The 144,179-nt window shown below is 35.0% G+C and overlaps 1 protein-coding gene across 1 annotated transcript; it reads right to left on the reverse strand.

Annotated features, from left to right (window-relative positions):
* Positions 1–14,932: 14,932 nt before the first annotated feature.
* Positions 14,933–116,630, reverse strand: LOC118188345 (uncharacterized). Its single transcript, XM_085821468.1, has 9 exons — positions 116,400–116,630; positions 112,024–112,269; positions 92,499–92,751; positions 59,423–59,665; positions 48,260–48,361; positions 42,725–42,838; positions 30,237–30,337; positions 19,089–19,215; positions 14,933–17,091 (listed from the first exon to the last, which is right to left on the reverse strand). The coding sequence occupies exons 1-8, from the start codon at positions 116,493–116,495 to the stop codon at positions 19,135–19,137; spliced, it is 1,236 nt and encodes a 411-aa protein (XP_085677594.1). The 5' UTR covers positions 116,496–116,630; the 3' UTR covers positions 14,933–17,091; positions 19,089–19,134.
* Positions 116,631–144,179: the final 27,549 nt, after the last annotated feature.

Raw genomic sequence — 144,179 nt, forward strand, 5'->3', positions numbered from 1 at the left:
GGGCGTTGGTGAAAGAGAATGGGCATGTTTATTAACAAAATTTGTCGAAAGCAGAGATTCCTAATTATTCTTCACTTTTGGATTCTTCCACGCCGTATGGAACAAATCTCTGGTCTACATTATCTATTTTATCCGCCTTTGATCAAGACGTTGCTCCATGTGGCAGAAAACAGTAACTAACTTCCTGCTAATACTGTCTATAATTTCCTTTGTAGATTAATAAAATAGCAGTCACCACTTTTTTCTTTGACTAATTTTTATGTATTAATGGAATTTAAAAAATCCAGCTTGAAATCCCACAGGTTTTTAAGTACTGCTAATTGGTAACAAAGTGACAAAGCTGTATGCAAAGCGGCTCCATTTTCCAACAGTAGCGTCTCCGCCTAGCGTGATTTACCCTTAAGCACGCGCAATACATATTCCGTCAGTGTGGTAATCTTCGTCGATTAGCGACGAACGTACGCACGCATTGTGTGCGCATTCTTTATCCATATTCAAAAAATAAATGTTTAGAAGTATTCATAGTCCAAAAGTATCCATAAACATTTAGTACTGTTTTGCATTAAGAATTACTGATTTGTTATTCAGATAAACCCAGAAATGCGGAATTTATTTACCCGGGTCTTATGCGGAAACAGAAGCTGTTCTTTTTAGAATGCAGACGTTATTCTTTGTTGATGTTAATATTGTAGATACTGTGATGATGTTAATACTGTAGGTTTCTGTAACGGTTAATAATCAATTTACTTAACCTTATTTAATATTTATTTCCTAATCTATTTTTATTTGATATTCCATGCTATATTTACTGTTATAAAATTTCTTTTTAAATTTATTTGAATTCATATTTTCCACAAAGGCATCTTTCATGCAAATAACTGTTGAGTGCTTCGCCATGATCAATTAATTTAAACTCATTTTACAATTTTTTTCTAATGCAGCTTTTATATCTGTCTATATACCTATCTATTATTTTCTTATATATTATTATACATCATATTATGTACGTCTTTCTATATTATATCCATATTCAAATGTTTCTTGTTGATTACATTATCTTACCTATAAGTAATACAAAAGACATACACTTTATTCGTAATCAATCCTCTAATGACTAGGCTTACCATATTTTTTTTTTTTTTGCTGAAACAAGAAAAATTTTGAGAAAATACTCGCAGAGAAAATTAAACCTGAAAAAGCAACTACTAAGAAAAAGGAAAATAAAGAAAGATTGAAAAGGCTAAGTAAGTTATTAACAAAAAATAACAATGAGTTAAAATAAATTTTTATTAATTCAATATACGTATTACTCATTAGTATTTATCATTAGTGTCTAGTATTTTTAAACAAAGTTCACACTAGTGTTTTTATCATTAGTGTGAAACTTGTTTACAAAGTCTCTGTTGTTTTTAACAGTATCGAAAAATTTACTGCCATTTAATTGACTATTAATTTTGCAGCTTAGTAAAGCTTTTACTGTCGATTCAGACAGTTTAACTCTTTCTTCAAAGCACGTTTTTATGATTCTTTATAACTGACAATATTCTTTTGAGTGGTGCAAGTGTGTCTCGCAGCATGAAAATGTATTCTATCATTTAAATGGCACTGTGCAATGAAATGTGTTTTTCTTTGAAATGACTGAAATTTTGTATCCATTTTTTTCACTATTTTTATTTTCTAAATTTCATAATTAGCTGACCAAACCATTTGAAATCATTAATTCATCAAAAACTTGATCCATATTTATTGTATAATTTGTGACAGTTTAATTAATTTTTTTTTCATTTGAAGCTTCAATTTCAGACCATTTTAATTTACTGTTGTCTATTCAAATAAAAGATGCCAATTCACTAAAACTGTTTTCTCATAGGTCAGTACAAGAAAGACATCAATAGAAAAGGTTGTAAATTCTTGTAGCGTTGTATTGATATGAATAGTTCCATTATTTTCTAATATAAAACTTATTTTTTCAGATGCGTCATTTTTACGAGCATATTCTGTTTTCAAAAAACTTACTTACAATAATTACACGTAAATTTGCGAGCAATTCTTAATGTAGAGCTAATTCCCCTAATTTCGAAGGATTATGCGCTCGTAGATTTCGTCGGCATGAATAGGACTTTGAACATTCCAAACATAAAAAATTTTCTTCTATAATAATCACACTAAATATAAGACACCAGTAAACTGTTAAGTCAGGGTTAACTTCGTAGCATGACAAGATTTAGCGGAACAACATGTCTTTAATCGCCAATCTTATGATACATTGCCAATTATAGTGTATAGCAGATGCCAGCCTATTATACGTTAAAATTAATTTCCGATAACGGTAAGCCATTTGTTATCCAAATATTTGAAGGATTATGCGCAGGACTTGGTATACCCCACCTAGAAATAGCACCTTATAGGCCGCAATCAAACGTAGCAAAAAGGTTCAATAAGAAAATAGTCAAAATTATATTCTGTTACGTTACAAATTATTATGAGCGCTTCTATAGCGGGTCTAATGAGTTAGCTTATGCATTAAGAACAGCGATGTATAATGTAAACTAACTCGATATAAGGTTAACGTAAATCGATGTAACGGAAAAACCTCTGCGGAGTTATTCTTAGGTCGAAAGTTAATTTCGCCGTTGAATAAATTATTCTTTGTACAGAAGAGAGCCCCAGACTTCCAGATCAAATATATACAAAATATATTATATGAACCAGTGAAAAATTCGGATGTGGCAAGGGAAAAACAGAAGTTATGTTATGACAGGAAAGGTGGAAAGTGAATAACAAGGTGGGAGACAAATGGGGAAAACACAGTATCTAATATAGATGAAGTTAAGCCTTATTATGAGCGGACTAAAATGCCCATTTTTAAAGATATTTTTTAGGAAGCCCAAGGAGAAAATGCGAATTCAACGATGAACAGTGTTATGGAACAGATGAATTTGAAATACAGATATCATTACGAAAAAGTAGGGCAACTGCAAATGCAAAAGTCTAGCCAAAGAAAGCAAGAAAACAGAAGCTGAAGGTCCAAGTGGCTGAGTAAAAAGCCAAAAGGAAACGAATCCAGTAGGAGAGGCAAGTAACCAAAGGATGGTCAACACACACAAAGAGTGGGAGAAAAATTTAATCTATAGAACCAAAGTTAAAGAGAGCAACAGACGCCGACAGTGCTAAGGAACAAGCGGCCAACTGAGCAACTCCTCCACTTAAATTCGACTACGGAAATTTCATCGTTCTTGGTACCTGAAGTGCTCAAAGAAGAACCGTCGTGGAATAGAAAGCCGAGCAAACGAACAGCTGAGCCGGTGGAAAGGTTCCAACATCGAGGAAAAGTGCTAAGATTACGTGACCGGCGGAAGAAACGAAACGGTTACTTCAAAAGTTGAAACCCAGCTACGTCAAATATTTCGAGTTTACCAAACTGGAGGGATATCCCACATGGAACGATTTTGGGACCAAAAGGATGCGAGAGGGTAAAGGAACAAAAAGGTAAGTGTAATTTTAATGTCTCCTTACTAAGAGTCATTTTAATTTTATATTTAGAAGTACTAGTTGCTACACTCTTTTGAATTTTGCCTCAGACGAGGTTATTTTAGAATAAATAATGAATTAGGATTTTATCTCAAATGAGGTTATTTATTGCTTTCAAGAGCAAGAAGCTCGGAATTAAATTGCAATGATTTTTGTTCATTTTAAAATTAGTTGAGAAACAAGAATTCGATCTTAGTTTTAAAGACTGATGTGAGGAAACGTGAATAAAAACTCTAAGAACTTCTAAGCAACTTGTACATCCTGATGTAAAGTGCAAACTGATTTTTTTAATTTAGTGTATTGTAAGTATTGTATTTAATATAGTACGTCCTATATTTTGTGTTGTAGGTGTTAAAAGCACTCTCAGATATACATGTCTTTTGAATTAAAGTAAATTAAGACCTCAATTGTTATAAGAATTAAATTTTTCTTGTATGAATGAGACGTTTATATGATTGCTAGCAGAATTAAGAGAAATTTAAATTAAAATAAAAAGCTAGATGTTTGATGAGTTAGGCTCGCCAGCTCACACTCAAGTTTAAAGCGCTCTAATGTTAGAACTTTAGGTGTAGTTTTGAATATAGGGTATGTTTGAGGTCTAGTGACCCGGAGTTTTTAACATGTATGTTGCTGTGTGCCACATATACAAAAGACACTGTCTCAAACTGTCTACGTTTCTTCTGGAGCAATGGGAAAGGGGTTTTATTCATAGAATATATGAACTGAATGAAAGTGCAGATCAATTTAAATGAAAGGTTGAAAAAAGAATGAGGTAATGTAAAGTGAAGCAATTTATCATGTTTCGAATTTTTCTAGTAAAATCCTTTCCTTCTTAGATTTCTGGAAGAATCTGAGTTGCTGAAATGTTATCGTTGTAGGGGGTTTTAGCTCTTCGTAATGTAAAAATTAGAATTGCGGTTAAAATTTCGTGTTACTGTAAGAAATTGGCTCTTTATCCTTAAGTTAGAATTTAAGGCCTTAACGAGATCGTTAAGAACATCCTTTTCGTATACTTAAAATCTGGCGGGGAAAATATACAGTAATTTAATTTTATAACCAATTATTTTAAGTTAAAGTATCTTTCCTCTCAAACCTTTGAAAGCTTCCAGCATGTGCGATATTCAAATTAGGTAGAATAAAGTATTTAAAGGAAAGTTTTGGAGGGTGAAATCAGAGCGCAATCTGTCTGCTTGAAGGCCATATTGCTAACTTTTATTCTCTATCGATTAGAATTCTGCGGTATTGAGTTATTCTTGCCATAAAGTTTGTTTACGCCGACTTCGGACAGTGCTTGCTTGCGTGATGGTTAAACTGCGAAGCCGTTAAGTTATACGTCACCAATTTTAAGTTATTCATTACCTTTTGATTTAAGCCAAAAATGTCGGGTTCTGTAAGCACGACTTGGTGCTAACTGTTAAACTTTATTTGAGTTAACAAAGGGTTCTATGCACCTTTCTCCTGGTTTTGTAGTACGTTAAAATCTTAGTGATAATTCACTAAACAGTTTTCCTCGTCTCGTACATTTTATAATAGCTAAGAATACATGGCGTTACAAGCTTTATCTTACAATAGCCAGTGGTATAGCCAATGTACCTAAAGCAGCGTTAATAGTGTCTCAAACAAGATTATTATCTTATAGTGTAACATCTTTAATGCTTTTATAAGGCTTGGAAATGCATGGATACTTGGATGTAGCATAGCTTTAAAAAGTCTGGAAAGATTCCACGATTCTCATTAGCTATAGAACGATCAGTTTGTTATCTATGTTGGCCAAGCTTTTCGAGGAAATAGCCCTGGTCATTTAAATAACTTCGGCGTGGATAATAACACAATACACAATAGCCCCTTATCAGTTTGAATTTAGATCTTGTCATTCGACCACGCACCAGGTACTCCGGTTTGTTGGAATCAACTAAGGTCTAAGCAATAAAAATACCTCAGGTACTTGTTTCCTGGATTTCATAAAAGCCTTCGTCAAGATTTGCCATGCGGGTTTCATTACGTAAAAGAAGAAGAAGATTAGGGCATTCCCCGTATCGAGAACTCAATCTCATTCCGGGTCCACTCCCCCTTTGGGCACATCATGGTGGTTCAACCTCCACTATTACCCTCCAGGAGAGCAGCGCACCACCTGGGGACGAACCCCAGGCAGCACCGGTCGTCTAATGCTCCTACCAGTCGCTTGGGCGAGCCCGTCGCAGCGGGACATTACCCAGCGACCCCGGGGGAGACCCCCGGGTTACTAGAACCACGCCGCCAGACTCCGGGGCCGGCCAATAAGTGACATTTCCCAGAGCCTTCAGAACCACCAAGTTCATAAATTTTATACCCCCGTGGCCGAGACTGCCTAGGTACAGATCCTAACCAGTAGCTTCGCAGAGTTCTCTACGTCGACCCCCTGGGGGGGTTCATTACGTAAAAGCTGAAATATAGGTTTGCGCCTGCACTCATGCACATTATTATCAGCTGAGCGCTCACATCTGAATGTTCGCTAAATCAAAATTGGCACTAGCCTTTCTGACATCAGAATGATGAAGTGCGGAGTGTTGGAAGGTTCCATGCTCGGGCCTTCTTTAATGCTTGATCTTCATTAAAGACATTCACATGACAAACTACAAAAGTGCCATTTTTGCAAACAATAGCTCTGACATGACAATATGTATGGACCCAAGTAAGTCATTTCTAAATCTACAAAATTATTGAAAAATGGTGTGAGATGTGCCACCTCAAAGTAAACGTTGATAAATGTTTCTCCATGTGTTGCCAAGATATTATGTGCGAAGGGAGCATAAATCATATTATTTCAGGTAAATAAATGCCTAGGATTGATTTAAGAGAATAATCTAAATTTCCAGGAGCACATCCTTTATGCGTTAAACGAAGTAAATACAGTCATGATGACCCAAATCTGACCAATGGGAGGAAACCTTGTTGTAGCCATCGATTCTAAGTTGGTAATGTACACAACAATGACCATGCCAGTCTTCTTGTATGCGGATCCTGTTTGGAGTGTTTGTGGGCAACTTACATAAAAAGCTGATGTCTTTCAGAACAAATACCTAACAATGCAAATGCACCATGATTCGTTAGGTCAAGTATTTTGTGTCGAGACCTGAGAGTGGAAGTTATTCATTCTTTTCTTCCTGTCTGCCGGCCGCACGAAGGCCTATGTATGAATAAAGAGTTTATATTTTGGTTAGGTTAGGTTAGGTTATTTAATTACGCAAAGCCTCGAGGCTATCTGCCTAAGGGGAGGGATACCTTCGTGGAGGACGTTCTAAGGGAAACTGGCTAGTATACACGTTACACATGGGGAAAACCACGAAAACACCCATGCAGCCAGCCCGTTCGCGAGATTCGAACCTCGGACCGAACTACCAGTGTTCAGCGACGTTACCGCTCAGCCGCTGGTGGGCTTTAGTTTATATTTTGGAAATTGTAGACTACGATGAGTTCGCAGAACACAAGTTCAAATGCCCTAAGACCATTTCCTATGATCGGTCCATTGTAATATTTGCTACCAAGACGTTCGCGCGTCTCATTTCCAGTTATATACTTGTGAGCAAAATTAGGACAATTGGCTTATTATGTCGAATTGCTTAAAAACTAGTTGACAAATTTTGATGAAATTCGACACGAATATACATTTATAACAGAGAAAGAGATTTAATATTCAGAAATCATTTGATGCACACACGAATATTAATTAAGTTCATAGTGCAGGATGTCCGAAATCCAGATTGTGGTACCGAACGGAAAAAGAATGTAATATATGGCATGGCCCTTTCTCACAGTCAGACAGGTAGCACAGCGTGAGGGCATACTGAACAAAAGGCAGTTGAGAGGTTCTCATGGCGGTTGAACCCACTTCTGCAGCAAGGCTCTTTTCAACCCTCGGAAGGTTCTCGGATGGCGAGATGAAGTTGCCCTCCATAGATCGCCCCAGACATGCTCTATAATCTTGATGAGAACTTATGACAACATAAAAATGAAAAATCCGATTCTCATCTCATTTACTAGAGGTATCATCGGAGCCATATGCTAAATTTAAAAGTTTATAAGCTAAAAAGTAAACTACATAGATTTATTTATATTTATAGAAATTCCGTAAGTGACCGCAGGCTAGAAAGTTAATTTTGAAGTTCTCTGACTGAAGATAAGTTTACCTCCCCAACGTCTTTATTAAATATTACAGTTTATGTTTAAACGATTAACAGAACGTAACTATCAAATCAATACAATGTGGCCAAACAATACAGAGGTGAAATAAGTGATACAAAAAATAGATATATAAGAATTACAGTAAACATTACTAAAACTAATTAGTTGTATAATTCAATTTGTTTTGAATACATAGATTCCATTAAATTTGAGATAGAAGTTCTTCCTCGATTCGTTTCTACAAGCTTCGGTAGCTTGCCTTCTGATAGTACTTGTGGAAACATTTTAAGTCTTTTAGCATCCATGCTTGGGCATTTTACAATCATGTGAATAGCGTCCGCCTTGTGATACCACATCTACATGAGCAAATAGTTCCTTTCAGATTAAATCCGTTAAAATGTCTTGAAAACACACCGTGATTTGTCAAGACTTGGTTTAGGAAAAAGTCTGATATATGTCTCTTATCTGAGACTTCAAGGAAGGATTTAAACGTAGTTTTTCCACTATCATCTTCAGTTCACCTTTCTCACCTTTCTTGCCAGACTTCCATCTCTTTTTTTTTTTTTTTTTTTTTGGTTATTAGATTTAAACAACTCTGTTGGATTTTGCATTCACTTAAAGAGTTTGAATAAATTCCTGATTTTGCTAGTTCGTCAGCTTTCTCGTTTCAGTGGTTCCTTGCTGCCCTCGGATCCAATGTAGCTCCGTTTTCGTCTTTGAAAACCTGTTTAAATTCTAAAGTATTTCTATTTAAAATACTGTATTTGGTGAATCTTTACATTATGGTAACTTGGTGACTTTTTGGTGAAAATTTGGCGACCAACCCTTCTACAGCAACCTGCTAGTTTTCTCTTGGACGCCATTTTGTCTTCACGAAGTAAAGGCAAGTTTTTTTTTACTCAACATTTTTTCCAACAATCTGCTAGCCGAATTACGCTTATACTAGAACTTTTATGGAACAAAAAGGCTTAATGATGACGAAGATTAGGTGCGAAATTGAGAGAAAGTGCAGAATCGCTAACTACTTGCCGCCTTTTTAAGAATCGCACATACACGGTATCCATGTATACGTCGACCTATTTTCACTTGAAAAGAACATCTCAGAATTGCGCAAAAATGGCATTGCGCACGCTCTTGACTTTATCAATGTACACATCGACCTATTTTCACTTAAAAAGTCAAAGAAAATTGACAAAAATCCAATTCTTCTTACTCATGTAAAAGCGCCACACAAATAAGTGGACGATTCTGCATTTTAGCGGCGAAATTGTTTCTAAGTGTTAAAATTATTAGCTAAAATCACGATCGGAATTTTCCGGAAAATGTCACATTACATGTGTCATAATCTCTCATTTCTCTGAGACAATATAATGTGTAATTCGAACTGTGTATTTCTCAGATTATTGCTAAAGTCTTAGCTAGTAACCTTTATCGTCTTACCAAAATGTCGCCAAACTACCTGTTGCCATATTCTAAAGATTTAGCCCTGCATTTATTAATGGATTTTAATATACAGCTTAACTATCTGAGTAAATATTTGCCTTTAGTGTGTTATTTTTGGTACATTGTATGGCCTTTAATAAAGCCATTATTTCACCCCGGTAGAGTGAACTTCTTCTATTTAGAGAGAAAGACCATTCTTCCTTAAATATGCCAACTTGTCAGAGTCCTATACCAGTCCTATCATCTCAGTTTTTGAGCCTTACGAATATAGTTAAAAGCCTCTGTAATTTGGAGAGCTTAGATCCAATTTAAATGCTTTAATTCTGATGCTGTGGCCATTTATCGGATATTGTGACCATTTCGAGACTGGACATTCATTTTCTTCCTTATTAATGTTTACACCGTAAAGTTCAAAGTCACACCAACTTCTACTCATCCTTTGAGTAGCACTATCTATGTCAAGCTGTATATCTAGTAGAATCACACCTGCTAGAATTTGAAGGGATGATATAGATAATATTTTAGGACATCTTGTCATTGCTAATTAAGCTATTATTTGAATGGCGTTTGCTTTTCCCCTCATTTTAATTGTAGAAAATTTCCACTATACTGAACTACCATAAGTAACTATTCTTACTATTGCTCTTTCGTATACTTTAATAACCATTTTAGAAAATCTTGTCATTTGAATCAGTTTATAGACAATCTTTCTTGTCTTTGCTTTTAAGTAATACATATGGACATAAATGTTAGATTTCACTTTCTGTCTTTTTATAGTTTTATTATTCATCTTAATCGTCGAGCTGTTAATAGCGTTCCACTCTTTTTAATTGTTATAAACATACAAGATGATTTTTCCGGAGAGAATTTTAGTTTGTATCTTTGTACCCATTCTTGCAACTTTGTTAGAGATTATTTTGCTCTAATTCGAACTTGTACATGGGTACTTCCACTTATTATAAATAGAACGTCATCAGCGCTCAACATTTTATGATTCATTTCATATTGTATTTTCCGATCTTTCAACATATCTGCAATAGTCCTGTATATATTTCTTGGGCAACCAAGCTTCTTTAACTGTAAAAGAAGAAATATCCACCAGTTGTTATTAATTGCACTTTTAAGTTCAAAACATTATTTATAAACATCAGAGCATGGTTTTATTTATTCTGTTATCCTCAGTTGTATACTTATTATATCCATTATTGCGTCTGACGTATAGATTCCTGAAGTAAATTCAAATTGCAAATGACTGAGTTTATCATTCAAATATAAGAAGTAACTTAATCTTGTGGTTATTAACTTGGGGTAAACTTTACTCCAAGCATTTAAAAGACAATTTGGTCTGTAAGCATTTGGTGAATCTCATATTTTCCCCTCTATAGAAAATAAGATTAATTTAATGGTTTTCCTGTATATTGGCAAGATTCCTTTGTTAAAAAGGTCATTGAACAGTGTTGTTGTAAGTTCCGGATTATCATTAAATATTTCCAATATTATTTATGTTCATCTCAACTACGCATTTGGAAGCATCTTCTTTTTTGCCTTGATTTTTTCCCCATAATTAGCAAGGTTGGAGACCACAAGAAGTCTCTTTATGCTGTGTTATTTTAAAATTTAAAGAGATGGAAACTTCATCACAGATCTCTTGGGTCTTCTTTGTCCATTTCTCAATTAGGTTATTTAAATCAACATCTAATAATGTTCTAAGATTTATTTCAAAGATTCGTGAATTTTTCTTTTAAGTCGAGCCAATCCATCTTCTTTAAAACGTATCTTCCTCTTGACCTTGGAGAAATCTCTGTTGAACTAGTTTTAAAAGTAATATAGCAATGATCGCTATATGTTTCCCTATCTAAGACTGTCCTGTCCTTTATAAATGCTGTGTTTGATGGCGAACGAATGGCTGTAACATAGATCCAACTTGAAACCCAACTACAGCCATAATTAGGGAGGCTATCCGGATCATGTTTACATAAAATACATTAGAAATCGATAAATGGCTTAGTAAACGACCACGCCGAGTCTTCAGATGGCGAATCTCATAATTCATCTTCTGCATTAAAATCGCCTAGAATCACTATTTCATTGTTATTATGGAGAAAGCATCAAGTTCTCTCAGCAATTCCGTCAGTTGGGTCAAGTCTATAACACAAGAGCCATAACAATTCATGATTGTGAATAGTTTTGTTCCAGCTCCTTATGTGCCACAGTTAAATTTTTCGTAGTGCAACCATTTATTAAAACTCATGTTCAAGTGTTGAACTATCGTAGCCACTCCAAGTACTGAGTCAGTATGAAAGATAAGTTTACAATGGACAGGAAATCCCGAAGGTTTACCAAAGCATATTTTTTTAGTTCTATATTTAGCTGCGCTGCAGCAGCTTGAATACGCAAGCCTGTAATGCTTTTAAATAAGAGATGCCAGAAAAACATTGACTGCGTAGCTAATCCTCCTTTGTCTTCAATTACTTAAGCAGAAACTGACATTACGGATCTTCATAGAGACCGGATCATGGCTTATTCTAGAAAATACATTCAAGCCCGTAATGTTTGCCTGTAGTGCTTTTAAGTAAGAGATACACACAAAAAATTGTGATTGATTGACTATTCCTTCTTTGTCTTCAATTACTTACACAGAAAATAGCATTAGGAAGTTTCTCAGAGGCTGGAGCATAAATTTCAAGCACTTCTTTGTAGCTCAACAATGCACGCTGGCTTAGTATTGGCGGAGTGAAAATTTGATGAACGCATTTCGACAATTTGAAATCAGAGAAAAGATGCATATTTCTAGCATTTAGTTTCATAACCTGTTTTTTGACAGAGAAAGATTTCGAAAATCCTTGTGTAAAATTTGCATGAGCTCTAAAATTTGGTCAGCGCATTTTATTCCCGGTTTTGATATCGGGATGCTGGACGCTTCAGTTTGTATGACGCAAAGTTTGCAACGGTATGCGCAGTGTTTCGCTATCGCACAAATTTCGTCGTTTTCAGTTGTGAGAAAAGTTTCTTAAGAAGTTAGAAATGTTCTAACGCTTTTAGAAATAGGAATGTTAGGGTTGTACTGATATCCTTTTTTCCCCGAAAAAAGTGTCTCTTAAGAAAACGGATCACGCAGTATACATCTGCCGTACTAAATAAATAAAATCCAGAACTCACTATGAGTTTTCATGTGGGCAAGTGCAGTATTTTGTACCTGATTCTCTTTTGTTGTATAGTAATGTTATCTAAAATATTTTTATAGACTGAGCAGTAAGGCAACTTTTATAATCATACAGTAAGCAGCTTGGATTTTTAAAACATATATAATGAATGATGCAATATCCTAAAGCAATCTGCTCCATTCCGATATGAAGAGCATGTCGAAATACATATCGTTTAAAAAGAAAGCTAAGGAAATATTTTTTTCATACACACTTTTGTTTTGTTTAGTTACTATAAAGCACTTGAGGATTATGTTAATTTATCTAATAGTTAAATTTGGTGTTAAAGTTCCTTTCCTGTCTTCCTGAATCTCAACTTACAACTTCCGGACAGAACGTAGTCTTAGAATCGTGTCTGAATGAAAATGAAAAGAAGTATTTAATCGTGAAGTTCTACTGACTTCGTTAGAGAGAACGAGTGATTCTGACTAGCGCACGTTCGCCTTCTTAGGCTATTCTCTCTTAAGCTATTATCACGCTGGGCCGTACTTTAGGCCCTTGATAGCTTCGCCATTATTCAGCATTAAGAAGCCAACACTGTTAGAATTCTCTGTTAGAATTTGGCTAGATATTTTTAGTTAAGATTAGTTTAGTTCTTAGTTTCCTAAGTACAAACCCGAGTGGCGGCTTTATTGTAAAACTCCAAGACGGAGTTCTGTTAAACTTTATTGGAATAATAAAGGGTAATTTCACCCTTTTTACGTATTGTTCTCTACCCGAAGAACTCAAGCAATTATTCGCTGATCAGTTCTTAAGATTCTTCAACTTCAACTGTAACTTAAAAGTACACAGCACAGAATCTTAAATGCTATCTGTGTAAGTGGATAGTTGGCTTAGTGGTGGACTTTCGAACAGAAAGTGGCACGTATACGCGTTCGCGTTACAACTGGGGAAAACCACAAAAACGGCCATGCAGCCAATTCGTTCATCGGATTCGTACCCCGGCCTGAACTACCAATGCTCAGTGACTTTACCGCTCGGCTGCTGGTGGGTCTTTCATAGACATTTATAGAAGTGGATTTCAAAATATTTTATAGAAAACTGAAGTTAAGTAGATTCATTAGTATTAAATATCTGTTGAATTTAATTTTATGGGTGGAGCAAATGACTTAGCAGTAAAAATAAAAATTTATTACCAAGATGAATTTCTTATCATTCCCTGAATTTTACGGGATATATAGATTTCGCTTTATATTTTCCATGCATAGTTTTTTTTATAAAGTGTGTTTTATAATATATTATATAGTATTATAAAGTTTACAAGTGTGCCACCAGAAAATTATAATTTCTTAAGACACAGGTTTAATGAAAATGAAATTTGGTGAGGTGATCTAAATCACAGGTTAAGACACACAGTTATAATCTTGTAAGTTTCACTATTTTACCCAAATGGGAAATTTTTAGCAGTTACTGCCATTAATGTATCAAAAAAGTAATTTTGAAGGATTCTGCTGTAATTCGTTAAAAATTCGTTAATTAAGAATTCGTTTATTTTCCATTCAGTAGTCTATAGAATAGTATTCAAACAATGGGTTACGATCTCAAATGGGGGCCACAAAAATTTATAATAATTTCAAAATGTGAAAAAAAATAATTAAAATCTGAAAGCTTACAGATTTTATATTGCGGCCAAACTGCCTTTGGTACTTACGTATTAACGCAACCAGGCCAACATTCGCATAAATCGCCAAATTTGGCGACCTTACTTACGGCAACCCTACGTGTTATACGTAGTTTTGTAAAAAGAATTTATTTGTAAAAAGAAAAAATGACACTGGGCGTGTACTACCACAGCAATGGGTTTTCGGCGGAATTTGCTGGGAAAAGAGACTTTTTTGGTTACTGTACCTAACAGAAGCGCCGTTACCCTCATGGAAAAAATTTGCGAAAATATCAAGGAAGGAAGCATCATTTATTCGGATTGCTGGAAAGGATACAATACAAGTGAGTTCGAAAATGCTGGATTTCTGCATGGAACTGTTAATCACAAATATAACTTTGTGATTCCCAACACGGGCGTTCACACACAACATGTAGAGCGCATGTGGGGCTCAGCCAAATGGCGCAACAAAAAATAGAGAGGAACAGCCCGTCATCATCTTGACTCATACCTTATCGAATTTATATGGCGCCAAGTTCAAGCTGTTAATGGCGAAGACGGTTTTCAATCAGTGCTAAAAGCAATAGCCAAAAGATTTCCGCCGAAAAAATAATTTTGCAACTTATTCAAATTCGAAACCGGAAGGGTTTAATTGCTATTTTATATTTAAAAACAAAATAATATAAAAAACTGTATTAAAAATTATCTGTAATTAATAAATGTACATTTTCTTTCTATTCATACTTTTTTATGTCAAACTTACAAATCGCGCCAACCTGGTTGCGATAATACCTGGTTGCGATAATGCCCTGCCTTTCTTTCATTTACAGACACATACACGTTTCGAGAACATTTGGGCTAACGCCATATTGAGCTAAACATATTTAAAAACAGCATATCCTTAGAATTTCCGATAGACAGTCTAGCGCGCTCGCCATTTAAATGTTTCGTTCACTAGAGTGTTGCCAGTGCTGGTTTTGAAATTGTTGACTTTTTAATCAAAAACTCGCTTTACAAAACCAAAAGGTTTTACAAAACATAAAATAGACAATAAAACAAATTCCAAATTCGGGCTTTCAAGTGCCCACGTTCGGGTGGAGGACCATGTTATTCAATACTTGATGACTCCGGGCACCTTTGTTTTTTCATAGTGCGAGAAACATACGTACATTCATGTAGATTCTTCATTATATAGCTTCTTTAAAAACATAATACAGGACGATAAGGTTTGGTGGCAACAATTTGAAAAGTGATACAGTCGTTTATAGTGATTCAACGCAAAATGCCGTTTCGAGACTAATAACCCTTCTGGGTTAACGCCCATTCGGACTAAAAAATCTGAATTGATGATATATAACTATAAGGTCGACGCTCTGATTAAGTTCGCGGTCTATAGCATTTGAAATTATCAGACTACGTATTCAGTACTTCATTAAGCATGTTCCCCAAGGCGGCCTGAAATTCACGTTTTACATGAGTTAAATCTTGCTTCAAGTTATATATATATAAGGAAGTATGGCTGCTGAACAGCGAAAATATTGGAAAGGAATTTTAAGAAATTTTTTAAGACACATGAATCTGTGTAACAGTGTGAAAATATTTCTTAAATATTATAATACGACTTTCTAGATTTTAAATAAAGAGTTAAGAAGCATTTTTAATACTTATTTACAAGCATAATTCTGTATATGCAGGAAAAGTACTGCCTTTAAAAGTGAGTTCCATGCTTGAAGAAAAGGAGAAAACTTTGAGACAGTCAGTGACATGCAGAAACCGTTAATTCGAAAAGTCCATCAATGGTAACTGAGTTCTTCGATAATTTTCCTCTGAATTTGGTAGTTATATTGGAACCTCGGATCTCGAACGTATTTTTCCCGACGAGTACGAATAAATTATGCACGGTGAGTACTCATGTATAAATTATCTGACCAAAAGACGTCTAAGATTAAAGGTGTCTCGAATTACGAGATGCAAGTTGGAAACAAATGATTTCCAAAAATGTTATCATCTAATATGCTGCCCAGAATTAACCTGAGGGAAGTCTGGAAACACCAGACACCTATGTTTCATATTTTCCCTTCCTTATTTGCATTAATAAAGTTCATTAAAGTGATTTACAAGATCATGAATTTTCCACGGGGAGAATTATGGCGAGAATTTTTTACAAGTTGGTACTTTGAGGGCTTTCACCCTGACTATATTTCTCTATCTAAGACATTGTGCGTCTGAACAAATCGCGGGTTTATATTTAATAAGCTATGGAATTACTAAAGCACCATAAAAATGAGCTCAGCGAGAAAGAATTGCAACAGGTTTAGAAGCAGTAATAAATATGATGAAATTCCTTCAGAGAAAAGAAAAAAAGATGATCTTACTACTTTGATCCGCGAAAGTTTTGGAAAATGGAAGTTTTCGTGCAGCAGATATCACTCCGATAATGCAGTAAATGTACCAGTAAATGTAAGCCCTTTCAGTTACAACGCCGTGTTTCACTTTAGAAACATTCTGAAGAACCTAATAAAAACCAACCATCATGCCCAAATTTTCAGTGAGAGAGAAACTCAGTCTGAAGCGGAACCAAGCGGCATTAAGAAATAATAAAAGATGTTTCAAAAACAGAATATCTTCTTTAACAATAGATGTAGAGAGCTGACATTCTTATATTAGTAGGAGACTCTTCACCAAAACAGTAACGTTTCTTTCCTTTCATTTGCTCTTCAGTTTACCCTTGCGCCGTCTGCTGTCTTTCGTACAAAGTAGGATAAAATCGAACTAAGTACATGTTTATTTTGTCTGCTTAATATTGTGTTTACCTTTTTTTTATTCTTTTAGAATAGTTGATTTGTACTGGTTTTGCATTAAGATTTTCTGCACATAAGATTTTCTGCACAAAGTAATGTTATAAAGTATAGATAAGCGTTCATTTTTGTGGTCCAGAAACGGATTTTACATTAATTCCTATGGAGAAAATAATTTTGGTTTGAGGGTATTTAGCATGATGAATGAAAAGTATTCAGGAAATAATTAAGTCCATGAACCGAGGTTTCATTAATTGGAAGAGAGATCACTTCAGTAACTGTTCACATGTATTCAGCAACTTTTCAGATTAATTTCAATCACTGTTCAGACTTCGGCACTTCAGATGAATTTTCCCTGCAAAATAACAAATTGTTTTATTAATGCATATATTATTTTCTTTATTAATATGAAAGGTAATATTGTGATTTTAAACAATAAAAAAATTACGATTTCAACAGCATTTTCTAAGAAATTTTAGGGTATTAATGACAAATAATTTATGAAAATGTATAAAGAAATGAGAATAGGAATCACAACATAACTTGATCGCATAAATAAAATTTGTAAAGTGTTAATTTATGTCTTATTCCTTTCATATGAGAGGTAAAACAGGAAGTAATTATTATAAATTCATTTAAATATCTGCTGATATGAAACAAAAAATTAAAAACAAAAGTGATCAATTTGAAAGTTTTCAGTAAAATTACTCATTTCTTCTTCAGCATCAATTTCATCTATTAAGTATCTATTGAGTGCCAATCTACAACCCGGCATTTCGTAGTGTTTACATCTTTTCATAAATGTTTTGGGGACATCTGCTCTAACAAAGTATGCTTAAGCCACAACACTTGGGTAGGAAGCATAATCTTAATGACTAACAGTTAGCAAAATTTTGTTCGGGGTTTGTTGTCATACACCTCAGGACATAAAATAATTTTCTCACTCTACGAATACATTATTTCTATAATTTACGTTTCCACGTAATCCTGTTTCTATAAACGCTTCGAATGAACAGTTAAGAACATCTGTTATTTAAATGTAATTATTAAATTTATCTAAATTTTAATAACCGTTAAATAGTCCAGTTTAAATTACCAATATAAAAGAACCAATATAAAAGAAGTGTAATTCACACAGGGCTTCTTTGTGCCAAAAACATAAAGGATATCAGTTATGGAAGTTAATGGACTGAAATTCTCAGCTATCTCAATTTTTTTTCTTTCCTTATCGAATGTTTTACATGTTAGATTGACTTAATATCACAATTTTTGCTTTCTTGTAGTAAGCATTTATAGTGATTTCAGAATTATACAATGTGCTCCCTCATTTTTCAAATATATTATTGATTTGAGACAGGGCACCTGTCCATTAAAAAATAAAGGTTAAAGTCGCGCAATTACGTTATCGCTAGTCAAAACGGTTAATAAATTCTCTTATTTATGTTTTGCATTGCAAAAGTGCGTTAGTTATTAAGGAATTTCCTAAAATTAGTTATTTAAAGAAAATTTATGTGTACTATTTAATAACATTTTTCACGTAACGTTTTATATATCTTTTGTATGAAAACTTATATGCATTTTAATATCCTATAGCATACGAAATGCAAAATTTCTAACCTCACTTTCTACTTTATACTTTCTTAGACTAACACGTTATTTAATTTGATCTGTGTTTTGGTAGCTCGCAAACTACAATCCCTTGCATACACATTATCTTTATTAATTTCATTTAAAATGTAAAATATATTTTCTATTTATTTTAGATTTCTTTCTTTAAGATATTTACGTTTAAAAATCAGATACAAAAACAATCTTTTAAAATTAAAATGTTTCAGAAGTGTTTCAGCATTTTTCAGATGCAGTAAATTTTCACTTTGATCTGTTGACAACTGTAGATATTTATATATTAAGAATTAAAACAGAATATTTACATACATCAGTAGGATTTTAGAAATGTTCAGTAATAAGCTTCCGTATGTTGTGTTAGATTTCAATGTCGAGGATTTAAACTGTGCTTTTATTTTCATTTTCTTAATTTTATATAAAATTTATACAAGTAAAAAGAATTGGTGCAAACCACATATTTCTGGAAAGAAAGCAATGGGTGCTATGAGCCTTGGTGATCAGTTATTCTCTGAGTGTATTGTAGTGTATTTCTCTCTAATTTGTGTCGTTATTCCTCTCCCCAAATATATAGATGTTTTTGCAAATGTTTACATGGCCTTTTCTAAATAACTATGGCTTTTTAAATACAGTATAATTCGAGTATAGTAACAGCTACTGCAATCGTTTATTTCGACGTTTCATTTACCTTTAATATCAATATACTTATCTAGTAATTTAAGGTCCTACCTGTTCCAATATGTGAGTTAAATATGCCACTCGCAATGTAGAAATTTCATTTTAAATACACTCTTTGTTCATATTCTTCACCGACTGATTCCTTCAATTTCTTGAAACGAAAAGCAAGACCCGTTTTCTAAAGAGAACAAAACATGCTCATTTTAATTTCTTATACCTTTACATAACTGACTAAAACAACTGACACACAGTAGTTGTATACAGATCTGAAATGTGCAATAATTTTTGCAACATGTATGTTTGTGTTTTGCTTAGAGATTCATATAGATTACAGAAGAAGATAAAGAATTTTGATATACAACAATTATATTCAGATAAAAACATTAAAGTACTTAAACAATGGTGTTTGTTGGTATTTGAATCCAAGTTGATTTTCTGGTAGGGCAAAACTTTCCGAACGTTGCTTAGAATATGTTCATAAATCAGTTTAGATTTGAACATATTAAGTCTGTTTCATAATAATATATCTCTATGGAAAGTTATGATGTTTATTATAAACAGGAAAAGACAAAAACCAATTGCAGCCTTGACGAGAATCGAATATTTCCAATCATTTGATACTTGAATATGGTGATTTTATTACTCGAATTATAGTGATGTTTATTTAATACTTGAGTTTGGTGACCATTTTATCACGAGCACACAGGAGAGGAATGCTATTTTTGTTTTTGGTAATCTGCTTAATCCTTTGACTACGAATTAAAAAAAAACATTCACCCGTTTTCTATCCAAGGAGAAAAAATATGTCATAAATAAAGTAAATTTAGCATTTGGGATTTTTTTGACAAACTGTTTTCAAGCCAAAGGCTGGGAAACATATGTCCTAGCCATAGTTAATGGTGGGATTCACATGTACCACACGTAGCGATCTAGTTACCTTAAGCATACCTATTATTCTGAAAAAAGTTATTATATGAAATAGATTTTGCATCGTATGGTACAGGGTAAAGCATTCTTTGCATAACTCAACATTATACCTTGAGCAACTCCTATTTATTCCTTTCTCTATGTTCAATTGTGTACGACGAGCATAGCGTCGTCTAGATTTTCAAACTATTGGAAGATGATTTCCAACTTTTTAACTCAGCAGTAATTTTTAAACTTTTAGTGGGACATATATGTCCCGTTAGTAGTCAAGCTGTTGATGGCAAGATGAATCGAAGGAAGCATAGTGGGCTAAATCAATATGTTAATGATTTTTTTTTTTACTAGGAAGGCATATTTTAGAAATTAAGAGGAGTTATTATTTTAGAAATTTAGAGTTTGGCGGGCACCGTAGTGATAGAATGCCTCTCCATGTTATATATTTTAGTATATTCTCATTAGAATTGATGAATTTGACCCTTGACTTTGCCTTTTCTACATTTTCGCCTTCGGGGAGCAGTGTGATTGCATTGTAATTTACTTAATTACCGCTAATGGTCTTAGGGCTGTAGGGTTTATATTTATTTTAACTAACATTTATTTTAAGTTTAAACAATCTTTCCTGTCAAGCCTTACTTTCCCCTGTAACTGCCAATGCCAGAGTATGTAAATTTTAGTAGAACGCGCAAGGATTCAAATTATCAGCGGAAGTATTCTGAGTTAAATAGAAAGGAAACGAGTTCGAGGTGTGCTGTTCTTACTTCACGAGCGCGGAGGTAGTTAGCCAGAAATTGAAGAACCCCGCGTTTCGGCCTGTGTGCTTGCCTGTTAATAGTATTGTTAATCGTTCAACGTGATCTTCAAGTTTGCTGAATTAGCAGCGGTATTGTAAAACGCGGTGAGGTTAGTTACTTTTAGAGAGCCTCGCAGTTAGAGTCTTGTCTTTAGTTTCTTTTCAGGTTATTATTTTTATTTGACCGCCGAGTTGGCGTAGTTTGTGAGCGTCAAGAGCACGCACTTGTAATTTATTACGTTGAATAAAAAGGTACTTAAACCCTTAACAAGACTCTGTCTTTTATCCAGTTTCAACAGTCACCTCTTGGTTGCGTGCAAGTTGGAGGCGCGCAACGCTACATTGGCGCCCGAACACTTATCGAACTGAAATGGCCGAAAATTGGATGGAAGCCGCTGGACAACACCAAGAAATGACAAGCCAATTGGAAGGATTTGGATACCTGGTCCAGACTTTGAGAGCGTCAATCAAGCCAAACGTCAATTTCGACGGAAAAAATTCGGTGGCGATATTTCTAGAAGGCCTAGAAAATCACTTTCAGCTCTACCCTGTGCCTGAAAGACAAAAAGTTGCCATCGCCACATCCGCACTAAGAGGACAGGCCGCGCTATGGTGGAAAAATATAGGCAAATTTTTATTAGGGGATATTTGGAAGCCAGACATATACATTTGGAAATTTCAAAAAATCGTTAGTGAAGGCCTTCCCCATAGTGAAAGATCGAGCAAGGCTGGAAGCTGAACTATATAGTTTCTATCAACGGGATATAGAAGAGTTGTCTGACTTTATTCTACGAAAAATTAAGCTGACGGATATGCTGTATGGGAAGAAACCCGATGCGGAGATTATTGAAATAATCTTACCAAGATTGTTACCCGCTGTTCAAGACTACTTCGAAATTAGAAACCCAAGCACATTGCAGGAGCTCTTCGAATTGGCGGTGAAGTTTCAAAATCGCAGAATAGCGGAAAAAGCTAGAGGGGCAACATATTCTCAAAGTACCCGAAGGAAATCTTCAAATGAGGAAACCAGAAATGGAAATCGCTCTTATGGGGCAAAGAGCTATCAAGCTAACTCATCGAAACTCGAAGGTCAAGGCCCAAAAAGAAAATTCGAAAATAAACATCCGCGTACCCAGAAGGCACAGATTGAAAGGAAAGCTTTAAACGAGTAGAGGGGCCTGTGAAAGGGAGGGTCCAGACCCCGGAAGTTTTAAAAAAACCCTCAAAAAGACATTTAAATACGGTCATCGTAAAAAACTCACATCTACCAATTATACAAGTCCTGGTTGACGATGTACCAGTAGAAGCCCTCATCGATACAGGAGCAGAAGGGAATTTTATGAGTGATAATATTTTTAAGAAGAATTTTAATAGGTTTCGATTATTTAAAAATAAAAACACAGAAACATAGCAGCGCAAGGACAAACTTGTCAATGTATCGGAAAACTATCTTTAAAGATACAGGTTCAAAACGAAAGCATTAAAGTATTAATTTTTGTAGTAAAAAACTTGCAAAGTCCACTTATTTTAGGTATGGAGTTTTTAAAAGACGCGAAGGCCAAACTGAATTTTCAGGAAAGTTCTATCGTGCTTCAAATAAAAATTCAAAAAGAACTTTTATAGGGTACGATTATTTAAAACCAAAAATACGGAAATTATAGCGGCGCAAGGAAAAACATGTCACTGCATAGGGAAATTATCATTAAATATACAGGTAAAAGAGGAAAGCCTCAAAGTATTAATTTTTGCAGTGAAGAATCTGCAAAATCCTCTTATTTTAGGTATGGAGTTTTTAAGGGCCGCGAGGGCCAAATTGAATTTTCAAGACAGTTCCGTGGTCCTGGAGATGGACCAGAGGGTGGTGAAACCTGTGGAAAAACCGCAAGTGGACCTTAGCCATCTGAATGACCATGAAAGGCAAGCAATACAGCAAGTGGTGAGTAATTTTTCTAACTTGTTTTCAGAAAAGCCGGGAAATTGTCAAATAGTTACGCATAAGATACAATTAACTGCCGAAAAACCTTGTAGGAATAAACCTTATCGGTACGACAAACAAAAAGACGTAATCATCGAAGAACATATTCAGGAGGTGTTAAAGAATAAAATAATAACGCCCATAAATAGTGAGTACGCGAGTCCAGTCGTACTATGTAGGAAAAAGAACGAGTTTCCTCCTTCGGATAAAAGGGCTTGGAGGTTTGCTATCGATTACAGAAAACTAAATAGTATTACTAAATTTCCAGTTTACCCTTTGCCGATTATAGAGGAAATTATTAGACAGATCAAATCGAGAAGATACATGTCTACTTTGGACTTAACGTCTGGCTACTATCAAATAGCAATGAGACCCGAAGACGTACATAAAACCGCGTTTATAACAAAATCGGGCACTTATGCATTTTTACGCGTGCCCTTTGGGTTGTGTGGGGCCCCATCAACATTCCAGAGAGCTATGGACATTGTTCTAAAGCCTGTCCTAGGAAAATTAACTTTAATTTATCTAGATGATATAATTATAACGAGTAGTACGTTGGAACAACACATTAATGATCTAGAACAAGTTTTTAAATTATTAAAAGAGGCCGGTCTTACAATTAACGCCTCAAAATGCAAGTTCGCAACTAAAGAACTTAAATATCTCGGTTATAAAATTTCGCAAAAGGGTATAGTAACGCAAGATTCAAAAATAAAAGCCATCAAGAATTTTCCACCGCCCAACACCGCCAAGAAACTTTCTTCTTTCCTTGGGTTATGTTCTTACTATCGGTCTTTCATAAAAGATTTCGCTAATATTGTTGAACCACTCTTAGTAATCAAAAGACAGAGAGGTAAATTTACGTGGACAGCGGAAGCAAATACAGCTTTTGAAAGATTAAAAGAAGCGCTCATCAATGCCCCTGTTTTAAAATTCCCGGAGGGGGACGAAAACCTGGAAATTGCAGCAGATGCGTCAGACTATGCGGTGGGGGCGGTTCTTATGCAAAATAGCCATCCTCTGGCATTTTTTAGTAAAACGTTGAATCAGTCACAAAGGAATTATACAGCTACAGAAAGAGAAACATTAGCCGTATTAATGGCTGTACACAAATTTCGAGTTTATTTCGGCAAAGCGCCAGTAACAGTCTTTTCGGATCATGCGGCTGTTGGTAGACTTTACTCGGGAAAAAACCTAACGCCCAGGTTAATAAGATGGGCTTTAAAACTCCAAGAATATAATATCAGAATAAAATATAAACCGGGTAAGGAAAACAATGTAGCTGACGCACTTTCTCGTATAAAACTGGACGATGAAGGAAATGAACTTAAATGCGCTGTGTTGACTTCAAAATTTTAGATTCTAGAGATACGATTATCACTGAACTGAAAGCTGATCCTGAATTTGGAAATATCTATGCATATTTGAAAGACCCCGAAAGCTTTGAGCACACAGATATCGATGCGATAAGAAATAGAGCAGAAAACTATGAAATAATGGATAATTTATTATTTTATACGAAAACAACAAACGAAAATCTTGAGTACAAACCAGTCATCCCAGCCTCGCTTCGATTAAGCATTTTGAAGGAATTACACGACGCGAAAACAGCGGGTCATTTAGGGGTCAGAAAGACTTTAAAAAGGGTACGCGAGGCGGTATATTTCATGCAATTATACAAAATAGTAACGGCGTATGTCAGGTCCTGCAATCAATGTCAGTTAATAAATGATATTAATTACAGCCCGGCCGGGTACTTAAATAGCATTCGCGCTACATTTCCGAATGAAATTTTAGGCATAGATCTTCTTGGTCCCTTCCCCCAGAGCGAGTTAAATAAAAATCGTTTTCTTTTAGTAATAGTAGATCATTTTTCAAAATGGACAGAAATTGTTCCACTTAAACGCGCGTCAGACAAAACAGTCGCAGATGCATTCTTACTCAGATACATTTTAAAATACGGTGCACCGATAAAAGTCATTAGCGATAACGGAAAACAATTCATTAGTCAAATATTTGAAAACATATGCAATGGACTTGGCATACGCCATATCAAAATGGTTCCGTATAGACCACAGGCAAACATAGCAGAAAGAGTGAATAAAAACATAGAAAAAATAATTCGCAGTTACGTGAGCACACATCACAAGCGCTGGGATGGCTACATAAATGAATTAGCTTATGCTTTAAGAACGGCAAATCACGATACTACGGGAAAAACCCCAGCAGAAAGTTAATTACGCCTTTAGATAAATTATTCTTTGTGCAACAAAGAGAGCAAGAGTTTAAACAGAAAGATGTACAAAAACTTATTGATCAGGCGCTTAAAAGCTCGGATACGGCAAGAAATAAGCAAAAAGCATATTATGATAGAAAACGCCGTGAAGCAGATTTTAAAGTTGGGGATAAAGTATTGAAGCGGAAATTTTCTTTATCAAGTGCCCCAGACAATTTTACCGCAAAGCTAGCTCCAAAATTTGAAGGCCCCTATGTAATTCAGGAAATCAAAGGAGTCGTATTATATCTTAAGAACGAGAGAGGGGAGATCTGTAAAGCAAGTCCCGACCAGGTGAAAAAATACTATAATCCAAATGATTTTGAAATCCTTAAAAGTTTCTTGCAGGACTCAAGTCTAAACGAAGTAGAAGGTCCAGAAATAACAACAACTGTTCCACCACCCAAGAAGCAGAGAACTGAACAGAGACTTAGCCCTTCTACAACCCGGACTACGGTACCAAAAAGAAAAAATAAAAACTTTCAAACTCCAGCATTTAAGAAAAACAAGAATACAGATGCACCGCATAAAGAAACCGTGGTAAAGAGCAAAACACCATCTACAACGGATCGCAGGAGAAATTATACATCAAGGAGAACGCGCCCAGTGCCAGAGAGTCAGGTGCCAGCAAGGCCGCCGTTCCCGAAACTGAAACGGCAGCAGGAGGAAAAAAATACCAGGAACAACAGAAGAAATTCAAGAAGGACTCCAGACCGGAGGACGTCAAGGTGGTGGAGGACCAGCCGTCCCATGGAAAAACGGAAACGACAACAACCCGACGATTACTCCGCCAAGAGGCCAGCATGCAGAGGACGCAAAAGAAAAACTAATGTGGACGACCCTCGGAGGTCAGTAAGGAGAAGATTGACGTCCATGAAACCGATAACTTAAGAACAATATTGCCAGAAAAGAATGACGGAGTTTCAATCATCGAAAACTCAAAGATAAGTTAAAATCTTCTATAATTTTTTTTTTTCTCTTTTGTTCCGAAATGTTATGCGAAGTACGAAATGAAGTACGAAGTTCTATGTTTTGACGAAAGTCAATATGTCTCGGTTGAGACTTAGTTTTGTTTACTTTATTTAGCTAAGGCAAAAGTATTATATTCTTTAAGTATAAAAGCTAAGAACAAGCATTTTCTGTTGGTCGAAAGACTAATTCTGTTATGTTAAAGCCAAAATTTGGCCGAAGATAAAAATAACTTCGTATTCTTGTATTAATAAGAATTTTAGTTTCAGTGCCGCCAGCTTGGCGAAGAATGAGTAAAGTAAAAATTTATTTCTCTTATTAATTTTATGGTAAATTGTAAAAGTCATATGTATTAAAATTTTGTAAATGTACGTAAATACTTGAATGTTATGTAAAAGTAGAATTTAGTCTAGAAGCATAAAATTTTAAATGCTAAAAGTAAAATGCTCAAAAGCAATGAATTCAAAAATTAAGTATTAAACTGTAGATAAAGTCATGCTTTAGAGCGAAAGCCTGCATGTTTAAAGATGAATGAGGGGGAAGTTAGAATGAATGTGTTTTGTAGGGTTCTCCACCTACACTTGAATTTCTAAGAATGTTAAAGTAGCTCATCGAGTTGTAGAATGTCGAGTAAGGTGTGTCTATTTGGTCGTTGAATTCTAACAAATCATGGTGGTTAGGGGAAGTGTTGTAAGACGAAAACACGAATATTCCCGTTTGACACCACACATGGTGGAGAGCCAGATTAAAGTTAAATTAATGTTTGAATAATTGAATGAATGTGAAGTAAGCAGTAACTAAGGAAAACGAATCGTTTAAAAACCAAAATTTATTGTGTCAAGAAAGTGTAAATTATAATGTATTTAGAAAGATACTGATACTTATTCCTTCCAGATGCTGGAAGGAAAAGACCAAGATTGATTGATGAAGTCCAGGAAAAGTTGCTGTAAGAAGAGAGAGTTATAAGTATACACAGAAATTTAGTATACAATTTGTTACATAAGATTTTTTTTTTTTTTGTGTAAACGAGGTTCTCGAGAGTTAGTTTAGAATTATAGAAACTTACAACAGGTCGTTTGTAGGACCTGCTTCCAAGTTTTCCAAATTCTGGCAGCGGCAAATGTAGGGTTTATATTTATTTTAACTAACATTTATTTTAAGTTTAAACTATCTTTCCTGTCAAGCCTTACTTTCCCCTGGAACTGCCAATGCCAGAGTATGTAAATTTTAGTAGAGCGCGCAAGGATTCAAATTATCAGCGGAAGTGTTCTGAGTTAAATAGAAAGGAAACGAGTTCGAGGTGTGCTGTTCTTACTTCACGAGCGCGGAGGTAGTTAGCCAGAAATTGAAGAACCCCGCGTTTCGGCCTGTGTGCTTGCCTGGAAGTATTGTTAATCGTTCAACGTGATCTTCAAGTTTGCTGAATTAGCAGCGGTATTGTAAAACGCGGTGAGGTTAGTTACTTTTTGAGAGCCTCGTAGTTAGAGTCTTGTCTTTAGTTTCTTTTCAGGTTATTATTTTTACTTGACCGCCGAGTTGGCGTAGTTTGTGAGCGTCAAGAGCACGCACTTGTAATTTATTACGTTGAATAAAAAGGTACTTAAACCCTTAACAAGACTCTGTCTTTTATCCAGTTTCAACAGTCACCTCTTGGTTGCGTGCAAGTTGGAGGCGCGCAACGCTACAGGGCGTAAAATTATACTATCTGGTGGTAAAAAGTCTATGAAATTGTATGCCAGTATTGAAAGAAGCAATGAATCTGATAAGAAATGGCTGCGAATTGCTTTGAAAATGAGGACTAAAAGGTTATCAGCGAGGATATTCCCTTTGGCATCAGTTGTACTTACTGGCGACTTTTATCGTTTGTGCCGGCAAAACGGAAAAGTACCAATATGTTTTGCTACTTATTTCTGTTTTCGGTAGTGATATTTCTATTTAAAACTCGCAATAAAAATTCATGAAATGTCATATTTAGAGAAATATAAACAGAAGATACAGAATTTTTTACAGAAATATAAATAGAAGTTACTAATGTACGTAGCACGCCGTGGTGGAAAGAGTATGCAAGGATAACGGGGACAAACAGCTCATTGTATACATAATCAGATGCTTTAAGTAGCTGCAAATTGATTAATATATTTATCTAAATGTCTCTAAGGTTGAACTGTAGTGAAAAGTTTAATTGTAGAATTTGTTCAATTATTACAATGTACAAGTTGAAATACGAATTTTCATTAAAATGCTTCATTACAATTCGGAGTGTTTGTGTTTCCACATATGTAAAATTTAGAATTTCGAAATTTGAAGAGCGGGCACTTTAAAATTGTTTCCAGGGCACTGCATTGTCGACCCTTTCTATAGAGTCATTACAATTCCTGAGAGCAGAAACTTTGAAAAATTAAACGCATCCTCTCTAGGAAGAATTCTTCCTAGAGAATTTTCCTAGAAAGAAGTTTGATGATCTGCAGCCGATATTAATTGAGGTAGAGAAGACGCATATAATTCAAATTTATAGCTTCGACTCAAGCTGCATTCACGGCATTCTGCGCAATGTGTGCGGGCATAGTTTAAATGCTTTTCTCTGGATAATATTAGAAAATTTATAATTCACGATGCAGTATATAATTTATTTCAGAAGTTAAGTAAACTAGAGAGAATATTATCACACAATAAACAGTATAATTCTGCAGAAAATAAATATGGCATTACCACATCTCTTTTATTCAAACGGAAGAGTGTGAATGAAATTTTATTTGGAGGGAAGTTTTGAATAATGAATAACTGATTAGAAATCAGAGTGATATGAAAAATATTTACTGCACTTCTTTTTAAGACGCTATAAATTTCAACAGGGTATTGAATCTCATTTATATCTAATACATTTTAACCCACATCACGAGCCAGAGTCATAGAAATATATGAATCAGTTTTGTGTAAATTCATTCCATGTAGATTATACTCTGGTTTATTTTCAGCTTTTGTGGCATCTGTGGAGTCTGAACAGAACTTATGATAACAAGCTTATGATAACAAGTTTACTAGAGTTTCTGTACTAGGAACAGGTCTGGCAATGAGGATAGACATAGCAAAGTCCATGGCTACAAGGATATGCTAGCAGTGTGAGCGGTTGATATGCCAGCAATGTAAAAACGTGTTTTGTCCCGTTGGAACAGAGAAATATAAACAGTTGTTGCGCATTCGCAAACTGTAGGACCTTTAGTTGAAGCACTTCATCAGTATGACGTTATGCTGTCAAATTGCTCTCGGTGAAAACCAATGATGATCGAACATTGCATGAAATCTCATTCTCTCTGGACATATTACAAAACGTTTATTTGGAGCTTAGCATGTCTTTTCGCACGTTGATGCTTTGGTCAAACGCACCAAGAGAAAAGTGAGGATCATCAATAAAAGTTTAACTGCTGCCTTTCAATGTGGTTAGGAGATATCCTTACGAAGATTTATTTCCTTTTATATTGACATTCCTGTGATATCAGAGGCAGTCGTCTTAACTGTCTGTATGCATGTAATCCAGCAGCGTGCGACCGTGTGTTAATAGTACTGGCACTTAAAGGATCCTGCAGGCGATCACTATTTGCTACAGATCCGCAGCATGAAAGATTGGGTGGTTTCCGCATGTCGGTTTCGTTTGGTTCATTTGATTTTGGCAAAGCACTCGAGGGCTATCTGCCTAAGGTAAGGGATACCTTCGTGAAGGAAACTGGCTAGTATACACGTTACATGGTGAAAGCCAAGAAAACGCCCATTCAGCCAGCCCTTTCACTAGAACTTGAACCAAGAACAGAGCTTGTGTTCAAGAACTTTACCACTCGGCTGCACCTTTCATTTCGGAAAAACCTTGTTCTTCTACTCTTATCTATCTACGGAGGTCTCTGTCAGTTTGCATGTCGTGAAACACAGTGCTTCCTATAGCCTGTAATAGTAATTAAATGTAGAACGGACGATAAGGAGTGGAATACTATGAAGAGTGTCCGTCTTCATGCATTCTTATCATGCGATCATCTCGAGCACATCAACTGTTTGAATCCTCCCCTGATTAAAAATAATTTATATAGATACACTGTAAATATAACTGTGAATTCTCGGTGCCATATGCGCTTACCTGAAGCTCAGGCAACGATAATGTTTATTGGATTTTTATGGCAACTGATAATTTTATAATTCATTATGGTTTTCAAAATTACATTTCTAAAAAATAAAAGACGCTTGCAAAATACAAAAGAGATTTAAACATGTACGTACTTGCTTCCTCCAACGGGAATAAAACAAACCAGAGAATGCTATTATGAGAAAAGCAAAAAAACTTCCAATAAGTGCAGAAAATGTGCTTCCTTTGCTTTCACCTGTGAAATCGAAAGTGGTACAATTAGTTAATTCATATATATATGAAAATTATGCACGCGTGTAACTTATAATAGGAAGAAAAACTTACTAACATTTAAAAGGGCGTTAGAAATGAGCCTAATCCTAAATGATTCAAGAATTAGAAATTAATATACTCATGATGTAAGTAAACCGGGTAGACTACTAGCTTTGAAGATTAACGAGTATTGTTTGGACTTTCAAAATATAGTATTTCAGATTTACTGATATTACCCTAATTCCTGGGGCTAATTTTTGATCATTTTCGGATTACATACAATGCTGTCTTCTTTCTTATTCAGAGCCTGAGGTTTTGATTAAAATCAAATTATTCCGATGAGCAAAAACGGAAAAAAATGAAGAAAATCTAAAAGCTTTCAGATTTTATTACGCTTGTAGGGGCGGTTTCCTCATTTATACACACATACACGTTTCGAGAGCAGTTGGATTAACGGTCGTCTTGGCTAAATATATTTTTAAACAGCATATCTTTACAATTTCCGATAGGCAATTTCGCGCGCTGAAGAAATGCTCGCTGAAACAATATTTTAGTCCGTACAGTGTTGCCAGTGCTCGCTTTGAAATCGTTGCGTTTTTCAATAAAAAATTCGTTAAAGTTTTACAGAATATGAAATAGATAAAGAAACAAATTCGAAACTCAAAATTTGGTCTTTCAGATGCCCATATTCGGGTGGGTTGCTGTAGGTAATATTGTTTCTCACTATGCCAGAAATATACATATATCCGTGCAAATTACTTATTACTTAATTTCTTTAAGTATAATACAGAGCCATAATATTTGGTAGCAGCGATTTGAAAAGTTATTTAACACTTTTAGTGATTCGACGCAAAATGTCGTTTCGAGACTAATAGCCCTTCTGGGCTAATAAACAAGGGACAAGAAATGAACAACTTTTTGTTTCTCCTCTACTCTTTTATCATATGACTTTACTCTTTTATCTTTTACTTTTCCTCTACTCTTTTATTATATGTTACTAAAGTACAAAGTATAATATCATTTAGAAAATGAAAATTTAATATAATTTTCGTTTAGGAAAATATTTTGCTTTCTCTTACAAACATAAGTTAAGATACTATCTTAACAATTCTACAATTACTTACATTTATATATATACGCGAATTTTGGAAGCACTGTGGAGTTAATCTAATGAAATTATGTGCAAGAATAAATAAATTATCCGGAACCCAGTTTGCGTTAAATAGGTAAGAGATTCATTGAAAAATTTACGTACAACATATTATTTCATTAATGCTTATTTTTCAGGTACAATACTGTAGAAAATTCATGGCGTGGAAGAACTCGATGATAAAATTTCAAGTATGCACATCATTTATGAAGTATATTTCATATTATTTCCAAATATGCATCTCATTTATAATTGTGAAATATCTGCTTCCGTGTACTCATAAATGTTTTTAAGTAGAAGTAGTAGATGCTAGCCATCTGATTCTGAGTTTGAAGAAAGCAGTTAACATCTGCGTGAAGAAACTGTTCAAGTGGAAATCTAGAGGTAAATTCTAGTATAATATATCTAAAGGATGCAAATGTGGTTTACAAATTTTGAATGTTCTGATCAGAAATACTTCGATACGAAGCTATTGATCATCAAGGGAAAATAATTAAAACTACAAAATGATAAATACTGCATACTCGCAAAATACGCCGCAAATGGGTGTAACTGCTCGGGAGTGTTTGGAACTCCTATGTTTCTTCTAATACTTAAACTTCTATTAATGCTTTCAATATAGGTGCATATCACAATGCGAGGGCAAAACCTGAGATTGCCAACTTTTTCCATAAAAGGCATGTTTTGCTAGATGGACTTATTAAATACTCCACTCATAGTCAATCTATAGTAAGAGATGAACACCATAGTACGTATGAGTGCAATAAATATCGACAACGCTTCAGTATGAGCACAATAAAAAAAATCTGAAAGGTTTCAGATTTTAAATTACGTCCAAAGGGGCGTTTTTTAGCGTTTCGTGTGTTATCTTTATTTATTAAATATCATGTTATTTGCACTTGAACCATAAATTTCAGTTCAACAGCAATGTCGCAAAATAATTTTAAAATGAGCCTATCTTTAGAATTTCCGAAACACAGTTCCACGCGCTAGAGATAAAAAGGTTCCCCCTCCCCCCGTAGAGTGTTGCCATTGCTCGCTTTTAAATCGTTGAGTTGTTTACTCAACAATTTCTTAAAGGTTTACAAAATATGAAATCGATAATAAAACAAATTCCAAATTTGGGCTTTCAGATGCTCATATTCGCGTGTTTCAAGTGAAAAAATGGAAGCTGTAAATGACATGAGCAGCTCTTTTATATAATTGTCAGGAAACTAGATTTTGAACGGATTTCCTGTCACAGCGGCCTATTATCCTTCAAATGTTTTAATGCTGATTACAGAACACCCTAGCATCAGATATGTAAATATGTTAATTGCGATAAAATTCATCTGCCTAAAAGTACTTTTAAAACATTGCGGGTATTGGATAGTACATGCGTTATTTCCCTCTGTTATGTCACAATAGTTTAACAAAACTGTACCATTAATAAATTTACCATTAATAAAATTGATTTGTTAAAGAAATTTAACAATGGTATTTCGAGCACAAATTCATTTCCAACGAAATTTATCCTTAAACTGTTATGTACGCAGACAAGGCAAGAAAATGCATAATATAGGAAAAATATCTCTTGCATAGCTGGTGAAAGACATACAGTTTATTTTTTACAATGAATCAAGTAATATAAGCCTTCATATTATGGTAATTGTGGTCACATCCTTATAGAAATATCCCAAATATTATTTTATCTAAATCTCGCAGAAGAATTATGCAATTCTCACTGCTGAAAAAGGAAAAAAAATATGAAAATCATTTAAGTTATTATTTATTAGAATTTTTAAAAAGCATTAATAAAGGTAGTTAAGCATAATAAGTTTCCGACTATTGATTTCCAAAAATTCATTTAAGTTTCAAAATCAGTAATTTAAAAGCTTCAGATTTTGTATTCTATCCTTAGATTTGCTGGAATTCCATGTTTTGTTTAAACTATTTCCCTGTTCGCTTTTCTGTTGATCGAATAAAACTGATTCACCTCGCATAATTTTGTCAATTTTTTCCGGCTCTGCTTTTTACGTTACGTCCTGGACGTGTTTTCTAAAATACCTTTCGTATGGTAAGTCTGGAAGGGACTAAGCTGATCCTTGCATAAAAACATTTAAAAATTAAGCTTGAACTGTCTTCGTCCAAGGTCCCAAAGACATTTAACCCGTTAAAACGCTCTCTCTGTATGTTTTGGTTTAGTTTAGTTTATGTGATTATGGCAAAGCTTCGAGGGTTATCTATCTAAGGGGAGGGATGCCTTCGTGAAGGCCTTTCTAAGTGAACATTTCACATGGGGAAAACCACGAGAAATGTCCATCCAACCAGGTAGTTCGCGGGATTCGAACCTCAGACCGAACTACTAGCATTCAGCAGCATACATATTTTGAAATATCTGAAGTTATCCTTAATATAAATGAAACATCAAACACGTGATACTTATGTCATTCAAAACTTTATTCACGACCTTTTTTTAATCCCAACATCATCTATTAAACTTCTGTCTGAGATTGTATAATGTATGAATACTAAAATTTTCATTACAAATACTCCTCTTCTCAAACTCTTCCGCATATATCAAAATAAAAGTATATTATTTTGAGTTGATACTTGCATTCTGTAGTTGCCATCAATAAAATATAAACATACAGGAGTCAATTTTCACTAGTTGCGTTTCATATTCAGCAAAAATTAAAATCTGGCAGTGACAAATTTTTTAACTACATATGAAAAATGCTGCCTTTAAGATTTCATTATAAAATATTTTGTAGAAGATTTCAAATAAATATCAGTGCATGTGATCAATGCACACAGTCATGTATGTAAAATAAAATATATCAATAAATTTTAGTTATAATTATGTTTATTTATATGTGGGAGTTTAAAAATTAAAATATACACTTACTTTTAATTAATTCCACATACATAATATTAAGTAAGAAAAGTATTCTTTTTTCACAAATGTCTTTACTCGGCCATTTCTTTTGCAAATATTGTTCGAAGACACAATGCTAGTTACAAAAATGTTTGAAATGAAGCAAAGATTCCCAGTTTGGCATTCTTAAAGAAATCAGTTTTGTAATTCTTCCAAACGTTACTTTTTTGTATTCTTCCGGTCCCTATATATAGGAAAATGTTATGCGCATTATTTGATTTCAAAATCTACGATTTTGGATATCATATTCAGTTTGCACTGAGGAGCTGGTCAGTAAGTAAATTGGAAAAAGTCTAGATTGATTTTTCTCACTTAAATGCCACTCAATGATACTGTTTCGTGATTAAATTATTAATTTTTAATTTTATTGCATTTGGTATCCCGAAAGAATTTTTACATAAATAATTCATAAGTATAAAAATACGTAATTATACTCTCATGAAGTATTATTATTTTGGAATCATAATCTGGTAATCGTAAAAAAAATTAATTAGTGTACCTGTATTTTTTAAGGATTTATTCAATTTTATTAACCAGTTATGTTATGTTGATTATCTTTACAGTCTTTCCACATTCCTGCTAGAATGCTAATTTCAAGTTCGCGTGCATTCAAATGAGGTAGAAAGAGATAGTATTTAAAGGAAGGTTTCGGACTGTGGAATTAGAGCGTATTCTACCTGCCAAAAGCAACGTTACCAGTTTAATTTATTAACAATCTGTGGCGTTGAGTTATTCTAGCCATCAGGTTTGACAAGCCGATATTAGGTCCGAGCCAACTCAGACGCATTCTAACTCTTTAGTCTAGTTAGAAAAATTACGATTTACTTAGTCAAATTAAATTGTTTGCTTTTGAGTTGCCCGCCTAGATGATATACGAGTAGTGTTTAGTGACCGAAACGCCGTCGCATGGACCTCCGACCTAATGTTCTACACCAAATCAGAGTTATGTCCATACGACGGAAAAGAATCTACCATCCACCGCCGGCGGCATTCACTGAATCAATGATACTAATATTACAATGCTAAATTGACAATGTCATCTATACAATAATTGTTACATAATAATAATCCGTATGAAAAATAAATATACAATTAATTAATCATTACATTGTCATGGATAGGATCTATGTTGTGGAGAGTGGAACTTATATATTAATCAGTTTTTAAACGTAAATGTCTTCTTCAATATGTCATAACTCCATGTTCTTATCAGTTACACACCTAACGATGTGTGTCCGTATTATTGTTGCAGTTATCCACAGAGTAGGCCAGTCACATCAGTTCAGGCTGTTGATAGTTCCATAGCCCAAAGTATATGATGCTGTGTACACTATTCTATGTTCATATAAACTGGATTCTAAGTTAACTTTTGATAAATTCGAAGTACACTTTTGTAAAGTTCATTGTTCACGTAAATACTACTTGTCCACTTCGAAACATCATAACTTCATGTCCTTAACAGTTTGCACACCTCATTATGTAAGTCCATAGCAATTTGCACACTGTGTCGCAGTTATCCACAAAGCAATCACGAAATTGCAGAAAGTTCATTGTAATATGTACACTACATTTTTATTATCCACAGAAGCAAATGTTTTGTAAATAATAACTTGGCTTCCAGATGATAAAAAAAACAGATGTGTACACCACATGACTTCCTTGTACGGAATATTCAATTATACGCATTTTTTCTTGCATTTAATTTAAACTTATTGGACAGAATTAAATCTACTTCATCGACAGCGCATAAACCACAATAGAATAAATGCACTCTTTTTTAAATTTCACTCTATTTGTTTACCATAGCGACACTCTGGCGACAGGATCACTTAATATTTCGTTCATATTATAACTCAGAATGCACAAAATTTATATCATTTGAAGAATTATCTTATCGTTGCCACATGTTCTATTCAAATACTATAATAAAGCTAGAACGATGTATAAAATAAATTAAGCAAACAAAACAAAAAAGAAACAGTTTTTCACAGACGATTGAGTATTTCTCATTCAATTAATTCAGTTCTCACTTCGCGACAAGGCAAAAATACATAAAAACTCAAAATATCTGTATTAAAAATTACGAAGTAAATCTTTTAAACACTTATTTCCTCAAAAAAATTCCAGAAAGGAATAAGCATGGTTTAATTCGTAATAATAAATGAAGGCGTTAGCTTTGTTGTTGCGAAGCTTAGTCCCTCTATATTGGCAGCAAATTTACTATTCTGCTGTTTCAAATGTAAACAAATATGTCCGCCATGTTATTTAAAACTTAACCGCACTTAAACAGCTTTTAAATTGTTGGTAATTCTACAAATATTGCAGGCATAAAAACTTTAACCGGAAGATAAGAACAACATAATTCAATCCTTTTTAAAGCAAAAAACGTACAATTTACAAACATACAAGAGTAAAGAAACTGAGATTAGTGTGCCGAGTAACAGAGTGGATATATATATAAATATATTTATATACGTTTGGCGCGGCCGATTGCAACCAAAATACGAGGTGCACATCTACATGTTATAGCAGTCCTATATAGAAAATTTCAACTTTCTGAGGCTACTCGTTTTTGAGTTATGTGAGATACGTACGTACATACGTTCTTACAAACGCCACGAAAAATTCTCTTCAGAATTCATTTTAAAGAATTTTTATAATTTTTTGGAGGGATTGAGTGTTTTATTCTGTCCTCACGTACAGATGTCACGCAATAACATCGTTAAATTGCATTCGATAGCGGTCAAAATGGATATTTTCGTTGAAAAATGCTGCCTGAAACTTTTCGCGATTACAATACTTCCTTTTTATTTCGTACAAGGAAGTAAAAAAGAAGGAAATAAAACTAATTCTTAATTTTTTTCAATACAATTCTAAATTGTGCAAAACTACAGATTTGTTACACAATTCCAGTTTATGCAAATTGACTGGTATTCCAACAATATAAAACACATATTCTAAAAAATGCTATTATTTATTCCTTTACATGTATCTAATTATTTATAAAAAGGCTACAATAATACACAATTTCTTCGAAGGTGTTAAAACGTCTAATGGAAAACAGGAACTAATTTCCAAAGTTCAGTGACCTTGACTGCCGTAGCGATGGATCTGGATTCGAATCCCGGAGAAGGCTTAGCTGTAATTGATTGTATTTTCATAGGAGGTAATGGTGATCACCTATTAGGTACTTCCATAATGAAATGATCACACCTTCCAGCACTCGCGTATGTGGAAAATTTACGACAAATTCAGTTTTTAATGCGCATTTTTCGCATATCAGCTGAGACGTCTGAAGGTCATTTCTATTCCTACTTTCTACACTTCACCACATCATGGAATGTGCCAACAGGAAGTTATTTGACTTTTTTTTTAACTGGGCTTGCCGTGTATTATTTTAATTTGAATACATTTGGCTCTGTAAATTTTATATCGGTTTCATGGTAATAAAATATGTGCAACCAGCTGATTTTGCTCGGATTCTTCAAGAATTATCTGATGAAGAAAAGGAAGACAAGGAAACCTTTGGATGGGAAAAACAATAGCGATATCCATTCCTTATTTTCTTTCATTTCTATTCTTTAGAAATAAATAAAAACATTATAGTTTAAAGTGCGTTTTCGTAACCAGTAAGAAGTAAATTTCCTTGCAGAACTAAGTAATGCTAAACTTACTTTAGCATTACTTAGTTCCTACCAAGGTGTTTTCCTTTTTTATTGCCTATACTCATCTTTGATGAATATTAAAATTAGCTTCGATTTTAAAATATAATTATTAAATAATAAATTTAAAATGTTCTATAATAAAATACATCATTGCATTTCCATCTGACTAACACAAGAACTTAAAATTAATTTACTTATTTTTGAATGTGATATCATTTGCATTTTGAAATAATAAGATTAATATTTTATTTCTTAACACATTTATTATGAATATTCACTCATTTCTGTCGTTTCTCGTGCCAAAATCGATAAAATAACGGATGCCGTAAAAATACGACGCGCGCGTGCTCATGTAAAATTGCCAAGCGCTCGTGCTGGAAGGTTAATAAAGCGCCCGGCCATTATTAGAAATATTCTTTACTTTTCATTCACGCCATAAATGCTGGCTGGTTTTGTAAGCACAGGTTGTGGCTTGTGTTAATTTATGTGATTAATAAAAGGATCTTTTACACCATTTCCTATGTCTCTGTTATAATTTCCAAGACATAGCGATAATTCGCTTAGAGTCTGTATTTTACTATATGTTTTTTAAGAAAGTGAGACTCTATAATTTCTCATTTTTAATGAATGCAAATAATATTCCGTGTTGGCTGTTAGCCAATACAAAAGCCTGCCAGTGTTTTCTAAAATTTAAATTCTGTAAGATTTTATGCATAAGATCTCCGTTTTGTAAAAATTTAAATTGATAACCTTTTCCTAATAATCAGCTTAGAAATGCTAGTCACTTAATCTCTTAATATCAGATATTTTTTTCAAAACTAATATTTTACTTTTAGTAATGTGCACATGTAAACATTTCTCTCTTTAATTTGTTTACGGCCCGTAAATAGGATGCCCAAATTTAATATAAAATATCTCGGTTAAGATTTGTCGCACGGCTGTCAAATATTTCGTGTTTCAGGTTTTTATAACGACTACAAATTTTCTTAACTATAAGTATAGGGATCGGAGAAAAGTATGAAGAGTTAAATTTCGTATTTTATACAAAATTATATTTTGAAATTTAAACATACTGAAACAGGAATGTTTGTGTTATTTAAAATAATTTATGTTAGTGGAGTTATATGTCTACGACCGAACGGTTGCGAAAATAAACGCCGAATAAAGACTTTTATGGACACGGTTTATATATTTCAAGCTGGCTGCAGTTTATCAAGTAAAGCAAAGCAATTTCTGTTCATTACGGTAAGAATGCGATAAAAGAGAAATTATTAAGACTTATTATGGTTAAGGGTAAGACTTTTCAAAAGTATAAAAACTTAACTACTATTTTCTGCGTCGGTATTAAGGGAAGAAAGTTTGCATTGAGATGCAGTCAGAGTATTTTGGCAAATAGAGTGTTTACTAAAACTTTAATCATAGGTCTATATAACCCAACTGATTTACGTATCATACTGCCAGAAAAACTGATCATAATGCAACAAATGTGAATCGAATGTGAAGAAAATGCGTATAAAAGGGTTTATGGCTCCTTTTGGTATAACAGTACAGAACTAAATAAAAGTATATGGAGCAATGATCTTCAAAATAGGGGTCGCGATCCAATTTGCAATTATTTGATATTATTATTATGAGAGAAATTATTTGGGTTGCAGAAATGCTGCATAACAGGGGTCCAGACATTTTACAAAATGTGTATTCCTGAGAATTTCGGATAGCCAGCGTACCTAAAACTGATACAAACACGTGCACTTGAGGCATCCACAGATGGCGGCATACACAGACTTTCCAGCAACTACGCAGAAAATGTCTTATCGGATAGCTAATCCATTTCAAAGACTGTCATTGTCTAGAATGGTTATCAGGACTTGTATGTCTCTTGATATGCTTTGGGAATATGACGTGTCCTGAATGGGACGTTATGTTCAAATATGTGTGGAATGGACGACACAAGCAGGAAGCCCTTTATTTTATTTACCCTTATTTTCCACGATATTACAGGTGCTCCCGCACTTCTGGATACAGAGACTAACCACTTGTGGTCTGAACATAAAAAAAAATACGAAACTACTAACTAATATTTTAAATAAGAGCTGAATTTGAATACTTTACACAAATGACTTTTATTTAAATTATTACGTACGTAGTACGCAAACTTCTTAAAACTGCAATACGTTTTAAATATCGTGAGGACTAAACCTCAGGCCTTAAAGGCAGACAGTAGCTGATTGAAAACTCATGCGGAATGCAGTGGCAAAGAGGCTCACTTTCTCTCCATCTAACTCCGTTCTTGGTGAAAAGCCATAACTTAAATACTTATGTAAGTACAAATTTGCATAAACAAATTAACGCTTTTAATTCTTGCCGGAAGTGGAAAATAAGAGAGGACAGTATAGTTTTAAAACAAAATAAACGTTAGTAAAATTTAAGCTCCTTACACATGGTAACATAGTTTTCACACGACAGCAGCTACTGTTGCATTTGGAATAAAAACAAAATTCTAGGTTTATAAAGATCAAACCTTATTTGTACATGTTATCGAATGTTGTATTGTTACAGGAGAGAAATTTTAATTTTAGAAAGACGCACAAAGCCTCTCCGCAAACATTAACCATATTCAAATTGATTATTCATTCTGATTCTGAAGTGCATTACTCAGATAAACAATTAAAATACACAACATTAATATTTCCAAGTAATCCCTTTACTAGTTGATCAGAATTATCATTTCACTTCCAAATAATTCATATTAATCGTCTTTGCTATAAATGCAATATTTGATCGATATTAAGTACCTGGACGAAATACTAAGAAATATGCAATTGCATTATTATAACGAGCGAAATTACCACCCCATTACCGTTCGAACGCTCCATTATAAATCGATCATCATTATTATTAATATTCGCTCATTTAGCATCTACATACAGTTAAACAGATACCGGATGAATAGCATCAATAATGCATAAGCTTCAAAATTATAACTAGAAGAATTTATTATTTGAAGGAACTATTGAACTAGTCATTTAAAGGAACAGTTTTCAAGGATTTCAACGATGTTGGCCGAAATGAATACATTTGTGAATGCAATTTTATGTTTTTAAAGTTATGATGTATTTCTCCCTCCCTTCTGCATGCCTTCGTGATGTAAAGGTAGCACATTTAGCGCATATTTGAGAGGTTCAGGTTCCAGTCCCGGAGAGGGCAATGCTCATTTTTCAAGTCTCTTGCTTCAAAAAATAATCTAATGACTCTACAATGGCACCGAAATTAAAAAAAAAAAAAAAAAAAGAGTGTTGGGTGAGGATTCATCACGACCAGGATTTAGCAATTAGAGGTGCCCTAATCCCCAGTCGTCCCTTAAAAGGGGAAGTACGTATGGTATTATCTCCCTCCTTTCTGTATGCCTTCGTGCTGTAACGGTAGCACACTCGGCGCCTATTCGAGAGGTCCAGGTTTCCAGGTTCAAGTACAGGCGAAGGCAATGTACACTTTTCATGTCATCTCTTTTAAAACAACGTGATGATTCTACAAGGTTAATAGTTATAAATGGTAATCGGAACATACATTTGAGGAAAAGCGCGGGTATTTCGCTTTACATATACATCCGCACAAGTAATATTTTCAAAGAGTGCACTTCATATATAGCACTTATATGTGTACTACTTTCATATGTTTGGCTTTTTAAGGGACTGATGATTTTCTCCCACAGCGCTACGTATTTTTGGTCGGACTGTACCCTATATGATTCCCCGTGGGTCAACTGGGGGCAACTCCAGGCACTCTGGCTAGAACCTGTACCTAGACAGACTTGACTTCTGGGGTAAATAATCAGTCTTTACAGTGACTAGAACCATTGTTTATTCGGTGGTAGATTCAGGATCGGCAGATACTGTTTCGTCTATCCTTGGTTGTGGGGGCGCTACATGTTTATATATAGAAGGTTGTTCTGAGATACGTTCAGTCATTTCAATCAGTGACTGGTGTTGCATATGGTGGTGGCGTGTAGATACGTAAACATTGTTCCCATTTATCATATTTCCTTTTTGAACAACAGCAACAAAAAATGAGAAGCACGTTTTAAAAGGAATTACATATCATAATGTGCGCAATCTTCAGCCTTTCTTCATCATATTTGCATCTTTTTATATTGTTATCGTTATGAGATTGATAAAAGAGAGATAAGCGACGATATGTTAGTTTCACAGGGAGAAAAAGCAGTAAAATGTGATGCTTTCAAGAAAGTTATGATTGCCTAAAGGAATTCAGTTTGCTTTCTCTTGATTCGCTAAAGCGTTTCTATAAGTTATTTGGGTCACATCGTCATGCAAAAATCATATGACATAAATTTATATGAAAATGATGCAATTCAGGAATTTATCATAAGCAGTTACTAGTTTAGGACAGAAAGGAGAAGTACCCAAATCAAAAGAGAGAGTTAGGTGACTACTGTAAATTAAAATTTTGCTTTATATATTTTTTATCTTACATATATATCAATAAAATACAGTAGCTGAAAATAATCTTATAATTAAGTTTAATGAATTAATAATGCAAAAAAATTATTAAAAATATAATATTTTCTTAAACTGGTTAAATCATTTTCTTGAAGCAAAATATTCCATATTTCCTACTAACCTAAGAGTATTCTTTGGCAGTTTCCATTCAGATCTCTAAAACCTGTATGGCATGCACACATCTTTCGTCCATATCTGTCGAAAGAGCAATTTCCACCGCGTCCACAACTGCATTCTGTGAATAGTATACGAATAGGTAAAAGTGGAATGATTATTAATGTTTATAGAAAGAAAAAAAGGTATAACAAAATTTTATGTATCGTATTATTTAAGCGGACACGTTAAATCTAACGCACAGGTTATGATAATGAACTGTTTAAGTGATATTAGAAAAATATTGTTTCATGAACTGAAATTTGGAAAACAAAACAATCTGTAATCACGTCCTTTAGGAAATTCTGCATTTAAATCTTTTAGGAAAGATTTTTTAAATAAATTAAAATTTCTTTAAATGCATTTTCGAATGCTTTTGCTAAAGCTATAACTTTTATTTCAAATGCTTAACTGTTTATTTGGAGATGACATAGCTTATTTTCGATACCAAGAATACTAAAGGTGGTATATCTGCTCAAGAAATACATAGTGTTTTCATCAATATCCTCACTTGTTAAAATGATATTCACTGAATTTAAGAAGAATAGCCAATCACTGGCTGATTTTTATTAGTTTATGTTCATTCAGTACTGCAATTATAATATTATAAGAATCTAAATAAATTTAAATATTGTTATTTAATTTAAATCTATAAGATATTTTGTACAAATTAAGGTGAATATAAGGAAGAAATAATAATAGTAGCATCCTAAATTAAAGATTTTCTGCAGATTTTCTACAGAAAGCCATTCTTAAATCAAGATTGTAATTAATCTGATAAAACGTCTAAGTGAATTAAATTTTCAACCTGATATGTATTTAACCCCCCCTTCCAATGGTAAATATGTTATTTGTACTAACTCAAAACGACGTCAATCTTTTATGGCTTATGACAAATGTATAACTTTTAAACTTTTCGGTTTAAGTTACAGAAAACAGTTCTTAAATTGAGAACGTCGTTAAATAGGGTTCGATTACTTAAACAGACTTTAACCTGCTAGATTTATTGGTTATGGAAATTAGAAAATGTCTAGATTTAATAACTTTTAGAATGGAAATGTGAATTTTATCCTGGCATGTGTACTAGTATGTAAGCTGCACATCTCCAGCTTAAAGACACAAGAGATAATGAAGCCATAGGCAAACCACATCTTTGAAAATGCAAAGGGTGGTTCTGTAGAAGAAATTTATATATACATATATTGTAACTGAAACTTCGGTAAAAAATAAAGTGCTAATTCAGCTATTTGTATTTCAGTGAAGTAAATGAGTTATGCCAAAATGTAGATGCAAAATACATACAGTTTGAAGAAAATTAAAGACAAGCTATTATAACTAATATTTACATAATTTCAGACATCAGAAGCAGCATATTAAATCAGTTTCAGAATGGTTCTTAAAACGACTGACTATATTGAAGCTCTTAGCAGAAGGCATGTGGGGTAGTTCCCGCTCCACTCTCAGTATTACTTACCAAAACTTTACATCGCCTCTTTTAACGCACTATTTGGAACCATTTATAATAGTCGCAAATTCTTTACTTATAAACTAGGAAGTCTACAGGACCAAGCGTTAAGGCTTATTATTGGGGCAGTAAAATTCACGTCTATTGATACAATGTTGTTTTGGACAAATAAAATAATTAAAAATATTATTCAAGAAAGAGTTTCAATACTTTACAAAAAACATATTAGACTTGAAGGTACTTTTTAAAGGAATTATCAACTTGAAAATAGAAACATCAAGACCCACAATTGCCATGGAACTGATGGGTTACAGGAAAAGTTAAGTTTAACTCAGTTCATATCAAAAAAAGGATACTTCGCCGGATGTACTAAAATGTATCGCTTTAGAGACTTTTGAGATTAAATGTCTTAAAAATGAGTGACTGTGTGTTTATACAGATGAATAACAGCTTTATGAGAATGTTGGAGCCAGTGTTTTCTTGAAAGTTATTTTCCTTCTATACACCAGTTGGAAAGTATGGTACTGCCTCAGTAGATTATGAAGTAGAGGCGATCCATATCGCACTAAATTAGTTAACTTGCCATCTGAGTAGAATTAAAAATGCAGTATTACTGTCAGATTCACAGACTACTATTCAGTCCATCAGTTTCCTTTTGGATCCACTATCATGAGAGAGCTTCGAGTGTCAGAAATTCTGATTTCATTGAGATCTTGGCATAAACGTAGTGTTTTGCAGTGGACCCTTGGCTATTGTAATTTACATAGCAACGATCAGGCGGATTTTCTTTGCCTAAAAGGGCGCGATGCTGATGCACTGTATAAAACGGTAAACTTCTTTCCTTAATTCTAAACTATCTATGAAACAATTTATGAGTCAATATACCAGGATGCCTTCTGTGCAAACTTAATAACAAACCTGTAAAACCAACTATGGAAACAAAATCTGTTTTATATGTGCTTCATGAACCAAGACGGTAGGCAGTGGATGCTTTACGACTATTTACTAGGCATGATTGCAGGCTGCTCGTTTTTTTTTTTTTTTTTTTTTTTTTTTTTTTTTTCTGTGTCGTATTAGTGTTCTGACTGATGCTGCCTGTTCCATGTACTACGAAAAAAAAAAAAAAAAAAAAAAAAAAAGTCTATGTTCCAACATCACCTGCGTTTCTGCCCGAGCTCTCTATAGATATACTGATGCTTCTAGACATTGAGAGGCTAAAAGTCTCTTGGGGCAATAACCTCCGGTTTATATCTAAAACTTTCTGATGTTGTTTTCACTACTTGTGTTTATTCTTGCTTTTTTTTTTCTTACCACATGTTTTACTCTGTTTCTACTGCTTTCATTAATTGTCATTCCTGCGCACTCATTGAAGTAATTAAATAACAACATAAAAAAGCCTGAAAGCTTTCAGATTTTACATTACGACAAAAGAAGCGTTTTTTAATGTTTCGTGTAATACATTTATTTGTTAAATATCATGTTCTTCGCACTTAAACAATAAAATTCAGTACAACAGCAGTATTTCAAAATAATTTTAAAATGAGCATATCTTTAGAATTTCCGAAACAAAGTTTCGCGCGCTAGAGATGAAAATGTTTTTAGTCCAAAGGGATTTGAATCCAGAAGGACTATTAGTTTCGTTTTGGCATTTTGCGTCGGACTCATAAATGTCGGTTTATTTTTCAAACTGTTGCCACAAAATGTTAGAGTCCTGCATTATATTTGAAGAAATTAAATAATGAAAAATCTGCATAAATGTATGTATATTTCTCGTATTGTGATAAAACAACGGTACATAGAGTCATCGAATTTTGAATAACGTAATCCTCCAACGAATATGAGCATGTGGAAGACCAAATTTGAAATTTGAAATTTGTTTTATGATCGATTTCCTATTTTTTAAAACTTTGACGAATTTTTGATTAACAAACTCAAGGATTTCAAAGCGAGCAATGGCAACGTTGTGCAGAAAAAACATTTTTATCTCCAGCGCGTGAGTCTCTGTATCGGAAATTCTAAAGATATGCTCGTTTTAAAACTATTTTGCGATATTGCTGTTGCACTGGATCTTATGGTTTAAGTGCGAGGAACATGATATTTAATAAAGAAAGCTAACACACAAAATGTTAAAAAAACGCCCCTTTGGACGTAATTTAAAATCTGAAACATTTCAGATTTTGTTTTTTTATTATTTTTTTAAAATTTCGTATAGTGTTGCCATTGCTTGTTTTGAAATCGTTGACTTTGTTTATCAAAAATTCGTTAAAAGTCTTACAAAATATGAAATATATAGTAAAATAAACTCCAAATTCGGGCTTACAGATGCCCATATTAGGATGGAAATGTACGCTATTCAAAATTTGATGGCTCTAAGCACCATTGTTTTATTACAATGCAAAAAACATACATACATTTATGCAAATTCTTCATTATTTAATTTATTTAAATATAATACAGGGCTCTAATATTTGGTGGCAACAATTTGAAAAGTGAATCGACATTTAAAATTTTCAACGCAAAATGCCAAAACGAAATTAATAGCCCTTTGGGATAAAAAGTAACAAAAATAAAACAGAATAAAAGCATAAATTCAGCCAGTTTCATAATATTAGATTTCTGAACTCTACCTTAGTCTTAGAATTTTCATTTGCATAATATTACTAACTATGCATATTCCATTAAGTTCTCTAAATGCCTTACTACACATGCACTTTTTTGTTCCATTCCTATCAAACAAACACATTGCATAATGTCCAGAGTCGCATACAGTAAAATGAGGATAAAAATATAAAATTGAAATAGTTGTTTACACGACAGGAAAAATAAAGGAGACATGTAATACGTGATCTTAGGAAAATTTGTTTTATTAATTAAAACATATTATTTCACTATATTGTTAAGTAAATATATTATTAAAAGATGGCATACCTTTGCACTAGCTATGTTATATGAGGCAAGAAAAATCTTTCATTATTCGCAATAATATCCCAAAGTTTCCAAAGGTTGCAATTGGGGATTAAAATATGATTTAATAATTTTTATAACGTGCAAGTAATGTATACAGTGGGCATGAACCAATATCATTCTACACAAGCACGTTAAATGTAGCATTAAAAATTATTTAATAGGAGTGCATTGCTCAAACTGTTGTGAAGTTATATCGATTTTATTTGAAATTCATGGCAATGATCTTTTGCCTCGTGGACTGGTCCGTTGCAAGGACGGTAAGTGTATAGTAGCGTAATGTAAAGTAATGTTCCAAAACTTATTAAAAGATTCCAATAAAGACGTCGATTGCGCGTGAAGAAGTCCTTTTCAGGAATGCTTTAGCCTGCTTAAAACTAATGCTTGACAAAATATATTATATATCTTATTTCACAATATTTTAAATGTTTACAGAATAATTTGAGAATGGTTTTAAAGCAAATCCAGTTTTTCTAGGTAGCTTTCAACCACTGAAAAAAGAACTGCTGCTTAAACCATAGCAAGAATTTGATTCACACCCTTAAACGTGGAAAGGGAAAGCTTCTGAGACTTTTTATCTATAACCTTGTGGAATTAATGGATATTCATTTGTATACTTTTTAATGGACTGAGTATTTTCTCCCATAACTGTATGTATTTGTGGGCAGACTGTAATCTAAACGAGTTAATGCTTTACTAGATAATAATAATGGCACTTGATTTTATCGATAAAAGACGTAAAGTAAGCTAAAATTTATTTATTTGCTAAAAACTGAGAGACATTTTCTATTGGTTCAAAATCTACAAGAAAAAAATGGCTTTTTCGCTTAATTTTGATTTGACCTGTGTAGTAAAATGCAAAATTTACCTCGTTTTCATTTCAACGACTCTCGTTACCATAACACATTACAAGTTACGGAATTAGTTTATTCTTTATCAAGCATTATTGCAAAATTCACCATACGCGTTTTCCGACATTACTTTAACACTTTTTTAAAGAGCTTTTAATGTTAAAACCGTTTCTTTTTTCCTATTATACTTTTATACTTTTTTATACTTTTATCCTATTATTACCTTCGCACCCTCCACTAAATTGTGCAAAACCTTCATTGCAGGAACACTCCTTTTCTCCGAAAACGTCTAAAGCGCATGTTCCATTATTTCCACAATCACATTCTGTAAAAAGAAGCGAAATAGATAAACAATAATACCAGTAGTACAGAAACTTTAATGAGGTATAAAATATTGTCGTAAACAATATCATCATGTTTCAACATTTGGTACAAAATATTGTCATAAACTGCTATAAAGAATGAATAAAAAAGATCTCATGTTCATAAATCGAGTTAACGCTTATTCGTGTTTAATTAAATATTTGACAGTAAAAAAACTGTAAAAACCATTTCAAAATTACTCTTTTTGGCCTTTAAAAAGAGTTATGTATAGTAATTTGGGAACGCTTTTAAACACAATGTAGAGCAATTGTTTTTTTTTTTTTTTTTTTTTTTCCAGCTGTATACATGAAAAATGAGCGAAATGCCTTCGCCGAGACTCGAACCTAGAACCTCTTGAATACGTTACACCACGAAGGCGTGCAGAAAGGGTAGAGAAAGTACATTATAACTTTTAAGCACAGTATTTCTAAAATAAATTCACAACAGTTTCGGTTTGAGTATTTGTTTCGGTTTGAGTAGAAACTTTCACTATGCCGATGTTCCGGCTTGATTAGAAACAAACTTTCTCTGCCTCGGAATGGCAACAGTGAGAACTTGACTTTTGATTTGTTATGACACAGCTCTAACGCTGCTCATGAGATGTAACACAAGATTCGATTCTAGATTAGATTAATTTTAGTATTTAATTAATCCTTTTAAATCTAGATTGAGTATTTGATTATAGAATTATAACCGAACCACCGCTTGCAGAAATTTAGATGTGGCATTTAGATACGTCGTTAGATTCATAGTTAGATGCGTAGGCAGCGCCATTCGGTGATTCGATTAGTGTACATTAGTGCGTATATAAACATTTTTGGTGCGACGTGCCGGGAAGCCGGCTAATATTCGAAAATATGGATTCGTAAGTATGGATTAGCACGGTGTGAAGTATGCGAATACTGCAAATAGGTAGGATACGGTTTTTTATTTTAAAGTAATTATGGAACATCCTGTCGCTAAGCTTAAATCGAAACGCAAAGTATTAAGGACCAAGGTACTAAAGAAAAGCGAGATAGAATTAAGCAAAGATGACGTTAGCATAAATGTAATAAAATAAACTTTAGACATATTAAATGAAAAACAAAACTCTGAAGGATTTAAACACTCAAATAGAAAGGAATTTGAAGGTCGCAGAGGATAAATTTGAACTTGAACTTTCATCCGCTCTAGAATATGAAGAAAAAATACAAGTGTTGCAATTTAGAGCAAGGAAAAAATCGAGGAATTACACAAACTGGAAAATTCGGATAAGGAAAGTATGAACATTCCTAATGAAACCGCTATAGATTCCAAACTTAAAAATAATAAAATTATTCGCCTTCCAAAATTGACTATCGCTAAATTTTTTGGTGATTCTAGCAATTGGCAGGAATTTTGGAGTCAATTCGAGGCAGCTATCCATAACAATGACTCATTATCGAAAGTAAATAAGTTCAGTTACTTAAAGTCGTTACTAGGTGGGGTAGCTTATAATGCCGTTTCCAGACTTTCGCTTACAAATGAGAACTACGATTCAGCTATAAGAATTGTTAACTAACAGGTTTGGGAGAAAAGATTTGGTAACAAATGCTCACATGAATAAACTGTTAAATGTTTCCTCTGTTAGAAATGTAAGGAGTATAGAAAATCTTAGGAATTTATATGATCAGTGTGAAACTCAAATTATATGCTTAAAGTCAATGAACGTGGTAACAGAAACTTACGGTAGTTTACGTTACCCAATATTGTTAAAATTAATTCCATCAGAGATTACATTAGAATACAGTCGCAGTAGAAACAGAGACCAAAGATGGAACGTTAACGAAATGATGGAATTTATTCGTAAAGAAATAGTATTTGTGGTGTATTTAATTATGGCAAAGCACACTAGGGCTATCTGCCTAAGAGGAGGGATGCCTTTCGTGGAGGACTTTCTAAGGGAAACTGGCTCGTATACACGTTACACATGGGGAAAACCACGAAAACACCCATGCAGCCAGCCCGTTCGCGGGATTCGAACCTCGGACCGAACTACCCGTAAAGAAATAGAAATCCACGAAAGTGGAATCGCGCTACGCAGTTAAATGACAGTAGAGACAAAAACAAAACACCGAGCGGGAATGATTCATAACTTGAGACATAAATCAAGCGATCGTCTTCACTCCGCTCACGATAATGTAAACAACACATGCAATAAACAGTTTGAAAAAATTCGCCGAAAAAGTATGAATATATTGCTTCAGTAATGCATATATTGTGACGAACTACACGATTCGGAACGGGGTGAAATTAAAACCGTGGAGGAGAAAGAAATATTTTGAAAGATCAAGCTCGATATTTCTTGCGTCTTAAACTCAGCATAAAATTAGGCAGTGTAAGGAAAGAAAAATGTACGAAATATGTAATAAAAACACAATAGGTCTATTTGTTTCCAACTCGAAACCAAATCGGAGAAAAACAAGGTCGTGTCGACAATTCCATCCAGTAAAGATGATGTTCAGATTAGTCAATTGAAAACCGAAGCTTTCCGCAGTGCATTGCTACAAACGTGCACTGTGATGATACGTCCATTTCCTGATAAGGATAATTTAGAATCAGTTCGTATTATATTAGACAATGAATCGATGAGAAGTTTTATAATTCGGGACATTTCAGAAAAGTGTAAATTACCTGTTATTCGAAAGGAGACTTTGTCCATATTTGCCTTTGGGGTTAACCAGGCAAGAGAACAAACTTACAATGTTGTGAAAGTCAAACTCGAAAACAGAAGTGAACCATCCCTAAATATAGAAATTGAAGCTTTAGAAACTAACCAAATATGTGCAACTAATTTACCTTTCCCTGATATCCCAGTTTCCAAAATTAACAAAAAATTAATAGGATTACAGTTAGCTGATTCTTGTGAATTCAGTGACAAAAATACTTCTGTTTTGATTGGAGTAGATTACTATCATGAAGTAAAAACTGGTAGACTTAAACCTTTTAAAAATAAACTTATAGCTTCCGAAACAAAATATTTGGATAGTGTCTTCAAGGCCGGACTGATTCTAACGGCGAATTGTTAAACATGGACATTATTGTTGACGACTAATTGGTCTCAACACAGTTAAAGCAGTTTTGGAAATTAGAAACATTGAGAATTGAACAAGGGAAGGAAATTAGTAAAATAGATAATGACATTTTAGAGAATTTTAACAGAACTATCAAATTTACAGAAAAACGATACGAGGTTAAACTCCTTTGGAATGAAAATTCGTCAGAATTAAAAAAGAATTACGTAAATGCAGAGGTTCGCTTTAATAAGCTGGTTAAAAGGTTGAGAAATGCTCCACTGCTTCATCAGCAGTATTATTCAGTTATAGAACAACATTTAAAAATGGGCATAGTCGAGGAAATTGATCCAAGTTCTGAAGAAACAAGAAGAATTTATTATATGGCTCACCAGTCACTTATTCGACCTGAGAAACCCGTGAGAGTTGTATTTGATGCATCCAGCCATTCGAAAAACGAATATTCTTTAAACGATTGTCTCTATTCCGGTCCTAATTTAAATTCAGCATTGTTAGAAATATTAATACAATTTCGTACACATAGCATAGCATTCATTGTCGACACTGAACAAGCCTTTCTCCAGATTTCTCTGTCACCTGAAGACAGGGATGCTGTAAGATTTTTGTGGGCAAATAACCTTACAGATGAGGATGGGAAACCTAACACGAAAATACTTAGGATGACTCGCGTTTTGTTTGGAGCTACATCCAGCCCATGTTTACTTGCCGCTACTATCAAACATTACATAGATACTAAATAAACAAATCAGAAAGCAGTTAAACTATTGAACGAATGTTTATACGTAGACGATTTAATAGGTGGGAATGAACACGAAAACGAAGCCAAACTCATATAGGAAGATATTAGATATAACATTGAAGGCTGCTGGTTTCAACACACGAAAATGGAAAACAAATTGTGAGAATCTACAGGAAGTTTTTGACGAATACGAAAATGGTGAAATCCAAAAAGTTGTGGAATAGAAGGTGTTGGGATATAAATGGAATTACAAGGAAGACCTTCTGAAGATAGAATCACAAAATCTAACTAATCAAGCTCAATGGGAAACAAAGCTGATGACAAAAAGAGAAGTTCTTAAAACCACTGGAAAGCTTTACAATCCCAATGGATTTATAAGTCCATTCACTATTAGGGCAAAAATACTAATGCAGGAAATTTGGTAACTTGGGGTAGATTGGGATGATCCGTTACCACTGGACCTTGAAATTAGAATGGAAAAATGGACTAATGAACTGTCAGCGATTCAGGATGCAAACATTCTGCGACATTACTTCTGAAAGACTAACAAGTCTGAATTGAGAGATATTCAAATGCACTGCTTTACCGACGCAAGTCAGAAGGCATATGGAACTGTGATATACCTGTGATACGTCACGACGGACAGTGAAATTGGAAGTAGTTTTGTCATTTACAAACCCAGAGTAGCTCCACTGAAGGAGCTGTCCCTCCCAAGATTAGAGCTGATGGGGGCGCTCATCAGAGCAAGATTAGCCTCAAATGTGAAAGAGCAGTTAGAGAAAAGACTCCACATGAACGTATATTTTTGGTCAGACTTTTCTGTGACGTTACATTGGATAAAGGGCGATTTAAGTAAATGGAATCCATTCATTCAACATCGAGTAATGAAAATACGAGAGAAAATATCACCTGAGTCCTGGAATTATTGCCCTGGAGATGAAAATCCGGCTGATATGCTGACCAGAGGAACGAAGACAAATTGCACGAAAGGAATAACGTTGTCTGAACTACGAAATAGTGACATGTGGTGGCATGGATCTAAGTGGCTATTACAGAGCATCGATTCGTGGCCTAAACTTGCAGAATCAGTAAGAGATTTCAAAGATAATAAAGAGCTTGAAGGTCGAAGAGGAGCTGTAGTGAACTCAAGAGCTACAGGTGAAAATTCCCTTGAGAACGAATTCATTAAAAGGTATTCGTCATTTAGCAAATTGATTAGAACTACTGCGCGGTGTTTAAGGTTTGAGAACAACTGCAGAACCAGTCCACCATTAAGAAAAGAAAGATTTTTGAGTGCTTCTGAATTACAGAATGCAACATAGGTGCTAGTCAAATGTGTACAACATTCTGAATTTCAACCTGAAATTAAGTGTTTTCAGTCGAAACGATCAGTTCCAAGTAATAGTAAGGTTTTATCCTTAAATTTTCCTAGTAAGGTTTTATCCTTAAATGTATTTCTTGATGAAGATGAACTTTTAGGAGTTGGTGGGAGACTACGTTACTCCAATCTTTCAGAAGACCAGAAACATCAACTTCTTTTACCAAAAAGACATCATTTCACTGGATTACTCGTAGATTATTATCACAAAAAATCTCTTCATTCGGGCGTTAAAACAACAATTTCTCTTATTAGACTATTATACTGGATACCTTTCGGACAAGATAGAGTTAGACGCGTTATAAATAAATGCATGACTTGCTTTCGGACAAGGAACCAAACCATAAACCAAATGATAGGAGACTTACCTAGAAATAGAGTTGTAATAACTAGACCATTCGAAAGAATAGGACTGTAATTTGCAGGTCCAGTTATCACCAAGCCTAATTTGAAAAGATCTGGGGTTACTTTAAAATCATACATCGCGATATTTATTTGCTGTAGTACACAGGCTATTCATTTAGAAGTAGTATCTTATTTGTCTACTGAAGCATTTCTAGCATGTCTTAGAAGGTTTATTGCCAGACGATCCAAACTATCCATTGTTTGGAGTGATAACGCTACGAACTTCAAGGGAACGAAGAATGTTCTTGATAAAATCTTAGAATTTGTAGATCGGATCCCATTCAACGCTTTACTTCCAAAGAAGGTATGAAAAGGAGATTTATTCCTCCTTCTTCCCCGTATTTTGGAGGATTATGGGAGGCTAATATAAAATAAATGAAGAGAATTTCGACAACGGTCACGAAAAGGACAATTTTAAACTTTGAAGAGCTGTATGCATTAATTACACAAATAGAAGCTTGCTTGAACTCTTGACCTCTATCACCTGTTTCGGCTGATCCAACAGATCTTCAGCCTTTGACTCCAGGTCATTTCCTAATAGGAACTCCACTTTTGTCGATACCAGAACCGAATGATTCTGTAGATTCTTTGTCCTTGTCTTTTAGATGGACCTTAATTCAAAAATTTAGAGCTAATTTCTGGAACCGCTGAGCGTGGAATATCTTAATCATTTACTGAACCGTTCAAAATGGAATCAAGTGAAATCCAATCTCAAGGTGGGGAAACTAGTTTTGTTAAAGGATAAAAACAAGACACCCATGAAGTGGACACTAGCTCGCATCGAGGAAAACCTTTCCTGGTCCAGATGGACTAATACGAGTAGTAGACCTCAGAACTTCAGATGGAATCTTTCGTTGAGCAGTCTCCAATATCAGTCCACTCCCAGTTCCAAATGATGTTGAACAATCGTCCAGCGGGGGCCGGGATGTTCCGGTTCGACTAGAAACTTTCACTATGCCGATGTTCGATGTTCCGGTTTGATTAGAAACAAACTGTCTCTGCCTCGGAATGGCAACACTGAGAACTTGACTTTCGATTTGTTATGACGCAGCTCGAACGCTGCTCATGAGATGTAACATTAGATTCGATTCAGGATTAGATTTATTTTAATATTTAATAAATCCTTTTAAAACTAGATTGAGTATTTGATCATAGAATTATAACCGAACCACCGCTTGCAGAAATTTAGATGTGGCATTTAGATACGTCGTTAGATTCATAGTTAAATGCGTAGGCAGCGTCATTTGGTGATTCGATTAGTGTACATTAGTGCGTACATAAACAGTATTAATATGATTCGCAGTAATTCATTTATTAATATGTATTGCTAATTGCTTTTATATGCATATTATTTTTTCATACTATGGAATATTCGTATCATTTCTAATGCATAATTTCTTACTTTAGCTAAACAACGTGCCAAATAGTAATGTAATGTAATCTACGAGTGTGCTGCAACCCACCTGGCTGATAATAATCGGCGTCAGGTACAGAGACTAAAAATATGAAACCAAAATTCCCAGTATTCTTCTTATATAATATTATTACTGCCATTTATAAAGATAATCGAATTCTTTGCAAGTCTAAACTCTTTCCTGGGGCAATAGAATAGTGGCAACCTGTCAAATAGTGGCCAAATTCAACTTAAGAGAAATATTTTTCATATATGTCATATCTTACGGCTAAACGAAACCGAAAATTCTTAAAATTAATTTAATCTAATATTTAGCAAATATTAAATTATACTCATCTTGAGCACAAATGAGAAAGTAACACTCAGAAAGTTTGTAAGTGTTACTAATTTGTCTACCACTTAAATTTTGAGTTAAAGTTACTTTCCTATCGCTTCTTAATTTCAAGCTTACAACTTCCGGTCAGAACGTACTTTTCGAATCGGGTTTGAATGTAAATGAGGAGAAGTATTTACTAGATGAGAAGTTCTACTGATTTCTTTAGAGAGAACCAATGATTCTGGCTAGCGCGCGTCCGCCTTTTTAGGCTACTCTCTTTTAAGCTACTACTACGCTCCGCCATACTTTAGCCCCTTGATAGCTTCGCAATTATTTAGCATTAAGGGGCCAACTCTGTTACAATCTTCATAGCTTAGGCTATATCGTTTTAGTTAGGATTAGTTAATTTTTTACTTTTTGAGTTCAAGCTCGAGTGGAGGCTTTATTGTAAAACTTCAAGGAGGAGTTCTGTAAAATTAATTTGGAATATAAAGGGTCTTTAACCCTTCTCAAGTTTTATTTAGTCTCACGAACTCAAGTGATTATTCGCTTACCAGTTCTTATTTTTCAACTTTAACTGTAACTTAAAAGTACACAGGATAGAATCTTACAAGTTGATGGTGCATGCCAACATATTTTTTTTAAGTAGGTAAAGATATTCAAAGCATTCTAAATGCACTTGAATAATATATTGGATCTCCTTCCGTTTTTATAGATTCATCTGTAATTCCTAGGCATTATTTTATAGGATTTTGATAGAGATTTACTCCTTTTTTTCCCACTGTGTGCTAAGATTTTCTAAAAATTCGTTTCCCCTGGAAGATTTAATTTATTAATTGCAAATTTATTATTATTAATTAATTCTGAAAATTATATTTATTAATTCTGCAAAAGATTTGAGTTATGCTCAATAAAATTAAAGTGTAGGCATTAAGGAAGTATTGTAATCGCGAAAAGTTTCAGGCAGCATATTTCAACAAAAATATCCATTTTGACCGCTATCGAATGCAATTTAACGATGTTTCTGCGTAATATCTGTACGTAAGGACAGAATAAAAGACTCTTTTCCTCCACAAAAAAATTATAAAACTGCTTTAAAATGAATTCTGAAGAGAATTTTTCGTGGCGTTTGTGAGAACGTATGTACGTACGTATCTCACACAACTCAAAAACGAGTAGCCTCAGAACGTTGAAATTTTGCATACAGGACTATTATAACATGTAAATGTGCACCTCGTATTTTGGTTGCAATCGGCCGCGCCAAACGTATATAAATATATTTTTATGTATATCCTCTCTGTTACTCAGCTCAGTGATCTCAGTTTCTTTACTCTTATATGTTTGTAAATTGTACAATTTTTGCTTTAAAAAATGACTGAATTATATTGTTCCTATCTTTCGGTTAAGGTTTTTATGCCTTTAGTAAATCTGTATGCAATAATTTTAGAATTACGAACAATTTTAAAGTTGTTTAAGTGCCGCTAAGCCTAATAATTTTTTTGATGGCGGCCATTGCTTTTTTACATTAGAAACAGCAGAGTAGTAGATTTATTGCCAATCTAGAGAAACGTAGCTTCGCAACAACAAAGCTAACGCCTTCATTTATTATTGCGAATTAAATCATGCTTAATCCTTTCTGGAATTTTTTCGATGAAAAAAGTGCTTAAGATTTACTTCGTAATTTTTAATACAGATATTTAGCGTTTTTATGCATTTTTGCCTTGTCGCGAAGTGAGAATTAAATTAATTGATGAGAAATGCTGAGTCTTCTGTGAAAAACTATTTCTTTTTTGTTTTGTTTGCTTAATTTCTTTTATACATCGTTTTAGCTTTATTATAGTATTTTAATAGAACATGTGGCAACGATTAGATAATTCTTTAAATGATATAAATTTTGTGCATTCTGAGCTATAATATGAAAGAAATATAATACTGTTAAGCCCAGGGGAGGGAGCTGTATATTTCATTTCTCCTGCCTCAAAATAATCTAACGACTCTACAGTGAATGTTTAAAAAACAGACTAAAAAGGAGGTGGATGATTCTTCACAACCAGGATCTGACGATTGCGTCTCCTAATTCCGAATCGCCCTTTGAGAGGGGATCATATAAGGTATTTTATCTCTCTTTTTTGCATGCCTTCGTGCCGTAGCGGTAGCATACTCGGGCGCGTATTCGAGGGTCCAGGTTCGAGCCTCGGAGAGGGCTCATGTCTCTTGCGTCAAAAATCCTCACGCCTCTAAGAAGGATTCTTCATTTGAACTTCAATATTGAATATTAGCCCTGGTTATTTTCTACGAGTCCCATAATATTGAATTTAGAAATATAATCGAATTCTAACAATGTGTGGGTTTTTTACAGGTTTAAACGAAATTAGATCTTCTCCTTCGATTAACTTTATACAGAAGTGGTTTGCTTCTAGTTATTAAACCATGGAAATTGCATTTTCTTAGAACATTTCTAACAATTGCTTTATTAGCAGACCTGCTAGGTATTTCTTGGGCTGCTAAAAATCTATTTAACTGCACTGGATTTAAAATTACGAATAATACTTCCAAGACCCACTATTTGTTTTGCAATCAGTGAAACGGCCTGGACAACCTGTTCGTAATTTATTATCTACCAAATTTGTTTTAGGGTAATTTGAAATTATATTATTAACAGTAAGTCTGCTTATATTCAAGAGTTCACTTCTTTTTCCTTAGTTTTTCGCAGTTCCAATTTAAAGAAATTTACGTTTTCTGACATCAAAGAAATCATACAATGTTTTTGTCCCGTGTTAATAAATAATTCCTCAGCCGTTAACATTTTCAGGTTTTAAATCCTTCTTTAATACGTTTCACTTGGAAAATCTGCCAGAATTGTTTCTTTTATCTTGTTTATTATTTCATTGCTCTAATATATATATTTTTTAGTTTAACATCTTATTTAATGTCGGTATATTTAAAACACCTCATTCTTGCGTACGTTTTACTTAATATTTGCATCACCACGTAATTCACATGATATTCAGACACAGTAAACAATTAAAACACGCTTAGATTTTGAATGATAGCTGAATTTTTATTGCTAATATTTGAAAGCTTCCTACACCTCAGTATGTTTTCGAGTCAGTGTTTATCGTTCCAGCAAAATGTTTTATTTAGTGCAAGGTATCCTTAATTGAGAAACATCTACTTATAACAAATTACACTTAAGGAATCTAAAAATGTTTTCTGAGTTTGAAGAAATGCCAAACTTATCAAAAACAATGCCTGCATTTAATGTAATGGAAGATTTATTTTCCGCAGCTTGGAGAACTTTCTAAGGAAATCTGGGTCGTTTCTACGTTACACGTTACGAAAACACATATGGAGCAATCGCATTTGCAGGGGATCGAACCCAGGCCGAACGGCCAACTCTTAGATATCTTAACCCGACGGCAACTGGTACACCGAAGCCAGTTCCTAATACCTGGAATATAGGTTAACAGTAATTTTCATTTTTCTTTTTAGTTCGCATAAATTCTTTGTTAATATATTTATATATTTCTTAAATTTCATTTCTTGTACTATATTAATTGTTTACTGAAAAAAAAATTTAAATATAAAAAAACAATTTTACTAAGTAAAATATTCCAACTTAAATAATCCATTATCTGTTTCTGAATGATGTAATTAAAGCTTATATTCCACATCTTATTGAAAGAAGTGAAAGAACTAAGTACAATGGAATACTTACGGCATGTTTTCGTGAGGTAGTTGAAGTCTGTATTAGAATTTAAGCATTCACAGGCAGCTTTCTGTTTAAATTTATCATAAACACATCGCAGATCAGAGCCATAACCACATAAAACCTTATCCCTACAAGCAGAAACTTCGGTACAGAAATCACCAGTAGTTCCTGGTAAACATTCGCAGAATCCTAAAACTTGCAATTCTTTGCAAATACCACCATTTTCACACTTTTCTGCCCCACAAGGAACTAAAATTTAAAAAAAAAAAAAAAAAAAAAACATAATATTACTGAAAGCGTATTTCGATGATTGTTAAATTTAATTTCTTTTCCTTACCATTGGTCAAGTGATTTTATCTTTCGATTTTATACTATGAGAAAGAATTGCTTTTTCTTCAGTCGGGATAAAATGAATGACAGAATTAACAGCGTCATGCAAGTTTTATATATTTTGCTGAAGCCTAAAGACTTTTCTTCAGCAGAAAATAAACAAAGTATATGAGCATGCTGTAAACTTAGTGAAGTCATTTAGACTGTAAACTTCTTGGGGTACTCCCATCGACGTTACCGAAGATTTCAACAACGGTCACCAATGGGCAATCATTACTGCGAAATTCTAAACGACATGGTCATTTACAACTGGTGCTGATTCGCGCTAATTATGACTGTCAACGGGATAAATTAGCCGCTTGATGGGATAATACGTAAGTACTCTTTTGTATAAAAATGATATATTTACTGGGGTTATTTCTGAAGAGTATATCCTTTGTTTAAATAATAATCAAAGATTAATTTAGAAGTCAAGCAACAAAAATCAGCTTCATGTTTTCAAATTTCCACTGTGAAAATTTGAAAACATAACCCTGATTTTTGTTGCTTGACTTCTAAATTGATACTTGTTCGACGTGTTACTGTACCTTAATCAAAATCAAAGATCTTATTAATTAATAAATTTAATATTTAAACCTTAATGGCATTTAAAATGTTCAATATTATTATAAATAATATCGTAATACATTATAAATTAGCGATATAAACTACGTGTAATGTTGCATTTTAACTTTCGTTTTACGTGTTACAAATTGACAACTACTGACTGAAGTCTCAATTCTTACATGACTTGAAAATACCGCAGGATCAAAAGCATGCATATCGACCAATAATCTCTTAATGTTGTAAATTAGAATTAGGAGTATTTGGATCATAGCAACACAGTTGACAAGTAACTGCGTTAACGAATGGATGCCTTCATTGAGGGCATTTAAGGGAAACTAATTCATATTCACGTTCCAGCCAGATGGCACCAGCGGCACTGTCATTCTCCCAATTCTGCCGTTAGCGAACGAAACTCCCCAGCTCGACTTTTACAGCTTTCTCGCATATATATATTTTTCTTTTTCTTTTCTTTTTCTCACTTCCCACATAGAAGATAACATTTTCTTGTTTGTTTAAATTAGGGCAAAATCTTTCTATTTCCAGCCAAAGGCCTCAAAGTACAATGCCAACTAGAGGTCAAAGCTCCTAGCGGTTGATGTCTCAAGAACCACCAACGATGTCTGATGTCCGATACATTCATGTTCCATAGCAGAATCCACGATTTCCAGTCCATTAGCCGGTATCAAAATAATTGATACTTCATTTTAGCGGTTTGTTATCCATTAAAGATGCACATCCTTTACAAAATATGCATTCTGCATACCACGGAATACATGTATATTGATATCATGCTTTAGCGAGCAGACGTCGTACATTAACCAGACCAGATGCGGAACTTAACTTTAGCGACCGGAAATTTTCATCTACTGTGGGAGATTATTTCACGTGAGGTGAAATAGTCGCTTTTTTAGTATCCTTGTATAACTCCACAGTGAGAACTGAAACGCATTGTAAAACAAAGAAAAATCCTAATGAAGCACAGAGCTCTAATCATTGGCAAATTCCCTTATGTGGCTTTTGTCAGTCGGCCCAGTAGAACGGGAGATATACAACTGTCGCATTTTTTTGGAGCAGTGTACATGAAAATCAGTATTGATATTTACGGAGGTCGTCGCGGTCCCACACAGTGCTTCCGTTGCCAGTCCTTCCATCATGCTCAAGCTACACGCCGTCATCCGCCTCGTTGCGTTAAATGAGGTATGGATCATGAATCTCGAAACTGCGATAAGCCCCAGCATGAGCCTCCCAGGTGCACCACTGTCAGGGCCCACATACGGCCAGTTATCGTGGTTGTGAATTTTCCCCAAAACAGTCAGGAATCAAACCGTCCTACTGCACGGACTTATTCGGATCGTGTGGTCATTAATGCCAGCGTTGATCCATATCACAGACAGGAAGCTGCTATTGTAAGTAAGATTTCCGAAGCCAAGCAAGTTCTGGGAGCCCTCATCTCTCTCTTATCAATGCTCAAGGATTTGAGCATACAAAACTTAACAAAACATCTTAAATCTAATGATGAAAAATCTAATCCAACTGCCAACCCAACTCACATCATGGATAAACATCCTTCAGGGCTTTCTACAGGCACGATTCTCCTACGGAATGAATGTAACCTTACTACAAAATTTGTTAAATTTCACAAGTTTGTGATCAACCATGATGTTGACTTACCATTGGTTACTGAAACGCATGCTAAGCCACGATACAGTCTGAGAATGGCGAATTTCAATTCTTACAGGTGTGACAGACTTCATAATTGGGGAGGTGGCGTAGTTATATATGTAAGACGTTCCTTGAATTCCTACCTAATAAGCACGGACAATTCAGAAGTTTATGAGGCAGTTAAAGTATATGTTACTCTCCCTAAGTATGGAAAAATTATTTTTTGTGCATTCTATAACCCACCTGATAATCGTTTAACGGACTCTGACTATTTGCTTTTCAATCAGCATCCTACTTTTATTGGTGGAGATTTCAATAGCAAGCATGTGAAATGGGGCTGTCGACATTCTAACGGCAACGGTAAAATCATTCATGATTACATTCTAAACAACCTTATTTATCTGCATATTCCTGACAGCAACACTTGCAGGCCGAATGTTCTAAATCGCAGGCACGGAATCTTGGACCTTTTTTCTCAGCAACATCCCGATGCAGCTTGATGTGATCTAAGACCTATCATCAGATCAAGTGACAGTGATAGCCCAGTTAGGAGTAAGCATCCTCAAGGAATCTTCTGCAAAGAAAACCCTGGATTGGAACCTTTTCTGGAATCTCGCCTTTGCCTCTTCCCCCAACAACTCCCGTCTCAGTACTAATGAAGACATCGATGAAGCAATTAATCGCCTTACTAGCAATCTTCACAACTTTCTTGAAACTTCTACTACCACATGTAACACGGATCGCTACCATGGTCAACTTTCCCTGCACATCAGGAATGCTATTAAAGAACGCAACAGGCTCAGGAAAAATTTTAATCGCACCTGGAATGCTGATGTGAAGACCAAAATCAATCAACTTAATCTCAAAATTAAACATCTTATTAGCGAACATAGATCAAACCTCTGGCAGAACAAGATCGACCAACTCAATTTAGAAGATGGTTCCTTTTGGCGTTACGTTCGTATGCTGAAAACGACCAGGCCCCACTCCCAATCAATTCGGAGCGAGCATTCAACTGCCTACACTGACGACGAAAAAGCTAAAGCTTTTGCTGATTTTCTCCAAGATCAATTTAGACCAAATAATTTTCCCACAAATCCTACATCTGATCAAGAAATTATGAAATTTGTCAACGAATGGATCTCCTCTCCCTCCCTCAAAAATATCATGAAGTTTACTTTTCCTGTTGAAATTAAGCACATTATCGAGCACTCTCCTTCCCGTAAAGCTCCAGGTCTAGATGGCATCACCAATCAAATGCTTAACCATATTTCTCATAAGAACATCACTACATTATGCAACATTTTGAATGTCTGTATTTGGAACTGCTACTTTCCCATTCCATGAAGCAAGCATCCATTTTCATGATTCTTAAACCTCTCAAGTCTCCGAATTCTCCTACTAGCTATCGTTCCATCAGTCTGCTGTCTACATTGGCAAAACTTCTTGAAAGAATTATCTATCATAGACTTCAACAGTACTTGCATGCCATCAGTGATATCCAATACTGCTTCCGTAAGGGACTCTCGACTACGTAGCAGTTAACCATAATTGGCGATTTCGTGGGTGCTTCCTTGCACAACAAGCTCAGTGTTGCGGTCCTCATGCTAGATGTGGCCAAAGCATTTAACCGCGTCTGGCATGAGGGTCTCATCTACAAGCTTATTAAAATAAATCTACCTCGTGAGCTGATCCTGATACTCAAGTCCTGCCTAAATAACAGGGTTTTTATTGTACTACACAGCAACTCCTATTCTTCTCCCAAGGTCATCTCAGCAGGAATTCCACAAGGAAGTATTTTAGGACAGATTTTGCATATTATCTATGCTAATGACTTGCCCAGTCTACGAGATGACCACAATATGCTTCTTGCCTGTTACGCCAATGATACGGCGATTCTCGCCAAATCTAAGCTCCCTAATCATGCCATCTCAAGGATTCAGAACAAGATCCCTACCATTGAAGATTGGTGTCGTAAGTGGAAGATTAGCATACATCCAGCCAAATTCAAAGTGCTTCTCATCAGGAAATTAAAAAAAAAAATTTGACCCCATCACCTCCGGGATCACTCTATTTAGTACCGACATCCCGTTGATGACAGCCGCCAAATATCTGCGTGTTACACTAAATTCTACCTTCACATGGTCAAACCATATCAGGAACGTTAAAGGAAAACACTAAAAATCATGTTCAAGCTTAATTTCCTCCTTTTGAGTACCACAAGACTCAGTCTACAAAGAAAAATAAGAATTTACACGTCCATCATCCGTCCTATTTTTTCCTACGCTTCTCCCGCCTGGGCCCATGCCACAGCTAATGACATCAAACATTTCAAGTTATTCAAAATAAATTTCCAGGCATCATTACTTGAGCCCTGTACTTTGTCAGAAAGAATTCTCTGCACAGAAACTTAAAAATTGAATACGTTGAAGATTACCTTAACAAACTGAACGACGTTTTTTCAGCAAATCTGCAACCTGCAATGTTGCGAATTTCTCGGAGCACCTTAATTATGAGATTCTTAAGGAGGATCTTCTTATCAGGCCTTTTGCAGCTCACCAGCTCAGAATCCAAAATTACTAGTTGGCTATAGCGCTTTATTAACTCTGTTTATTGTCTGTCGTAAATTGCTTTTCCCACAGTTTTACTGAAATAGGCTGATTTCTACTTGTACAGTATTTGGACAAATTTCGCATCTATTCTTAAATTTTTAGTAGTATATTTTAATTTCTGCGTATTTTTTAACTGCCTCTGACCTACATCACTGCTTGTGTAGACTTTACACCAGTATGGACTTATTTTATTTATTCTGCCTCTGATAGGTACTTGTATATATTTACGCAACCTTATTTTGAATTTTGCATCTTGTACATATTTGCTGACGTAATACATTATCTTGTCCTGGACATGTTTTCTCCCACCAGATCAGAAAATTTCAGCACTATTAGATGACACCAGCTCTACCGTCTGCTTATCAGTACTTATCAGATGTTGCTTTCCACAGAGTATAACGCTGTCTCTTTTCTTCTATTTTGCGACCTTTTCTTCAAGAAAACTTCACTCAGGTTCTCCAATTTCGTCATGCCCGTCCTGGGAATCTTTAAGGAGCTGAAAAGAGCTAACGTTTAGCTGTATGCCAGCCTAAACTCAAACACAAATAACTTTACTCAAACACAAATAACTGTAATTGAGAGGGCAAGAGATTCTCAGTGGACTGATCCTAGTTAGTGAAAAGGTTTCACCAACCAACTGTAGAGACTTTTTCAGTCAGAGGGTGGAACCTCTTTAAAATGCTAATTATGTGCATGCCGGAAATCGAACCTGACACTTCAGAAATGAGCATTAATACGCTGAGCACTATACTCCAATAATACACAGTAGAGGTGTTTTTTCTTCTCCATTTCTTATCCTTTGAGCACAAATTTATGACCCACACTCAGCTAATACATATTCTATTTATATATGTCTGATACCTAAATATTTTATCTTTCATTAATATGTAATTTCTAGTTTAATATTCAGTTAGCGTTCCTCATGTATTGCCTGCTTGAAATTTAAGTTTCAAGTATAGCAAGAAAGTTATTATTTAAGAAAAAAATGATGAACGCCAAGATAATGACTATTAAGTTTGTTTGTTGGCTACATTGCTAGGTTTTGTTTACCTCAATATTATTCATGTTATTCTAGTGCTTGTTTTATGCACCGCACGTTTATATTTGCTTGCTTAAAAGATTAAGCTGTCAAACATACACACATTAACTGGCATAAACTCGAAAAGTAGGTATAGATTGTATGATAGCAGAGTTAACTGAAAACACAAACCTTTTCCTGTTAGAATGAAATTAGTTTGAAGTACTTTTGTTAGCTAATGGGAAATGAAATTTTACAAACTCTTAATGTCAAGAGTATACGTTATGGCTAAGGAAATATTCCAGTCGTAAAAGTAAAAAGAACAGGTATGCTTGCAATATTTAACGACTGTCCGTTAGTATTTAACGCTTAGAAATTTGCAGAAAATTTGAAGTCAGCATCTATATGTTACATACATTCATTTAAATTAAGATGATAGCTTTAAAAACATGTAGTTTTATATAATTTTTCCACGCCTTTTAATCGAAAAAAATAATTATTATATTTTTAAATAAATTAGTAATCTTAACTTTGCACGACCCTCCAATAAAATAAATTATTTTAATGCGAACAGTTTCAGGTAAGTGGAATTCGAATAATTGATAACGGGCTGTAGCTAAAACTTTCTGATTTGAGTAAAGAATAGTTGTTGCTTAAAACAAACTTATTGAAAAATTTCTGATATTAATTTTTCGCGCAAGTCCTGTGAAAGGTCTGTGCCATATGACTATTGATTGATCATTTAAAGACAATGAATAAATAATTTAGTTTATTCAGGATCGTGCTAACGTATAAATTCGTGTTTCATTCAATCACAGTATTAACTTTTTCTTTCGCAAGAGTTGGAGTTTAGTCAGCTTTGGATGCAGTTCGGTTTGAAAAACAATTATATCATCGAAAGGTCAATTATTTTTACAACTGTATCAAAACAACGGTAAAATATTGTGTACAAGTCTTATATATTAATTGGTTTACTATCGATCTATTTATTGATTTATTGTACCACTATATCATTTGTAAGCTTGTAGGGTTTATATTTATTTTAACTAACATTTATTTTAAGCTATCTTTCCTGTTAAGCCTTTACTTTCCCCTAGAGTTGCCAATGCCAGAGTATTCAAATTTTAGCAGAAGTAGTTTGAGTTAAATAGAAGGGAAACGAGATTGTAAGTGTGCTTCTTGAATCACGAGCGTGAAGGTTGCTTGGTAGAAAGTTTAAGAACCGCGCGTTTCGGCCTGTGTGCCTATTTCGACAGTTCGTTGAATCTTTCAAATTCTTAATCAGAAAGTTTCCTGAATCTCAGCTGTATCGTAGAACGCGGTACGTTAGTCACGATTATAGAGCCTCGTAGGTACTGATTTCGTTATTTATGCATCCTGTCATTTATTTTTAGTTGTACTTTTCTATTTTTGTTACACCGCCGGGTCGGCGTAGTTTGTGAGCGTCAAGTGAACGCATCTGTGATTTCTAAAGTGAAATAAAAAGGGAGTTAAACCCTTCTTAAGAGTTTGTGTAATTTCCACTTCATAGCAGTCACTACTACTGTTGCTGACAAGGTGAACACTTTAGGAACTGAAATGGGCGAAAACTGGATGGAAGCTCCTATACAACTCCAACAACAAGAAATGGCGAACCAATTAGAAGGATTTGGATACCTGGTCCATACGATGAGAGCATCAATCAAGCCAAACGTCAATTTCGACGGAAAAAATTCGGTGGCGATATTTTTAGACGGCCTCGAAAATCATTTTCAGCTATACCCTGTGCCTGAAAGACAAAAAGTTGTCATTGCCACGTCTGCACTAAGAGGACAGGCCTCACTATGGTGGGAAAATATAGGTAAATTTTTATTAGGAGAATTCGGAGCCTTTGACGGCCAAACATATACCTTTGAAAGTTTCAAAAGATCATTATTAAAGGCCTTCCCCATAGTGAAAGACCGAGCAAAGCTAGAAGCCGAGCTATATAGTTTTTATCAACGAAATATAGAAGAGTTGACGGATCCGAAATCCAAGCACCTTGCAGGAACTCTTCGAGTTGGCGGTCAAGTTCCAAAACCGCAGAATAGCGGAAAAATCTAGAGGGGCGTCGTATTCTCAAGGTCACCGAAGGCAATCCTCAAATCAACAGACCGGAAACATAAATCGCTCTTATGGGGGAAAGAGCTATCAAGCCAACTCATCGAAGATCGAAGGTCAAGGCCCAAAAAGGAAATTTGAAAACAACCGTCCGCGTACCCAGAAGACAGAAGTTGAAAGGAAAGCTTTAAACGAGTAGAGGGGCCTGTAAAAGCGAGGGTTCAGACCCCGGAAGTTTCGGAAAAAACCCTCAAGAATATACCTAAATACGGTCGTGGTTAAGAACTCACAATTACCGATTATACAAGTCCTGGTTGGCGATGTACCAGTAGAAGCCCTCATCGACACAGGGGCATAAGGTAATTTTATGAGTGATACAATTTTTAAGAAGAATTTTAATAGGTTACGATTATTTAAAAATAAAAACACAGAAATTATAGCAGCGCAAGGAAAAACCTGTCAATGCATTGGGAAATTATCATTACAAATACAGGTAAAAAATGAAAGCCTCAAAGTATTAATTTTTGTGAACAAAAATTTACAGAGTCCAGTAATTTTAGGCATGGAGTTTTTAAAGGCCGCGAAGGCCAAACTGAATTTTCAGGAAAATTCGATTATGCTGGAAATGGATCGGAGGGTGGTGGAGCCAGTGAAACAACCGCAGGTGACAGGTGACGGAGGACGGGGGCGCCTGGTGTCTAACATAGGTAAACAGGCATATACCCCGCGTCCTCCACTGTGTAGAGGCAACAACTCCCTGGAGCCCCATGAGGCCGCCCCGGGAGTTTATTAGGATCTTAAAAGTTAACACAGCCATACAAGGGCTAGACTACATGTAGTACATTGTAAGAACGTGAGACAACTGTAGGTTATGGTTACAGAGGTAGAACAAAATAAGACATAAACATAAAACATAAATGGAAACATATAAAGAAAAACATGAAGAAACACATAAAGCACTAAAAACACAAAAAGGTACACTAAGATAACCTAAAATACACGTAACTAAATAAACACCGAACACACATAGATAAACACGATGCAGACAATTAAATAATGTGGCCGAACGAAACACTTGATGATGTTATGAGACGCATTAATAGCACGTAATTATTCAAACAGCGCGTGTGATACTGAGAGGACACTCAATAAGGCACGTATATATACGTGAAGCAATGTGATGACAGTAGTTCATGAAGCCATGATAATAATAGTACGCACAAGAAAACTCGTAGATATACAAGATGCAAAGTAAGGACTAAGGTACATGATACAATGATATACAGGATGCAATATAATGGTAATAGTACATGATGCAATAAAGTCAGTAATAGTAGTCAGTAACACACATGTGAGCATACAAAGATACGTGTTACAGCATAGTGACAAGAGTACTTGACGTAATGGTGCTAATAGTTCACACTGTACGATGCAGTACACACATATATGCAGAACATATACTCGATGACAAATAGTACACATATAAACGATGCAGACGATTAAATGATGCAGACACATGAAGAAAATAAACATTAATATGGTGCACATAAAAATTATGAGACTCATAGTAGCATACAGTTGATGCTAAGGCACGCGTAACTTGATAGTAACACACAATTCTCCATTCATATATACGTGATGTAATGTGATGATGGTGATACATGATGCGAAGATACTAATAGTACACTTATCAGGTTCAATGTTCCGTCTTACTTTCTTTGCGAACATGCACAGACCTGACTCGGAAGGGATGACAGGGAGCTTACTAAAGCTATGTTCAATAACTGAGGGAAGTAGACAAGATACACAGGAAGGGTATACAAAACCCTTTATTTTTCACTCTTTACAATAATTTTCGTACTTCGGAATACAGAGACAACTACTTGTGGTCTGAACGTAAGAATAAAAATATAACTAAACTCTAACTTAACTTTGGAATAATAAACGTGGAAGATTGGCCTTATATTAACAGGGAAGCCGTGTGTAGTACAGAGAACTGTTAACACTACAATACGTTTAAAATTATCAAGAGGGTTAAACCTCTGGCCTGAAAGGCAACCAGCAACTGAGTAAAACTTCTAAGGTAAGCGGCCTGCTTCGACTAACTCCTTCCTCTCTCTCGCTTGGCAAAAAGCCACAACTTAAGTACTTGGCGTTCGCCAGACAAATTTTGCATAAATAAGTTAACGCTTTTAATTCTGGCCGGAAGTAGAAAATAAGAAGTGATAGTAAAGATTTAAAATAAAATAAACGTTAGTAAAACTTAAGATCCTTACATACTTCCCGCCAGAGTTAATTAGTTTGAAACTGAGGTCTAAAACGACCTTGTTGAAAACTTTTAGCTCTAGAATCTAACGCGAGGCCAATCTTTTACAAACATTTCTCACTAGAAACTAGAAATTAAAAAAAAATTTTTTTTGTTTTTACAATAGCAGCTCCATGGACACCCAATTTTTCATCTGTACTGCATCTAAACAGGAGCTTTTATTCAAATCTGGTTCCTTCCAGAGCTAGTTTAATGAAATGTTACACAATGAAATGGCAAGTAACATGCATATTTATATTTCTCTTAACATTCTTATTTCATTCATGACTATTTTAATTATCTCTCCCCGTGCTCTCTGACATGTGTTGTAAAAGAACACCAAACACGAATGTGTTTATGTATACGTGTTCAACACTGCCTCCTACAATCAAAACACTAACGTGTTAAAATTCAACATGACAAGACCTCGTTACACACCCTATCTTCAAGTCTAAACCCTGAGGTACTATTCTGAAAGTGGCTAACTCTGAAGTGTAGCGTCAGACAGCCTAACTACATTCATTCAACCTTTAACACATATTCACCATAATTTAGTCTTTTTACAGTCAGACGAATAAGTTTAAAATTTTTGGCATTACTTTCACTTTTACCATATCACAGTATTTCTTAACTTTTAAAATAACAGTTCACATTGTATATAAGGACATATTAACATGCCGTTAATTTTACGCATTTTAAAACATACATTAGTAGTACATTGTTAACTTCTATTCTTTTCCAAGAAAGTGCCAATTCTTCTACATTGAAATACTACATTTCAAAAAGTCTTTCAGACTAAAACTTCTTTCGTGCCAGAATGTTTTAAATAAAATTTATACAATAACTTTTACAATATTTAAGTATTTACAAAACGCTATTATACATCAACTTTTAGTTTTACGCGCATAATTGAAAAACATAATACCAAAATCGGTAACAACTCATTTCTCGCCTTTTTGGCGATAAAGGTAGACCTCACATGAGGTAAAACTTCTTGAAATCTGCCACTTGCAGTAAGAATGAAAGATTAACTTAAGTTTGCAAAGTAACATAAAATTTTACTTATATTTGTGATATTCGGACATTCTTTTCTGAGCCCAGTCCTGGAAGGTAGCGCAGATTCTGGTTTGATTTATCCTCCTTCTTGTGCGGGCTCGCCCCTCAGTTTCTTCCTCTAGAAGTTTTCTTTTTCCTCCAGTTCGGTCACCCTTGAATACCTTCTTTTTCGCCTCTGCCTGTGGTCTTGGCCGTTTGATGGCAGCTGGTCTTGGCGGAACCGGGACACTTCTTTCGCGTTCCTGCTTGGACCTCGCTGTGGCCGTTCAAATTTTCCTTGTAACTTTTCCTCCGCCGCTGGTGGCCCTTCCGCAGTTCGGCGACATTTGCTGCAAAGAGTCCTGTCCGATGAGTTGATCTTCCGTTTGGGAGCCGGGTTATAGTTGCCGTTATTTCTCCTGGCCTTCTTTGGATTCGTCGTACTTCTCCCTTCTTCATTCTGGGGGTGTTCGTGAGCTCTTTGTGATATTCAGACGTCCTTTTTCCTGCCCAGGCTTGGAAAGTGGCGAAGACTACAGTCTGGTTGATCTTCCGTCTTGTACGGGTTCGCCCTTTTGTTCCTTCCTCCATGAACTTTCTTTTCCTTCCAGTTCGGTCACCCTTGAAGACCTTCTTTTTAGTCTCTGCCTGTGGTCTCGGACGTTTAATGGCAGCTGGTCTTGGCGGAACCGGGACAACTCTCTCCCGTTCCTGCTTGGATCTCGTTGCTGGCTGTTTAAATTGTTCTTGCTTCTTTGCATCTGCAGCTGGTCTTCCTTCATCAATTCGTCGACATTTGCTGCGTAGACTCCTATCCGATGGGTAGATCTTCCGTTTTGGAGCCGTGTTATAGTTGCTGTCATTTCTCCTGGCTTTCTTTGCATTCGTCGTACTTCTCCCTTCTTCATTCTGCGGGTGGTCGTGCCCTCTCTTTTCTGGTCGGTGGAACGGCTTCTTTTTCTTGTTACCTTCAATTTTCCAACGGGGGAACTTTCTTTTCAACTGCTCCTGTCTAGTAATGGCTTGCCCTTGCGATTGTCGTTGTTCCACCTCTGGAGCTTGTGCCTGCCGTGCCGGATCCTGCAAAAGATCTTTAAATATTGGCATTTTATTACGATTATAGAATGGTTTTATCTGGTCAATGTTTGTGGTGCAGGTTTCACCATTCCTGGCTTTTAACAACCCTACAGCCTCAGTTATTTTTTCTATGACATATGGTCCTTCAAATCGTGGATAAAATTTGGCAGTTTTATCTTCTGGTGCTGAAGAAAGTGAATGCTTAATTTTTAACACTTCATCTCCTACTTTATAAGTTACTCCCCGTCGTTTCATATCATAATAAAGCTTCTGTTTTCTCTGTGCTACTTCAGTATTCTTTTTTGCTTCTTTAATTAATTTTTCTATATCACCCATTTTAAATTCTGGGGCTCTTTGTTGAACATAAAATAATTTATCTAACGGCGTTATAATCTTTCTGCCTAAAAATAACTCAGCAGGAGTTTTGCCCGTTGTATCATGTTTTGCGGTCCTAAGGGCGAAAGCAAATTCATTGACATTGTTATCCCAGCTTTTATGAAAATTTTTAACATAACTACGGATAATTTTCCCTATATTTCTATTGACCCGTTCCGCTATATTTGATTGCGGCGGTTACGGAACCATTTTTAAATGACGTATGCCCAGTTTTTGGCACATGTCTTCAAATACAGTACTTACAAATTGAGGACCATTATCCGATATAACTTTTAGGGGCGCCCCGTATTTTAAAATATATTTATTTAAAATAGAATCAGTAACTAATTTCGCGGTGGCTCGTTTTAAGGAAACAATTTCGGTCCACTTACTAAAATGATCAACCATAACAAGGAGATACCGACTTTTATTTAACTGACTTTTTGGGAAAGGGCCCAATAAATCGATGCCAATTATTTCATTTGGAAATTCGGATTTAATACTATTTAGAAATTAATGTAATTAACTGCTTGACATGTTGGGCAAGACTGGAGATACGCCCTTGTTAACTTTTGCAGTTCAGGAAAATAGACTGCCTCGCGTACGCGTTGTATAGTTTTTCGAATACCAGCATGAGAAGCTAAAGGGCTGTCATGCAACTCCTGCAGGATATTTAATCTAAGACTAGCTGGAAAAACAGGTCGAAATTCGTTGTTGGAATTCGTAGTTTTTGTATAAAATAATAGACCATCTATTAGTTCGTAATGGGCCGCCCTATTTCTTATCGCCACAATATCTTGGTGGCTAAAATTTTCAGGATCCTTTAAATACTCATAAATGCTTCCAAACTCAGGATCCTTACCCAGTTCGGTTATTACAGTTTCTCGGGAATTTATTGTACATGCTGTGAGCATTGCCACCTTTACAGTATTACCTTCTTCATCTATTTTAATTCTGGATAAGGCATCTGCTACGATATTTTCCTTTCCGGGGGTATGCTTGATTACCAGATTATATTCTTGTAGCTTGAGTGCCCATCTTATTAACCTTGGGGATAAGTTTTTCCCTGAGTACAATCTAGTTACCGCTGCATGATCAGAGTACACTGTTATTGGCGCCTTTCCAAAATAGACTCGGAACTTTTGCACTGCTAACAGAACTGCAAGTGCCTCTCTCTCGGTCGCGGAATAGTTTCTTTGTGTTTGATTTAAAGTTCGGCTAAAAATGCCACGGGCTGCCGATTTTGTGAAAGTACCGCTCCTACCGCATAATCCGAAGCATCCGCTAAAATTTCTAAATTCTCATCCTTTTCAGGAAATTTCAACACAGGGGCTTGCGTTAATGCTTGCTTTAATTTTTCGAACGCACTATTGGTTTCGGCCGTCCACGAGAATCTTGCCTTTTTCCTTTTTAATTTTAACAATGGTTCAGCAATAGCTGCAAAATCTTTTATAAAGGACCTATGATATGAACAAAGTCCTAGAAAAGAAGAGAGCTTCTTCGCCGTGTTTGGAGTCGGATACTTTTGTACAGCAATTATTTTTGATTCGTCTGTCTCGATTCCTTTCTGAGATATTTTGTAACCTAAATATTTTAGTTCAGGGGCTGCAAATTTGCACTTTTCGACATTAACTTTTAGACCGGCCTCATTTAATAAAGAAAACACCTGTCTTAAATCCTGTACATGTTGGTCGAGATTATCACTAGTAATAATGATATCGTCTAAATAGATAAATGTGGACTTTCCAAGAACAGGTCTTAACACAATGTCCATGCATCGCTGAAATGTTGCCGGGGCCCCTGAAAGGCCAAACGGCATACGCAAAAATGCATAAGTGCCAGACTTGGTTATAAAAGCAGTCTTAGGCACGTCCTCAGGCCTAACCCCTATTTGAAAATAACCAGTCGTTAAGTCTAAAGTCGTCATATATTTGGTCGATGTTATGTTCCTTAGAATTTCTTCAATAATAGGTAACGGATATACCGGATATTTAGTTATGGAGTTTAATTTACGGTAGGCAATCGCGAATCTCCACCTTTTTGGATGTGTCAATGGATTGTCATTATTTTTCTTACATAAAACCACCAGGCTAGCATAACTACTTGAGCTAAGCGTTATGATCTTTTTACGTAGCATATCGGTGATATGCCATTCTATAATTTTTTCCTTATTCTTATCATACCGGTATGCTTTGTGGCGAACTGGCATTGAATCTCCGGTGTCAATACTATGGTTAGTAACCTGAGTAAATCCTGGAATATCACTAAATAACGAAGCAAATTCACTTACCACTTGTTGGATTCTTCGTTGCTCTTCATTAGGCAGGTGGTCAAGGTTTAACACTGGCAGTTCAGCCTTTTCTTCTCGAACTGGTTTCATCGTCAGATTAAGGGACGCTTCATTAAAATCCAGCGTTGCTTGTGCCTCTGAAAGAAAATCTATTCCTAAGATAATATGTGCTTGCAGATTCTTTACTATAAAAAACATAACCTTTACTTGTTCGTCCTTGATACGGATGTATAGTGGTAATTTACCTATGCACTTACATCTTTCTCCTTGCGCAGCTAACACTGTCGTATTATCCGAATTATATATGCGATATTTACGAAAATACTTCCTAAAAAAATCTTTTGCCACACAGGAACACTGCGCGCCTGTATCCAGGAGTGCGGTGGCTGGGATATTATTCACCAGTCAAATTTTTCACCATTACTGTATTTAACTTGTAGGAAGAAGGGTTTTCTTAGCCTTTGGATTTCCGCACCCTCCCGTCAGCAGAAATCCGTTTTAGTTTAAATCCTTTTTCGTTTCCATGCTTTCCTTCTTTTTCCACTGGCCTTGAGACTTTTTTCCTGGGTTTCTATTGAACTGTCGACGTTCGCCGGCTGTTTTTGAATGCTCGGGTTTCCTTGCCCACTGATTCGCTTTGCTTCCGTAGCCGTGTGCTTGACTTTGCTGTGATCTTGGCGCACCAAATTGGTTTCGTTGTTGATATTGGCGTCTTCTTTCAATGTCCGCCGTTCTTGTACTTTCAAACTGGATTGCTAGCTTAAATAATTTTTCCAGTGTAGTCGGATTTCTTAATTCAATAAAGTCTTGCACTTGGGGATGTAACCTCGGCAAAATCACTTGAATTATCTCAGGATCCGCACGGTTTCCATACAAAAGTTTGAAGACGTGAATTTTTCTTAAAATAAAGCTTGAGAGATTTTCGATTCTTTGCTGATATATGCTGAAAAGTTCCGTTTCTAATTTCGCATGATCCCTTACGACAGGGAAGGCTTTTAGTAGGGCAGTCTTGAAATTTTCGTAAGTATAGGTGGGACTTCCTGCTTGGCCCAAGAGACTTCTGCCTATACATTTGAACCAATTAAGCGCTTGGCCCCTCAAAGCGCTGGTAGCTAAGGTAACTTTTTAAAATTCGTGCACGGGGTAGAGCATGAAGTGGTCATCCAATTTTTCCAAAAAACTGGTTACCGGTGAGTTTCCATTAAATGTTGCTTTTGGTTTCATCGAAGCGCGCATGGTCTGGACGATGTAACCAAATCCTTCCAGGGCGGCAGCTGGCATTTCTGGATTCTGAGCCGTTTCTGCAGGCAGCACAGGTTCTTCTTGAAACTCGGTCATGGTTATTCTTCTTCGTTGGGCGCCACTATCAGGTTCAATGTTCCGTCTTACTTTCTTTGGGAACATGCACAGACCTGACTCGGAACAGGGAGCTTACTAAAGCTATGTTCAATAACTGTGGGAAGTAGACAAGATACACAGGAAAGGTATACAAAACCCTTTATTTTTCACTCTTTACAATAATTTTCGTACTTCGGAATACAGAGACAACTACTTGTGGTCTGAACGTAAGAATAAAAATATAACTAAACTCTAACTTAACTTTGGAATAATAAACGTGGAAGATTGGCCTTATATTAACAGGGAAGCCGTATGTAGTACAGAGAACTGTTAAGACTACAATACGTTTAAAATTATCAAGAGGGTTAAACATCTGGCATGGAAGGCAACCAGCAACTGAGTAAAACTTCTAAGGTAAGCGGCCTGCTTCGACTAACTCCTTCCTCTCTCTCGCTTGGCAAAAAGCCACAACTTAAGTACTTGGCGTTCGCCAGACAAATTTTGCATAAATAAGTTAACGCTTTTAATTCTGGCCGGAAGTAGAAAATAAGAAGTGATAGTAAAGATTTAAAATAAAATAAACGTTAGTAAAACTTAAGATCCTTACACACTGAGCGGTTAATAGTGCACACGATAAGACATGCAAATATACATGTCGTGGTGTACTTATTGACCACATGATGCTAAAACGACAATAGTGCACAAACAAAACTTGCGTGTAGACAAAATGCAGACAATTAAATGATGCAGATAAACATTAGTATGGTACACTTAATGATATTAACGATGCATAATAGCACATGGCTGATGATTGATAGCTGAAGATATGTCACCCGTGGTACAAGGTACACACAAAGACGTATAAGCATATGGTTGATGATAGATGGCTGAAGATATGACATCCGTGACACTGATTGTACACACAGTAAAGCATAGATACACATGATGCAATTGGCTGACTAAAGTACATGATGAATTGCTGAAAAAAAGTACATAAAGAATTTTTGAGAACAGAACACTTGACAAGACATGCAAGAACACATGTTGCTGACAAATGCATGCTGCAGACACAGAGAGGGGCTTCATATTAAGTAGTCTGACAAAGGTCTTGCCCTAATGCCGTTTTTGCCTTCAGAATGCGGCAGATTGTATTTGTCGTAGTCTTATTTTTGATAGTGAAGCGGTAGAATGCCTCTTCATTGCTGGATGGATGGAAGGCAGGTGGTGCTGCGACGTAAGTGGGCATTGGTAGATATAATGGTCGGGTGTGCCTTCGTTACCACACACACATACATTTGTAGTTGAGATTCCGTGCCTACAGAAGTAAGTAGGGAAAGGGCCATGTCCGGAGATGTAGTGTGACAATGGCGCAATTCCTATAGTGCGGTCAGTGGACACTTTTGGGAAGAACATATAAGTTCTCCTGCGTGTGTCACTTTGGTCCCACTCTGATTGCCATATGCGGGCAGCTTCATCCTTGAGTAGACGTTTGAAGTAAGAGGAAGGCGATGGAACGTACAGCTCTTGCGCTGCAATGTTGTTAGCTGCCTCCTTCGCAAGCTGGTTTGCTGCCTCGTTACCAAGGATGCCTGCGTGGGCTTTGACCCATTTTATGGAAATCTCGCGGGAGCTGTTGAGCCTTAGCATCTGTTGCAAATTCATAATAATTTGTGACGTGTGCATATGGTTCTGGATGGCGTACAATGTAGATGCGCTATTCGAGAAGATGGTTGCATTATTAATACCGGTGTCTTCTATTATATGCTGAACTGCTGCTGTGAGAGTGAGCGCTTCTGCCTGGAAGACACTGTTGGAGTCAGCTAGGTGGCCCTTCCATTCATGAGTCGTAATGTGATTCTCAAATTGCACAAAAGCGCATCCGACTCCATTTTCGAACTTGGAGCCATCAGTGAAAATATAGGCTTTGTTGTCATTAGCCATGTTTGCTGGAGGCTCTGTAGAAATAGTCACTCGAACTCCCTTGCCTTTAAGGGCTGGGTGTGTTTGAAGGACATCTCCAGGGTGTTCAAAAGTGATCGGACAGAGAGTCCTGCCATTCAAGGTGGCGTCCCGTCGTAAGTGAATTAGCCTAGTGTAGGCGGCTTCTGCCTGTGCCTTGATATGTAGGGGTAGAAGGCCTGCCAAGATCAATGCAGAACTCGTTGCTGTAGTCCGGTATGCTCTACAGATGTTGAGCGCGAAAGGTCGTTGTATGGCAGAAAGTTGACTGATTTTTCTTGCCCCCATAGGGTGGGCCCAGATGGCAGCAGCGTAAAGCGCAACTCTCTCAGCAACCGTTGTATAGAGTATCTTCAAAATATGAGCATTCTGGCCCCAATTATGACCTTGAAATTGCCTGGTCTTTGTGGCTATAGCCGTTGTGCGGCGCCGGATTTCTTGAAGGTGCGGTATCCACGTTAACCCCGGGTCCCAGGTGAGACCGAGGTACTTGAAGCTGCGCACGATCTTGATATTTCTTCCACCTAATTTAATACAGGGGCGTCTGGTGGGGTTAACTCCAGGTCTGGGAATTATGAGGGCTGATGTCTTATCGTAGGACACATTTAGTCTGAGCTTCTGGCAAAGGTCGTTGAAGATTTTGCAGATTTCCGTACCATGCCTTTCCACTTCGTCACGGGTCCGGCCTTGAACAATGAGAACTGCGTCGTCAGCATAAGCCACTATAGTAGTGTGCAGCGGCCAGGTGATGTTTAAAACAGCATTAAATGTTAGGTTCCATAACAATGGCCCAGCACAAGAGCCCTGAGGGCAACATCTAACTTGCGACTTTGTAGTGATACCATTGTTGTTGGAGATTAGCAGGGTCCGGTCGTGGAGATAGTTGTTGAGAACTTTATAGATGTTCGCAGGGCATTTGACATCTCTGAGGGCCTGCTTAATTGCAGGCCGTCAGAGTCAAAGGCACTCTCCAAGTCTATTGAAATAAATGCCGTATGAAGCTTAAAAGATCTATTATTCTGAACACATTCAAGGATGGTGTGCAGTGCATGCGTTGTAGAGTAGCCTGCGCGAAATCCAAACTGACGGTGACTCGGTTGCGATGTAAATGGTGGCTAAGGCGGTTGATCAGAAGCTTCTCATAAATTTTTCCTAAGGATGACAATAGGCAGATTGGCCGGTAAGATCTGGGTTTGGTCGGGTCCTTATTCTTTTTAAGGAACAGGACAACTTGTCCCTTTTTGAAGATTGCGGGGAAGATTTCCGCCTGCAAGAGCTTGTTGAAAACAAGGGTGAAAAAACCGGGTCGAGCTTTGTAAGCCACTTTAATGAGTGCGTAATCAAGGCCGTCTGGTCCGGGGGCCTTTTTGACAGGCAGGTGTTTAAAGATTTGCTTAACTTCTCTGTTGTTAAAAAGGTAGTCATCAGGGGTGTCTGGGACGCTTTCGTCATTGCGCATGTTCCGCTGCTCTGGTGTGTCATCTTCCGGGCAGTCGGCGTGAAACAACCGCAAGTGAACCTCAGGCATTTGAATGACTATTAACGCCAGGCCATCCAGCAAGTGGTGAGTACTTTTTCGAACTTGTTTTCAGAACGGCCTGGTAATTGTCAAATTGTAACGGATGATATACAATTAACTGCCGGCAAAACCCTGTAGGACTAAACCTTACCGGTATGATAAACAGAAAGAACAAATAATTGAAGAACACATTCAGGAAATGTTGAAGAACCAGATAATAACGCCCATAAATAGTGAGTACGCGAGTCCAGTCGTACTATGTAGGAAAAAGAATGATTTCCCTCCCTCAGATAAAAGGGCTTGGAGGTTTGCTATCGATTACAGAAAGCTTAATAGTGTTACTAAGTCCCCAGTTTACCCTTTGCCGGTTATAGAGGAAATTATTAGAAAGATTAAGTCTACGAGATACATGACTACGTTGGACTTAAAGTCTGGCTACTATCAAATAGCTACGAGACCCGAAGACATACATAAAACCGCGTTTATCACAAAATCGGGCACTTATGCATTTTTACGCATGCCCTTTGGCTTGTGTGGGGCCCCGTCAACATTCCAGAGAGCTATGGACATTGTTCTAAAACCTGTCCTAGGAAAATCGACTTTAACCTATCTAGATGATATAATTATAGCGAGTAGTACGTTGGAACAACACATTAAAGACTTGGAAGAGGTTGTTAAATTATAGAAAGAGGCCGGTCTTACAATTAACGCATCAAAATACAAGTTCGCGACTAAAGAACTTAAATATCTGGGTTATAAAATTTCGCAAAAGGGTATAGAAACTCAGGATTCAAAAATAAAAGTCAGCATAAATTTCCCACCTCCCAACACAGCCAAGAAACTTCCTTCTTTCCTTGGGTTATGTTCTTATTATCGGTCGTTCATAAAAGATTTCGCGAACATTGTTGAACCGTTGTTAGCAATTAAAAGAAAGAAAAATAAAGAAAAGTAAGTTTACGTGGACAGCAGAAGCAAATACTGCATTTGAAAGGTTAAAAGAAGCAGTCATCAATGCCCCTGTTTTGAAATTCCCGGAAGAGGACGAAAACATGGAAATTGCAGCAGATGCGTCGGACTATGCCGTAGGTGCGGTTCTCATGCAGAGTGGCCATCCTTTGGCATTTTTAGGTAAAACTTTAAACTCTACGCAAAGGAATTATACAGCTACAGGGAGAGACACATTAGCCGTATTAATGGCTGTACACAAATTTCGAGTTTATTTCGGCAAAGCGACAGTAACAGTCTTTTCGGATCATACGGCTGTTGGTAGACTGTACTCGGGGAAAAAACCTAACGCCCAGGTTAATAAGATGGGCTTTAAAACTTCAAGAGTATAATTTAATAATTAAATATAAACCGGGTAAGGAAAACAATGTTGCTGACGCACTATCTCGTATAAAACTGGACGATGAAGGCAATGAACTCAAATGCGCTGTGTTGACTTCAAAAATATCAGATTCTAGAGAAACAATTATTGCTGAATTGAAAGCTGATCCTGAATTTGGAAGTATCTATGCGTATTTGAAAGATCCCGAAAGCTTTGAACACACAGATATCGATGCAATAAGAAGTAGAGCAGAAAACTATGAAATAATAGATAATTTATTGTTTTCTACGAAAGCAACAAACGAAAATTTTGAATATAGACCAGTCGTCCCAGCCTCGCTTCGATTAAGCATTTTGAAGGAATTACACGACGCGAAAACAGCGGTCATTTAGGGGTCAGAAAGACTTTAAAAAGGGTACGCAAGGCGGTATATTTCCCGCAATTATATAAAATAGTAACTGCGTATGTCAGGTAATGCAATCAATGTCAGTTAATAAATGATATTAATTACAGCCAGGCCAGGTACTTAAATAGCATTCGCGCTACTTTTCCGAATGAAATTTTAGGCATAGATCTTCTTGGTCCATTCCCCCAGAGTGAGTTAAATAAAAATCGTTTTCTTTTAGTAATTGTAGATCATTTTTTAAAATGGACAGAAATTGTTCCACTTAAACGCGCGTCAGCCAAACCAGTCGCAGATTCATTCTTACACAGATACATTTTAAAATACGGTGCACCGATAAAAGTCATTAGCGATAACGGTAAACAATTCGTTAGCTAAATATTTGAAAACATTTGCACTGGACTTGGCATACGCCATATCAAAATGGTTCCGTATAGACCACAGGCAAACATCGCAGAAAGAGTTAATAAAAATATTGTAAAATTAATTCGAAGTTATGTTAGCACACATCACAATCGCTGGGATGGCTACATAAATGAGTTAGCCTATGCTTTAAGAACAGCAAAACATGATACTACGGGAAAAACTCCAGCAGAATTATTTCTAGGACTGAAGTTAATTACGCCACTAGATAAATTATTCTTTGTGCAACAAAGAGAGGAAGAATTCAAACAAAAAGATATACAGAAACTCATTGATCAGGCGGTTAAAAGTTCGGATACGGCAAGAAATAGATAGAAACTGTACTATGATCGAAAACGCCGTGAAGCAGATTTTAAAGTTGGGGATAAAGTGTTAAAGCGGAAATTTTCTTTATCAAGTGCCCCAGACAATTTCACTGAAAAATTGGCTCCAAAATTTGAAGGCCCCTATGTAATACAGGATATTAAGGGAGTCGCATTTTACCTTAAGAACGAGAGAGGGGAAACCTGTAAAGCAAGTCCCGACCAGGTGAAAAAATATTATAATCAAAATGATTTTGAAATCCTTAAAAGTTTCTTGCAGGACTCAAGCGCAAAAGTAGTGGAAGGTCCAGAAGTAACGCCACCCGCTCCACCACCCAAGAAGCAGAGAACAGAAGAGGAACCTAGCCCTTCTACAAGTCATTCTAGGGTCCCGAAAAGAAGGAAGGAAAATGGTCAGACTCCAACATTCAAGAAGTGCAGGAAATCAACGCCGCCGCGTAAAGAATCTTTGGTAAATAGGAAAAGACCAGATACAACTTTCCACAATAGAAATTCTGCGTCGAGGAAACCACTTCCAGGGCCAGATAGTCAGGAGCAAACAAGGCCGCCGTTCACAAGAACTAAAAGACAGAAGGAGGAACGAAAAGATTGCCACCAAGAGAAAAAATTCAAGCAAGATTCCAGACCGGAGGCCGCCAAGACCAGCCGTCCAGGGGCAAAACGGAAAGGACGGGAACCCGAAGACTTCCACCCCAAGAGGCCGGCGTACAGAGGGCGAAAAAGAAAAGTCACCATGGAGGAAACTCGAAAAATCCAAAAGCTGAGATTGACTTGGCTGATCTTTAGAATATGGTAACTGGTAGTTTGGCGACATATTGGAGGCGATAAAGGTTACTACCTGGGACTTTGGTAATAATGTGAGCAGTACTCAGTTCCGATTACGCGTTATTTTGTGTGAGGGAAATGAGAGATCATGGGATATGTCATGTGATATTAATGGACGAATTACGGTTCTTTAATCGGAAAAGGGGGAAATCGGGAAAAAATCTGGAAATTTTGTATTTGGCTTTATTCTGTGTTGTGTGAAACAGTGTTCGTTAATTTTTGGATCCCATGGCCCTAACTAAAGTGAATTCGAAATGGGTATTTAGTGGGATTGAAAGGGGTAGTAATAAGTGTTTCTTAAAGGTTGTGCGAGATAGAAGTAAAGATGTTTTAAGTTATTTATTTTATCTGGTACCTTGCTGTGAACTATAGGTATGATTTTAAAGATCCTGAAACAGAAATAAGAAAAGTTTATCGGACACGTAATCAAGATTCTGAAGAAGATTAGGTAAGTTAGTATTTTTAATTATTTGAGGATATTATTTTTATGCATTGTTCTAAATGTAAGGTGGAAGTAAAGTAATTTGGTATTATTGTGAAAATTGTTATTAGCAATGATTTAGTTTAAAGTAATTAGGATTCTAAGCTCATTTTTATTAATTTACTGTATGTGCTTATTTATATTTTAAGTAGTGTTTTTGAATTTAATTATATTTTAATTAAATGACAGTTATTTTGTGAATTTTATGTTTGTAGGAATTTGGTATACGTTTTAGTTGAAGTAAACGTGCATGGAAATAATTTAAATATTTGACACTAAGTATTTGTAATGCTTGCGGTATGAATTCGTTGGTGACGTTTATAATATAATAGATGATTTAGAGGTAAAAGTTTTTGGATATTTTATTTATTTTATACGTGGAAATGTTCATATTTGGAAAGGGTAAATACTTTTTCGCGATCAGGTAATTTCATATATGTTCTTTTTAACGGGTTTAAAGATTCAGAAAATTGTCATGCATTTTCGTGAAATTTTTCTAATTTATGAGGAAAAAGGAGTGTACATGGATATGGTGAAGAGTGTGCGCAATGCCATTTTTGTGCAATTCTGGGATTTTTTTAAAGTAAAAATAAGTCGACGTGTACATGGTTTAGTGATATTTTAATTAAATGATAGTTATTTTGTGAATTTTATGTTTGTAGGAATTTGGTATATGTTTTAGTTGAAGTAAACGTGCATGGAAATAATTTAAATATTTGACACTAAGTATTTGTAATGCTTGCGGTATGAATTCGTTGGTGACGTTTATAATATAATAGATGATTTAGAGGTAAAAGTTTTTGGATATTTTATTTATTTTATACGTGGAAATGTTCATATTTGGAAACGGTATATACTTTTTCGCGATCAGGTAATTTCATATATGTTCTTTTTACCGGGTTTAAAAATTCAGAAAATTGTCATGTATTTTCGTGAAATTTTTCTAATTTATGAGAAAAAAGCAGTGTACATGGATATAGTGAAGAGTTTCCGCAATGCCATTTTTGTGTAATTCTGGGATGTTTTTTTAAGTAAAAATAAGTCGACGTGTACATGGTTTATGTGTATGTGTTATTTTGAAAAACGCGTAAGGAGTATGGTATTGTGCACTTTTTCCCAATTTTGCAGTGAATATTTGTCATGATTAAGCAGTTTTGTTAGATAAAATTTCTAGCATAAGTGTAATTCGGCTAGTAGATTGTTGGAAGAAGTGTTCAGTAGATAAAAAGAAAAGAAACATGTCTTTACTTCGTGAAGACAAAATGGCGGCGGGAAAAAAAAATAGAGGGTTGCTGTAGGAGAGTTGGTCGCCAAATTTTCGCCAAATTACGATAATGTAAAGATCAACCATTGACTTCTATGAATTCCATAACTTAGGATCAATTCTGCCAGAAGAGGATGTCGGAGTTCCAAGCATCGAAAACTCAAAGATAAGTTAAAATCCTCTATATTTTTTTTTCTTTTGTTCCGAAATGTTATGCGTAAATACGAAGTTCTATGTTTTGAAGGAAGTCAGTTTGTCTCAGTTGAGACTTAGTTTTTTTTTTACTTTATTTAGCTAAGGAAAAAGTATTATTTTCTTTAAGAGTAAAATATAAGAGCAAGCAGTTCGAGTTGGTCGAAATACTAATTCTGTTATGTTAAAGCCAAAATTTGGCCGAAAGTAAAATAACTTCGTATTCCTGTATTAATGAAAAATTTAGTTTCAGTGCCGCCAGCTTGGCGAAGAAAGCGTGAAGTAAAACTTTATTTTTATCTTATTCATTTTATGGTAAATTGTAAAAATCATATGTATTAGAATCTTGTAAATATAGGTACATACTTGAAAGTTATGTAAAAGTAGAATTTAGAAGCATAAAATTTTAGATGCTTAGATGCTAAAAGTAAATACTGGAAAGAAATGAATTCAAATTTAAGTATTAAACAGCAGATAAAATCATGCTTTAGAGCGAAAGCCTGCATGTCTAAAGATTAATGAGGGGGAATTAGAATGAATGTGTTTTAGAGGGTTCTCCACCTACACTTGAATTCTAAGAATATTAAACATAGCTCATCGAGTTTCAGTATGTAGATTAAGGTGTGTCTATTTGGCCGTTGAATTCTAACAAATCATTGTGGTTAGGGGAAGTGTTGTAATACAAAAACACGAAGATTCCCGTTTGACACCACACGTGGTGGAGAACCAGGGTAAAGTTAAATTTATATTTGAATACTTGAATGAATGTGAATTAAGCAGTTAATTAAGGAAAATAAAAGGATCGAAAACGAAAACTTTATCCAGTGTTAAGAAAGTGTAAATCATAATGTATTTAGAAGATACTGATACTTATTCCTTCCAGATGCTGGAAGGAAGAGAAAAGATTGATTGCTGAAGACCAGAAAGGATCCTGTAAGAAGATATGGTAATTTTATGCGTCTACAGAAATTATTATAATTTTTGAGGAAACAGATGGTTTTATGTAAATGGAGCTCTTGAGTTTTAGATCAGAATGTGGAAACTTTTTCAACAGGTCGTTTCTAGGACCTGCTTCCAAGTTTACCAAATTCTGCCAGCGGCAAATGTGGGGTTTATATTTATTTTAATTTACATTTATTTTAAGTTTAAGCTATCTTTTCTGTCAAGCCTTTACTTTCCCCTAGAACTGCCAATGTCAGAGTATGTAAATCGTAGTAGAAGGCGCAGAGTATTCAAATTTTAGCAGAAGTAGTTTGAGTTAAATAGAAGGGAAACGAGATTGTAAGTGTGCTTCTTGAATCACGAGCGTGAAGGTTGCTTGGTAGAAAGTTTAAGAACCGCGCGTTTCAGCTTGTGTGCCTATTTCGACAGTTCGTTGAATCTTTCAAATTCTTAATTAGAAAGTTTGCTGAATCTCAGCTGTATCGTGTGGTGTATTTAATTATGGCAAAGCACACTAACGCTATCTGCCTAAGGGGAGGGATGCCTTCGTGGATTCGAACCTCAGACCGAACTACCAGTGTTCAGCGACTTTACCGCTCGGCCGCTGGTGGGCTCTCAGCTGTATCGTAGAACGCGGTTAAGTTAGTCACGATTATTGAGCCTCGTAGGTAGTGATTTCTCGTAGGTATTTATGCATCCTGTCATTTATTTTTAGTTGTACTTTTCTATTTTTGTTACATCGCCGGGTCGGCGTAGTTTGTGAGCGTCAAATGAACACATCTGTGATTTCTAAAGTGGAATAAAAAGGGAGTTAAACCCTTCTTAAGCGTTTGTGTAATTTCCAGTTCATAGCAGTCACTACTACTGTTGCTGACAAGTTGGGGCATCCCAACATCATAAGCTATTAAAAATAAATATATTTGAAATTAAGATTATAAGAATGAAGGTTCGTATAACCCAAAAGTTGTGCATTTAGTAGTTTTTAGGTGAATGTGAAATGTTAAAGAATGTAAATGCTTCCCTAATGTCTTTGATGTTATGTAAATAATTCTGATTTGTTTAATTGAGTATTAACAAAGATATGAAATTTTATTTGTTATTGATATTTTTATTGTTCTTCGTGTGGTATTTAAAATTTTTATTCAAATATATTCTGTGAATGCTCCCCTTCTAAGAAAAATCATTAATTTGATGCAGCACAATTTTCTAAAAATAAACGTTGCTTCTGTACATCTCTTTCTAATATGAATTCCTCATTTTTGAGTAAATTATGATTTAACTAACCAAAATAACTTTGGTTCTGTTTAACAGATACAGCTTTTCAAATTAAATCCAGAAACTATCAAATATTCTTTATTTATAGTTAAATCAATTTGTAACTGAAGCAAACCGTATGACGTTAAATTAGCCGAGGAGTTCGGTTAGAATGATTATGGCATAGGTGTACTATTGTAAGGAATTGCAAACGAGCATTCTGAAGAAGCCATGCAATGTAATGACTGAATGTATCTGTTTGTTATACTTAAAACTGGGTTTCAGTTACTAGCAAGGACACAAACAGTTTCCTATGAAGATTCCCCGAAAAATGTCCTAAATGTTCTGGACTGCAATTACGTTTCACGTATGAACACTGAGGTATGTGTACTTTGTAAGCAAAACAGTTAGGTATCATTCCAACAACTACTTCTCCGCATTTAATTCTATAGATGACCAGGCAGTAATTTTCATTAGGTATACGAAAAATTAAAATCGCAATATTTAATATAATTTTCTCATAAGAAGCTTAAACCATCAAGCTATGGATCCTGAGAGTCTGGTTTCATACCTTATTAATAGAACAGTCTGGAAGTTGAAACTTGCATCTGCAGATTTCCTGCTTGCACCTACCCTTCGAATACTATTATAACAACACGCTAACTCTTTTCTACAAAAGTTATGTTCCTTGCATTTTGTAATTTCGAAGCAAAGGTCACCTGTTGTTCCTAGTACGCACTCGCAAAATTTGTAATCTCCATGGCTGGTGGAATCACCTCCTTAACATGGTTCTGAAAATAATGCGAAATAGGAGTTATCCAGTAGAAACTCGACTATCTGAGGAAACTGGGGCGGTGATCACATCGTATAATTCAAAACATGGTTAATAGAGACTAAATTTTACACCATATTAGTTTTTCTTTCGACAAGATATTCTGAAATTGGTTATTTGAAATTCTAAAAATACAAATATAACTATTATCATTTCTACGAAATGCTTTCTGCCTAGGTAAAATTTGCTTCCTTCAGTAAACAAATATTTCATAGATAGTTTTACTTCAGGACAAAAATATTCAAGGGGAAAAAACTGGAGTAAACAAACTCTATCGAAACTTATGCAAATTGTGGAATTTCTTACATGCTTTTTTATGAGGCTTCTCTGCACTTCCTGAAAGAATGTTAACTTTTCTTGCGATAGTCCTAGAATTCTATCAAATAGCGCATGATCATGACAGTTTTGAATCAAACAAAATCCACCACCAGAAGCGTCAGAACATTACTTTAAATAATAAAGAGGTTTGGTTATGGCTTTAAATGCAATTAATCGCTGAGCTGTAAAACCGCTAAACACTGGTAGTTCAATCTAAACACAAATTCAGGCGAAAAGGCTGGGGCACTTTTTCCAAAATGAAACGATCCACTTGATATTAAAACATGCTCCACGAAGACAACCACCTCTTTAAGCAGAGAACCCTTCTGTGTTTCGCCATGATCAGAATAAATCGAAACCAAGTTTCAGCGTAACAAATTTCAAGATTTCCATTTCATCGTCATTCTCAGCATATGACGGTTATTTTTATTTTTCTCTATATCTACGCCAAGCATGATTTCACTATAAATCAAAACTTGAAAATTTGGTTTCGTACTTTTTTATATTTACCCATAACATTATCCTTTTATCCTTTCAAACATGTCGATGAATTAATATTCAATTAGAGCTTTCTTATTTACACGTGTAAACCACATCCTTTAGCATGATGCGCAATAGGACAGCCATTATTCATAACTGCACCAAAAGTATAAAAAGCGCCAAACGATTTAATGTCTTGCAGATATTATTATTCATGTATTTTGCTTCATCGAAACGTTATTCACATTTTAGTTTAAATAACTATTTTTATTTAAAATAATATTATATATAATTTTAAAGATAGCAATTAATAAATCATTAATGGACACATGTTGCTATTAAATTGGCGGCGCAAACCAAGAACGAGAGCACCGTAAAGTAATTGTGTTAGGAAAAAACTAATTTTTAAGTGCTGAAACAAGAATTTTGTTGATTAGAAACGTAAAAATTTTACATATTTGAAAATTTTAAGGAAAGTTTAAAAATGACCTTTTTCAAGCTTATGGCTTATTTTCGACAACCCATAAATATTCCAAAAATTAACACAAAACTAGTATTAGTGTAACAGTTTGAACAGTAAACATTTCAACAGTAATCAGTATTAGTGTTTTTAACAAAAACTACTAACACTAAAGCACAAACTGTAAATTCCTCATAGCTTAATAAAATATTTTCGAATATTAATCATCCATACGTAGCACGATTTTACATCGTATTGAATAGAACAGAAAGACAACGTAGCAGATTTTGTCCTTGTAATCAAACTGCTTACTAGAATTTGAGCATTGACATATAGTTTTCATTCGAAACCTATCGTAAGTACATTTAACATCGTTATCCGTACCGCAAAAATTATCTTGTTTGCATTGCATAATTTCAGAGCAATTGTCGCCTCTTGTTCCTCGCAGGCATTCACAAAATTTGAAATCCCCGTGTCCAGTGCAATTCCCGCCATTTCTGCAGTCACTTCCTTGACACGGCTCTGAAAAATTTTCGAAATTGTAGATACAATAATTAGAATATGAAATAAATGTGGAGGTGCTGAGACACTTTTAGAATAATAATATCTGGAATGCAAAATAAATACTAATGATATTGACTCATATTGTTTTAGAAAAACGTAAGAGCCGTTTAATTAATGTTCACAATGTTTAATTAATGTTTACAAAAACCACTGATACTAAGATTACACTTCAATCAGTGATTAATATTCTTGGAGGCATTACTTTACTGCTTCATCAATTTTATTCCAATTTCGTCAATGCGAAAAAAATTAAGCAGCACTTTTCGCTGATGCCACGCACTCTGTAATATATGTCTAACGGGTTTCCGAATATTCCATTGCAAAATAACAATTAGCTTTACTGTTAAAATTCCCATACATTAATTGTGTGATATAAATTATATAGAATCTTTTTTAAAAAAACTCATATTTTGAAACTTTAAAATGATGTCTTCTAGTCTCCGAAGTTTTTCTTGTCATTCTTTAATTATTGTTGGTTTCAAATGATATCTCGATGTTTTTCCAAACATGACAGGAAAATAATAATCAGATATTTCTCTTTTTTGTCTGCGTGCTCATTTATTGCTATTATATACATAGATAGATAAATATGTATATATAATTAGTGTCCTGAATAAGAAAATGAAGTATTTCATGTAACAAACCACTTGTTTATGAGAATAAATTAGATATCAGGAAAAGTTTGACCCCAATATTTCTTCCTAATAGCACGCTAAATTGGTATCTTTAAAATTTCTAGTTCGCATGTTCTTTAAAGCATGATTAAGCTTTTCTTGAAACAGAATTTGAGGAAATTTAAATCGAATATCAAAAGCATTTCCAGCTAAGCATGGCAGATTTTAAAATTCTCAATATTTAATTCCAAACGATGCCATCTCAATTATTTTGATATGATATGAAAATAAATGGAAAACAGAGCGTGATATAATGTTATTGAAACTGTGCTGTATACATTTATATATTTTCTATCTAAATAAATATGTTTTTAACATTTAAGTGACCTTGTATCGTTCCTCAGTACTTTGTCATGATATAATGTCGCGAAACCTACTGAACTAAGTAGTGAATTATCGCTGAGTTCAAGTAGTTACTACAGAGCCCCGAGAAGGGTTAAAATACCCTTTTATTCATTCAAAGAAATAATAAAAGATGGCCCCCTTCGTAGGCTTACAGGAAAGCCTTCACTGGGCTTCGTAATCAGGATAAGAAAATAAGAATCTAAACTAATACCAAACTAAATAGACAGCCGATGCTAGATCTAACATAGTTGTCACTTAAATTACCCTAGCCGGAGATTATCAACAGGCACGTACGATGAGTACGAAGTAGCCAGAAGGCAAACACTTGCCACTAAGCGCTCCTAAGCACTCTCTCTCTCTCGAAGTCGTAGGTCGTAGGTCATCACTTTAGTAAGCGGTGTACGACCAAGTGGTCTTTAACACTCTATATTTGTCCCTTTCGGATTATCCTGAATAAGAAAATAAGAATTCAAAATTTTGGAACTCCAAGGTATTTTACACATTTTACTTTGAGAACAGTAGTGCCATCCAGTGTGATACTGCTGACGTTTTTAGGTTTTATCTGAAAAATGTTATTCGGGAATTGGCTGTATTAATCTTTATTTTCCACGCGATAAACCACTTAGAAAGGATATCTGCAGCAATTTGTAATTTCTCTTTAGCACGATTTGGATTGAGGGAGTTACACATAATAGCGGTATCATCCGCATAGCAGACAAAAATCGTGTTTAGGATATTAGGCATATCATTGATGTATAAATTGAATAAAATAGGAGAAATTAAACATCCTTGCGGTAGTCCTGCGAGGATAAATTTTTTAGCTTAAAGAGAATCTTGACTTTGAAGGATCTGCTGTCCAGATAATTTGCTATGGGGATTATCATTTCTGGAAGAAACGGTTAAATTATGAGTTTGAGAATGAAGCCTGCATGCCAAATCTTGTCAAACACTTTATGAATGTCCAAAAATAGGGCAGCTACAATTTATTGTTTATTGAGATGACACCCGATGTGGTCTGTGATTCTAGCAATCAGCTGCATCGTGGAAATGACTACATTAACTATGGCGTATTTCCAAATAGAAATTAAAACTATTCCTTTCCTGTTTAAATTTTGGACAGCTTGCCGTCAAATCCAGCTGCTTTTCTCTCTCGAACTAAGTTGAACTTCCCTTAAATACTAACTCGTTTACATAAAACGCGATACTAAAAACTCAATCTGGTAAGGAATAGTAAATGGAAGAAAAGAACAGACAGTAAAGCATGTTTAAACTTAAAATAACTGTCAGAAACTTAATATAATTTCTACAACGATTTTCGAATTCAGATAACATTGTGCTATACCATGCTTAATTTCAAAGTTAAGATGCAATGGAACATAACGCATGATATAATAAAACGTGTATCGCAAATCAGTTAAAGTGAAAAACATTAAAAAATATTACTCGGATAAAGCGTTATACAAACTGAAACAAAAAATATGTTCATATGTAGTTAGTTTAATTAAAACATAAGAATATATTTCTTTTTAAATTTCATCGCAGTTTTAAAAAAGATCCCCATATAAGCCTACCGCTTATTTTCACTTAAGTCATCATAACATAAAAATTCGAGAAATCGGAGTCATTTTATAAAATACAGAAATTAACAAATAAATTACTGCTTAAGGCACAAACTAGCAAAGCAGTAATCTTAAATGATTTACTTTTTTTTTTTCTGAACGTTTATCTTTGACATAATCTTGAATAGAATTAGTAAAATATGGAATTTACCTTTGCAGATTTTCTTCTCGTAATCAAATTGCTTACTAGGATTCGAACATCGACAGATAGCTTCCATTCGAGCCATATCGTAGGTACACGTCGAATCTTTATCGTTACCACAAAAATTCCCTTTACTGCACTTCGTAATTACAGAGCAGTGGTCGCCAACTGTTCCTGGTGGGCATTCACAAAATTTGAAATCTCCATGTTCTGTGCAATTGCCACCATTTTTGATTTTTGCAGTCACCTTCTTGACACGGCTCTGAAAACATTGCGAAATCGAAGATATAACGATATACATTATAGATATAAGTACAGATGTTATGGAAACACTTTTAGAATAATAATGCCTAGAATAGTGTTATAAATTGTGGATATATGTAAACACTTTTAGTGAAATTACATGTAAATTGTAGTATCATTTATCTCTACATATAATAAAAGAGTCTGTCATGGTGTGTGTGTGTGTGTGTGTCTTCCTTTTGCGCTGCGCGTAAGCTAATAGACCCACGTCTACAAAATTTGGTACATAGCTGCATCTAGACAAGAGCCAGTGCCCCTCGAAGCGATTTTTTCGAAATTCGAATTCGAATTTTTTTTATTTTGTGTTTTGTGACGAAATCGTGTCATTTTGAGACACAATCGGCTATACAAAAGCGAGATTTTACTCTACACACTCCATTTTCACATCGTCATGAAACGTAGGCACTTAGCTATTTTACGAACTTAAAATAAATTTCGTGTTTAAATAAATCGATTAAATACGAATTTATTTAACAAAGGGAGCTTAACACCTTATCAACGGGATTTTTCTAAAAACGTTTATTTTAAAAAATGTACAGTTTATTTTTCTTTGACTTTTGGACACGTTAAACTTCATCCTTGCGCCTTCTTTTACAAAACGAATTTTAGAAAAATAATATTTTGTACCTTTAAAAAATTTTTTTAAGTGAAGCTTCCGAGTACACTTCTCACATCTCACATCTTTAAAAATGTGATTTTGGCAACAATTTTCCTGTCTTATTGTAGTTGATAGATTTTTGATGAAATCGTATCATTTTGAATAGTTTCATTGCTTTTAAAAATATGGGTTGGCAACAATTTTTCATCGTATTTGTTATGTCACTGTTTTTAAGAGATTGTCATTTTTCATTGTCATTTTCATATATACATGATATAATGGCAGCAAGGAAAAAGTCGGAACACTGTTGATGCGTAGTTATCCTAAATTGAAGAGGAAGTAATCTGATTGCGTCGTAAGCTAATGAATGTGTTGACTTCGTAAATAAAACTTGGCAGTAGAAGCGATTTTAATTCCATTTTTATTTCCAAATGACATATGTGGCCACAGATCATTTGGCACCCTAGTCGTGCCTGTTCAAGACCATTTACATTATTGATATTATTGCAATAGGAAGCACCATAGGGAAATTGCGCCCAAGGGCAGCACAGACAGAAGCTGAAGTGCGTAGTTTGAAAAGATGGAAGTACGTGAAGAGAAAAGTTTTGGTTTACAAGGTCAGTTTCAGTTCTTAATTATTACGTCATCAGAGTTGCGCGGCCCATAGAGTGATCTAGAAATGACGCAATGCAGAGAAGTTATTACGATTTTAGAATAAAGAGGAAGAATTAATGTTTTTAGTTATTCTGATTTATATAATTTTATCTTACATATTCCCCCCCTTCAAAAAGAAAAAAGTGTAGCGACAGAGAAGCCTTTTGAAAGAGAAAGAGTTAAAGCACTAGCAAATGTAAAAAAAAAAAAAAAAAAAAAAAAAAAACATAAATCATAAAATTTTTGTCCTGTAAAGTATAATTTACAAATATCAATTTTTTTTAATAAATTTTTAATTTTTAGAGTCCTATTGAATTTTTCAGCATTTCAGTCCAAAAGTCTTTTTGTTTGAGAATTCACATAATCATAATTCTTCAGGGAAGGTTCTTGTTATTACAGAATATCACAAAATAAACTTTTACATAATCATTACTTATAATTAAATGTAATGCACATAAATATTTATGATATTAATTTTCATATTGATAAATTATAATTTAACATCATAAATAATAGGATTAAGTTTTTCAGAATTTATGGTTTCACCGTTATCATCTTTCATTTACAATTCCTGATTTTACCAAACTGGAAGCCTCGCAATACTTCTAAACAAACATATCCATCAATAGGGCTGTCCTCTTGAGCTAACCAGTGTGTTCTCTGCACTGGTGGCCCAGGGTGCCTAGACAGTTACTTGAAAAGGCCTCCGTTCCTTGCATTAAGGTAACTGGCCTTTGAGAACTGCACTAATACATTCCATAATAAAAAAATATAATAATAATAATAATATAAAAAATTTACATGCATTCATAAAATGAGAGCCTCCAACATTATCTTGCATGAAGAGGGTAAAAGGAACAACTGTACAGAGGTAATTACAGGCCTCTGTTAAAGGAACCAGTACACCCTCATCATACTATACTTAACACACAATAACCCATAAATTTTAACATGCATTTACCATAACTTCATATTACATATCTGTAATAATTTCACTTATTTTTTACACCTACTTCATTTTTAGAATAATTATAAAATTCGTATTCAAAATTCTCAACAAAATTTCAAAAACATAAAAACTTATCTTAATATCCTTCCCTATGAATAATTTAAATAGCTTAAAATTAATTACTTAATTTGCTCACACATAATTATGAAAAATTAATGAACAAGAATTTCAGATTTTCTCAAAACAAATTGCAGAAATTTTAACCAAAGTTGAAATGAAAACTATAGAATTCGCAGCATATTAAATGATTTAGTTTTTGAGTTAGAGTCACACGAACGTAACAACTTTTGAGCTGTTGAAAAAGCAGAAGCGCAAATAATTTTCTGTCGCACATACTTGCAAGCACTTAACTCGAATCGACCTTGAACCCGCTGTAATGCTTAATTCCTAAACGGTAATTCACTGATGATTTCTTTTTCACTAGGCACTCGAACTTCTCAATTTATCGAGAGATTACTTTCAATCTGTAACCACTACGCGTGATTATTTTTTTTGAAGCACTTGCAAAACACCACAGCAGAAGAATGATGTTATTTTTTTTTAAACACTGAAAAAAACAAACTTGATGATTCACTTCTTTCACATTATCTTGGAGTTATCACAAAACGATGATTTGAAGAGCTGAATTAAATTTTCCATTGAGGTTTCAGGCTGCAGGAAACTATCCTGCCGACTTAATTGTCATAATAGCAGCAAGGAAAAAGTCGGAACACTGTTGATGCGTTGTTATCCTAAATTGAAGAGGAAGTAATCTGATTGCGTCGTAAACTAATGAATGTGTTGACTTCGTAAATAAAACTTGGCAGTAGAAGCGATTTTAATTCCATTTTTATTTCCAAATGACATATGTGGCCACAGATCATTTGGCACCCTAGTCGTGCCTGTTCAAGACCATTTACATTATTGATATTATTGCAATAGGAAGCAGCATAGGGATTTGCGCCCAAGGGCAGCACAGACAGAAGCTGAAGTGCGTAGTTTGAAAAGATGGAAGTACGTGAAGAGAAAAGTTTTGGTTTACAAGGTCAGTTTCAGTTCTTAATTATTGCGTCATCAGAGTTGCGCGGCCCATAGAGTGATCTAGAAATGACGCAATGCAGAGAAGTTATTACGATTTTAGAATAAAGAGGAAGAATTAATGTTTTTAGTTATTCTGATTCATATAATTTTATCTTACATACATAATACATTTTTATTGATTTTTTTGATAAGGTTGTTCTGTAGAGTAAAATTCTGCGCGGAATTTTATGTTTTTGAGTTGCTTTCATGTTATTTTTTGCTTATTTCACTGTTTGTAAGGTATTGAAAAGTTTTGCATTGTTTGCCTTCAACGGAAAATTGGTTAATTTTTTTATTAGGATAATTAATATTTGTATTAAGGGATATAGCTTATTTCATTGTAATTTTGGTGCTACTTTGGTAGACGGTTGCACGGACTTTTGGCGATTTACGTTGGCGCTATTGTTGGCGCGATTTTTACAAACGTCAGCCATCTTGAAAAACGATGTTTTTACGCATAGTAAAGTATTCGAAACTTAAAAAAAAAAATAAATATTGTTAAAAGTAATTGATTAAATTTTTGTTGAAAATGTTTTTTAAGATGGCAGGTAAGTGTAAATAAATACATTTCGTATGAGTATAAAATACTAAAGTAAGGTTATTATTACTTTCATATAGCAAAGAAGAGAATAAAAACACCGCTATAAAAACATTGTGCCAACGTTTAATTAGATTAAAATATTACTGAAATTGAATATCAAATTAAAAACCATCATACCAACATTTAAAAGAATAAAAATATTATTAAATTCAAATACTTTAAAATACGTTATATAGAATATAATTAACATTAAAACATATGGACAATAATTATCTCAGAAATTTTTCAAAATAGTGTATTAATTTTTTTTAACAAAAATTGCAGTATACAATTATAAAATAAAAGAAAAATATGTACTTAAAATTTTTTTAGTCATTTAACATGTTGTTTATTGATAAGTACCACAAAAAAAATCGGAATCCTAATTTAGATAACATCTTTGAAGGAATTCGAAGATATGAATTAAATTTTAAAACGGCGCGGAAATGCACAAATTGTCAGTAACCAATCAGGGAGCTGATTACAGCTCGTTAATGCACAAATATTCTATAACAAGTCAGAGAGCTTATTATATCACGCCTAGAATTAAATTTATTTAAAAATTAATACATAATAAAATCATTTTTTTAAAAAATGCAAAATTAAATTATATTTTAATATTTAACAGCCATAAATAATGTTTAAAACATTAGATTAAATTTATACATATTAAAACCAATTCCTTTTAAGGTAAGATGACGTCAATGATTACATCAACCACAACATAAAATTTCATAAAATATGATAAACAATAAAATTTTTATTTCAAATAAAAATGCAAAATTAAATTTATTTTTAATATTTAGAGGCCATAAATAATATATAAAACACGGAATTTATGCACAATAAAACACATTATTTTTTGAATAAAATGACAACAAAGTATCGGTTACCATAAATAACTTATCCAGCAATAGGTTTACCATAAGTTGTATTACTCGCCAAAAGAAAATCGCCAAAAAATCGCCAAAATCCGCGCAACCGTCTACCAAAGTAGCACCGTAATTTTTTTTCTTTTGGAAATATAAGATAAAATTTCATTAATTATACTTTTCTTTTCAGAATTTTCTGTTTTTTTGCATTCTTTTATGTTATTTATTTCTCATTTCACTGTTTTTAAGATATTGAAAAATTATGAGTGATATTTTTAGGAAACAAAGTTCTTAACGTCCTTTATACCATTTGAGTTCTTAAGATTTTGCAAAGGGAAGTTGGTTAATTTATTTATTAGGCTAATTGTATTAAGGGATATTGCTTCTTTCATTGTAATTTTGTTATACGTAATAACCTTTTTTTTATGAAGTTGTTCTGCAGAGTAAAATTCTACGCAGTTTTTAAATTTAACGTTCGGTGTTCCCTTCAGCCATTTTTCCGATACATTTAAAAGCCACACGAAGGCTGGCAGCGAAGCTGCTATTTAAAGAATAAAAAAAACCTATTAAAGAAATTTTATTTATAAAGAATACTATATTTCAAAATCTTTGACTCATCTTTGACACTCATTATTGACTCAATATTTTTTACAAAAAGAATTGTGAAGGCTGGCAGCGAAGCTGCTAGTATAATATAAAATAAAGAGCCTCAGAATGCGAAGCATCGGTGAACAAACAAGGTTATAGTCCTGGAAAATAACAGTTAACAGACAAAGTTATAGTCTTGGAAGATTATAGATAAAAAACAAGATTAACAAGATTATAGTCCCTGGAAAACAAGGTTAATCCCATTTAATATTGAGGAAAATTAGCGAGATAGCATCAAGCTGGCGATGGTTTCGGAGACTGACTTTTGTCGCCAAATTTTACGAGAAATTACCAAACTTGGTGGCCATTTTGCTATATTTTGTTTTGATTCCTGTTTATCGATAACTGATCCGACCCGTATATAACTGTAACTGCATCGGATTCTACATAACTGTAACTGTGTATCCCTTTCAGCAGTTTCAAGAAATCGAAGGTACTAGAAATTTCACGACTAATGGGTGAAAATTATGTAGCAATATAGATGCATCAATTTTCAGTTTAGTTCAAAGATGAGTTCAGAATTTAGTTCAGACTATCAAGAGATAACTGTGCGAGCTTACACACTCGAGCCTTATTTATTGCCTGTTCAATGTTTATAGCATTTGAAATCGTTACTACTCTTTGTGCTCTGTCATGGTAAGAAAAGCTGCATAAAAACTTTTGTGTGAAAGGTTCCAGAAATGTAAAACGTTTTGGGAAAAAAAACATCAAGCTATGTTCCGTTCTGTGTCCATGTAATTTATTACGAATTTGTAACAATACCAAATAAATGCAGAGGTTAGTAGAGCACAGTACTTGTCACATTCTTGCCACTAAGTGGCGGGCATCTCTTCCTTTACTTTTGCTGTAATTAAGTTCCGAGAACCAGTGGAGATTGGAACCGCTCTGAGGAGCGTAAAGACTCAGAATTAAAATGTACTGTCTTAAAATAATTATCACCTACCATGTAAATAGTGTATATTAGCTTTTTATTTCAATAAATAATTAAAAGACAAGATGGCTTGTTAGCAGTAATAGAAACTCTTACTGAAAACGTGATTATTAGAAGCCTCGCGTCGTGAACACTGAAGATGCAGCAGGTAAGGAATTTTACATTAATTTATTGTAAATAGAAGAACCTGATGCAACATTTTTATGGCGCCCGAACAGGGACGCCAGGTTTTTTGAAAAGTTCTAATAAGTGAATTCAAAAGCTGAATATTAAAATTGAAGATTTTAATACTTGTTCTTGAAGTATTCAGCAGAAGAATAATTTTGTTTTCTAAGTAAGAGTTAAAATATTTGTTTTTCATGAGACGTATATTTTTTGTGTAAGTGTTTGAATCTAAGAAAGATAATGGCTGAAGTAGATAAATTAAAAAAGAAAAGAAGTATCTTAAGAACTGCCGTTACAAAACTATTTAAGAAAATCGAAAGTGAATTAAATAAATCTGAAGGTAGTATTAATGAGCTCGAAGAATTGTTAGAACAGCTTAATGCTAAAACCGAAACGCTATCTAATGCCGATGTGGAAGTTGAACCAATTCTGAGTGTAGATGAATTCGAAAATGAATTCGAAATTACAGAACAATATCGCGAGAAGATAACGTTATGGAAATTCAGGCTTAAGAAACGGATTAAGGAACTTAATCATGACTTAAATGCACCGAACACACAGCAAAATATAAAAGATACACCTAATGTTAAATTACCAAAACTTTCGATTCCCGTATTTTATGGGAACAGTAGTCAATGGCTTACTTTTTGGAATAGTTTTGAGTCCTCAATACATAATAACGAATCATTGAACAAAGTAGACAAATTTAATTACCTGAAAGTATATTTAGGAGGAACAGCTGCTAGCTGCGTTCAAGGATTTCCGTTATCGCCAAAACATTATGATTCAGCAATTCAAATCTTACACGACCGTTTTGGAAGGAGAGACATCCTTATTAATGCGCACATGAATAATTTGCTGAATGTTGAATCATTAAAAAATGCGAATGACATAAAAACATTTCGTAATTTGTATGATAAAGTACAAACACAGATTAGATGTCTCGAAGCGTTAGATGTTGTATCGGAATCTTACAGCGCTTTGCTGTGTCAGATGATTTTGAAGTTATTGCCTTCAGAATTAACGCTTGAATTTCATAGTATTTGGGGTTAAGAGTAGTCCTTTCCTTTTGGCAGCTGTTATAGAATTCCATCTACAAAAGTACATGAAAAATTCTTCATATGATACGGAGATAATAGCTAAACTCTTGCGTAGCTTCTACGTAGATAACGTTGTTGCCAATTTTGACAAAAAATCCGAGATGATCCAGTTCATCGAAAAATCTCGAGAAATAATGTATGAAGGAAAGTTTAATCTTCGAGGTTGGTTACATAACGGAGATAACTTGAAACATGAAATTATTTCACCCATATTGGGTCTGTTATGGAACTCTCAGAAAGATAATTTAACTTTGAATCTGAATTGGCTGGAAGATTTGGAAATGGGTATAATAACGAAGAGAACAATTCTCGCTGTAACACACAAAATATTTGATCCTATTGGTATTGTGAGTCCTGTTCTCTTGTATCCTAAAGTATTGTTGCAGAACCTATGAAAAACAGGAATTTCTTGGGATACTGAAGTCGACGAGAGTACAAAACAAAATTTTGTGAATTGGTATAAAAGCCTTTTTCTCTTAAAAGAAATATCCCTCCTACGTTGGATACATTCCAGAAAGGACAATAGGAAGTTCTGCAGCATTCACACATTCTGTGATGCCAGTAGTAATGCGTATGCTGCTGCAGTTTTCTTGAGAACTGTGACGAATTCTGGAGTTGGAGTTCATCTGTTGGCATCGAAGTCTAGGGTAGCCCCCGTGAAATCTATTACGATCCCTCGTCTGGAATTGATAGCTGCCACGATAGGTGCCAGACTAGGCTCTTCTGTTTTAAATGATTTACAATGGCAAAATGTGGAAACGCATTTTTGGACGGATTCTACAACAGTTTTGACATGGATTCAAAGGGAAGAGATTGTCTGGGCTGTCTTTGTGGAAAACAGAGTCAGGGAGATTAGAAAACTCACAGATCCAAAAACGTGGAAACATATTGCTGGAACAAAAAATCCAGCTGACCTCCCATCAAGAGGTTGCACCGCTAAACAACTTTTAGCAGTTAGATGGTGGGAGGGCCCCGACTGGCTGAAGAAAAATCAGGAAGAATGGCCTATACAAAGGGAAATACCGGACATGGAAATAGTGAATTCAGAAAAAAGGAAATCAGTCATTTCTGCACTAAATACGCAAAGGGTAGAACATTTTTTTGAGAAATATTCATCTTACCATAAAATGTTAAGAATAACTGCTTGGATATGCAGATTAATCAACAACTTCATAAGACCAGATTCTAAACAATCAGGAGAACTCACGGTCCCTGAAATAGAAACTGTAGAAAAGAAAATATGCAAGATAATACAAACAGAAGCATTTGGCAAAGAACTTAAAGTTAGCAACCTTTGTACCTTTTTTGACTCAGATGGCCTTATTCGGTTAAAGACCAAGATTACTAGAAGAGAGGAAGAAGAAAATTTTCTCTGTCCAATTGTATTGCCCTCAAATCATGACTTAGTTCATAGGTTAATTTTAGATTACCATTTGCGACTATCCCACGCTGGTGTGCAATTCGTACTAGCCAATATTCGACAGAAATTCTGGGTCCTGAGAGGAAGAAAACAGTACGCAAAGTTCTTATGAAGTGTGTTCGCTGTAGAAGATATAGCGCAAAGAATATAGAGACTGTTCCAGCACCTCTTCCTGAAGATCGAGTTCGAGATGCTCTGGTGTTTGAAGTGACCGGAGTCGATGTAGCCGGTCCTCTTTATTTACGAAAAGGAAAAAAGTCACGGATCTTGCTCTTTACTTGCGCGGTCTATCACGCGATACATCTTGAGCTGATAGAAAGTTTATGGGATTAAGGAGATTTATTGCCAGAAGAGGTCGTCCAGGTATTATTTACAGCGACAATGGCACTAATTTCGTTGGAACTGAAAATCTGTTAAGATCGATAGATTGGAAAGAAATAGAATGTCGTTCAACTAGTATGAGAATACAGTGGAAGTTTAATCCCCCAACTGCTTCATGGTGGGGCGGTTGGTGGGAGAAGTTGGTACAAACAGTGAAGAAGATGTTAAGAAATGTTCTCTGAAAGTCCTGTGTCTCTTACGAGGAAATGTTGACTATACTTTGTGATATCGAATCAGTGATTAACTCAAGACCCCTTACATACCTTTCAGAAGATCCAAATGATCTTACGGCACTAACTCCTTCAATGTTTCTACAAGATTTGCACGACGTTGGAGTGCCTGACTTAGACTACCTGGATACCATCAATCTGAATAAAAAATACAAGTTCTTACAGAACTTAAGAGAACATTTTCGCAAAAGATTTCGTGATGAATATTTAGCTATCCTAGTGCAAAAACCATCTAAACGATCTACTCGGACTATCAACAAAAATGACTTGTTGTTTGTCGGCAGCGACAACAAGAAGAGAATAGCTTGGCCAATAGGTCGTGTTGTAGAACTATATCCTGGGAAAGACAACGAAGTACGTGTTGTCAAAGTGAAAACTGCAACGGGTGAACTCCTAAGACTGTGAAACGTATTTATCCTCTCGAACTTGATAGATCTAACTTGTTTAGTGACTTCACCATGAACAGAAAAAACTCTGCCGATAAGTGTGACAGTGATATGAACTATCAAACTAGATATGGACGTAAAACTGTAAAACCTGTTACATATTTTTAAATTGCTATACTAATTTTTGTTTCTTTTCAGTATTTTAGAAATTTAATTGTCCTAACAGTAGTCAATTGGAACATGTTATCTGGATATGGTATGAATGTAATGCATAAAATGTTTAGATGTGTAATCCTTCTTTGTAAGTATTAATTTTAGAGCATTAGCTACTTTTCATATTTGTGAAAGTTGTACTTGAATTTTTGTTTGATTATTGATAAATTTTGTTTTGATTTTCCCATCTTATCGAGGTAAAATCAAAAGGTGGGAGGATGTCACATTCTTGCCACTAGGTGGCGGACATCTCTTCCTTTACTTTTGCTGTAATTAAGTTCCGAGAACCAGTGGAGATTGGAACCGCTCTGAGGAGCGTAAAGACTCAGAATTAAAATGTACTGTCTTAAAATAATTATCACCTACCTTGTAAATAGTGTATATTAGCTTTTTATTTCAATAAATAATTAAAAGACAAGATGGCTTGTTAGCAGTAATAGAAACTCTTACTGAAAACGTGATTATTAGAAGCCTGGCGTCGTGAACACTGAAGATGCAGCAGGTAAGGAATTTTACATTAATTTTATTGTAAATAGAAGAACCTGATGCAACAGTGCTCTTTGTATGAGCTTTAAATTTAAATATTTTTGTGCAAATGTTTGATCTTTATGCTGTTCTCAGAACTGCAAACGTGCATTGTGATTTTCACCACTTGAGCTTTTGGCAAAATTTCCAGGGATATTGGCTTTCATTTTTCTTTTACTGCTTTTGGAAGTCTATTAATCAGAAGAGATTCGCGGTAAAAACTCTTTTCAGCTGGTTAAAGGCACAACACTTCATAAGTTCATAAGGCAATTTTATGTTAATTAAACGATTATTATGATATAAAGTCCATTGCTTTAATTTCTCCTTTTTGTACTCCTCAAAATTAGCAAATTAGCAAATTGAGTGTTTAAGAAAAAGTTTTTAAATATTTTAATGTTAAAGCATTATCCAATTTACATCTTATCGCCTTGCTCTGCCAGTGATTCTTCAGGCTGTAGCCGACATCGAAATACACCATTAAAAATATACAGCAAGCTTAAGTAGACCAACTTGTGTTCAACTAAGACCAAGATACTTAAATATGAAATTTCTTCTTATGGTACTTCACTACCCCAAAGTGGCAGAGTTTTGAACGAAAGCACAAGTTGTGCTTTGTGTTTCAATTCAACATAAAATAAAAGAGTTACAAGACATTTGTCATACCATTCCAGACAGCGATAACTCGCTAGTCAGTCTTACACAGTCAGAAGGGCTTTGATTTAATTTCTACGCAATTAAGATCTTAAATGTTAAGTGTTATGACGTCTCGTAGGAAAAGTGTCCATGGTATACCTGTAGCAATATTTCATGTAGTGCAGCAGCAAACTTTGAAGTATAGCTGGTTTCTTTCTCATTGTGCAGTTTTAAAATCAGAAACCGCTGTAATCGCAAAATCATTTTTTTTTTCTAATATCGGATGCGAAACATTTTCCTAATAATATGACGAGTTCAAAAGAAAACTTTTCCTCTCTTTTTACTTCCTTGTATGAAGTAAACGAATAATACTGTGATCGCGAAAAATTTAGGGAATCGTACATTAACGAAAATATCCATTTTGATTGCTCTTGAACCCACTTGAATGCGTTTGCGTGAGATCTGTACGCGCCGACGGAATAAAGGATTTTGAAATGAGTTCAGAAGAGATTTTTTCGTGATGCTTCTGCCTACGTATATATCTCGCATGACTCAAAAAGGGTAGTCGTACAACGTTGGAGTTTTGTGTACGGGACTGCTAAAATATGTAGTTGTGCACCTACATTTTTGGTCGCAGTTGGCCTCACAGAACATACATAAATATATAAATATATCTCTACCTATCCATATATATATATATATATATACTTATAAAAGGTGTTTCATAGATCATGGGACAAACTACTAAAACATGCATTTTTTGTATAGGAATGTAGGATCTAAAGTGACGGAATAAAGCAGAAACTCAAAAAAAAAAAAAAAAAAAAAAAAAAAAAACCCCGACACGAGTGGAAAATGTGTGTATGTACAAAATCAACGCAAAGTGCTTCTTTGAAGCAATACGGTTTTCACAATTAATGTTCAAAAAAGGGAAAGGAACTACAGGTGTGATTGGCTGGCAAGAGGGTGGTAGTGAGCCGGACACACCACAATCCGATGCATCAGAGGATCATTCGCAACTCTGATATCGAGCGTGATGGGTGAGTTTACGTACAGGGAAAAAGCTGACATGCATCTCATGTATGGTGCTGCTAATGGGAACGGCAGAGCAGCGCGACGGTTGTACCAGGAACGGTTTCCGAACAGGCGTATGCCGAAGCACACAATGTTCGACAGGTTGCATCGGTCTCTGTGTGAAAACGGAGCATTTGAAACCGCCTCTGGCAATAGGAGTGGAAGAAGTGCACGACAACCTCGCATTTAAAAATCCATTTTGAACATTGTGCATGAATCACCTCAGACAAGTACAAGAGCTATTGCACGTTGTCTGCAGCTGAGTCATTCCACCGTTTGGAGAGTATTGCATGAAAATTGTTTGCACCCATGCGACATGCGACGGAGAACGTGGGCGACGGAGGCCGTTTACCATATGGTTAATTGGTGCAGCGCCACGCCCACCAGTATCTATAGTCGAATATGAGGGCCACACGAGGGTATCGCACGGGGCGCCGAAACCCAGCGCTCGGTGTATCTCAAGGACGGTCCCACTGACCAAAAGCGCCCTCCGGGGATATTCTCCCATCCGCTTGTCCGAGCCTCTGTATATGTTGTTGTATATATAGAAAATTACATGGCCTAACAAGGGTCATCACTGCATTTGCAAGTTGGGAAAGTCTAAGGCAGTATTGATAATGGCATTATTACATATTGTTGACAAACTATTGCTGCGTACCAATGGCATACATTATGCATTTTACGTACATTGTACATACATTATATATACATTACACAAACATTAATCATCATTACATTATATGGTATTACATTATTACATTCATTTATATCCTTATTGGGACACAAATTACTTAATTTGAATTACTTAATTAGAGAGTATTCAAGTGCATTATTGCATATCGTTCTTACAATGCATGTAAATCTTTGAGTTACTCACATTTGAGCCCATTACAGTCTTAAGTTGGGTCTTAGTTCAGTTACATAAATATCAAGGACTCGGAAACTAGGTGCATTAGATTTCACTTATTGCACCTCACTTGCGTATGATAAAATAATCTATGGCCGGTTTACACCCATACCATTTGCAGAGTCCAAGCCTTGCAAGAGACAGATTACCCTCTTCGAGTTCATTTCTGTCATTAGTTCTTGCAGCAGTGTGCGGCGCAGGCGGATTTCCCATGGGATGTGCTATTCACAGTCGAGGCAACTTTCTCACAGAACGGCATCTTCAATAGCCACAACATGCATGTGTGGGCAACTCAAAATCCACACGGCTTACGTCCACGTGCATTCCAAACCCGCTTCTCCGTGAATGTGTGGGCGGGTGTTGTTAACGACTATCTCATTGGCCCATACCTCTTACCTGCACGTACAAATGGCTTATGTTATCATATTTTTCTGCAAGAGGTGCTAGCGGAATTGCTGCAAGATGTCCCGGCTGTCGTTCGTGATCGCATGTGGTTCCAGCGTGATGGTGCACCAGCCCATAACCACCTGCGGGTCTGCAATTACTTGAATGGGACATTTCCGGGCCGATGGATTGGCCATGGTGGACCCGTTCGATAGCCACTCCGTTCGCTAGATTTATCCAGATTGGATTTTTTTATGGGGCCATCTGAAGAGCATCATTTACGAGACACCCGTTGACTCACTGGAGTACCTCGTTGCACGACTACCCATTGCGGCTGCAAGCGTGCGCGAAATGATTGTTGTTTTTCAAAATGTTCGTCAATCCCTTCTACCACGTTACCAAGCATGTATTACTGCTGGTCGCAATTTTGAACATTTATTGTGAATACTGTATTGCTACAAAGAAGCACTTTGCGTCGATTTTGTACATAAATACATTTTCCTCTCGTGTCCTTTTTATGCGTTTCTGCCTTAACCTGTTACTTTAGACCCTACATTCCTATAAAAAATGCATGTTTTAGTACGCTCCATCCCCCTCCAAGTTTGTCCCATGATCTATGAAACACCCTGTTACCGGGCTCTTTGAGCTTAGTTTTTTTCTTTATTGTTATTTGTATTTTTTGCTTTAAAAAGGATTGTATTATGCTGTTCCTGTTACAGTTAAGGCCTTTATGCCTTTAGTTAATCTGTATGCAATAACTGTAGAATTATCAACAATTCAAAAGTTCTTTAAGTAATACGAAGCCTAATGAAACCGCATTTGTTTACATTTGAAACTCTTAGTAGATAAGGGAATTAATTCAGTTGACGCACCAACTTCGGTGTCTTTCTGCGGGACCAAACGTAAACGTTCAGCTTTGTGCCAGCAAAAATTTGTCTTCCTTGGCGCCGGCCGAGCTTCTTGGATTCACGTAGAAACTATTTTTATTTGAAAAAAAATTAACTGTATTTATCATGTGTTTTTGAATTTTATAATTTTAATGCAGATGTTTTGAGTTTTTATGTATTTTTGCTTTTCCGGGATGTGAGAACTGAGTTGATTAAATAAGAAATTTAAATCTACTGAAATTCGGGAAAATAAATTTAAATGAAATGCAGCAAAAATATTTATAAATTAACAGGCCGTGCAAAGAAGTCCTGTTTTACCCACATGAGATTTTTTTTCCTTTTTAAATAACTACTATAGAAGAAATGTACAATAATCATGAATCCCTTATTGAAATTTTCTTTGCATTATCTGGGCAAGTATTTATCAGCGTTTGACATCATTTTCAAAATGAAATAAATAGAGATCCTTGCTTTAAAGTAATTAATATTTCAAATAAGCTAACTCTTCATCAAAGATCTTAATACATTTCCACTTATCTTCTCTAATTCATATTCAAAATTTTTCCTGTGCTTAACCGTTCTGTCTATTGGCGGTAAATATTCCATTTTTCAGCTCTTCTAAGCTGTAAAATCCATATTTATTATTTTCTTTATTGTTGCTACAGATGCGTTCAAAGATTATGCAACTCCTTTCTGTGAAGGCAGTTTTTCATTTATTTCTGAAGACTTTCACCTTTCATGCATCAGAAACGGCATCTATGTTTTTGCAAGTTTTAGAAGTCTTCTTTACACGAAATGGGCCCACCAGCGGCCGAGCGGTAAAATCGCTGAACATTGGTAGTTCCGTCCGAGGTTCGAATCCCGCGAACAGGTGGGCTGCATGGGCGTTTTCGTGATTTTCCCCATGTGTAACGTGTATACGAGCCATTTTCCCTTAGAAAGTCCTCCACGAAGGCATCCCTCCTCTTAGGGAGATAGCCCTCGGGGCTTTGTCATAATCACACACACACACCCACTTCGCACGTAAATTTAATAAAGGATGACCCTTCATTTACAATCAATAATTTTAATTATTCAGCTTTTAGAAATTTTACTACAATGCACTTTTAATGACTCATGTTTTGAAATTATCTGTATTTCTGTCGCAAATGACAACTTCCCGCCAGTTCTTGATAGTTTACTAAATGTAAACCGTAAGAAGAGTGAGTTATAATATTATTAAAACGTTACTCGTGCATTTTTTCCCTGAAACGAAACAGTGTATCCTAGATTATTTTGGTGCATTATCCAGTTTCCGGACTATTCGTGCGGGGCTGTGCCCAGGCACGCACATTCAACGATATGCTCGAGAGTATGTAAAATGCAAACACGTGCAAATCGTAGCATATGCTCAAAACCGCTAAAGTGTGTCTTTAGATGTAGTTTCAACGAGGGCTGTGGAGTCGCTAGGGAAAATGCCGACTCCGACTCCGTCTCCTGGAGTTTTAATGACACCGAATCCCTCATATATATGTACACATATACACATGGGTTACAGATTATTTTTTTAATATAAAAGAAGTAATAGATGCTACAGAAAAAAAATTAGGGCATAGCAAATTATTTATATTAATTAGCATTTATTACGAAATGGAAAAACTGGCATTCGTTATTTCTAAGAAACAGTATAGCTTCGGGAAGATTTCTTATTTTGGAGGGCCATAGATCCGATTTGATAAACTTCAAAGCTGAGAAGAATCTTTCCACACTAACGTGAGTAAGAGGAAGAGCTCTTACTGTTAAGGCTACTTCTTTTAACTTTTCAGGATAGATTTTTATAAGTTCTAAAACATGTGTCTTGCAAGAGGCAATCATATTTCTCTATTTTTTCAAAGGCCGTATAGAAATCTTGTTTGTATTTTTTCATTTTTATATGTAAAGGCTCTTGTTTTTTATTTTCATTCCCTTTGCCTTAGCATTTCAATATTATCCAAAAATATTTCTCAAAATCTAATTCATCAATAGAAAAGGATGATAGAAACTGAATTGCAATGTCTGCAGTTTGACTGTCCTGATTCGAATTCTCCAATTGTTCTGAGAAAAATTTCATTCTTAAAGAAAGTTCATAGATGACTTTCTTTGCCTTCTTAATTTGCTCGTCATCCAAGAAAATTCCGTGTTTCGGATCTCCATATATTGAACCCAGCAAGATCTCATTGTCTAGCCAACTAGTTTCTCTTTTCTTCATTGAACAAATGATTCCTTCTGCATTAACCCCTCCATTTCAGAAAGAAGAAGCATCTCATTCTCGCCTCCTGTCAATTCTTCAGATTGCAGCTTTTTTGTGGCTATATACGGCACGGAAAGAAGAGTTTCCAATTCTGCAAGATCATTTCACAGTCTTTAATTAATCATTTTAATTTCATTTCAAATTCAAACTGTCTAGATAAACCTGGAGTCTGAGTCGACCTGATTTTAGCGACTCCAGCTCCGACTCGTTTTACCCCAAAATCTGCCCGACTACGATTCCGATTAAATGACTCCAACTCCGACTCCACAGCCCTGGTTTCAATGATTACTTCGTCTTCTCTCTTGCTGAGGAAGATGAGGATTTAATGAAGATCTGGAAAATGCGTAATATAATGCCATATAAGGAGCAACAAATTCTTTGTTGCAAGTAAAACAGATAAAACGTGTTCTATGATGGGGAAAGGTTCTCCCTAATATAAAAATCTGAGGTTTACTTAAGTTTACCTAATTGTGAAAAGTCGAGACAATAAATGAAGATGTATACAAAAAAAAAAAAAAATCTAAATAGAAAAGTCTTCTGCAATGTCGTTCGGAAAAACGTCGAGGAATGATTTCATAATTGTTCGACTAAGCTGATTCAGTGCTTGAGTGACTTGGACATTGTTTCAAATGTGAAAAGAGCAGAAGAGACCGATGCTGAAAATTCAAGCTTAGAAAGATATTTGGAGTCTCGCTACACTAGTCTCGCGAGAGCAATGAATTTGTTGAAACACTGTTGAACTTCGTTGACCAAACGGGACTCGAATACAATAATAAAATAGCACTTCAAAAAATACGCAGCCAATGACATTTTTAAGGAAATAAACAATAAGCATGAAAATTGATAATTTGGGTTATCCGTATTTGTCAATTACCCGTGACCCGCTTTACCGACATTACACCGGATAATCGAGAGTACACTGTACTTCATTTAATTATTAGCTTTACCGCCTTTTTCGAATCTGACTAATATTACTGCAATATCGTACATTATTTTAAGGTAACAAACAGCTAATGGACCAAAACTCATGATATAGATTGTCTCACTCGAAAGGGGCCGCGGGAAAAATGCGATAAAATTCTTATAACAAGAGGAAAGGAAACCAATTTCTTACATGATATGCCTTGTTGTTTGAGAAATGAAAATACATTACAAGAGCTGCTGAAAGTGAATTCCACCATATGTATACACAGTTCAAAATCGTCTTTCATTTTTGTGTATATTGCTGCCAGAGTACAAGTGATATAGCGATGAAGCTATATCACTTGTTCAATTTCTCAGGATATGTGAACTAACAAAACACGCGTTTATGGAGTAGTGTGAACCAGTTAGCAGTCGTCGAGGAACCACTTCACTCACGTATTAAGATAAGCGTATTCTGTACATTATCACAGCAGCGCATCATTGGGCCAATGTTTTTTTACACTGGTCAACAGTGAAGCGTACCTGCACTCTTTCATGAATTTGTGAACAGCTGGTTGATGATGAGCTGACACTTGGCTGGTACCAGGAAGATGGGGCAAGATGGCACACGTCTATACCCAGTATGACTGCGGTGGAAATATTTTTCCAAAATTGAGTACCCTTGGAATTTTTATAGGGTCTCTTAAAATGTAATGCGCGTATAAGCACAAAACACGCACCTTCGACATGTTACCTGAAAACATCGGCCGTGAAATCCCGCCAGTGGCGCGCAATATTCTGACAGAAACATATGGAAACATGCAATGCTATGTTGAACTGTGTGTAAAGATGGGAAGAGATCACTTACAGTGCCTCTCGTAATACACTTTCATTTCTCAAACATAAAGGTATGTCACGTAAACATTTGGTTCCATTTCTTCTTGTTATAAGACTTTATAACATTTTTCTCAGGACCTCTTTTGAGTGGGACACACTGTATTATAAAATCGTGAGCAAAAATATCAGTTAGAGTGAACAGTAACGCCAGGATTAAATACTAACTCATATAAATTTGACGGGAAGTTTGTTCATGAGTAATTTTACAGAAAATGTAAGATTATCATATTTCTTGTTGGCTTTTACGAAGTTTTTAATAATAACTTTGCACTTAAGACACCCACTTATTTCCGAGAAAATAATCATGAAATAGAAATTTCAAAAATTAAAAACTTCATGCGAAATAAATTTTTCAATGTAAGAATTACTATTTTAAGGACTAAACTATAAATCCTTTTCTGATAAGAATCATTTGTAAAATAATAACTTTACATGAAGTACTTTTTTCAATAAAAGTTCTGTTACGTCCTTATTGTTAAACAGAACGGGGAGAATGTGGAGTTTACCTCTGCAGATTCCCTCCTCGTAATCAAATTGCTTACGAGGATACAGGCATTGACACACAGCTTCCATTCGAAGAGTATCATACGTACACGTCGAGTATATATCGGTACCACAATATTTCTTTTTCTTGCATTCCGTAATTTCAGAGCAATGATCGCCAGCTGTTCCTGGCAGACATTCACAGAATTTGAAATCCCCGTGTCCTGTGCAATTTCCGCCATTCTGACAGTCATTTTCTTGACATGGTTCTGAAAAGTTTACTAAATTATACAATAATCTCTAGGATTGAAATAAAGTTTATTTATCTCTAGGATATGAAATAAATAAATGGGCACTGAGACATTTTTAGAATAATAATGCCTGCAATATTAAATAAACACTAATGATATCAACTTATATTTAGAACAACTTCAGAGCAGTTTGATTAATGTTTACAATATAATTGCCGCCATTATCGCAGTTCATGACTTCAAAAACAGGAAAAAAACTTTAAAAACAGGAATTACAATAATATGTAAATTATAAAAGAAAAATAACATTACGTAAACTGTAATTGAAATTGATCAGAACAGAGTACTGACATACAAAGCTCTTCGACCTCCTTATGATAATCGCCTCAAAGTTTCAGAGATACCTTCCAGGTGGCATAAGTGTTATACAGGAGTGAATATTTCGTAAGCAATTTGGTGCAGAGCATGGATGGGATTGCCTACTAACATGTTGTGTCTCTGAGTATTACATATATAGAATGTGGTATTCTTTTTTAACATAAACTGGTATCCAAATTCCTCACAGACATGGAACGAATTACAGCTACTTGAAGATAACGGCAGAGACTTGAGAAGATTACAAAATAATCTTTTTATCAACCAAGAACACTGAACATAAAGTGCACGTCTTGGGTTTAATAAGATAACCAACCACTTCTTTCAATGTAACTTAAAATAACTTTAGTTTTAATTTAAAACTGAGTCTGATAGTCAAAGCATACGCTAATTGATTTAACATGAAGTTGTCTCAAACCTTCTCAATGGCATAATAATTTTAAACGATGGCAGCTATAACACAAAGCCGAAAATTCAAATCATATCACAGCTGGTTAAATCCAGTAACGTGGCTTGAAACACGCCGTGTCATACAATTCTAAAACCTCGAATATTACACTCTCAAACTAAACTGATTTGCATTCTGGTACGGAAACAAAAGAAGTGATAGTAAAGATTTAAATTATAATAACTATTTATATTAAAATAATGCAGCTGTTAAGCCACAAGCAGCGGCGTCAGGAAATTTTCTGTTATATATGGTTATAAAGAAGCACTGAGGTATGTCTGACACTGAGTGAATGAGGAGAATGAGCGAGAATCCTCGAAGTTTACGATCTGTTTGGAACATTGAGTGAACTGCAATTCTCACTGTAGCAAGTAGTAATATCTGTATATGTGGGGAACAGAGAAATCCCAAACTTCACATAAAACCCCTCATAAACTCATCTCATTGCATACCAAAAATTTCTAATTATAGATAAACATCAGTATCTGAAGTTTCAAAAAATTATGCGACGACTTTCTTCCTACGGCCTAGATTTTTTTCAACTACAAGTTCTCATGCTGCATAAATTTAGTGAATTTTAAATCCTGTGTATATATACGAAGTAACTCTACTTGTAAACTTAATCAAATGCAATAAACTTTTATCACTGAAATAACCGCATGGACACGTACCTGATTAAGATTTATTATTACAGTTAAGGGGCTATTATAACATTGTTTATCTGTACATTAGTTATGTTTACTTGTTATTTTTGTTACCTAAAACAGATTTCCAATTTAATTTGTGAATTTCAAATTGTATTGAGACTATATTTTAATCTCTCTATGCCCTAGATCATTATTTTTAATAAATGCTGGATGCGGGCCGTACGGTGTGGGATTTGAATGATGTACCATAATAGTAAACACTATATCATTTAGAAAGCTTCAGTTGCCCATTTCTTCAACCTTTCTTTGTAAATTCTTATAAAGATAAAAGCAGTAACAATTCTTATAAAGCAAGCATCATTTTTTCTTTGTTAAGAATTAGTTAGTACGAGAAGGCATTATCAGCTGACTCATGGTACATCGCTGGTGTCCCCTATGCTTTTACCTGTACCTGTGGTAAGTAACTGTTTCGAGGAATGTAAAGCGACAGAAAGAGAACCCACGTTAACCTAGAGTCTTCTAGCAGAAATAAAAAGATTATAGTTTTACTGAACGTGCTGCAATTTTGCTTTTTAGAACCAGTGCATACAAAGAGACACCAGAAGCTTTACACATATATTACACGACTTGCCATCGCGATCATAAAGTGGTCTGTAAATCTGATGTTGCGGTAACTATATCGTTCATGTAGATAAGGTTTAAGTATTTATCAAACGACACATATCATGACAAGCGCACAGTACCTGAGCCCTTTACGTGGTGGAGCAATACATTCCGTATTAAATACACGAAACTTTAAAACAACCGAAAGTGAGGTAAATTTTCACGTTTCTTGAAATAGGTAATATAATGAGCGTAAAGTACTCGAGTTTTCCAGTATGAATATATAAAATTTAAGGACGCATTTAATATAAGAATTGTTAACGATAGAATGAATCAATCCTCTCGCACAGGTTGCATTTGCGATATGAGAGTGCAGCCATCCACAGCTTTATGTTTCCTTTTCATGGGGATTCGCGCAGTTAAGCTATGCTATACTTACCTTCTCCCGTATTCACGTTTGCTTGGGAATTCCACAAAGTTTCGTGGGGATTGTAATAGAGAACTAGAATAGCATTCCATGTAAGTCTAATTAGCAAAAATTGCGGATAAAAGATTAAATAATTACACTGTAATCAGATATTTATATCCCTCGACTTTACTCTTTCATAATCCTACAGTTTTGTCATTGCAAAAATTAAACTTTATTTGTTGCCAAGCGTTTTATATTTACCTTCTAAAATTTTACAAATATTCCATTACAAAATAACATTCACTAGCTTTTCTGTTAACCTTCTCGCATGTGCATTTATATCATCCTTTAAAACATCTGAATTATTAATAGATGAAGTTTTATCTCATATATTATCTGAATTCCAAAGACGCCCACCAGCGGCCGAGCGGTAAAGTCGCTGAACACTGGTAGTTCGGTCCGAGGTTCGAATCCCGCGAACGGGCTGGCTGCATGGGCGTTTTCGTGGTTTTCCCCATGTGTAACTTGTATACGAGCCAGTTTCCCTTAGAAAGTCCTCCACGAAGGCATCCCTCCTCTTAGGCGAGATAGCCCTCGAGGCTTTGCCATAATCACACACACACACACACACAGCCTTCCAAAGATACGTTAATTGTTGTCTTAGAAATATCTGGCTGGTATGCCCCTTAAAACGTGATTAAGCTTCTTCTCAAGCAGAATTTGATGAAATTTGTGTCGAATATCAAGAGTATTTTCAACTAAACATGGTAGGTTTTGAAATTCTCTGTATTTTATTTCAAACGATGCCGTTTCAAAATTTCCTCCTTGATACGACATAAAAATCAATAGAAAACCTAGCGTGTTATAATAACAATGAAACTGCGTTGTGTATATTATTTATATAAATTACTATCTAAATGTTGAGAAATTTGCATTTTTACCTTGCGCCTGCCCAGTGCTGAAGGTGCATAAATTTCAACGGTTCCCCAGTAGAAGCGAAGAAGGTGTCTCCGTGTGTCCTCCCAACGGTTCTGTTTATTGACGTAGCGAGTAGCTGTAATTGTCTGGAGCGTGTTATGGGGACCTGATGTACAGCATCCTGACGTGAAAAGGATCTGTTGAAGATTACAGTGCAAATAGAAATATAGCTAAATGTTCCGGACAGCATTTATATGAAGTATCGTGTGGAATTACTGCAGCCAAGTACCTGACCACACACCAGTCAAGCTAATCACCCGTTATTGAACTCCCAACTGGTTCATGTTAGGTTTATTCCTCACATGCCATAGGTTGACAAATACTCTTCACTGGTTCTGTTAAGCTCGAGGAAAGCGTCCATTAAAGTTTATGTCAAACTTACAGCACGTATGTCCTTTTTGAAAGGAACCAGGTTTCACACGCTCCAAAACTCTCAGCACCACTAAATTAAAATTCAAAACTAACTAAATACGTTTTCACATATAACTTTAGATCACCTTTTTCTAATTAAAATAATATTCTTCCAATACCATGCATAATTTAAGCATAAGGGTTAATGGAAATTAAACACGCCATCAAAATTACAGAAATCAGAATCAGTATATAAAATACATATGTTGGCAAGAAATTAATGTTTCAGGTAAATTTGACATGATAATGAATAGAATTGGAAGAATCTGGAACTCACCTTTGCAGAGTTTCTTCTCGTAATCAAATTGTTTACTAGAATACCAACATTGACAGGTAGCCTCCATTCGCAGAGTATCGTACGCACACATAGCATCTTCGTCGATGCCACAAAAATTCTCGCTCTTGCATTTCGTAATTACAGAGCAAAAGTCTCCAGTGGTTCCTGGTAGGCATTCACAATATTTCGAATCTCCGTGTTCGGTGCAATTACCACCATTTTTGCACTCACCTTCTTGACACGGTTCTGAAAACATTGAAAATCGGAGATATAATAACATACTACATCGATATAAATACACAAGTTATGTATACATTTGTAGAGATGTTAGGTTATTTTAAGCAGGAGACATAAAAAATGTCCAGTGCCCTGGACAAGACTCGAATCTAGACCTCTCGCATACGCGCCGAGTGTGCTACCGTTACACCACGAAGGCATGCTGGAAGGAGGGAGAAAATACCTTATATGTTTTTAGAATAATAATACTTAGAATATAAAATAAATGTAGAGGGCGATAACTGGCAGGGCTGTTTAAATGATGTATAAAACTAAATGTTTATTATGCAAATTTCTTATACTTATTCTTTCTCAGAATTTGAAATGTGCATCGTGATTCCCACGAGATAAGAGCCGTTTGCAAAATTTCCAGCGGATATTGGATTTCATTGTCTTTGACTCTTTCTCTGAGTCCAGCAATCGCGGTAGATTCGCAGTTAAGAAAAGCTCTTTTCAGAGCGTTAAAGGCACAGCAACAGTTAGGTTTTAAAGGTATTTTATATTATTAAACAATTACTATTATTTAAAAACCTTTGCTATTTTGTTCTTCCTGTAAGCCTCACTCGAATGCAAATTATTTGTCTGAGGGCTTTAAATGTTTACTACCAATTTCGCAGTTCTCTTCTTGACATGTCTCTGAAAGCATTGCAAAATTGGAGATATATTTATATATAGTATATCAAATACAGTCAAATGACGCTTAGACTAGTGACACTTAAAATATGGAATAAATACAGAGGGTAATGGTGCATTTTTAAGACGGCTGAGATGCTGGTGGCATAAATTATAAAATCTAAATATTTATTGCACAAATGTTTGATCTAATCTTTTACAACTTATATTATGTACCGTAAAGCAGCAATACATCCATTCAACGCCGAATACCCTCTGCGCCAAACTAAATACGAAATTAACTGAAAAAACTATCGCCAGATTCTTAAAACGTATTACAAAATATCTAAACTTAGTGCGAAGGTTTATAATTTACAAAATCCTGATAATAAATAAGGTTTCTTAATAGGTATATCTATTTAAACGCTCACTTCCGGTCCAGAATATTGGAACTTCCGGTTTATTCCGTTACAGAAAAATGCTTATAACTTCAGTTCTAATTAACCTATCAACAAGCAGAAACTTGTATTTGATAGCCAAAGATGTATTCTTTAAGATAATGTAATAAAGTAAAAATCGAAATTTTGACCGAAAATCGTCTTTTGTACGAGGTCGGTTGGTTTGGCTGGTTTATTAGATTACGGCAAAGCACTCGAGGGCTATCTGCCTTAAGGGATTGATGCTTTCGTGGAGGACTTTTTAAGGGGAACTGGCTCGTATACACGTTACACATGGGGAAAACCACGAAAACACCCATGCAGCCAGCCCGTTCGCGGGATTCGAACCTCGGACCGTGTTCAGCGACGTTACCGCTCGGCCGCTGGTGGGCCCTGTACGAGGTCGGATAAATGTACCTTTGCAGATTTTCGCCTTCAAAAGTGTGGAATTAAATAAATACTCTGTCGCGTACGTGCGAGTTTGTAATACACTGAATGCACACGGATCCGATGACAGAGGTTAATAAAATTTATTTTAAAAAAAAAAAAAAAAAAAAAACTGTTCTGGAAGTTTCCTCAGAAATACTGGGACAGGTATTCGCGGTATCACAGAGTATAATTAGTATTTACACTTCAAACTACTAAGAACGTTAAACACAAACAATGCAAAGCGCATCCAAAGGAAAATCTAACCCAGAGAGAGCTCAATTCACCCTGAACTAACAACTCCTAATAAAAATAACTAAACAACTGAGCGCAGATGGTCTGTCTCCGGCCTTACATAGTTTTCAACCGGCCGCCGAGATATATCTAATACTTTCTGCTTCTCGAAATTACTAGAAAGCAATATGAGTGGAATTACGGTTACAGCTAACACAGTGGTCAATTACATTTATTCAATTTTAATACATACTGCGGTGATACAGGGACAGGATCAAAATGTCGCCAAATGGTGACCAAATGTGGCGACAAAGTTTTTGTCAACTTTGGCAATATCTCGCCAAATTACCGAGATACCCATTTAGTCAATGTTAAATGCACTTGCCCACTTTAAACAGAAAAATACAACAATTTCCCATATAACTGCACTAAAATCTATATACAATTTCGTAGCAACACCTTAGCAGATTTTGGAATTAAATAAATTTACCTTTGCAAATTTGATCCTTGTAATCAAATTTCTTAATAGGATTCGAACACCGACAGAAAGCTTTCATTTGAAGAGTGTCAAACGCACAGGTCGAGTGTTTGTCGGCAGCACAAACATTATCTTTTTTGCACTCCGTAATTTCAGAACAGTAGTCACCTGTTGTTCCTGGCAGGCATTCACAGAATTTGTAATCTCTATCTAAAGTGCAGTTACCACCATTTTCGCACTCAGTATCGTAACACGACTCTGAAAATATTGCGAAATTATAGATATAATAATTTCTGGAATATGAAACAAATACAGAAATTGTAAGACACTTTTTGAAGAACAGTAATAATTATAATACTAAATAAATATTAACACTATTGATTCATATTTAGATAGATATTTATATATTTTAACTAATATTTAAAATGTAAATATTTATTAAGCAAAAGTTTGAGTTTATGACCTTTTTTTATAACTAAAAATGTGAATGGCATTTACACGACATTTTTGCAAACTTTTTAACCATTTGCACTAAAAAGATGTGCCACGCACGTCGAGATGCTTTTGTCTCACACCGCGAGCGACGTGAACACCACGTCGATAGGCATTTATCGCACAAATGAAAATAGCGTGGTGCACACGTCGCCTAACAACGACATTCTTTATTTCCCGAGTTACAACTCTGGATTGCACTCGCAGACGCGGAGCGGCGTAAATGTTATATTGTAGCGCACGGCACCGCAACCGTGAAGTTTAGTCGTAGCGCAAGTGTCTGGGATATTTCCAGCCACTTCTGTTTAACACGTTGAGCGCCACGTCAGCCATCTGTGGCTAACACTAGACTTTCTGTTTAGGCCGCGTCAGCCATCTGTGGCCGACACTAGACTTTTCGTTTAGGCCGCATCAGCCATCTGTGGCCGACACTTGACTTTCCGTTTAGGCCGCGTCAGCCATCTGTGGCCGACACTAGACTTTCCGTTTAGGCCACGTCAGCCATCTGTGGCCGACACTAGACTTTCCGTTTAGGCCGCGTCAGCCGTCTGTGGCCGACACTTGACTTTCCGTTTAGGCCGCGTCAGCCATCTGTGGCCGACACTTGACTTTCCGTTTAGGCCACGTCAGCCATCTGTGGACGACACTAGACTTTCCGTTTAGGCCACGACAGCCATCTGTGGCCGACACTAGACTTTCCGTTTAGGCCGCGTCAGCCATCTGTGGCCGACACTAGACTTTCCGTTTAGGTCGCGTCAGCCATCTGTGGCCGACACTAGACTTTCCGTTTAGGCCGCGCCGACCGCCGCTGACTGACAGCGTGTATCATGATATATAACTATAAAATTTACACTTTACAGAAAATTTATTTAAAATTTACTTAATTTTGATTCAATACAGGACTAATGGATTTCATTGAAACACGGTAAATATAAAAACGGTTCTCCATTACTGCTAATACAAAATGTGACAACTCTCTTAGTCTTTTTTCTGACCATTACTCCTGACCTACAATACCAGGGCTTTTAAGCGGCGCGCGTGGCCTGAACGGGATTGCTTAAGAAATACGCGTGGCGCTCAATGTGTTAACTACTTTTCTGAATCCGTCAATCATGGTAGGTCCGCGTTTGGGAAGAATTCTTTTCAGCAGATTACAGGCACATTATAGGTCAAATGTTTTGGAGTTTCGACATTCGAAATATATACATAATAGAGTAATAACAGTCTTCATACTTTTTATGAATGCATAAACAGAGCTCAATATATACCGGTGGCTTTGTTTTCTTGCAATTAAAAAAATCTGATGTGCACACCACGACTTCCTTGTACGGAATATTAAATTATGCGCATTTTGTCTTGCATTTCATTTAAACTTATTGGATTGAATTAAATCAACTTCGTCGATAGCGCATAAGATGCAATAGAATAAATGCACTCTTTAAAATTCACTATATTTGTTTACCATAGCGACACTCTGGCGCTAGGTTCACTTAACAGCGTTATATTTCGTTCATATTATAACTCAGAATGCACAAAATTTATATCATTTGGAGAATTATCTTATCTTTGCCACATGTTCTATTCAAATACTATAATAAAGTTACAATGATGCATAAAAGAAATTAAGCAAATAAAACCAAAAAGAAACAGTTTTCCACAGACGATTCAGTATTTCTCATTCAATTAATTCAATTCTCACTTCGCGACCAGGCAAAAATACATAAAAACTCAAAATATCTATATTAAAATTTACGAAGTAAATCTTAAACACTTATTTCCTCGAAAAAATTCCAGAAAGGATTAAGCATGATTTAATTCGCAATAATAAATGAAGGCGTTATCTTTGTTGTTGCGAAGTTTAGTCTCTCTCGATTCGCCACAAATCTACTATTCTGATGTTTCAAATGTAAACAAACATGTCTGCCATGTTATTTAAAGATTAGGTTTAACCGCACTTAAACAGCTTTTAAATTGTTGATAATTCTACAAATATTGCTTGCAGATTTCCTAAAAGCATAAAAACGTTAACCGAAAGATAAGAACAACGTAGTTGAATCATTTTTAAAGCAAAAAATACACAATTTACAAACATATAAGGGTAAAGAAGCTGAGATCACTGAGCCGGGTGACAGAGTGGATATATATATATATATAAATATATTTATATACGTTTGGTGCGGCCGATTGCAACCAAAATACGAGGTGCATATCTCTATGTTGTAGCAGTCCTATATAAAAAATTTCAACGTTCTGAGTCTGCTCGTTTCTGAGTTATGCGAGATATATACGCACGTACAGACACCACAAAAAATTTTCTTCAGAATTCATTTTTAAGCAGTTTTATAATTTGTTTAGAGGAAAAGAGTCCTTTATTCTGTCCTTAGGAACAGAAGTCACGTTAAAATATCGTTCCGTTGCATTCGATAGCGGTCAAAATGGATATTTTCAATGAAATATGCTGCCTGAAACTTTTCGTGATTACAATACTTCCTTTTTACTTCGTACAAGGAAGTAAAAAAGATTTAATTTTTTCTGTTTTTTATTTTTTTCTATTTTTCGGTACAAACAGACACAAAACATTTTCATAATAATATCATGAGTTCGTACGAGCACTTTCTTTGTATTTAATTTATAATTATATGAATCGTTACAGCCAAGTACCTGAGCAAAACCAGTCAAGTTATTCAACTCCAACTGTTCATTTTTATACCTCACATGCCATAGGTTGACATATCCTCTTCACTGGTTTTGTTAAGCTCGAGGAAGGCACCCATTAAAGCTTCAACTTGCAGCCCGTAAGCTCTACACAACAGTAACGAACACCTTAATGAAATTTTCTTTGTAATATTGCACGCACGTTTGTACGTGCTTTTCTCCTCGCTTTCGAAATAAATTAATAAGATTTCCTTACTTTAATGTACGTACTTATTTAGTTGAACTAACTTAGTTGAACTTGTCTTGACTAATGTTTATAATTTCTCGACCCTCTGCTTTTTGAAACTATAATCTTTATTTATTATTTTGTCTATTGCTACTACAGAAATTTTTAAAGACTTTGCAGCCATTTGCGCCGGAAGATTTCAAGAAATTTTCCATCTGATACATTAAAAACAGTACTTATCTTTGTCGGGTTGGATCCTGTGGAGGCTTTCTTCGTTATAAATATAATGTTTGACGGTTTTCCATTTCCGATCAGAAACGCTGCTTATTTTGCATTCGTAAAATTTTACACAATGCGCTTTTAATGCAATCCGCGGCTTTTAAAGTATATTGCAAATGGCTCCTTCTCGCCATTTCTTAATTTATTAGTGAAAGTTATAGAGTCATTGGGTTATACCAGGGGTCTCCAAACTTTTCAGCCTTAGCGCCATACTGATTCCTCGCGTAATTTCCGATGGCCAAAACCCTTGTTCAGTGCGCGTCCCTAATTTTAAGGACATCTGGTGGTCAAAATCGGAAATAAGTGTACCCTCTATACGCTAACGGTTTAAGTTAGCATTCTATATAGATTTGACAAAACATATGAACGAGCTAAATTTAAGATTACATGGAGAAAAACAGCTTCTTCCTGATTTATACACTAATACCAAATCGATCCATCAGCAGAAAATAATGACAATTACGTAAAAAATGTTTCACACATTTTAAAACATCTGGAACATTGAGCCTCACTACTGAGACTGAATTTCCCGTCGATTTTGCAATCGAAGCTTTGAGTGCTTTGGAGATAAATTTTGATACTCGTTTTCTCAGATTTTGATATCATTGCGAATGAAATTAAGATTTTTTAAAATCCTTTTGATTCTGACCTTGAAGTCCAAGCCCTGGAAATTCAAATGCAAGTTATTGATTTACAGCGCAGTGATATAATTAAGAACAAATATCCAACTCATCTTTGATGGAGTTTTATGAGTCTTTAGATAATTTAAAATTTGATTTTACAATTTGGTCATTTTCATAAATTTGTTCGTGGGCTGTTTTCTGTTTTTGGCACTACTTACTTGTGTGAGAAAACATTCTCCAAAATGAAGTGCACAAAGAATGTTTACAGATCTAAATTAACCGATGATCATCTCAAATTTCCTTTAATAATTGGTTCACGAAATATTGGTCCACAAATACAAACTACTGTCAGTGAAAAATCACAATTACGTAAATCTCATTAATATTTTTTACAAATGGACACTTACTATATACTTGTTAAGCTTTGCCTAACAAGTATATAAAACCGAGTTATTATTCATGATTATGTTTTTCATTTATCGTCCTAATTCATATTACTGTGCAAGTGTCATTGTCAGAATATCATTGCTATCAATGCATAAGTGTATATCATTTCTAGTAGTTTATGTATAGCCATTCAGAATGATACACGATTACGTGTGATCATTATTTTTTTATCTTCTGCTTTTAATGCACAAGTAACATTATCAGTGTATCATTTCTATTAATGTATAGGTGTTTAGTATTTGCCTAGCTCATTAACTATTTAGGCCAATGTATATATGTATCCAATGTACCTATACCAAACAGTCTACCTATGCATGCAAATGATTATTAATTGTATGTTGAAGTATATATGCAAACGCCCTTGTTTGGCCACGTCAAAAACCTCATATTCTGCATTAATAAATTTCCGATGTAGCGCTCGCGGGCGCCGGGATAGATGCCCGCGAGGTTATTTTTGTTGTGTTTTGAGGCAGATGCCCTTAACACGACTCTCCCTCGAGGGCTGTGCTGCTCTAGATGGTGCGGGACCCGGACGACACCCAATTTGTCATACAAAGCCGTTCGAGTGTACGGCCCTGCATTCACCTGTCATCTGTCGTGGGCTGGATTATTGACACTTTTGGAGAGCCAGCCCGCGGGCCGTAGTTTGGAGACCCCTGGCTAATACGAAAGCTAGAACATGAAAAGATGTACAATGAACTCTCCGGGATTCAAACTCAAGACTTCCCGAGAGGGTGCATCCGGTTACACCCCAAAGACATGTGTAAAGGAGGGAGTAACTACCTCATATTGCTTCCCTTTCAAAGGAGACTTATTTACTTACCATCAGCTGAGTTGTTGTACCACCTGTTATATGAACTATCAGCATTGCACTCAATTGGTAGAGCAGTTTATTGTCTCTAGGCGTAGCCACAAATATATATGGAATATTAAAATTTGTAGCGGAATTTATAGAGTTTTTCCGGAAGATGGGTATTTGTGACCTGTTGTTACTAAAGAGACCCTGTCAAGATTTTGACTGTGCAGAATGAGGATTTTAGCAATGTTTTATGTATCGTGATTCTGAGTTTACAGAGAATGTTTACTCTGGAAGTCAGTGGTAACTTGGATATAAAAAGTTATTCTGATGTATTATACTGAGCAATATCAACTGGGTATATTAATGTACATCATATGTGCTGTTCACATATTTTCAGAGTTTAAAGGAGACTGGGGATTAGAGGACGCAGTAACTAAATCTTAGTGGTGAATGAATTATCATCCACAAACTTTTATTTTTCGGTGGCCATTTTTAGAGCCTTTTCAGAATTTTTCGATATCAGAAAATTGAAGAAAGGTTATTATTTTAAGGATAGTGGGCAAAACTCGTGATATTTTAAAACTGGCGGCGCAGTTAACTGTCGATGGACAGTGTAAAGAACGGGCACAAAATATTGGTTCATGAATATTTAGACAAGAAAGTTATTTATGAATTGTTTAACTTTAGCAGCATAAGAATATTATTTTTCCTTTTGAATTTTATGAAGTTTTTTTAGTTATATCTTTCTCATAAGCCACCGATTTTTTCCCATAAAAAGAATTTCTCCAGAGAAATTCCGAAAATTAAAATCTTAATGTAAATGACAATTATTAAGATGAAATTTACATTTTATGACAGACACTGTCAAACTCTATAATTCTAAGAAGCATTTGTAAATAATAATCTTACATGAACTATCTTTCTTCTCGAACGTTCAGTTCTTTAGTTGTATAAAACAGAACTCGAAGAATTTACCTTTGCAGATTTTCTCCTTGTAATTAAATTTTTTTTTTATATTCGAGCATTGACAGACAGCTTTCTTTTGGAAACTGTAATACAGGCACGTCGAATCGTTGTCGGAACCGCAAAAATTATCTATCTTGCAATCCGCAATTTCAGAACAGTAATCTCCTGATGTTCCTGGCAGGCAGTCACATAGTGTGGAGCTTCCGAATTCAGTACAATTTCCGCCATTTTTACAGTCATCATCATTGCAAGATGCTGAAAAAAAATCAGAGGTGAATGCGTAATAATAAATGAAATATTATACAAAAATAATAGCAACACATCGACATTTAAAGTTAAGACAATTAATTATAAATTAATTGACTAATGAATCAATTAATTACTCCTCAAATCATTAATAAAATTAATGGTTTGAGGAAGTAGTTATGTTTGTTATTGCCAGAGATTAAATTGCGACGGAGCCCACCTGAGCCCGGCTGCGGAACTTCTCAGATTTCTAGATAAATTATAATTTCAGCCGGAGCGCACCGGAGGCCTAAAAAGGCTTCGACACTTTTTTTATGTCAAGAAACCATTGTTTTAAGAGACAAATTTTGTTTTCATAGTAAACATGCTTTAAAAATCCCTTCTAAGTTCTGAATGCAGGTCTGTTTTTTCCTCGCACTCAAACCCTGCACGGAGTTTGAGACTTTTAAGGTAAGAAAAGCTCCTAATCATATTTCAAAGGCTTATTCTCCAGGATATGCAATGAATTTGTAAGAGCGGATAAATTTTATATTCCTGAAATTACTAAAAGTGATAGCCTGGTCTCGTGTACGTTCTACACTAGGGTCTTCCTACTGCAGAGCTCCTGTAGACTTTTCAAATGATGTAACGAAACGGGGGGGGGACCAATGATGTCACTTGTACAGAAAAGTATTACGTTTATTCTCATGTTGTTATTAGATCGTATTCAGGAAAAAGTTCTTGACGGTTAGAATTATATCGACAAAGCATCGGGATCAGAATGTCTCGAACTCTTCCCTTTTCATTTTTAAAGCTATACCTTTCCGTTAAAATTTTCTTGGTATGTGCCATCCCTTGAAATAGTGCTGCTACATAAGACGGAGCCAGCTTCTTCTTAGCTTCTGAGTAGAATTGTAATTTCAGCGAGAAGGCCCAGATAAGACGAAGTCCGATAATTTTTTATTTAACTATTTAAAATTAATTCAATAATTTTTTAGATTTCTCTTTATTTCTCTACATTTCTTTTAATTTAAATTTAATTATTCAATTATATTAATTTTTATTTATTTTTCTTTTGTTCCTCGCAGTTTTCTATAGTGCTGCGGCACTTTCAATTTTAGAAATTAAGCACTGGTTATTGCTTTCGATAGCTTGATGTCCATTGATATTCATTTTTAGGATAACAGTGCACATTGACGTTAGCCATGACATTTGACATTTACACTTCTGCCAATACCATCTCTTTCCGATCCAATGTAATATAATCCGGACATTGTAGGAATTTTGCTGACAGTTTGGGCCCCTATTTTTGTATTATAGCCTCATCAATCGGACTTTCATTGGAACAGGTTTAAATATCCGTAATCCATATACACACCAAACATAAAAAAATGGTCTTGTTTCATCACAGATTCGAAGATCCGAGTTCATTAATCATCTTACCAAGTGGGCAACGGCAGCCATATTTATTCAAAACCTGGTAGCCTACTCATGTAACCTATGCCCCAATATTTAGTTTTAAAATTTACCGTATTTTAAGAAACCTATTCTGTAATTAATGGCTCTTTGCGACTAGTTTTTTTACAGATACATTTTTCATCACATAATTATATACAACATATAGACAGATAACTGCAGCATCCTTTAAAATCATTAATAACGGATCCAACAGCCGCCCAGATGGTATAGTGATCAGGGAAGCTGACTGCGATACCGAAGGGCTTGGGTTCGAATCCCGGAGAAGGCATGGTTGTAACTGTCCGTCTCTTCATAGGAAAGGCTATGGTGGCCCACCTATTAGGTGTCTCTATAATAAAGAGACCACCACATCCGGCCTTGTGTAGATGAATGGAGTGGGTTACACTTGTAATTGTTTACAATCTGCCATTGAAAAAAAATAATGGATCCAATAAAATGATGGTTTCAAATTCTCTAGAATAAAGATGTAAACTCATCTTTCATTCACATACCATATTTTTAAAGGGAAAATGTTATAAAGCCTTACACATACTAAAGATTCCTCTGAAACCTTATGGAGTACTGATCTGTGTTTAATAATATACTTATATGGAGCTTTTGCTCACTTAAGATTATATGGGTGATTCAAAATGAATGTAGCGAACACAAATGACTATAACTATTTTATTAAAAAGAATTTATCGACAAGATTTGCACGGAGTGTAAAAGGAAGTTCAAGCTATTGCTTACATGCTTTATAAATGTTATAAATGACTCCTCTTGGTAACAAGGACAACATATAAGCGGTACGTCATCTCACGGCATATATTCTGAAGCATACCTGGAATCCTAAACGCATGTGCTTTAGATATGAGCATTTTGAGTTCTGGAATTGTTTCGGCAAAGTACGCATATACACGAGGTCTTTCACTGAACCCCACAAGAAAGAAATTGCAGTACATGGAAAACTTTGAAGTAGCAATACGCTTGAGGCGTGATTACTGATTTCAGTGTCAGGTTCCAACCTCCACATCCTGTTCATCTTCCCCTGATAGTCAAACTTATTATGCAGTATGCAAGTAATCACATGTGACTTATTAACTGCCCTCCAAAAGTTAAGTGATCGCATGCTTTTCAAAGCTCACCACTACAAAAATGTCAGTATTCACATTTTAATGCATGGCAGTAACGAATTCACAGTTATATGCATGACAGTAACAAAGTTAAAGAAAATATGTGTAAAAACAATAGCTATGACTTTTATTTTGTGGAAATTAATACTTATATAGGAGTTGGAGAAAATATGCAAAAATTGCAATTTTTGTTTACGAGTGTTGATCCTCAGTTTTTATTACAGTTTCATGGACAGTATCCAGAACAAGTCGCTTGCCCGATTCGTTGAGGTGGTAGGCGATCGGATGAATGGAAACGAGATTTCACAAGCTGGATTCTGCTAGACGTCTCGATGTCTCTCGTAGTGTGGTCCACAGACTATGGAATCAGTTTGAATCTGAGGATTCTGCGTCTAGAAGACATGTTCGAGGCAGACCTAGAGTTACAACATCTGCAGGAGAACGTTATTTAGCTCTTTCAGCCCAAAGAAGGAATACCATTACTGTGCCTCAGCTCATGGCAGATCATTTTGTGGCAACAGGGACAAGAATCTCAGCTACTACACTGCACTCTGTATCGAAGACGATCAGTTGTTGTGTGTTGTGTCCCCTTGACCAGAGGACACAGAGCTGCCAGTTTATGTTGGGCAAGAGAACACGTCTCTTGTACCAGTCAGCTATTGGTGACTGTTCTCTTCGCAGACTACTCCAGGTTGACTTTGGAGACTGATTCACGTCGTCATCTGATCTGGAGGGAACAACGCAACAGATGCAACCAATTCAACATTGTGGAAAGACACAATGCCGACCGCATAGGGTTTTGGTTGAAGAATATCTTGAGGGTCACGGTATGGAGCGGATGGAATGGCCAGCCCAATCCCCAGATCTGAATTCGGTAGAGTATCTTTGGGTCAGAGAACTATTTAGTGAACATGTCCTGTAAATTTCTTGCTTCTATGTTGCTTTATTCACAATATAGATACAAAAAACATGCTGTTTGTTAATTTTTGGAGGGCAGTGTGTTTAGTTTACATGGTCAGGGTTTAATAGTTGAGTTTGGTTTAAACAACATAAACGAGTTTGGTTTAAACAGCATAGCAATGAAAGGAATTTTAAAATGCCATCACGGTGGAATGCAGTAACAAAAGTGACAAATTTCCTACTCCTTCGGCGAGATTACAAATTTTTATAGAAGTAATTCAGTCATTTATTGATGCTTCTAATTGCTGCAATGATTTCAGATCAGATTTTGCCATGCTATTTCATGAATTTCGAGTCAACATAAAGGAGAATTAATGATAACCTTGTATTCATCCCAGTGACGGGATTGCACGGACATTCTCTTTAGATTATAAACCTCAAGTCTTCGTAGATTTATTAAAATAGCAAATTTTCTTTCTCGTAGTTTTATTTTCTGCTAAAACTGATATATGTTGGAGTTAAGTGTATATATATATTGCAGCTACATTAAGAAATAATATAGCATATCTAATATTTTATCTCATATTAATAACATTATTAGACAGAGAGTCCTTATTAAAAGGCAGGAAAAAATCGCAAAGAGGAAATCATCCTTTAGGCAGATTTTTAATTAAATATCAACACAAGAAACAGCAGAGAGAAAATCCTTTTGGCACAGAATCTTAATTAAATGGCAACAACAACAACAAAAAAAAAAAAAAAAAAAAAAAAAAAAAAAAAAAAAACCTGCTAGAAGGAAATAATTTTAGCTTGACTTCTAATCGGTCACTCTGGACTTACGCTCAGGCATATTTTCAAAATACAATATATATTTTGCTTTGTCACTTGTGATATTCAACTCAGCATCCTCCACATAATAACTGAATATTATAATTTGAATGCCTTTCACTATATTTATATAACACTACATTTGCGCAATATTTGCATTTCTCTAGCGGAATTCAAATTGTCTGACCTAATTGAAAACAAAAGCCTGATTTTTGCTTAACTTTTTAAAAAATACTAAAAACCTACTTTTTATTTAACTTTCTTAAAAATACTTACATTTATAATACTTTATCTATACTACTAAAATCTGTACACATCTGTCTGACAGTTTTTTTTTTAGCATTTGGTTTTGGAATGGCGGAGAGTTGAGCTTCGAGAGAGGTAAACGATTTCGACCATTTTCATTTTCTTCTTCGTACGACTTTAATTAGCCTCAATATTAATTAAAAGCTCGGAGAAACGCTAAGTTTCGAACACATTTTTCCGAGTGGCAGCAATTTTGTACGCTGGAACTGAAAATCTGCTTCATTGCGAAAAGTGTTGCCACTGCTGGCTTTCAAATCGTAGAGTTTCTTAATGAAAAATTATTAAGTTAAATATGAAATAAATATAGCGTTGCCCAACATTAAATATATTATTCCCAATTCCACAAATTCGTTGAAGGCATTTCGACCATTATCATCTTCGAACGACTTAAATTATCTGAGGTATTAATTAAAAACGCTAATTTTCTCACTCAGTTTTCCGAATGGCAACAGTCTTGCGCCGGAGATAAAAATCTGCTTTAGTTCGAAAAGTGTTGCCACTTTTTGAAATAAAGCACTTTCATTCACTCACTTTCAAATCTTTAATATATTATTGTTATTTCAAATCGTTAATATATTATTGTTATTATGTAATGTTATATTCTGACGTTGAATAAAGCACGCGATTACATGCGACGTCATTTTATGTCGGAGAAATTTTCACTAATGTCAGCATTTTAATTAAATGGCTGCTGTTGGCAACGTTTCGTTTCAGGTTAGTATAATTAACACGATATATTAATGCCAAGTTAATTCTTTTATTGATATTGAGAAAATGCTCATATTACATTAAATTTAAATGTTCTATTACATTAAATTTTGACTTCATACTTATTAATCTGATGTGTCAAAAGTCTTTGTTTCCTGGTTTGGAAATAAAACAATTATTTACGAACTCGTAGTTGCTTTTAAGGAATTAACTTATTTCATTCATACTGAAATGTTTCTATGCATTTGCTTTTCCATGATACATAGAACTTATAAATTGTGCTTTGGCTGCAACCCCCCTTATCTGGCGGGACTCTCACTAATTTTGCCTTATTTTTTGTCTAGATTTTAGCATATATTTCTGTCTTGTGGTATTAGGAAAAGAAAAATTTAATTTTTAAGTAATGTTTTGTATCAGTTTTAAGACTCTACCAGGTTTCCATATTATAGATTTTTATTATTTCAAATACTTCACAATCAATTTATTGTGCAACTACAGTGTTTCCAAAAAATTAAATTTTTGCCTGATTTGAGTTAGTTCTACAAATAATTTACCGCGTGTTTACTTTACAGAATTTTGAATTTAATTTATCCTTCTCTTTTGTACATGTAGGAATTTATTTTACAGTTTTCTAGTTTAATTCCTTTCCAAGATAAACTTAAGAGTATTTTAAAGCGCTGAATAAGCTTTTGGCATAAATAAAAGGTATTTGTTTTGTGACATTAACTTAATAAACGAAATAACTATATTATTAGTATTTCAAATTTTATAGTAGGTGTTGGGCTTAGGTAGAGTGTTTCTTAAACTTTTAATGCAGTGGCGCATATTTGTTCCCCGATACTTGCATTTTAGATATTTATTTGTATAGCTGTTGTACTAACTATTGAAACGCTGACTCCGGATTGTTTTCTATTATAGTAATTGTCTCACTGTTTTAAAGCTTGCTTGTTATGAAATAAATATCATCAAATATTTCTTGCAGTAAAATTATTTATTCAAAAATATTAGTCTGGAACTAACATAACAATTGGAACAGTAAAATATTTTGTGGAGATGTTTTGGCTGGTAAACTTTCTTGTCATATATTTTGTTTAAAATGAAAATACATCGCAAGAATTATCGTGTGAATCTTGAAATTAATGCTTGTTTAGTTAAATATAGTAACAGTTCTATTTATCTGAAGTGAGCCGGCAGGACGCTACGATCCTAACGGCAAGTCCTCAGAGAAAGTTTACTATTCATGATTTTAAGACGGTAAAAGTATTCAAAATATCCTTGATGTAAAGCGTTCAACTATGTCTGATGTTATAAAGTGATAGAAATTGCGTAGAACTGTTGAAAATACATTGACGTTTGGACAGCATTTAAAACTAGCAAGAAGCAGTTGGGGATTTGTATTATAAAAAATCAAATAAATCTCAACTGTTAATTCTGCGAAATTCACAGTGGATTTGGAAGAAGAGTGCGTAATAAAACGTAACCCTGAGGTTGTTAGAAGAATGATTAGAACATATCGTTATTACTGGCGATCAGCACAGAGGAAATTCTTCGACGATAAGAAAACGAAGAAGCTTAACTTTCGTAAAATCCATTGTTATGAATGTTTCTATATTAAAGCAACGTTATATTAGAAAACGAGCTAGAGTTACATATATTTAAGTTCGGTGAGAGTATGGATGGGGGGCAAAAGAGAAATAAAAATTTGAAGCCGAAAACCTTATTTTCTACAGTTAAGGAAGTGGGGGAGGCATAATGATTTGGATATGTTTCTATGCATCTGGAATGGAAAAAGTAGTTTTATGGCAATTAATATCGGTAAGTATAAATACACAAATATTCTTAATGTAAACCTGGAAGCTTGTGAAGGAAAACTTGGAACGCAAAAGAAATTTAATTTCTATCAATATAGCGACTGTTAATATACGCAGCTCTAAACGTTCACCCGTGTTTATTATAGAAACTGTCATGAAATTAAGAAACTCTTTTATATTCTGTAGACTAAAATCATTATCGAATATATATGAAGTGTGTTTGAGAATGAATCGGGAAATATGAAATTTCCATGAAAGATCTAAAGCTCTAATAAGCAGTTTCTACGGTGGTATTGAAAAAAATGCAGAAAAGAAAACTTTCGCAAAGAAATTCTTTCTTACGCAAAGAAACAATTACATGAATTCATGCCAAAGTGCATAGAAATGTAATTTTAGTTAAAGGATATCCAATAAAGTGTTGAATGTCGAGCATTTTCATGTTGTTATTGAATATAAACTGTTTATTTAAAGTGTCCAAAAACGTACGCCAGTACATTTTTTTTTAACGTTTTGGAAAAAGTATACATTTTATAAAAAACACTTTAAATAACTCTTCCCAAAACAGTTAGGTTTTAAAAAAGATAACTATTAGTATATATAAGAAATAAAAATCTTTCGCTAGCATTTAATAACTGATATTTGCAAATAAAACTTGGAAATACTAGCATCCAAACACCATTGTGACCCATCGTAGTTTAGGTAAAAATAAAAGAGAATGATGACTGTCTTGTAGTCTCAAATATTCTGGGTAGGTTCTACGTGATTAAAGGAAATAACACATCTCAGTCTAACCCATTCAGATACAAGAAGGACTGATTTTCAACAAAACAGTTTCAATAAAAATACTAAACACCCCTCGGGATTGAAAGATGACGGGTTGATATGGCGATGCATATATATGTCTTTCGCTTCGCTCGGTTTCAAATACGACCATCGTGATATAGTAGTTCGAAATAAAAGACAGTGTCATATCATTCATCCGTATCTGGTGTTCAATGCACCACTGAAGTTGCACTGTTGTGCCGTTAATGCTAAATACAGAAACACAAGCCTCCGAATGTTGCCCGACTCCGAATGTTACATGCTAACATGGGTTGTGGAACAGACCTGTGTTCTTCCGCTGGCGTTCTTGTTGCTGCAGTGTGCTCCGTCACTGACAACCATTCCATTGGTTGGATCTTTGATTTTGCGCGTACGAATTTCCTATATGCATTACTATATATACTATAATATATACCATATATATATAAATATACTATTATTCTAAACTCTTTACAAAACTTACATTCTCAGCCCCTACTATTCTCTTACATTATGTTGTTTTATTTTCAAAATTTGTAATGATCTTCTTAAGTACTTACTTACGTATTTATGTTTCATTTACTTACATATTTATTGAGGTATTATGTACACTCTTAGACAAAAAAAAAAAAAAAAAAAAAAAAACGACGCAAGGAGGAGTTATCCGAATGGGACGAAAATCGGTAGAAGTGATGATTAGAGTTTGAGAAAAATTGGATGATTTATTGAAGTGATAGAGCTTCACAAAGTGCAAAAGGTCGGTAACGCGTTTGTCCACCTCTGGCCCTTATGCAAGCAGTTATTCGGCTTGGCATCGATTGATAGAGGTTGCGGATGTTCTCCTGAGGGATATCGTGCCAAATTATGTCCAACTGACGCGTTAGATCGTAAACATCTAACGCGCTTTTGGAGGGCTCTGCCCATAATGCTCCAAACGTGCTCAATAGGAGAGAGATCCGGTGACCTTGCTGGCCAAGGTAATGTTCGGCAAGCACTAAATCAAGCAGTAGAAAAATGTGCAGTGGGGGGGGGCGCAGGCATTATCTTGCTGAAATGTAAGCCCAGGGTGGCGTGACATGAAGGGCAAACACAACGGACTTTAGAACTTCGTCGACGTACCGCTGTGCTGTAAGGTTGCGACCGATGATAACCAAAGGGGTCCTACTATGAAATGAAATGGTACCCCAGATCATCACTCCTAGTTGTCGGCCTGTCTTCCGGAAGACAGTTAGGTTGTTATCACACCGCTGTCCGGGGCGTCTCCAGACTCGCCTTCGCTGGTCATCGGGGCTCAGTTCAAAGCGGGACTCTTCACTGAAAGCTATTCTACTCCAGTCAGTGACATTCCAGTGCGAATGACACCGAAACCACTGCAAACGGGCTTGACGTTGTACAGAGGTCAATGGTAGTCGGCGCAAGGGGCGCCGTGACCTCAGACCCCTTTCTGTGAGCCGTCTATAAATGGTCCTTGCGGTCACTGAAGCACTAGTTGCACGTACAATCAATGATAATGATGCATGTGGGGCTGTGAGTGCCGCTCTAACGACTGCTCGGTTTTCACGTTCTGTCGTTTCTCTAGGACTACCGCTTCCTTCTTGACGCTGGATCACCCATTCCTGCCAATATCGTCTAATAGTGGCATCGCTTCTGCTCAAATGTCGAGTTACTCGCCGATAAGACCAACCGGCTTCTTTGAGCCCAACTACACGACCTCTCTCAAATTCTGACGTCTGCACATGTCGTTCGCGCACCTGCATGCGAGGTATAGTTACTGTCTACCAGAGTACACGGAATGAAATTTGTGAAGAATTTATGACCTGGAATCGTAATTCCTCCTCTTAAATATCCTGCCAGTTGCGCAGATTAGATGCGCTGTAGCGACAACCATTCATTCATAGGCAGCTAAAATGTAAAATTTTGCATTTTCCGTCGAAACCTGTATGCATATAATTTTTTATCCAATTTGCTTTATATCTTCTCGATGCGTCGTGGTGCGTCGTTTTCTTTTGTCTAAGAGTGTATTCATGTATTTAATTTTTTTAAATTTTTTTATTATATAATTCTCAAAATTCTAATGCTATATTGACTTCATATATATAACAACATTGCATTTACGCATTTATCTAATTCTAAATTTTTTATTTTTATTTATTGTATCTATTTAGGTATTTATATATTTATTTCATGATATTTAATTTTTATTAGGTAATTATCAAAATTCTAAAATTTTATTGTATTTTATGTATAACAACATAGTTGGTATTTGATTCCATCAGTTGAGCATAAAAGGTGAATGTCTTAAAGGCGGTGCAGCTGCTCATCTGATGGTAAATAAATAAATAAATATGCATTACTATAATTTAGTCAGAAACGAACGGCAATTTCTTCAGAAGAATATTTCGCAGTTTCTTGAATCCTAATTCTTGTTCTATGAAAATACTGCTCGAATTACTATCGTTTTCCATGACGAAGCATGTTGAAGTTTTCCACGGAAATGAACAATATTGTTATGAAGTGCCTAACTGCAGTACGAAAACTTAATCTTAGATCGTTACACTGCGAAACTTATATCGTTACACTGGAAAGACATCTACCAAGAGACTGTTTTATACTATAACAATATTGTTGCGAAATGCCCAGCTGCAGTAAGATAGCTTCCCCACAAAGCGGGGTCATGGTTACCAGAAACTAGAAAAGAAAGGCACGTTTGCCATATTTGGAAAGAAATCGCTCATTTGACCATATTTGGCGACAGAATTGGCTAATATAGCCAATCTGACTGAACGAGAACATTCTGGAATGAATTCTTACCGGTTTGTCACAGGATGTTCTCGAAAGCAGACCAAAAGCTATATATAAGGCTGTGTTGCTGAGTGTTTCAGGGTGCTTGTCATAGTTTTTCGACGACTATAAACTTGTTTTAGAAACTCTCCTGTGAAATACTGGCGAATAAACTGTGTTTGATTCCTCGTTAAGTTTTGTAGTCAAAAACTTGAAAACCGCGAACCCGTAAAACGTAACAATATCAAAATGAAAAATTGCAGTACTTAAAAGACCCTACTCTTCCCCTATATGCCCCACCTAATGGCCGAGCGATTAAAGACTGCTGGTTGTCCTAGATTCGAAATTCGGCGAACAGGATGGCTGCATATGTGGCTTCCTCTGTGTGTAATAAAATTCTGAAATAGTTTTTCGTACAGTACGCTCCACAGATGAATCTCATTAAGCAGATAGCTCTCGAGAGCTTTCCCATGTTCAAATACTAAATTTCTACTATTTTATAGCGTTTGAATGTGGCATAACTAAAACATATGATGTGTACATGCCGCAATTTTAATCCTTTGCATCATCTATCGAGACCTACGCATAGTATAATTTCAATGCATTGCATGCTTCATTCCTAGTGTAACGTTTTGAATGGCCAGCAGTGCCTATATACAGTGTTTCTCTTCAGTTAATTATTTAAGATAAATAATAGAAAGAAATATTACTACAGCTGCATTTTAAAGCACAAATACTGAAATGCAAATCTATAGACGAGCATCTTGGAACGTATCGTGTTATGCCATTTTGATAAATTTTGTGACATGTAATTTTAAACGTAATTTAGAACTCTTTATTGAATTATTAGTTTATCCTTTAATTTGGAAACTATTGTCTAACTATTTACCTAAATATTTAACACAAATAATAATAATAATATAACTTGGTATTCAGATAATAAAACAGTAAATCTGAAGCACGATTTTCACAGGAAATATTAGAATAGGAACGGGACAAAGAATACTCGAGAAGAGAAAGAAAACTGAACGAATGATTTTAAGTTTAATCCCACCCTCCTTTTAAATTTTGAAAGATTAGCCCGAAACGTTTTAATCTAGTAAACGCCCAAAATGTCAACAAATAGCAGTGGATTGCTTTTATGGCAACGAAGAATTTGGAATCCGTTGTGTTATTTGGTAATGGCAATAGGGCTGGCCAAAGAATAAATTTCATGAGCTCGGTGTGGTCAAGAAAAGTAGACAGAAAAGCGTGGGCAGACGAAACAGAGAAATGTAGAAGCATGAATAGTCGAAAGTCCAAAGTTGGGGATATCTCAGCTTGAGATTTAACGAAGGAAAGATTGAGAAGAGAAGTGTGCGAATTGTTACAGCAACTGAAAATCAACATTAGCAAAATAGCTTGTCCCGTAAAATAGTAACTTGACTGTAAGAACACAAACTACTGTAATGTAAGCTTATTACTATTCATCTAGCATATACTTGTTTAAAATGATGTTGTAAAGCAGTTAAAAATTCTAGTCAATGTGCAACTGAATTAAAAATTTACTATTATTATCTCAGTAACAGTATTGCGAATATGAAATCAGATAATGTTTAAACTGTGTTCAGATAATGTATAAACACATAACTGTCATGAATATATCTAAGTATCTCATATAACTGTATACAACACAATGTTTTTAATTAACATATTGCATGCTTATAAACAGGCCTTGTAAGCCCATGTAATATTTATATATGGATGAAATAATCCCTTCTGCCAGGATGACTATTAACATTGCAAGACTTTTACAACATAGTCAGGGTGTAATTACGGGGCGCAGCCCCCAGCCCACCTAACCAAGACATGCTTGGTCATATGACTCTTCATGGGAGCTAGCCCATCCAACAACAAACGACGAGCCAGCGATCCAGCCGTGCTCAAAACACTCAACAAGAGAACAAAAAACAAAAGAGATAAACTACAAGCCCCAGAAAACCAAATCATCAGGAACCGAGCAACAAAAAAGGTTAGTAAAAGGAAAACGAAACGAAATAATAAATACGACCAGGGAAAATCACTTTATCCCTGGACCTAATACATTCATACAAACGAACAGAAACAAATAATAATAACTGTTAGAAAACAAAAAATAAGACGACATAAAAACATATAAACACATATACATACATCATTCACACAAAAATTCCTATGGCTTCTTTAGACGAATTTAGAATCCTCATAATCTCTCTAGAATATTCTTCAAGATTCTTATAGTTTTTCTTAAAATCACTGTGAAATTGTTTTCGATATTTAACCCTTGCGCTCCCGGTAATAATACAGTCTTCAAAAAAGTGTTTCGAGTCTCCCAGAACATTACATAATTTGCATTTATCATTATCCTGTAATCCGAATCTCTTTAAATATGCTGGGAAACGACCGTGTCCTGTTAGGATCTGATTAACATCAATATCTATATACATTTCCATTTTCTTTCCTAAATTTATATTTTTTAACAAGCCATAATTTCTACTAGAGTGTTCCCAGCTAGTTTTCCACTCATACAAAACATGATTAAATAAAACGGAGGTGGCCCTTCTTTTAGAGTATGGGATGTGTTTAACAGTAACATTCTTATCTAATATCGCAGCTTTTGCCAATTCATCAGCCCTCTCATTCCCATCATAACTAGCATGAGCTTTCATCCAGTGAATTTTAATATTATGAATGTTTTTCAATTGTAAAAATAAATTTTTTATATCCAATACTAAACAATTTTTATTATCAGGGCCCGAGAGGGATTGCAGTACAGACAAGGCATCGGAGTAAATATTTATACAGTAACCAACTCTTAAAGTTCTTTTGATCCAATTTAAAGCTTCAAATATTGCGTACATCTCAGCTTGATATACAGAGTTCATAACATGTAGTTTAAATTTCCAGTTATGGATCTCAATGCCATAGAAAAAGACAACAAAGGCTCCTCCAATACCACCCTCGAGCCCCGAACCATCTGTATATATATCCAGTTCTTGATGTTTCAAGTAATTACAATCATAAAAAATCGAAATTCTATTAGCAGGATGTATATATGTATCATCAAAACCTCGGAAAGCATCGCTGTTAATAATGCAATCATCGGTACTTTTCCGTTTCGCCGGCGCAAATCTCGCCAAGCAGACTTTATTGGCGACAACATACAGTATACACATAAAACATCTTTAAAAATATGTTAGTTCTAAGAATTCTTTTTAAAAAAGAAGGCATAAACATTTTAATATCGCTTAAAATTTTATAGAAAGCCAATAAATAAAGACAACAAATTTGTAAAAAGACATTAATTTAAGAATTTACTATGCTTTCATGGTTCAACATCCTGATTCGCCGGTTCATATCACGTGACCCCAAGCGATCTCATGTCACGTAAACTACTCTACAAAAATCTAATGCTCTCAGTAATTATCTTCATTAATTTCATGTTAAATCTTAATTTGGAACACAAGTCTAAATGCAAGAAATATTTCAATTTCGTACGAATAACTTACTCAAAAATTATGTAAAACTGCAGTGCTTTACTTCGCTAATGCATTCTCATTAGAATTGATGAATTTAACACTTGACATTACCTTTTCTATATTTTCGGCTTCGGGTAAACGCTGTGATTGCATCCTAATTTACTTAATTGCCGAAAATTGCCTTAGACATAAAACTGAACTATCTGATAAAAATTCTATGTAATGATATGCCAGTATTGAAAGAAACAATCAATCTGATAAGAAAAAGCTGCGACTTGTTTTGAAAATGAGGCGTAAAAGGTTACCAGCGAGAACATTCCGTTTGGCATCGGTTGTACCATTATTGGCGACTTTATCGCTTGCGCCGGCAAAACGGAAAAGTACCCAATCATCAATATTTATTTCGTCAACCAAATCATTTAAGAGTAAAAACGTTTGAAAATAAAATTTGGGAAGAGAGGGGAGGAATTCCTGCGAGAATACAGACCACCTCCGTAGAAACAGTCCTGAAGACTCTAGTAATAGCCAGCATCCAGCCCCTCTGCAAAGAATTTAATTTATCTCTTAGTCTGATCAACTCCCCTGCCCTAACACCCCAAGCACCTATTCCATAAAATATTTTCGGTAAAATGACACAATTAAAAATCTTCTTCAATATTGGTGCTTTCTTTTGTAAAATTTCCACATTAAAAGTACTCCTATAAAAATGTAAAATCCTATCAGTGTCTCTGTGTAAAAGTTTAAAATGTTCAATAAAATTCAATTTTTCGTCAATAACTACACCAAGATACTTAATATTTTTCTCATCAAATTTCAATTTCGGTACTCTAGTCTTGGCACCTCCCCTAGGAAAAAAAAGACCAAAAGTTTTATCCACATTAAATTGAAAATTTTCACATCGACTCCATTTAAGCATCTGCTTTTCAACTTCAATAAAAGTATCTTGAATTTTCCCCAAAGAGGTGCCCTTGACAAGAAGCAAAATATCATCAGCGTAGCATATGATTTTTGCGTTAAGAACATCAAAACTAGTCAGGAGTGGGTTTACTATTAGGGCCCAGAACAGGGGAGCACTACATGATCCCTGCGGACATCCTTTATACAATTGCAAATTTATATCAATATTTTCTGATAAACCTTTAAAAACTATACTTCTATTATTAAAATAATCCTTAATAAGCAAATACAAATCTCTTGTCACATTTAACTCAATCAATTTATTCAACACGGAGGACCACCGTACAGAATCGAAGGCAGCTTTGACATCAAAAGAGACGATAGCAACATATTCAGTGCTTTTCAATTTTCGTATTTCGTCAACAACCTTAAAAAGTGCCAAATTAGCTGATCTTCGTTTTCTAAAACCATATTGGCTATTCGCAAGATGTTGATTACCATTCAAAACATATAAAAGTCTATTAACAATCAATTTGTCCAAAACTTTGGCAAATACTTTTAGCAAACATATAGGACGATATTTTTCTTCATTTTTTGGTAACAAAATAAGTTTACCAACTTTCCAAGTATCAGGAAAAACATGTAGAGACAAACACTTATTATAAAGTATAACGGAAAAAGAAGGGTAATTTACAAAGAGTCTTTTTACTATTCCTGCACGAATTTCGTCAAGTCCTGGAGCAGCTTTATCTCTGAGATTTAATATAACTTCTCTGATTTCTTCATACGTAAAATCTAATTCGTCCTCCAAACTTTCACTACTAAATTCATTCTCATTATTATCAAAACCATCCATTTCATCTTCCCCAATATTAAGTGTCTCTCTAACAATTCTTCGATATTCTTCTTTAACATCAATATCCGTTTTATTCTCATCATCTCATAAGCTAATCTGTCTCCTAATTTTATTTGTTGCGATTTTAAATATCCCTTCGTAATATTCTTTACTCTGAATAAAAACTTTATTTTTGAAATCGCCCTTTACTTTTTTAATTCTCTTTTTATAAGAAGCCAAGCACTTTTTATATTCTACTTTCCTCCTCGTTCTTGTATCTTCATCTAAACCTTTCACTTGACAACTCTTACGAATAGCACGAATTTTCCTTCTAAAAAGATCCAAATCTTGATTCCACCAAGTAGCACTTCCATGTTGTCGAACCCTACATCTTAAGTCTCTCCTCATCCGTCTTTCAATTTGTTTCTCCATGTAAATGATCAAGTCATTAAATTCCTTGATATCATTTATGTTAACAAGTCGATCTTCAATTTCCAAGATAAGTCTTCTCATTCTTATACAACATCTATCAATTCTTTTAAGACTGTTTGACAAAACAACTTTTTCTTCATCTTTATCACAAATATCCCTAATTTTTACCACAATATAATTGTGATCACTGAGTGAATTTTCCTCCAAAATCTTCATATCAAAATTCTCTATTAAAACTCTCGGAGAACACAATACTAGATCAGTATAACCATCTCCCCATGCAGAGGAAAAAGTAGGTTTTGACTCTTCTTTATTCAATAAAATCAAATCGTTTAAAATAATAAAATCCGAAGTTAAAATACCTCTCTCATCCAAACTTTTTGCCCCCATATAAAATTCTTTGAATTAAAATTCCCAATAATTATAAAATCACAATTAAAATTAGATAAGACTTCCTCCAAACTCAAAAGATAACTGTTCAAATCTTCAACTGGAGAAAAATAAACCGAGACCACTCCAAAATTCTTTCCTTCCTCTTGAATTTCTATAGCAACTATAATATCCGAAGTACATCTAGCAATAAACTCAATCTTGGAGTTCACTACTACAACAGCGGATCTTCCTCTATCTGCATAGATGGTCCTCCAACTATTTTTAGTATATGCCATTCTATTTCCAACATAATATGGTTCTTGTATAGTAATAATATCAGGTATGTCCTCAAAAATGTTATCTATTGCAGAGAGCCGGCATGCTGCAGCATTACAGTGATTAAGGTTACAATTTAAAATTTTCATAATTAAAAGAATCCAAGATAAAATCATTCAAATATAAGTATGTATAAAATAAAATCTAATATATACAATTTAAAATCAATATATACAATTAAAACAACTTAATAATTTCCTAAACTTACCTGGGAGGCAAGGGTGTAAGTCCTTCCAAGTCTTCCAATTGTCTATTTTCCTATAAATCTTCTTTTTTATAAATAAATCACACCAAAATTCAAAAGTCTTTATTTCACAGTGTATAGATGTTTTAAATCCAAAGCCACAGGAATAAAATATAAAATCAAATGAATAAATAACTCTCTCCACCGCAGCATCAAACACGAATCATACTTCCAAGTCTAAATGTTCCTCAATAAACTTCTTCTCCCTTAAAAGTGAGGGACAACCTCTCCAAAGAGAATCATGTTCATGATCAATATCAAGACCAAATTTGTCTAGAGCCTCTTTACAATTTATACATTCTTTCCTATCACTTTGGCAATTCTTCTTTTCATGTTTACCACTACATCCAGAACAAACTTTTTCAAATTTACAATTTTTCTTAACATGGCCAAAACGGAGACAATTCATACAACGCTTAGGTTGGATAAACAATTTCACCGTATAAGACTTCCACCCAATCATGACTCTATTATCATCTAAGATATCTTGTTGACATTTAGCAGATACTTCAAAAATCCTATGAGACACTCCGTATTCATTTGTCTTAATACGAAACAGGGATCTTACACATTTTCCGTCGCATACACAATATTCTCTAAGATTATTCATAACTAAATCATCTTCTACTGAATCACTAATATTGTACATGATAATCTTTGGTTTAATAAACCTACTTCTATGTGTTCGAATAAGTGTATTCAATTTCGGATTTTCTGAAATTGCCTTCTCTACAATAGAAACATCTGTCCTATCCTTTAAATTCACAATCATGTCTCCATTTTTCCTTCTATATGTACTAAAACTTTTAACTCCAATGTCCTGAGGCTGGATTTGTGCATTCAATTCATCATACACATCTACATTCCCTTCAACTGGCTTTATTATCAGTCTATTAGCTCTAGACCGTATCTCAGTATTCTTTTTCTTATCTTTGCCATTCAAATCATCAATTTCCCCATTTTTCCTACCATCAAGTCTATCATCAATTATTTGTTTGAGCTCCTCCTTAAATTCTAAGAGGGTCTTCTAATTACTCTTAACCATGTCCATCTCTAAAATTTTAAGAGAAGACGTGTGCGCCCATTTCGTAACTGCTTCAACCTGATTATTGAGTTCCATTATTAGATCTTTAGGCACACGCTTCGTCTTAAGTTCATCGATAATTCTATAGAACTCCTTAATAATATGAGACATTTCTCTATCTCTTTCATTCATTACTAAATATATAATAAACAATAGGAGCAATAATATAAATTTCAAAATAA

The sequence above is a fragment of the Stegodyphus dumicola genome, chromosome 1 (assembly GCF_044657685.1).
Source record: "Stegodyphus dumicola isolate Sdum_Otavi_A_Nest chromosome 1, ASM4465768v1".
Taxonomy (NCBI): Eukaryota; Metazoa; Arthropoda; class Arachnida; order Araneae; family Eresidae; genus Stegodyphus; species Stegodyphus dumicola.

Bases quoted from the DNA above. Each gene is read 5' to 3' on its own strand.
- LOC118188345 (XM_085821468.1), bottom strand. From the start codon at position 116,495: ATGCTATGTGTGCGTACGATACTCTGCGAATGGAGGCTACCTGTCAAT. The intron at 42,839-48,259 runs GTAATAATAGGA...TACTATTCACAG, and splicing joins ATTTAGTGGAGGGTGCGAAG to AATGCAGTTGTGGACGCGGT. The intron at 30,338-42,724 runs GTTAGTAGGAAA...TCGATTTCACAG, and splicing joins CTGCCAAAGAATACTCTTAG to GTGAAAGCAAAGGAAGCACA.